This window comes from Hyperoodon ampullatus (assembly GCF_949752795.1).
Source record: "Hyperoodon ampullatus genome assembly, chromosome: 3".
Classification (NCBI taxonomy): domain Eukaryota; kingdom Metazoa; phylum Chordata; class Mammalia; order Artiodactyla; family Ziphiidae; genus Hyperoodon; species Hyperoodon ampullatus.
This window is the reverse complement of record NC_136916.1, coordinates 82,144,411-82,288,589: the sequence shown is the minus strand read 5'-3', so window position 1 is coordinate 82,288,589 and position 144,179 is coordinate 82,144,411. Positions and strand designations below refer to the sequence as shown.

The window sequence follows — 144,179 nt, the reverse complement described above, 5'->3', positions numbered from 1 at the left end:
CTACTCTCTGGCTATCAAGCTTCAGCTGTCTTTGCTGCATTTGGAGTTGAGCTCAGCTCTACACTGGAGTCTCTGCTCTACTGCAATACCTCAAATAAAATTTCTCTTGCCATTGTTAACAAGTGGTGCAAAATACTTCTTTTACATGATCTGTCCCTGCACTTTTATTTTAAATAAATATCTTATAGGCAACATTTTGCTGGATATTTTTCAAAATACAACCTGAGAATATTTTAATTGCTTTGTTTAACTTTTTGCTTTAATTGTAGTTATTATTATGTTAGTATTTATTGCTTTATCTTGTCTTCTGTTTTTAGTTTTGCATAGCTTTTGTCTTTTTTCCTCCCTTCCTACTTTCTAATACATATGTTGAATTATATTTTACAGATTTTCTTATTTATTTATTTATTTATTTATTTTGTTTATTTTATTTATTTATTTTTTTGGCTGCGTTGGGTCTTCGTTGCTGTGCGTGGGCTTTCTCTAGTTGTGGCAAGTGGGGGCTCCTCTTCATTGTGGTGCGCAGGCTTCTCATTATGGTGGCTTCTCTTGTAGCAGAGCACAGGCTCTAGGCACACGGGCTTCAGTAGTTGTGGCTCATGGGCTCTAGAGCGCAGGCTCAGTAGTTGTGGCACAGGGGCTTAGTTGCTCTGTCGCTTGTGGAATCTTCCCGGACCAGGGCTCGAACCCATGTCCCCTGCATTGGCAGGCAAATTCTTAATTGCTGCACCACCAGGGAAGTCCCTTTACAGATTTTCAAGTTACAGTTTTAGTTTTCTGATCATTACCTCTAGATAATTAAAACTACAGTTATCTTTACAAACAAAGCAAATACATTATCATGGTCTCACCTCACTCTGGTATCATCTCACTCTGGTCAAAATATATATATTTTGAGTCATAATTTATTTAGAAAATAGAATTTGTTAGTATATTTACTCACTTTTCTTTCCTGTATCTAGCAGTGTCCTTCTAGAATTTATTTTCTCTTTTTGCAGCACTATTGCTCTTAAAAAGTATTTTCAAAGTGAGTCTTTGTGTAATAACCTTCTGAGGCCTTGAATGACTCACAATATCTTTTTTTACTTTTGCATTTAATTGAAAGTTTGGCTGACATAAGATTCTAAGCTGTCTTAGTTTCTTTCTCTAATAAGTCTTTGTCAATATGACTTTTAAAATAATTAATTAATTAATTAATTAATTTTTATTTTTGGCTGTGCTGGGTCTTCATTGCTGTGTGCAAGCTTTCTCTAGTTGTGGCGAGCAGGGGTTACTCTTCATTGTGGTGTGCGGGCTTCTCATTGCGGTGGCTTCTCTTGTTGCAGAGCACAGGCTCTAGTCGCACGGGCTTCAGTAGTTGTGGCTCTTCGGCTCTAGAGCTCAGGCTCAGTAGTTGTGGCACATGGGCTTCATTGCTCCGCGGCATCTGGGATCTTCCCAGGCCAGGGATTGAGCCCATGTCCCCTGCATTGGCAGATGGATTCTTAACCACTGCACCACCAGGGAAGTCCCAAATATGACTTCTTGAGTGTCTGTTGTGAAGACTCAGGTCCACCTTGGAAGTGACCTTTGGTCACTCTGAACTTTAAGTAAAATGGTCACTGAGTTGCCTCTACTATGGCTTTAAAATTTTTGACAAAATTCTTCCCTTTCAGAAAGGATGGGAAGAAAAGGGAAGAGTAGGTAACATTTCCTCCTGTTTCACAAGGTCAGGGAATTCACTGAGATTTGTTTTTCCATTTTTAAAAATCACAGAAAGTTTTTCTTGCTGTGGACAGATTAATGGCTTTCAGCAGCTGCTTTTAATAAGGTGGGCCTTAGGGACTGGTGTGTGATTCCTACCTTGAAACCAAGCTGTGCTATTTTCTAGTTATCTGCTGGCACGCTCCGAGGCTGGGCAGGGTGGATGCTGCTCCTGAGGCAGTGAGCTGGCCTGGGCTGTCATTTTCAGTCTCGTGGCTGCTCTCATATCTTACACTATTCCCCCCACCCCCCATTTTTCTTATTTAAAGTGCAAAAAAAGAGAAACAAATTGGGTCACTAATTCATTTTCTGTCTTGTTAATACATAGTGGTCTCTTTTACTCTGAGGCATCTGTTTCTTAGGCATCTGTGATTGCTCAATATCGTGCCCTGTTCAGCTCTTGGAAGTGATGGGGGTAGTCAGGAGAAGTGAGCCTGAGAAGGATGGAAAGGAGCCCCTGCAAGTATTGTGGGAAGGGAATCTGTACAGGGAGTATTCGCCATGCCTGCTTGGTACCCTGCCACATAGTAGTACCTCAACAAACTTTTGTTGAAAAATGTACCTGTTGACCTTGAGGTATATGGTTAGCCTCTCATTTCCAAGGAAGCAGGGTTCACTTTGTTTTGCCCTGACATTTTCCAAATTGGAGATGAAAAAAAACCCCCACAACATCAGAGCCAGGGAACCCCCTTAGGAAGACCCAGACTGTCTGCATTTCCTTCTCTTTCCTGGAGCAGAGCAGATGGTGGCTTCACTTGCCAGGTCTAAGCAAGAGGCAGATCTAAGAGTAGACCCACCCTATGCATTTAAAAAATCTTAGGGCCTTTGAAGACCTCCAAATATGTGAGAAAAGTGCAAGGACGTTTTGCCAACACAGAATGAAAGCAGCTTTCATCTTCTCAATGCTCCTCGTTCTAGGAAGCACTCAGCTTTCATATCGTTCCATTTACATTAACTTGAGGACTAATTCTCAAGTGACCACAAAAGAGATCAATGGAGTAGATTTAAATGCTCTGAATGTGCTTATTGTCTCAGAGACAGCAGGCCAGAAAAAGGTTTTGTTTTCCTCTATCTTCCAGCATGTTTAGGTTTATCAAACCTAAATTATAACCATAAGGGCCCACAAAGTTTTCCCCTACTTTTACAGTGTAAATGTGGGAATTGCAAACCTGTGTTGGTATGTGCCAGCTAATCATCAGGGTATAGATGAATCAGAGGGCATTCTTTCTTATAGGATCCTGGACAAGACACTGAGATGCTGCAGTGGATGGCCAGCGCAGGAGAGATTGAATTTAGGCAAAGTCAGCTGGGATCAGTCAAGGGCAGTTTTGATTAGTGTCTTGTACTAGGGGAGCTCGAGAGAGAAGACAGTGTTTCAGTGAAGCAGAAATGGTAGGATGGGGAAGTGGGGAGCTCTGGCTCAGTGACTTGAGGGGTGACGGATAGAGTGATGCACAAGTCACTCTGCCTTAATTCTACCTTGCAAAGGCATGACCTTGGGCCAGCCCACACATGTCTCTGGGCCTCATGAGCTTAATTTCCTGTTTTGATAAAGTAGGGATAATGCCTTTGGGTAGAATATATATGTTCCTTGGGTATGTAGGGCCCTGTGGAGTGTAGGGAGGCACAGTGTGTATATATACACACACACACACATGCATGCACACGCATGCACACACACACACACAGGCATTGTTCTAGTTTTTTGAGAACCCTAATACATATATAGTATATATATGTTATATATGTATATATATACTCGGTCTATATGCACAAACAGGTGGATACTATATCTATCATCTATATCTATCTATCTATCTATTTCATCTATATCTATTTATTTATATCTGTCTATCTCACCTATATCTATCTACCTATCTGTCTATCTATCATCTATCTATTGATTGATCAAATGATTGATGGAGAGAGAAGATCTATTATGAGGAATTGGCTCACATAATTGTGGAGGCAGAGAAGTCCCATGATCTGCCATCTGTCTGCAAGCTGGAGACCCAGAAAAGTTGTTAAAATTCTAGTCTAAGTCTGAAGGCCTGAGAACCAGGAGAGCCAATGGCGTACATCCTAGTCCAAGGGCAGGAGAAGACTGATGTTCCGGCTCAAGCAGGCAGGCAGGAAAGGAATGATTCCTTTCTTCCTCCACTTTTTGTTCCATCCAGGCCCTCAGTGGATTGGATTGGATGGTGCCCACCCACACTGAGGAGGGCAGCTCTACTGAGTCCACTGATTCAGATACTCATCCCTTCTGGAAAAACCCTCACAGACACACCCAGAAATAATGTTTAATGTGGGCACCCTGTGGTCCAGTCAAGTTGACACATAAAATGATCCATCACACCTTATAGGGTGGTGGGCAGGTTAAATGCTGAAGTACAGATAAGGCATAGCACAGTGCCTGACACGTAAGTCCTGGGTGAAGTTTGCTTGCTGTTGTTGCTGTGGTTGTATTAAGGATGTTGATGTTATTATATAGATACCTTTTCTGTTGACATCAGGATTGGAGGGCCTGGGGATCAAAGGGTCTAGGGGAGGGCTGGGGTTCTGCAATTCTATTCTATTACAACTAGAACAAAACGTGTCCATCTTTTAAAAAACATCTGCAGGCAGGGAAAATATCCATACAAGGGAAACTGCTTAAGTGCTCTAGACCTTGTGTTCATAATAATTTATTAAAGATCTGCTGCTGAATGAGTCTTTTTTTTTCAAAAATAAATCAATAGTCACACACAGGCTAAGATACTAAAATACTCTTCTTCTTGCTAGAAATTAGTCATGGAAAAAAATTACATTTGATGTGTTTGTGAAACATTTATTCACTCTATGTCCCGGGCAAGGCATGAGTATAAAATGAAGCATAAAGTAGGGCCCCTGTGCTGAGGTGCTTACAGTCTAGGAGACGAACACTGTGTACAAAGAATTAAAATAAGATGCTATAACATGGATGGATGTAGAGATTATCATATTAAGTGAAGTAAATCAGACAGAGAAAGACAGGTATCATATGATATCATTTATATGTGAAATCTAAAAAAATGATACAAATGAACTTATTTACAAAACAGAAATAGACTCACAGACATAGAAAATAAACTTGTGGTCACCAAAGGGGATAGCAGTTGTGGGGGAGGGGAGGGATAAATTAGGAGTTTGGGATTAACATATACACACGACTATATATAAAATAAACAACAAAGGCTTACTGTATAGCACAGGGAACTATAGTCAATATCTTGTAATAACCTATAATGAAAAGAATCTGAAAAAGAATATGTATATTATCTATCTATCTATGAATCACTTTACTGTATACCTGAAACTAACACAACATTGTAAATTAACTATACTTCAATTTAAAAATGATTATAAAAATAGAGTAGGAAAATGAAAAATGCATTTTATAGAATTTTAACAAGTAACCAGCATGACAATTAAAAAAAAAAATTGGGATGTGGGATGTGGCTAAATATGAGACGAAGAGCTGAGGTTGACTGTAAGGCCCTTGATGCTATGTTGGGGAATTTGGATTTGGTTCTGCAGGCAAAGGGGAGACACTGTGGGGAAATACGTATTTGGCAACTATGCCGTGGATAAACACCAGAGACAGAGAGGAAGGAAAATCAGCAAAGTTATGAATTATCCTCTATAGATCAAGGGAAGTTTCTTGCCTGCTGAATGAAATTGCACTGACATGAGTGCTGTGCCATTGGGCACTGTTAGTGAGTGAAAGTGTCACTGTGGGGTGAGTCTAAAGGGCAGACTGAGGAGGAGAGAACTAGCATTCTAGCCAAGCACAGGGCCAGGCAGATGATAATAAGAATGATGACCGTTGTTTACATGGCACTAGTCACATGCCAGGCTGTGACAAAGGGCGCTACTGCAGAGGGAGGTTGACACCCAATCTCAGGGCTGTGGGACTTTGCCCTTCTTCTGCTCAGCCTGTCAGCTGTGGCAGCCTTCAGCCCACAGATGCTGGTCTTAGATGGAAGCAAGGATATTTACCATAGGATATCACTTATATAAAGTTTAAAAAACACACAAAACATATTGGACATATACATTCATATGTGGGAAGATATAAAAACTGGTGAATCTCTGGGAGGAAGAGAGAGAGAGACAATGTGGGAAAGGTCTGCGGAGTGCAGGGGGGCACCTTCAAGTTCATCCATAGACCTTCCTTTGTTTTGAAAGCAAAAAGTCCACAAGGTCAATGTTAAGATCAGATAAATCTGGGCTGTGAGTTCATGGTTCTTCATTACGTTGTATCATTTTCTCTTCGTATTTCTGTATTTGAAGAGAAATTTTATAACACGATTAAATTTTAAAAGGCAATGCTTTAATCAAGGTGCCCAGGCCTACTCAAACAAAGACATTACTTATGACATTGACTGAATATTCTAGTTGCTTTTTCTTCCCAGTTGACAGCTTTGGGTTTTCATCCATAATGCATGTGTGTGCGTAGGTGTGTGTTTGGAGGTCTGTTAGAGGAGGTGAGCACATTTGTTAAAATGGAGTATTATGTTTGTATCAGAAACCTAAAAAATATATTTTCTTTACGTGAAATGCAGACTATGTTACCTTAATGATTAGAAGGGCTTATGTTATGGGTAATGGGGCCTAGACCACAGGAGATGAGGACAATTTAAGGGGTAAGTGGGGACGCCATGGGGGAAAGCAATCACTTGGCTGTGGTGGTATTGCCCAAGAAGGGTAGCTGGAGATCTTAATTATAATTTTTAAAGCTATGTGGCCAACCTTGGTTTGACCCAGACTAGTCTTGCTGTGTGCATGTGGCCTGATCTGGTGGAGGGGACATAAACCACAGTGATTCTAATGACGTGGAGATGGTTCTCTAGGGCTGGCAGAATCTCCTGTGGTTTTGCATGTGTATTTACAGTTTGAAACAGCATATTTGGCATTATAAAATATATTTTCTGTATTGAATATAGAACCTTTTTTTGGCCATGTGAACTACAGAGAGCTAAACTCAACAAATCTTAGGGGAAGAATTTTCAGAAAATAATTTGACTCTGTGGTACGCGGGCCTCTCCCGTTGCGGAGCACAGGCTCCAGACTCACAGCGGCCATGGCTCACAGGCCCAGCCACTCCATGGCATGTGGGATCTTCACCGACCGGGGCACGAACCCGTGTCCCCTGCATCGGCAGGCGGACTCTCAACCACTGCGCCACCAGGGAAGCCCTAATTTGGCTCTTAACTGAGCCATCACTCCCTAGGGGGAAGAATGAGGATTAGGAAATGAATGGCTGTGAGATTTGCTGAAGGAGGGGGAGCATAGGTGAAAAAGGTTGATAACATTGCTCTAGGCTGGTGTGCTCAGGGGACCAGCATCTTGGTGGTGGTGATGAGTTTGACAAGCAAAGCATATGCTTCTATCTCCCCGAGATCTCCCCACCTGGAGTGGGAGTGAGTGGGTCTGGGCTCTATTTGTTGAATACTGAACGCTAGTGCCTCTGGGGAGATGTTAGGCCCTCAGGTTCTTGGAGCAGAGTAAATCCTTTGAGAATCCCAGTTGCAGGCCGTGGTGGTGCTTGTTTGTTTCCAAACCTGTCAGTGTTGAATCAGGACCACGAGCAATAAGAGATGAGAGGAACCACTGAGGCACCCAGGTTTCAGGGCCCAGGTGGGGCGATAGGTAAGCCAGGTAATGGAGCAGAGGCCCAGTCGAAGTTTCTGGACATTCACCGTGGGGATGAGGGCTTGGCAGGTTACTCTGGGCTAAAGGCTATTAATTTCAAGCCTACTTGCTGATGGGGAAGCAGCTTTAAACTGCAAAGGAGGAAAACTTTTCTTTTCCTCTACCCATTTTAGGTTCATTGGCTGGGGTCCTGTCAATTAGACTGACAAAAGACAGATTGACAAGAGAAACAAACTGAAGTTTAGTAACATGTGCAGAGCACATATACATGGGAACCCTCAGAGATGAGAAACTCCAAGGGGTGGTTATAACTTGGGCTTCTATAGCAGTTCAACAAAAGAACAATACATTTTTAGAGAAGTGACAGGACAAAGGAAAAGGACTTTCAGTTTCAAGGGTGGCAAATCGTGGAAAGGAAAATATATGGGGGAGACTAATGGAAGATAAGGGCTAGTTAGGAAGACTTGTTATGTGGGGTCCCCTGATTCCTGCCTCTGTGCTCATAAGGGTCTAGAATTTGTCCTTCCTGGTAGAGAGGAGATGGGGTCACCTTTACACATTTACATCTTGCTTTCAGGGGAGGGCAGAGAGCTTTTCTTATATCTGCTTCTTCTCAGTTGTCTTCAGCTCAAAATAATTAGTATGCCAAAGTGATCTATTCTTCTACCCTTCAGAACACATTGCTGTCAGGACGGTGTAGCAGCTGGATGGCTAAGTTTGCTTCTCTCTGACTGGGGACTAGCTGGGGCTACGTCTGCAGGCCAAGGGGCTTCAGATGGGTGGCCTATCCAGAGAGGCAAGCTCTGACAGCTCAGAGTCTGGCTTTCTTCTTAACTATCTGTCATCACTCGTTAAGATTTTCCATATTTATGTATCTAAGGTGTATTAAAAAATCCAGGAAGTGCCTTGATCCTACACAAGTTCAAGCCTCTCTCCTGTTGCTTATGTTCTGATATTTGATCATTTACCAAGAGGGAAGGTTTCTGCTGAGGGAATCAGATGCCTTACTTCTGCGTCTGGTCTTTGTGGCCCATTTCACTGGGATCCAGACAGAACTGCTCTGCCCAAATCAAGCTTTTGACCTTAGAAATGCTATTTCTCCAGCAGGATTGATAGGAATGGTAAGGGACAGAGAGTTTCTGGATATTTACTGAGCCATATGGCCTTGAAATCTGTTCACATATAATTAGAAGAAAGGCAAATGCCAGCCCCTATTGATTACTTTTTGAACACACTTGCCTGGGGGTTAAGGAAGGAAACTTCAGGGGTGTCGACAAGGGCCACTGGGTAGCTGTTAGAAGCTCTAACATGTCAACACAGGCTTTCACGTGGCCAGTGGTGCCAGCCCACCAATCAGCAAAGACCGGTGCACGAGAAGGTCAGAGGGACTGTACTAGAGTTTATTTATTTTGCATAAATAAACTGAAAGCCATTCTCATTCTCTTTAGACATACTGTGGATTATACAGTGTCAGGGAGAAGGATTAACATAGGTGGCATAAGATAACCATTTCACATTTCGCTTTTACTGCATATCGGCTATATTTTCAGGGAAATGGACATGCTGGCCCTTCTGTCTTGAATGCTCCCAGTCTTTCCACCCTTTGTCTCCCTGGCTACTTCCTATGCATTTTTCAAAGTCAAGCCCAGGCTTCACCTCCTCAGGGGAGCAAGTCTTCAGATACAGTGAATCACTCCTCCTGGGTACCAACATGTACCTGATGGGGTTCAGGACATGCTCCCCCCAAATATGGCACCTTGGCCTGTTGAATATTTTAAGCTGAAGGAGTCTGAGTAAAATGGCAGAAGCAGGGAGGTGACTCTGACCATCTCCTGCCTTGCTCTTCTCCCCTGAAATGGGTGATAAAAAACTCTCATGTGAGAGATGTCCTCCCTATACCCAGAGGAAAGGAGCATCCTTATCTCTTAAGGCAAAGGGACCCCGAGAACAATCCCAACAAGCAGGCCTTGCCGAGTTTCCCCCAGTTTACTGCACTCATCTCATACTCCTTAACCTGTCATATTCCTCCATGACCACATACTCTTCATCAAATCCAGTATAGGTATATGTAGGTCTAACTGTTTCTTTGGGTTTTCATTTCCTTACAAGGGCTCCTGTGTTACCTAAAACTTATATTAAATATATTTGCTTGCTTGTCTTCTGTTGATGTCTTTGTCATTTTAATTTTCAGACCCAGTCAGGGACCCTAAGAGGGTTGAGGACAACTTTTTTCTCCACTACATATTATATAATTCTCAAGTTTGACATTGATTGAAGGCCTAGTTTTTACTTTTAAACACTAATATGGTGTTTATTAGTCCTTAGCACTTGTACATATCTTTCCTCATTTAAGTCTCATAGCAGCCATATGAGGTAAATACAGATATTCTCCCTATATTACAGATAAGACTAATGATGCTCAGAGAAGTGCAGTTAAATACCCAAAGTCACACAGCTAATAGTAGTAGAGCTAAGACTCAGCTCTGGGTAGTCTGGCTCTAGAATATGTGTTCATAACCAGTGTTGGGGAGGAAGACGTTTCCTTTCTTTTCTTCCAGGTTCTATGGCTGGTCTAATAATTAAATAGACATAAAACAGATTAACAGGAGAAAAATACATTTAATTTCGTATGTACCAGAAACCATAAAAAAAAAAAAAAGAGAGAGAGAGAGAGACTCAAAGAAGTGGCCAAAACAGGCAGCTTTTATACCTTTTTAGACAAAGAAACAATAAATTTGTGAAAATTGACAAGACAAAGGGATTTGGGGCAGGGTAGTAGATTAGTGAAGAAGTAGCAAGTTTTGTTTACACAGCCTTCTTGGCCTTGAATTCCCTATCTCTGGTGATAAGGATTTCTCTCTTCCTTCTGGTACAGGGAGGGTACCTTTCACATGGGAGGTTTATTTCCTGCTTTCAGGGGGACAAAGGAGGGTAAGAGTGCTCTTTCTGTGCCAGCTGTTTCTTAAATAACATTAATTCAAAACAATCAGTATGCCAAAGTGCCATATTTTGGGGCAGCCTGCCCTGAATTCCATCACCAACATTCCATATTGTCTCTCCCTAAAGGCTTCTGCCTAATCATAGCTAACTTGCATCAATCCACATCTCCTGATCCTGCCCCATCTTCAGCTAAAGCTGCAACTCCTGCGGGTTTTTTTTTTCCACCTCAGTTCACGGCTACTCCATCCTTCCAGCTGCTCAGGCCCCAAATCTTGGAGTCATCTGACTCTTTTCTTGCTGTCACACCCCACATCTGATCCATCTGCAAACCCAGATGGCTCTACCTCCAGCATGGAGCCAGGTCTGACAGTTCCTACCGCTTCCATCATAACCATCTCAGCCTAAAGTACTGCTGCTGCTCTGGATTACGGCAAGAGACCCCTTCCTCTGTGGCTTCCCTGCTCCCTTCCTTGTCTGCCCATCCCAAGTCTATTCTCAACACAGCAGCAGCCAGAGTGATCCTTTTAAAATCTGTCAGATCATGTCACACCTCTGCTCAGTATCTTTCACTGTTCCTGACTTTGCACTTGCCCTCTTTATTTGAAATACTTTTTGCAACTACAGTTGTTCCTCAAAATCTGCAGGGGATTGGTTCCAGGACCCTCTGTGGATATGAAAATCTGAGGATGCTCAAGTCCCTTATACTATAAAATGGTGTAGTATAGCCAGCCCTCCTATATCTGTGGGTTCTGCATCCATGGACGTGGACCCTCCGGATATGGGAGTGCTGACTGTATTTACACAGCTCACTCCTTTACTTCCTTCTATCCTTTACTCAAATGTCAACTTATCCATGAGTTCTTCCCTATTTCTCTACCTAAAATAGCCCATTTTCACTGCTGTAGTCTCCTGTTGCTTTTAACCTGCCTTGGTTTTTATACATGGCACTGTTAAATAACAAAAATTCAACTGAGTAAATGTGAAGACCTAATTGGCTTTATTAAAAACAATTCAATTGTTTTTGTTTTTTTTTTTGCGGTACGCGGGCTTCTCACTGTTGTGGCCTCTCCCGTTGTGGAGCACAGGCTCCAGACGCGCAGGCTCAGCGGCCATGGCTCACGGGCCCAGTCACTCCGCGCGGCATGTGGGATCTTCCCGGACCGGGGCACGAACCCGTGTCCCCTGCATGGGCAGGCGGACTCTCAACCACTGCGCCACCAGGGAAGCCCTCGATTGTTTTTTTTTACTGGTTATTTTTTAAAAAAATTCTGTCAGTGAGCAGCATTTCCCACTTTTACACTCCCTGCCCCCAAACTAAGTTCTTGGCAGCTCCATCAGGTGGCATTGCAGGTTGCTTCTGTGATTAGGGTCCTTGCAGCATGGATATCAGTTGGGCACACTGGAGGGTCAGGAAGGCTGCGTCTGTCCAGTGTCTTGAAGCAGCTCTCGCAGGGGCTCTCCCAGCTAGCCCTGACAGCTTCAATATCACTCACCAGATTCCAGGCCAGGCACATTCCCCCAAATCTGTAGCAATGCAATACCTATGAAAGTACCAGCCATGCTGATCAAGTTATCCTGCAACCACGTCTCAAACTGGGCTGCACAGCCTTTCATGTAGATTACAAACTGCTGATCGACTTCTGTTTTTTGCCTGGCATCATAGCCACACTGAGCGTTGATGACACCTTCTGTGGGGTCTTTAGTACAGCAGGAGGATGGCATGCTGCATCGCTCTCGACTTGCATTGGAATCTGTGCAGCTGAAGTAAATATTTAGGTTCCAATCATCAGCTCCAAAAGGCCCGCAGCACTGAATTGGGCAACATCTCATCGAGCGATAGAAAGGAGCTACACTGAGATGCAGAAAAGGAGAGGTTTATAAATGTAGAGAGGGAGGGTGTGGTGGGGTGGGGGGATAGAAATTAGCAAAGAATTCATTGTTTTAGGCAAGGTTGCCCTCCTAAGGGGGGTGGAGGGAGTCTATCAGAGGATTTCCTAGTGCTGATCAGGAAATTCCAGGTTGGCTGGTTAAGGGGCACGTTCCTGGGGAAGGTTGAAACTGTAATTAGGTTAGGTATTAACTCTTGGTGGGGTCTAGCATAAGTGACTCCATTTTGGGCTCTTTCTTTTTTAACAACACTCACATGACATTTACATTTACTTCTTTATTTGTATATTTCTTGCCCCTCCCACTAGAATGCTAGCTCTGTGAGGGCAGAGACTTGGACTCTTTTGCTCAATGGTGTATCTGTAGTGCCAAGAAGAGCACTTGGCATATAGTAGATGCTCAATAAATATTTACAGAATGAATGAAAAACAGTAATGAATGAAGTGAATACTCACTCCGTGCTAGTCACTATTATAAGCATGTTTACGTGCATCATTTCTTAATCTTCACAAGATCTCCCAAGGCTACCTGGGTGTCTTGGAAACATTACTTATATCTGTTTAACTTCAGTTTCTTTATCTTTAAAAAGAGAATAATAACAGTGCTTACTTCTGAGAGTAAGTACATGTTAGTCCTGAGGACAGTGTTTGGCACACAGGACCTATTGCAGGGGGGTTTCCTGGGAAGTGGAGGGAGATTGGTATGCAGAATTAGTGCTCTTGGGAGCAGCACCTGAAGGAGTAAAAGAAGCAGGATTGGCCAGAGGGAGAAAGTGGGCTGCAGTCTCATCTCTCCAGGGAGTGCAGAAGCTGGAAAGACCCATAGAGTTGGCCTGCACTGTGGCAGGTGGGCCTGGCCTTTGTACGCCCAAGTCACTTGGTCATTGGCTTCAGGTGTCTCTGGGAAAAGGGCATGGCCGTCGGTGAGGCCAGTCTCTAGGGAGAAGCGGGGAAATGAGGGCTGCAGACTAGTTGTGAGTGGAGACTTGGGTGGAGCATGCCAGCACCCCTACAGTAAACTTCAGTAAATGCTGGGAATCACACCTTCCTACTGCACTGCCTTAACCCAGCAATCAGTTCCTTCTAAGCACCTCTAGCTATTCTAGTGCCCATTGAGAACAGAGCACATACCATTCTTTGAGAATCTTGGCTTGCTTGTAAAGATTCAAGATTGGATTTGGTCTATAAGCTTTTCTCCCTATGGATTTGGTGGTGGTGGTGGGGAGCCTTTACCCAGCTGCCCAGTTTCCTTAGACCATGGTTGAGGTGTCAGCAGGTTCTACCTTGTTTCCTGTGATCCAGGTGATTCAGAACAAAATAGGGCTATTTTTAGTTTTTGGAGAAACCTCCACACTGTTTCCCAAAACACTAAAAATAGAACTACCATATGCCCCAGCAATTCCACTCCTGGGTTTATAGCTGAAAAAAACAACAATAGTAAATTCAAAAAGATACATGCATCTCAATGTTCATAGCAGCACAATTTACTATAGCTAAGATATGGAAGCAACCTAAGTGCCCGCCAACAGATGAAATGATAAAGAAGATGTGGTATATATATATATGTATATATATATATATATATGTGTATATATATATATATATATATACACACACACACACACACAATGGAAACCTACTCAGCCATAAAAAAGAACAAAATTCTGCCATCTGTAGCAACTTGGATGGACTTGGAGGGCATTATGCTCAAATGTCAGACAGAGAAAGACGTATCGTATGGTACCACTTATACGTGGAATCTAAAAAATACAACAAACTAGTGAATATAACAGAAAAGAAGCAGACTCACAGATACAGACAACAAACTAGTGGCCAGTTTGGGGGGGGCGTGCATTATAAGGGTAGAGGAGTGGGAGGTTTAAACTATTGGGTATAAGATAGGCTACAAGGATGTATTTAATGTACAATACAAGGAATATAGCCAATATTTTGTAATAATTGTAAGTGGAGTGTAACCCTTAAAATATATAAAAAATGTATGTGGAAGAAAAATAAGGAAATAAATTAAAAAAAAAAAAAGAACAAAATAGGGCTAGCCTTCTGAGTAGTCTAGGTCACCAGGCAAGTGCACAGTTCCACTTAAAGGAAATTCCGCCACCGCCTGGAATCCTACTGTTACAATTCCATTCTGTATTGAAGCATTTTGAAGAAACGTTGAGAGTGTTCCGTTGAAATGCAAATAACTCTGTAAAAGTGAAAGACTTAAGCCTTTGTGATGAAATGCCTTTCTATCTTTATTCAAAAACACTATTAACTTTTTAATTTTAAAGTATCCTAAATGTGGTGATCCTGTTATGGTGCAACTTGGGTTTCACATGCCGTTCAGTGAAAACAGTCCAGACGTCTTCATTTTCTTTGAGAAGAGTTGAGATGCAGTAGAAGCAGGGCTTGGGTCTGGGGAGCTGGAGGCTAGTGTGAGGTCTCTTCTAACAAACCTAGAACGTCTGCCTAGTCCTCACTGTCTGGGAACTCATTACCCTCTTGGTGAAAGCGGGGTACCTCTAGATCTGCGCTGTCCAACACCAGCCAAATTTAATTCAGTTCCTCAGTCACACTAACCACATTTCCTGCTTTCAATAGCCATGGGTGGATGGTGGCTATGTCGTGGGCAGCCCAGAAAGTTCTACTGGACAGCGCATGAAGGTTCTGCCTTCATTTCTTTTAAATTTCTAACTTTTTTTTAGTTTTGAGTAGGGTTATTTGTTTCGAAGAAAAATTAACTCACATTTGTGATGTGTTGAGGGTTACGATAATAGATCAATCACAGTTATGGAGGTTTACACACATCTGCTGTGCTTATTTATCTATCCACTTACTTTCTTCTATTCCTCACTACCGCCCTATAAGGTAGGAAACACTGAGGTTGAGAGGGGTTAAATAAACTTGCAGGAGATCTGAACTTGGACTCAAACCCAAGTTGGCCTAAGGCTGAAGTATGGACCCCAGTTTTCGTTTTCTGGAAGAAGCATATGCTAAAATATTGCCAACTCACTATGCTTCAGAAAGAAGCTCATAAGTCCCTTTTTGCTGCTGCTCCCTTTCCTCCTCTTCTAGAAAGTTTCATTGTCTGGGTACAGTGTACATGATTCCCCTTTCCCAGAGGTAACTACTGTTAATATTTTGTTAAGGAAGTTCACCCTTGCAGAAGGTTCCCCGTGCATAGAGCCATATGTAGACTGTTTTCGTATATGGATGGTGCACTGATCCACATAGGGGTGCTCTCTGAAGGCCTCACTATGGTTGCTACTTTGAATTTCAGTTCAGTAAAAGTCAGAAACCCCCTCAGGAATTTCTCTGGATTAGAATCAGATGGAACACTTTCAGTTTGCTTGGGACTTGAGGAGAGCTGTCCATCTGGGGGTGTTGTGGGCAAGGCCTGCTTGAAAGTGAATAATCACACAATCATTTTGAGGTAGTGGGGGTGGGAGTGAGGGGCCCCATTCTCACCCCCATCTTCTGGTTTGCCAGCCGATGGGCTCATAAGGATATAAATGTTATCTTTCCTCTTGACTTGCTTGTATTATAGAGAGAGTGAGTTTAAAGTCAGGGGTGTCCAGAGGAGGGAAAATAGATCTTCTGATCCATTTAGAAGTTGGAAATGCTAGTGTTCTGATCTCTTATTTAACTACATCACCCCAAACAGGAAAGAAGGCTCTGATCCAGCCCTGGGTGTGTGCATCTTCCAGAGAGACCTGAGACAGTGAGAAGGGAGCATTTGGTGGAGGCCCAGGGCAAGATGCTAACTCTATAAAAGTTGTGAAATTGCACCACAAGCAGTTTTCTTTAAAACATTTTTCTGCTGAATATTTTAAAAGGTGGGACTGAAGAATTCCTCTGTGGAAAGCATCCTGTGTCTAAAGCAAAGTATTGCTTCTGTAAGGAATCTTTTTAGTCCCTGTCCCTGAAAATGGCCTGTGTGTACTGTGAGGTGCTCACCAGGGAAGCGATTCATCCAGATCATGCAAACTGAGAGCTAATTTTTTTGCGGCATGTCCATCAAGTCTGTTTGGCCTGATTGGTATCACAGGAAGCAATGGCAACATTTCTGATGTAGTACAAACTGACTGGTGTCTGAACAGGTGGTTTCCAGTACCCCAGCAGAGACCCCTCCCATTCTGCAAAAACCTTTGTATCTACACTTCTATTTATATGCACAACAGCTTGCAAATTACCTCTTTTTTTTCCTTAGATCTCTAGGGCAAATCATGACTGTGTGGTTTATGAAGAAGAGGAAAGTATTTTTATTTTTCCTTCTGAAAAGAAAACAACACTGGGTTAGCTGATTTCAGAGGTGAAAGTTTCCAAAGATCATTTTGCTAGGGACAGTCCCATATTCACAGAACACAGAAAGACATGGTGTCTTTGGTTTCAAGGCTCCCAATGACGGCAGCCGGCAGCTCTGGGGGTGGATCCCGGATGACACCTGAGCAGGAATTTTCCTTCACACAGCATGTTGCAGTGACGCACCATCTGTTTCTAGGATGATTCCAATAGCTGTTGAGGAGCCCATGAAAATATCCCTGCCAGGTCTTCTTGAAATTCATCTTTTCCCTGTAGAGGGTATATGATAACCCTCTAAGTAATAAGGCAATTTAGAAACAGGAGGACAAGGAAGATACATCTTTAAAAAAAAATAAGCTTCCTGTTACCTAGTTTGATTCCCTCCTACCCACCTCCTCCCTTCTTCTGTCCTGCTCAGGACCCCAGGACATACCTCTCTCAGAGTTCATTTTGGTATCCAAGGACAGATGAAAGGATGCTCCAATGGGTTATTTGGGTTTCCACTGCCCTGGGCTTCAGTGGGGCAGGAGTCCAGTCTTCTCTTTATTTTTCTTTTGTAATAAAGTATTTATTAAGTGCCTTTAGTGCAAAGTCCTGCAACCTACCACCTGGGAGACAAATACAAGGTGGATCCTGCCCTCAAGGTGCTGACAGTCTAGGCAGTCAGCTGCAAGAGTGCGTGAGTGTGGCAACACTGCTTTGAATGGCTTGAGCAGAGTTCTTTAAGATGTTGACATCATTTGAAATCTCTCCTTACCAAATAGGTAAGAGTAATTTCAACAGGAAAGCCAAACGGTGGAGAGAGGCATGTCAAGGAATTTCATCACGCAAGTAGCCAGGCTTGTCAGGTATCAGACTGAGATAATCTTGACATTCAGTAGTACTGTGGAGAAGCCCAAAGACCACAGCAGAGGCTGCCAGGGATAGACCTGGGTGTGAGTCTGACTGCCTCTCTCCAGGTTTGTGAACTTGGGCAATTCTCTTGGCCTCTCTGAGCTCCTGTTACCTAAACCCACCTCTTAGGTCTTTGAAAGGATTAAATGAGCTTGTGTGTGAGAAAGCTCCTGACATGTACTACAAGCTCGTTAAAGGGTCCCTTCCTTTCCCCTTTTCTTTCGCTGTTAACTCTAGGATTTGGAGTGCAGCCCAGAACTGTACAAAACTTTAGGCTCTAGCACTAAATGTGTTTGCATTCCTGGCAACATTTGAGCTCTTTCTAATTACAAAGTTTATACTTTGCCAAAGCTGAATTAGAGGCGAGGATGGGGAGAAGGAGGACACTAATTACAGAGATGTCATACATTGGAGTGGGGGGCAGAGGAGAACCATAGGGACAATCACACCCGGAGACTGAGTCACTCCAGGGTAATTAGGAGGCGAAGACAAGAATTAGAATGTACTGGGCTAAATTAAAAAACATATATTATTTCAGGGAACTACAGGGGACTGGTAAGAGCAAGATAAGCTAGGAGGCGTCTACTTATAGTTTCTTCAAAGTGAGAAACGTGGGGAAGGTTTCCAGGGGCCGGGAGAGCAGCGGGCTGATGGGGTGCAGGGTGGAGCCATAACTGGGCAGCAGAAATCAGGGACCCCTAGCTGAGCAGCGTGTGGTAAGTCCATAGGCCTGAGCTGCAGAAGCTGCTACTTGCAGGCAACCCTAGAGGAGGGATGCTTCCATGGCTGGGTTATTGCAAGGCTGGAATGTGGCAAAGAGCAGGCTAGTTTTTTGGGTTTTTTTTAAACTTGTTATTTTATATTGGAGCATAGTTGATTAACAATGTTGTGTTAGTTTCAGGTGCACAGCAAAGTGATTCAGTTATACGTATACCTATATCTAATCTTTTTCAAATTCTTTTCCCATTTAGTTTGTTACAGAATATTGAGCAGAGTTCCCTGTGCTGTACAGTAGGTCCTTGCTGGTTATCCATTTTAAATACAGCAGTGTGTACATGTCAGTCCCAAACTCCCTAACTATCCCTTCCCCACATCCTTCCCCCACTTCCCGTAACCTTAAGTTCTTTCTCTAAGTCTGTGAGTCTGTTTCTGTTTTATAAATAAGTTCATTTGTATCATTTCTTTTTAGATTCTGCATATAAGCATAACATACAATATTTCTCTTTCTCTGTCTGACTTCATTCAGTAGGTCAATCTCTGTGTCCATCCTTATTGCTGAAAATGGCATTATTTCATTCTTTTTAATGGCTGAGTAATATCCTATTGTGTATATGTGCCACATCTTCTTTATTCATTCATCTGTCAATGGACAGTTAGGTTGCTTCCATGTCCTGGCTATTGTAAACAGTGCTGCAGTGAACATTGGGGTGCATGTATCCTTTCAGACCATGTTTTTCTCTGGATATATGCCCCGGAGTGGGATTGCAGGATCATATGGTAGAAGAGCAGGCTCGTTTTAAGAAAAAAAATGGACGAGGGCTAAGATGAGAGAAGAGATAAGTAAAGACATGAAGAAGAATTCCTTCAGCCCTGCTAATGGTCCTCAGACTTGCCTTTGGGGCACGATGGGGAGGTCTTGGATCCTCCTGGATATCAACTCTATTAATCTGTCCATGCCACTCTTTATTTTCCTCATAGATCTGTATCCACAAAGTTTTTAGTCTTTTAGGGAGAGACCCAAATTTTCAACCAATGCCCCCTCCCCCAGTGGAGTATCAAACCATTTAAGTTTAATGCCATTTCTGTATTTTTTTTGGGGGGGGGATCTACTTCTAAAGATTGTAACACACCAGAAGACAGAGTATCTTATATGTGAAGAAAGGACCCTCTTCTTACAGAAATCTGTTGTTCTTAGGTTTAGTAAAATGTCTGTGAACTAGACTATAAGGGACATGAGGGCAGGAGCTTGTTATATTCCCCTTGGTGTCCCCAGCACCTGATACAGGACCTGCTGTGTAGTTGGTATGCCTCCCCCCAAAGTATTTATGGAATACGTGAGTGACTATAATCATGACAATTCAGTAAGGCTAGTCCCCTAGGAGGAGTTATCAGAAAAGGAGAAAATACAGCTGGGAAGGTGGAGTGGGCATTGTTTAGCGAGGGTCCTTCAAGGCCAAATTTGAGGACAGTGGTTTGAAGAAACCACTAGGAGATGTTAGGCTGTGAGGAAGTGTGCTGACCATGTTGGGGTGATTCAGGTGAGGGATGCTCTGAGGCAGTGTCAATTGGATGAAGGCTTGTCTCCAGACCTTATTTCTTTGGCATAGTGTCAAGATGTAAAATCTAATAGGCTCAGCGGGCAAAATCCGTAAACCACACAAGAAGGAGGTCCTGGGTGTTTGGCTTTCTTGATGATGGCCACTGCAGTCTTCAAGCTTATATTCAATTCTGTTATTGGCATAGCGCTCTAAACGATTTGTTTCTTATCTTTAAGCTGAGCTTTCAACCAGTAGAACTATTTTTGAATCAAATCTATTTTGAGAAGGAAAATAAAGTATACTTGAAATGCCCAGCAGGTTCTAATATCTCTTCTAGCTCTGGGAGATGGAAGTCCACCAGCAGTGGGACCGATCTTTAAGTGTTCCCTTAGATAAGCCTGTGCTGTGTTCTATGAGTTTCCAGGTAGATGTGGGCAGCACAGAGGGCTCCATTTTAATACCTCTTACTTTTCGTTCCAAAGGAAATATTGCTTCTCAGAAAAAAACAAAACAAAAATTTTCCAGAAAGCAAAAAGCTTGACCCCATTCCTTTCCTTTCCTCCAGGTTAGTTTAAAATGTACCTGTGCTTCTTCACTCCTCAAACTTCAAGGTGTCAATGAGTTCAACACCCTCTGTTGTCACTCAAGGTCCTTCCTAATCTGGCTCTGCCTTCCTTTCCACATATATCTCCAGCTATCCTCCCAAAGTCCCCCCTAACTTCCCCTGGACTCACTGGCCTCCACGGAGATCCCATCATTAGAAAATCTGACGTTGCTGAAAGGAAGCAGAATATGTCACGCCAAAAGATGCCACTTTGGCCTATTGATTATTTTGAATTAAAGTTACTTAAGAAACAGCCGGTACAAGAAGAACACTATGATCTTCCTTTTTCCCCTGAAAGCAGGAAATAAATCTCCCACATGAAAGGTACCTACCCTGTAACAGGAGGGTAGAGAGCATCCTTGTCACAAGAGATAGGGAATTTAGAGCCAAGAAGGCTGTATAAACGAACCTTGTTACTTCTTTACTAATTTACTACCCGAAGTCCAATCCCCTTTGTCTTGGCAATTCTTCATAAATTTGTTGTTTCTTTGTCTAAAAGGTATAAAAGCTGCCTGTGTTAGTCATCTCTGTGAGTCTCGTATTTTTTTGAGACTCCTGTATGTATAAAGTTAAATCTGTTTTTCTCCTGTTCACTTGTACTGTGGTAATTTAACTATTAGGCCAGCCAAAGAGCCTAGGGAAGAAGAGAACATTTTTCTGCCCCTGTGTTACCCAAATTTGCTGTGTAATTTTGTCAGTCTGTGAATTTACTTAGGGCACATCTGTTCCCAAGTGAACATACAGGGATGTTTTCAGTTGTTGCTTACAGTATACAGTCTTTGTTGAGTGTATTTGATTGTAAGGTAAAGTGGGATTGTGGAGGAATAGAGGATCCCAGGGCCTGGTTTGGAGGGTCTTTGTTATCTGGCAGGCAGGCCCTCTCAGTGGTAGTCAACATTTAATTTTTCTTCAAACTATCATTGGTTTCTGAGAGGTACCCATCTGGCAGCAGGAGAGGTAATAAGGGTGTGGGGGAGGAAGCTTAGTAAAGATGGAGAGTTTGAATCCTGACTCTCAAACTTACTAGCTGTGTGACCTTGGCAAGTGACTTGACCTCTCTGAGTCTGTTTTCTTATCTATGGAATAGAAAAACGAGCATAACTATAACCAAAAGTGGGATCCGGCTGCTCGCTGCTCAAAAGCCAATAAAGAGGCAAGGTTGGTGGAAAGGAAAGTTTGCTTTATTTTGGAGGCTGGCAACTGTGGGGGTGGGGAGGGCAGACTCCTGTCCAAAGGCCGACTACCCCGCTCCGTCCCCCCGACAGCCAGGGTGCAAGAGCTTTTGTAGGCAGAGGGAGGGGCTACATGTAGAAACAGCACAGTCAACTCTGACAGTCATCTTGAAATTGGTCATCAGTGGTCTGACCAGCGTCATCTTGATTGCTTTAGTCTTCAGTTCCAGGGTTGGTTTGTTCCATTTCTTTGAGCCCAGTTTTCGGAATTTTGGCAGCTTATGTCATGGCTACAGTCTGGTCATCGTGTAGCTAACTTCTTCCACCTGGTGGGAGTTTCAGTATCTACAAGCACACAGGATATAGCTCAGAATATTATCTATAGCCCTTGAGGAGGAACTAAAGGTCCTTGAGTTTGCTTCATGACTAAACTATTATTTGGTCTCCTTCTACTGTTTTCCTTTGTTTCTGCATTTTCTCACTTCTCTGATTAAACTTATTCTTTGGCTAAAGTTTTTCCACAGGCAAAAGGCAGGTGGAGGACAGAGGGGAATGACTATAAGGTCCTGCTGTGTTCCATAACTATCTCATAGTGTGGTGAAGTTGAAATGAGATGATAAATCTGAAGTACTCAGATAAGAAAATGTTCCTTTCATTCTACCTTGAAGGCAATGTTTTCTGTCTGGGTGGTATTTGTCAAGCTTGCATCATTCATGCATGATCCTCAAGATTTTTACCATATCACTGGCAAAGATCATACTCTTAATTTTTAAAAAACAGTCAACTCACTCTTATTAAAGGAATATACTTATTTAGGAAGGAAACTATACCACCCTTGTAAATATAGGCTAACTATAAAAACAAACACAGTGAAAGCAATACAATGTTATGTTGTTGATGTTTAGCCAGATACTGTGCCTTGCTAAAAGCTCTGAATCTAAGGCTTGTTTTCACTTTGTTAAAAAGGGCAGTTAGCAAGTTAGCAACTAGGAGGTAGAGCTGTGCTGGCCCCCCAAAGGAGGCTTTTCCTTTGACAACTGAAAGGGATTGAAAGAACATTAAAAATGCACTTTTTCTTTATGTGATTCAATGTTATTTAATGCGATGCTCGAACATATCTTGAAATCATGTCAGATACCAAGAAATATAGCATCACCCATTCTGGGAAATTGGCCTTGGGCATCAGTCATTTGGGAGTGTTGGGGAAGGGGAAATTTCCCGCTCAATCCCTCTTGAGTCCTTGTGGCTGGACTAATAATAAAAGTGACACACGACAGATGAACAGGAAAAAAAGAAACAAATTTTAATTTGTGCATAAGAGGGTCTGGTAGAAATGAGACCTAAGAAGTGGCCAAAGCAGGCGGCCTTTATTCTTTTTAGACAAGAAAACAATGCATTTGTGAGGAATTTACAGGACAAAAAGACTTAGGTTTTGGGCGCTGAATTAGTGAAGAATCTAGAGTTTGGGCTTGGGGTAGTAAATTAAAGAAGTGACAAGGTTTTTTTTACGTAGGCTTCTCAGCCTGAATTCCCTGTCTCTGGAAATAAGGGTGTTCTTCTACCTCCAGTTATAGGGAGTGTACCTTTTACATGAGAGATTTATTTCCTGTTTTCAGAGAGATAGAAAGGAGGGTCAGAGTGACCCTCCAGCATTGGCTGTTTCTTAAATAACTGTAATTCAAAGTAATCAATATGTCATTGTGATGTATTTTGGGGGGCCCACCCTGAACCCCAACAGGAGCAAACTATCTGGTGATTACAGGGATGTTTGTCAGGGTCTGGGTCTCCAGAGAGAGGAGCTGGTACAGAGTGATGGGGAGAGGTGGTCAGGACACTGGCCCAGGGGTAGGGATTCAGGGCGGGGTTCCAGCAGATTGGGATGCTAAACATCTAGAGAACCGTACCTCAAAGGCTGCAGATTTGCTGCTTGTGGGATGAGGTGAAGGCTCTTATTGTCCTTCTGGCTCTGTTAGGCATTGCTACAGAGGTTAGTGAATATGTAGAAATGCATATCCTGTGTGTTATTCATTTATATAACAATGACTATTTTTATTGAGCTCTTCCTTGGCGATAGGCACTGCACTGAGCTTTTTGAATGTATTAACGCATTTAATTCTCATAACAACCCAATGAATAGGAACCCATATTCTCTTCATTTCACACATGAGGAAACCGAAGCTTGAAGGTAAACAGCTTGCTCAGATTCTCAGAGTTTGTAAGGAGCAGAGCTGGAATCTGCAGATATACGCAGGGGGCAAGAATTTGCTTTTACAATATCACTGCTAGGCAAGAAATACCATTAAAAATGTTTTTCAGGGGCTTCCCTGGTGGCGCAGTGGTTGAGAGTCCGCCTGCCGATGCGGGGGACACGGGTTTGTGCCCCAGTCCGGGAGGATCCCACATGCCGCGGAGCGGCTGGGCCCGTGAGCCATGGCTGGTGAGCCTGCGCGTCCGGAGCCCGTGCTCCACAACGGGAGAGGCCACAGCGGTGAGAGGCCCGTGTACCGCAAGCAAAAAAAAAAAAAAAATGTTTTTCATAATCAAATTACAGTAGGGTTGATAAGATGGCAATTAGTCTTTTTTTAGGGCTCCCTTCCCCACTCCACTGGACCACTTAAGTGGTCCCCCAAATGGCGGAGATGCTTGGCTCTTGGTCCATGGCTGTAGCCACAGTGGTTCTGGTTCTTTCTGCTACTCAGTGCTGCCTATGGGAACAGGCTTTCTGACACCTATGAGTCCCCCTCTCTCAGGGCTTGGGTACCTCCCCTAGATGTCAAACACCAGCTCCTCTTCCCCTTCCCTTCTAGCTTAGCTCCTGGAATGGTCTAATTGTCTGAAGACTTGGTTGAGGGCCTCTTTGGATTTGCCCTTGAATCACAAAGGAATAACTGCTTTGCTTTTTCTTTTTTTTCCAAGCTAGAGAAGGGGGTTGTGAGTTCCCTGAGAGAAGACAGAGCCCTGTTCCTCCTGCAGGCAGCACTCTGGATGAAGTGCAGGCTGTGGGTGCCCATGGAGGCTATTAACCCTGCAGTCCCAGGAGCAGCAACAAGGGTCTCATGCTAGCACATATATATGGAATCTTAAAAAAAAAAAAAAGGTTCTGAAGAACCTAGGAACTGGACAGGAATAAAGAGGCAGATGTAGAGAATGGACTTGAGGACACGGGGAGGGGGAAGGGTAAGCTGGGACAAAGTGAGAGTGACATGGACCTATATACACTACCGAATGTAAAATGGATAGCTGGTGGGAAGCAGCCGCATAGCACAGGGAGATCAGCTCCGTGCTTTGTGACCACCTAGAGGGGTGGGATAAGGAGGGTGGGAGGGAGGGAGACGCAAGAGGGAGGGGATATGGGGATATATGTATACATATAGCTGATTCACTTTGTTTTAAAGCAGAAACTAACACACCATTGTAAAGCAATTATACTCCAATAAAGATGTTAAAAAAAAAAAGAAATTAACTGCTTCTTGGGGTAAGAAGAGCATCAACCAGAGGTTCTTTGAGTGATCACAAGAATTACCTGGAGAGCTTGCTAATAAAACAGATTTCTTTCCCCTTTCTGTGTCAGAAGGTTTGGAATGGGGTCCAAGAATCTGTGTTTAATTGGTACCGAGTGATTCTCCTGTAGGTGATTTGGGGACCACACTGTGAAAAACCCTGACCTGGCTTTAGAACACAGAGGAGCAGAGAGGGAGAGAATTAGCATTTCAGGGATTACTAGGTCAACATTAACATCTTAACAGATCATCCCACCATATACATTTGTGTAGTATAAATAAATATTTACAATATATAATATTACAGAAACTATTGGTATAATGATGTAATATATGATTTACCTATATTTTCACCTACTATTATAGTGTGATCATTTTTTTCTTAATAAGTCTTTCAAAACCCATAATATTTAACTATATAAGTATGTATAAGCTGCATTTACCTAGCCCCTATTACTTAACATATGGGTTGTTTTCTGGGCTTGATGTTCTGAATGATGCTTTGATTGATGTACTTCTCCATAAATTGTTATTTTGCTTTTGTAGTTTAAAATAAAGAACCATTCTGAACAGTCAAATTAAGCCTGGCATTCCTTTAAAGTATGTTTTTTCCTCCAACAGATAGATGATGTAGTTTCATTCTTGTTTAATAACCAATACACCTTGGAAACTGGCTTTCTGTTTTAACACAATAGAACAGCTGGGTGATTCAGCTAAGAAGAGAGAAGTACTTTTAATGTCACACTAATGAGCCCACACTGTGTTAAGTGGGACATCTGAGGTTGGAAGCCTCAGAGAACACATCTTCCGATACTAACCAGATTAAGCCTTGTTATTTTCGGCTCATGGGTAGATGTAACCTACCCCAGAAACATCAAGCAGTGTATTTCAGGAAGCATAGCAGGTGGTTAAAACATATTTTATAGTCTGAAAGTTGATAACAAATAACTCAAGTAGTCCTTAGGACCATTGCACCAAGCCGGGACCTCGGTGTCAATGAAAGGCCAGTAGGGAAGTAAAAGAGTGAATGACTCCTTGTAAAAGGTGGCATCTTCAGGAGGTCGGCTGATCCGACTTTTTTTTGGTAAATAAAGGTAAACCAATTGGTCTATTTATAGCCAGGGCAGGGGCACTCTGGCCCAGGTGCCATTTTGACTTGCTTTCAAGAAGGCACTGAATAACTATTAACCTCCTTTATTGAGCAAGCATTTTCAAGGACCTTCTAAGCTTAAAGACTCTGTATTTGGTTCTAGAGATTAAAAAATTAGTAAAATCCCATGTTTTACCTATCCTAGAATTGCTCACAATCTCCTGGCAGAGAGACACATAAACAGTCACAGTATAATGTGATTATAGAGATATGTGCAGAATGCCATGGGACCTCTTGGAGTAATTCTAAATGTTTAAGAATAAAGAGTCATCACATTGCCAGAAAATGGTTAATCAGTTTGGAAATTGTTGCTCTTAGCTTAAAATGGACACTATCCCAGATATTAAAATAATAATAATAATAATAATAGTGTTTTATATATTACTTAGATGGTTCAAAGCATTGTCACAGATATAGAAGAAAATATTGAATCAGAGAGCTGGAAAGGACCTTAAGAAGTCATCCAGTACAGCCTGTCATTTAGATGCATGGAACTGAGGGCTGCATCCAGGGTCCCACCCTGACTCGATGGCAGGCATAGGGCTATAGTTCACATCCTCTATCTAGTGGTCCAGCGGTCTTTCTCTTAAACAACTGACAATATTTTGTACTGAGCCCTCTTGTCCTATCTTTGGACTCATTATTGGCATGACCTGCACAGTTAGGATGGGAACTGAAGTAAGAGGTGTCTGCAAAGCTAACTGACACATTGGCTATCTCATTAGTGCCTCTCTGAGTTTGCTGACCTTCCTGTCTCTTGTTCATGTGAAATAGAATTACACCAAGTTTCTAAATACGATTTTCTCAGGCTTTGCCCCTCTATGCCTCAGTTCCCCCTTAATTCCTGACAAATAGTTTCAGGAGTACCCAAGGCCATCTCCTGTGTTGGTGCACTAGTCTTTCAAAGTGTAGGTTATCTGCCATGTTCTTCTGCCCTGACTCTTGGGGTGAATGTCTCATCAAGGCCAATTGCAGCTGAAGGCACAGCTGCTACTGACTCCTGCCAAGGAGGCCAACGAGTGTGCTCAGCTTTCTAGGGGTGGGTGTGAGTCTACTGTCATCTTTGCTAAAGGGACCACCTTCCATTATTGTTTGCACCCAACTTGCCACATTCTGTGCTCTTGGTATACCACCAAGATTTGATTGAATCTGGTGGAAAATCTCAGAATTATCTTTCCCTCCACCTGTGGCCCATTGGGCTACGACCAGGCTGTTTTCCCTAATTCTCACTTGTAATGGGTCCTGCATGCAAATAGACTCCATGATGCTTGCCAAATTGGCTTTCAAGACATGACAAAATCCTAGGATGGATAAACTTAGGCTCTAAATCAGTACTTCACTATTTAGAAGAGCCTAATGTTAATACGGGTTCCAAGGAAAAAGAGGTCCATAATCACGGGTAACACTGGTTTCCACCAGTTAAATAGATTTTGGGGGGAAGAAAGAGGGGAAGAACAGCAGCCTTATTATGTAATACAAATTATAAAATTATTTAAAATAATAATTTATTATTAAAATATATATGGCATAAAATCCACTCATTAGAGTAAATGATTTTTAGTAAATTTATAGAGTTGTGCAACAACCATCACTATAATCCAGTTTTAGAACACTCACAACACTTCTCTGGCTCAACTTTGCTCAAATTTACTTATAGTCACTCCCCGCTCCCACCCTGGCCCCAGGCAACCACCTATCTGCTTTTGGTCTCTATGGATTTGCCTGTTCTGGAGAATTTCATATAATGGAGTCGTACGCTACATGACCCTTTGTGTTTGCCTTCTTTTACTTGGTGTAATGGTTTTGAGGTTCCTCCATGTTGTAGTATGCACTGGTAGTTCCTTTTTCTTGCTGGTTATTCTTCCATTGCATGGATATACCACCTTTTGTTCATCCATTCATTAGTTGATGGACATTTGTATTGTTCTCAGTTTGGGGCTATTGTAAATTATGTTGTTATTTACATTCACGTATTAGTCTTTGTGTGGGCATGTGTTTTTACTTCTCTTAGGTTGGAATTGTTCGGTAAGTGTATGTTTAACATTTTAAGAACGTGCCAAACTGTTTTCCAAAGTGGCTGAACCATTTCTTATTCCTACCAACAATGTATGAGGGTTCTAGTTCATAATATCCTGGTCAGCACTTGCTATCGTCTGTCTATTGATTGTAACTATTCTGATGGGTGTGTGGTGGTAGCTCATTGTGGTGTGAAATAGGTTTTTATTCAGGTCTTCTCACAGCTTTTAACATAGCCATGTGCATTATGAATCTCTGAAAGAAAATCTGAATAGAGTATGCAACATTTCCTAAACTTATTTGCTCTTGAAATACTTTTTTTCCCCTTAAATGAGCATATTAAAAGGCCTAACGTTCTGCGGAACACATTTTGGGAAGCATTACATCATTTGATTATAACATTATTTTTAGCTTCGTTCTATGTGATATTTAATCATGAACAAGTGTTTACCACGCGATGATTTTGAATCAGATAGCATAGACGCAGAGTTTAACAGAATGTAAGAGTTAAAGGAGGATGCTTAAGAGATTTGTGCTGGGTCATTTTGGAGAAGCAATGGTTTTCATGAATAACTAAATGTCAGTTTGTTTTTCTCTGTGTTTTGTTCCCCAGCCCAGTCCAGATGGGCCCCAGGTCTCAAGTGGAGTTAGGCAAGGCTCAAGCTGAGATCCTGGCTACATTTTCCTTATCAATCCTCAGATAATAATCATAACAACAACAACAATCATAATAAAAAATCAAATTTATATTGATCACATCCATGCCAGGCACTGTGCTAAGCACTCTTCATGGATTATCTTCCCAAATCCTCAACGTAGGTACTAGTATTACAACCCTTTTACAGGTGAGGAAACTGAGGCATAGAGTCGCCAGTAGCTTGTGCACAGGTAGCAGGAAGTGGCAGAGTCAGGATTTGAACCTGGGGCCTTAACACTAGGGTTTGTGTTCTTGAACCATTCTGCTATATAGCCTACCACCCTCCAAAAAGGCAGATCAGCCTGAAAAAAGACTTGTCTGTCTGTCTTTCTTTTTTTAATTTATTTATTTTGGCTTTTAGTTGCAGCATGAGGCATCTTCGTTGCGGCATGCAATATCTTCAGTTACGCACACACACACACACACGAAAACTTCTACCTGGTTTCATTGTCTCTAGGTTTTCACTTAAAAACCAGGACACGCATTCCCACCAGGAAAATCTTTCCAGATCCCTGCTCTGCATGACACGCTACTTTACACACTTCAACAACAACTTCAGGGCTTCCCTTGCTCAAAGGAAAATTCTCAGTCCCTGAGCAGGGCATTCAGACTGATTGCTATTTCCCTCCCCAGTCTATCTCCCATAATCGCCCCTTCTTGGATCCTCTGCTGTGGGCAGATGTTTCATTGCTGCCAAAACAGGTGAAGCCATTCCTACCTCTGTGCCTTTGCTTCTCCCTGTTCTCCAGCCTGTAGTGCCCTCCTCTCTGTTGTTTGCTTCTCTGAGCCCTTTCCTGCCCTTGGAAATCCCCCAACCTCTAAGATGCTATTTCAGTAGAACTCAGCTCATAGCTATCCTTCCCTTCTCTGAACCTCCTCGGAGAACCTACAACCTGTGACCCTGGTCATCTGTCCAACCTCTTCAGCCTCAGTCTTGTTTATTGTAAACTGAGTATAAAAACAGCCCCTGCCTCATAGGGTTCTTGTCCCAGTTGGAATATGTAGAGCACACGATAAACTTAGCATTGTACTTGGCTCAAAGCCACAAGGCAAGTACCCAATAAATGAAAGATAATATTAGTGAGAGTTAATATTAACATTTAATTTTTATGACTGCATGATGCTTTGTGTTGTTTGACTCTCTCATGAGGGGTAGACCTCTTGAGAATGGGGATCAAGTCATGTCATAACTAATACAATGCCTTAAGCACCAAAGATCCTGGGGAATGTCTGTTGAGGATGGGCAAACAAACTTGAACCTGGGAGTCAGAAGCCCAATGTCAGTCCTAGCTCTGCAGGCAGCTCCTTGTGTGACCCTGGCTTGTCTCCTTGGACTCCTAAGTTTCTTCCACTGTACATCATCCCTAACATTCTCTCTGAAGCTGGCTTCAAATCCAAGCCCTGAAATTGATTCTCTGTGTTACATTGGGCACATTCTTTAACCCTCTTAGCCCTCAGTTTCTTCATCTGTGAAATGGAGAGAATAACATTGCTTCACTATTGGCTGTGAGGATAAATGAGGTAATGCTTGTAACATGCTCATCTTAGTCTGCAGTTAACAGCTGCTCTTCTGGTTGTTTTATTATTGCTATTTAGCTGATAATCATTAGACTTGCTGATGTTTTTGAATGTATGAGTTTCCTAGTGCTGCCATAACAAAGGAGTACAAACTGGATGGCTTAAAGAAAGAAATGTATCGTTTCACAGTTGTGAAGGCTAGAAATCCAAAGGCAAGGTGTTGGTTTTGATTGATCCTGATGAGAGTTGATTCCTTCCGAGGGCTGTGAAGGAGAATCTGTTCCAGGCCTCTCTCCTTGCTTCTGGTGGCCTCAGACATCCCTTGTCTTGTCCATGGTACCCTCCCTCTGTCTCCACATCATCTTTTCTCTATGTGTGTCTGTCTCTGCATCCAAATTTCCCCTTTTTATAAGTCACCAGTCATATTGGATTAGAGCCCACCCTAATGACCTCATCTTAACTTGATTACCCTTATAAAGACGTAGTTGTAAATAAGGTCACATTATGAGGTACTGGAAGTTAGGGTTTCAATATACCTTTTTTTTAGGGGTCCCAACTTAACCCATAACAGATTAATAGCTGTACTCTCTAGAAAATACTTTGCTGAAAAAATGAGTTGGCATTTCTCAATGAAAGAGAAAAAAACCCCACAGCACTTGACAGTGAGTCTTCCCGACTCCACGACACCTGACATTCACAGCAGTTCATTTAACTGGATCAGATGAGTGGAATTTGTTTTGACAAAGATCTGCTTCTTTCCACAAAGCAAGTCCCAGGACCTTTGCCCCAAGTGGTATTTCCCACATGTGCTTTTGGAATTGCAAGTCTATCATTTTTAGTTCATGACATTTTTGCAGAACCCCCAGGATGGAAATAACACACCAGATCTCAGACAGTTGGCGCGTTCTTTCTCCATTTTTTATAGCACTCTGCAAAGCTCTCATGCTGTTTACATGTGATTTATATTCCTCCTGTGGTCCTAAATGCATATAATAAAAACAGATTTAGAATATTAATTTGACATGGTTCAGGCCAGCATGGCCTAATACAAATTTATTTACTGGGGATGGTGAAAAATCTGAAAGGATGAAGTGAGAATCAGTTCTCAGTAAATATTTCTTGCTGATTTTTTACCTCACTGTTTTCTCAAAGCGTAGTCCACTGGATTCCTTATGATGTTTGAGGAAGTTGCAGATTTCCAGGCCCCATCCCAGCTCTAATGAGCCCCTCATGCCCTGACTGGCTCTGGCCCACCCTGCGTTTGAGAGCCACTAGTGTCTGGCCTCCCCTAGTAGATATCCCTTGTGTTTGCGGAGTCAAATGAGTTCCAGAGCTGGAGTCTGTCCAGGGCTGAGGGCGAGGAGATCCAGGCAGACAGGTGTAGGGCAGGGGGTCCAGGGATACCCTGTGGGCACGGCGAGGGCAAGCGTGTCCAGTCCTCTGTGGGGTGGTGTCGGCTGAGCTTGGTGAAAGGACAATGTGGGTTTTGGGTGTGACAGGGAGGCCTGGAAAGGTTGAGGGAATGAGTATGTACTTGACAGCAGGTGGGTTGAGCTGGGGAGTGGATTTCTAGCAGCCCTGATGAAGAGATCTGAGCATCCATCTTAGTCCAAGGGTCTGGCAGTGGGGAGAGTTGAAGTGAGTTAAAGGTGTCTGGGAGGGGTCTGGCCTCCACCCGGGGGGGCAGCTCAGTGAGAAGCTGGGCCTCAGAGCCACTTGGGGAACCGTGTGAAAACTCAGATTTCTGAGCTTGAACCAGTCCCTCTGCATGCATTCTAGAATCTGTTTTCTAAACTCCCCCAGGGGATCTAGTGTGACAGGCCCTTGGAACAGCATTTGGGAAGCACGACAGCCATGGAAAGAACTGACTTTGGGGATCAGTGGACCTGTTTGAGTCCTGGTTCTCTGTCCTTGATCTAACCCCACCTGAGACACAGTTTCTTTATCTGTAAGATAAGGATGGAAACACATTTTCCTTCTTTTTCTGATTGTTTTAGGAATTAGGGATAAGGGATGTGACACCTTTAACACAGTTTCTGGTACCCAGGAGACATTGTTAAATGGTGACTCCAGACCTTGTGAGAACTGGGATTCTAGGGATGTAATTAGGACAGGGTCTGTTGGGCATGGACATCAACAGATGGACCCACTGATTGGAATTGGGATATAAGGTAGGGTCTTGGCTCTGACAATACTGGGTCTTGGTTTCCAGAACTGGAGCTAGAAAAAAAAAGAGCAAAATAACATCAATGCTTAAATAGTATTTACCAAGCAGGTCAGGCACTGTTCTAAGTACTTTATGCACAGCCTTACAGGTTAAGTACTATTGTTATCTCCGTCTTACAGATGAGAAAATTGAGGCTCAGAAAAATATGTGCATGATCACATGGCCATTATGTGGCAGAATCAAACTTCAGGCACAAGCTCTCTGGCTCTGGGTCTTTAGCAGCTATTCTTGCCTATTTAAGACAAGTACAAGGTCGGAGTGGCCCTGGAACCACAATGCTGAGTTTCAAAAGTAAGCTGAGCCCTGGGAAAAATGGTCCTGGATATTTCTTTGCCATACATTTCTAGATGTAAAATTGTACAGCCACTTCATGCCAAAGTTAGAAAAGCTGGCCTCCTCATAACAGAAGCTGAGCTGTAATAAACCTGCCCTGTTGCCAAAGCTTGATCTATTCTAACAGAAAACCCATAACACAAAATCATCTTGTATTGAAAATCTCTTGCTCGCTTTATATTTCATTCTTGTATAAGACTTGACCCCTTTCATGGGTTAATCAATGATTCCAAGGGCCTCTCTGACCACTGCTCTTTCTCACTGGTTTAAGGCTCATTCATTTGGTATGAATCTATTGTCTAACCAAGATTTCCTCCACATTACACATGAAGCACTGGCACTAATAAACATATTTGTTTAATTCTGAGAGGATTTTGTCAGAATTTCCACATTTCATAACATTCTTCTCTTTCCTTTCTCTGTACTCCAGGGTATAACCTTCAGTAGCAGAACAAACCAGGCCAGTCAGCAAGTTGCCAAGTCCTGCAGACTCCTTGTCAAGGAGAACAGCTGGACCCATTTCTAATCAACATCTCCAACACAATACCCTTGGATTGCTGCAAGAGACCAGACCAGAATTTGAAACTTTCCAAAGACTTCCAATAGACATTGAATGCAAATGGATACTTAGGTTGCCTTTGAGACCAAGGGGAAGAATACAGGTGTCACGTTCACCTAAGAAGTATACATTTAAACGTCTGTACATAGAATGGATGATGATTATTGAAACAACCCAAACCTCTTTCACAGTGCAAGGGATATAGCTTGAGAGGCAAGCAGGCAGTCCCAGAACCAAGGAATGGATAACTACAAATATCATGACAACTATGAGGGCTATGCCCCCAGTGATGGCTATTATCGTGGTAATGAATCCAATCCAGAAGAAGATGCACAGAGTGATGTTACAGAAGGCCATGATGAGGAGGATGAGATCTATGAGGGAGAGTACCAGGGCATCCCTCACCCAGATGACATCAAGGCCAAGCAGACCAAGATGGCGCCCTCCAGGGTGGATGGTCTTCGGGGCCAGGCAGACCTGATGGCCGAGAGGATGGAAGAGGAAGAGCAGCTGGCCCACCAGTATGAGACCATCATTGATGAGTGTGGCCACGGACGCTTCCAGTGGACCCTCTTTTTTGTTTTGGGTTTGGCCCTGATGGCTGATGGCGTGGAAGTGTTTGTGGTGAGTTTTGCCCTGCCCAGTGCAGAGAAGGACATGTGTCTGTCTAGTTCCAAGAAAGGAATGCTTGGTAAGTAGAAATTTTCAAAGGTCATTCTCTTTGTGGCATTAAAATCTGAAGGGGAAAGAGCAGTAAAATTTGTATAGCACCCGTCACTGTTAGGTATCTTAAATCTATCATAGTGTCCTTGCAACACTATCATTTTACATCCATTTTGTCATTAAGGTATTTTTATCTCAGAGAAATTAATAGGCACAGGTTTACAAAGCTAGTAAGTATTGGAGCTTGGGTGCCTACCCAGATCTGTCTGAGTCCCAAGCTCTTAGTTCTTCTTTCCAAGTCTTTTTTTTTTAAATTGAAGTATAGTTGATGTACAATATTGTATGTTACGGGTGTACAACATAGTGATTCACAATTTTTAAAGGTTATATTCTTTTTTCCAAGTCTTGTTGCCTCCTTGAGAGTCTGATTTCTCTCTTTTTCATGTTAAACCATCTTCCATATCCAAATGACAAATTCATTTTGTGTGTGGCACCAGAGGTCTCTTCCACTCAGTCCTTCTCTCTATGTCTTTCCAGAACCTGATAGCATCCGCTCCTGGTTTCTCTTGTATATAAGTGTTAGTGGGCTGAATGACCGTGTGCCTTGGCGATGAATACTGGGCTGAGCCACCCACAGAGCCCCTTCGAGCTGTTGGGGAATCACACTGTGAAGCACAGATGGATTCCATGGGATTGAGGACCAGCTTTGCAAATCATTGATGAGACTAACACCATCAGAGCCAAACATCAGATATCAGGGCTTGCGGCACAGAGGATTCTGTGAAGTTAGAGAGAGGATGGGCATAAATTGTGTGGCATAGAAGAGATTCATCAAAATGTAGACAAAATAGTCTTGGTCATTAAATGTCCTGCAAAGAATATTCATTCTCTAAATTCAGAGTCCATGAAATTGATTGTTTAGCAAATATACAGTTACAGAGAACTTACTGTGAGTCAGGTTCTTACTCAAGACGGAGACATAGTTATGACACACAAGAACTCAAAATCCATCTAGCAACTTAGTTCATTCACTCAAAAGATATTTCTTACGTGTGTACCATGTTTTAGTCTTTGTGCTCAGGCCCTGGGGAGAAAATATTGAACAAGGTAGATGTACTCCTTGACTCTCAAAGAACTTACATAAAGTAGGACAAACAGGCATTAACGAACATAGAGAATTATTTGATTATGGTAGGGATACCTGCTATGAAACACTTTGTGCCATTCTGGTCCCAATGCCTGCTTTAGAGCAGGGATTGACAAATATTTTCTCTAAAGCTCCAGATGGCCTCTGTCACCACTACTCAACTTTGCCTCTAGCACAAAAGCAGCCATAGACAATTTGTAAACTAATGGGCACAACTGGTTCCAATAAAACTTTATTTACAAGAAAAGGCAGTAGGCTGAATTTAGCTTATGGGCTATAGTTTGTTGGCCCCTGATTTTGAGCCACAATAAATAAGATTGGGGTATAATATAAAGAAAATATCTGCATAAAGAATTGTCCCTGGAGGCTCTTAAAAATGTTTTTACAGGCTCACAGATATAGAGAACAGACTTGTGGTTGCCAAGGAAGGGGAGTAGGGGAGGGAAGGAATGGGAGTTTGGGATTAGCAGAGGCAAACTATTACATGTAGGATGGATAAACAGCAAGATCCTACTGTATAGCACAGGGAACAATATTCAATATCCTGTGACAAACCATAATGGAAAAGAATATATGTATAACTGAGTCACTTTCCTGTACAGAAGAAATTAACACAACACTACAAATCAACTATACTTCAATAAAATTTTTAAAAAAAGAAAAAAAAATACGGGCCAATATCCCTAATGAATATAAACGCCCCCCAAAAAAATCAGCCTTAAAGAAGTAAATTCTGACACATGCTAAAACATGGATGAAACTTGAATTATGATAAGTGAAATATACTACTCACAAACACACACACAAATGGTTTTATCCATTCCTGCTTAATTAAAGAGACATTTAAAATGATGGGAACTCTGTCAGATATGGCCATCAGGAAACCAGAAGAGACCAAGTATATGCAAACAAAAGAAATGACTCAATAAGCAAGACGTCACCCAGAGTTTTTAAACACCAACAAAATTTTATTTTTTTAAAATTATTTTTATTATTTTTTTATCAACAAAATTCTGCTGTGTTTCTCTAAGTTTCAATAGATTTTTTGAAAAGGGCAAAACCCAAAACAAAACAAACCCCTACCTCCTGATCAAACCAAACCATCCCTAGTTGATCTAAATATTTCCAGGACCATTATTTTGTTTTGTGATATTCTCAACTGAAATCTTGGGTCCCTATTAGTCCAAATTGGTATGTCAGTAACGCTTTCACACCCTCTTGTTCTCTCTGCCACACTGGTGCCCAGTAACCTCATTAACAGCATGGTTACAGCTCCTGCTGGCTCCCAGGGCAAATGCTAGGAGTTGAGGGAACATGGTCCCAATCTGGAGAGCCCACATTTGTGCAATTTTACTTTCAGTGTTTTTCATGAAGATGCTATGACTCAGCCCAAGAGGGGCAGGCAGACCCCTGAGCAGAGATGGACTCCCGATGTACTTGTGGGGCCCCCTTTATGGATCCAGGGAGGTGGGTGATTGGAGGGTCTCATGAGGCCGGCTTTTCCATGTGCTGTCTCAGGTCAGCTTCATAGTCACCATGGTGCTTATAGGATTTTTATTCCGTTTGTACACATCATGAAACAGGCTCAGAGAGCTGTATTTAATGTCACATAGTAATTGCTGGAGCTGGGGTTTCAACCCAGATCTTTCTGATTTCAGGGTCTGTGTTCATTCTGCTATACCATACCGCCTTTCTTTCACACATGGTCTTTAGGAAGGAGGTCATGCCATGGGGCAGACTTCTTTCCAGTCATCAAGCGTCCCATAGATTACTTGAGCACCATGGATTGCTTCCAACAGAGACATAGCATGGTGTGGGGAATAGTGGTGTGGACACTGGTGTCTGGCTACTAGGGTTTGGCAACTGGCTATATCATTTATCTTCCAGTGACCTTGGGCAAGTCATCACTTCTTTAATTATCAGTTTTCCAATATATGGAATAGGGTAATGATACATCTGTTGTGAAGATTCAGTGAGATAAAGCTGGTAAAGCAATCAGCGCTCCATGCCCCTAAACTACAGTTTGCTCTTGTTACTTTGTATTATGACAGTCTCCCTTCAGCATTTACAGTGAATTATAGTTGCAGTGAGACAATGGAGCAGCCTGGACCCTGCAGCCAGGTGGCCTGGGTATGAGCCCTTGCTCTGCCAATTCTTAGGAGGGTGACTTTGGGAATTACTTAGCTTCTCTGTGCCTTGGTTTCCTTCTCTGCAAAATGGAGATACTAATGGTATCTTACCTCATAGGGTTTTTGAGGACTAAATGGATTTAATGCATTTAACTTGCCTGAAACAGTGCCTGCCCATAATAGGTACTCATTTTAGTTATTATTGTTGAGGTTGTTATTATTACTAAGTTGATTGCTTGATAATGATGACTCATCCAAATTCAGGACTAGATTTTCTCAGGTGACATTGCATATTTCTTTAACCCAAAGTTATTTATAATAGGCTTTTAAGGTCAAGCTTCCCTATCTTGGCTGGTGAAAAGGCCTTTTCTGTTCAAGTGCTAACCCAGTTCTTTCTTTCCCCTTCCTAGCTGTTTTTTTTTTTTTAAGACAATATTTTTTTGAGCAGTTTTAGGTTCACAGACAAATTGAGAGGAAGGTACAGAGATTTTCTTTATGCCCCTTGCCCACACACATACATCATCTCCTCCTATTATCAACATCCTCTAGCAGATGTACGTTGTTACAGTTGATGAACCTACATTGACACATCATAATCACCCAAAGTCCATAGTTTATTTTTACTTTAGGGTTCAATCTTGGTGTTACACATTCAATGGGCCAGACAAATGTGTAATGACATATAGCCATCATTACAGTATCATACAGAGAATTTTCACTGCCCTAAAATTCTTTGTGCTCTGCCTGTTCATCTCTCCCCCCTTCCCCAACCCCTGGAAACAACTGATTTTTTTTTTTAACTGTCTCCATAAGGTTTTGTCTTTTCCAGAATTTCATATAATCGGACTCATATAGTATGTAGCCTTTTCAAATTGCTTTCTTTTGCTTAGTAATGTGCATTTAAGTTTCCTCCATGTCTTTTCATGGATTAATAGCTCATGTCTTTTTAGAGTTGAATAATATTCCATTGTCTGGATGTACCACAGATTATTTGTCCCGTCACCTACTGAAGGACATCTTGGTTGCTTCCAAGTTTTGACAATTATGAATAAAACTGCTATAAATGTCCACGTGCAGGTTTTTATATGGACATAGTTTTCAGTTCCTTTGGGAAAGTATCAAGGAGTGTGATTGCTGGATTGCATGGTAAGAAAAAGTTTGGTTTTGTAAGAAACTGCCAGAGTCTCCTAAAGTGGCTGCACCATTTTGCATTCCCACCAGCAGTGTATGAGAGTTCCTGTTGCTCCACATCCTCGCCAGTGTTTGGTGTCTTCAGTGGTCTGGATTTGGTCATTCTGATAGGTGTGAAGTGATATCCCGTCGTTTTAATTTGCATTACTCTGATGACATATGGTGTGGAGCATCTTTCCATTTATTTATTTGCCATCTGTATACCTTCTTTGGTGAAGTGTTTATTAAGGTCTTTGACCCATTTTTAAAGAAGGTTTTTTTGTTTTCTTATTGTTGAGTTTTAGAGTTCTTTGTAGGTTTTGGATAACAGCCCTTTATCAGATGTGTCTTTTGCAAACATTTTATACCAGTCTGTGACCTGTCTTCTCATTCTCTTAACTCTCTTTTATTTTAAAAAGAAACTGGGGGAGTTCCTTGGTGGTTTGGTTAGGACTTGGTGCTTTCACTGCCGTGGCCTGGTTTCAATCCCTTGTGGGGGAACTGAGATCCCTCAAGACCTGCAGCTCAGCAAAAAAAGTGATTTAGAATGTATCAGGGGACCCCTGGGGCTTGGTGTCATTATGAGCTAAGGGAGGACATGGAGCAATGTCAGATGGAGTGGATTCATTAGAATAAATTGCGTGTTGAATTTCCATAGCAGCTTGGAGATGGATGTATTACTCTGCTGTCATGAAAGATTATCCTTTAATTGTTTTATATGCAAGTTCGAAGTGAACATCAGGGCAGAGCACTTGATTTGTGAGCCACTTTTTCTTTAGCCCTGAATTCAGAGTGTCAGTTCCTGAAAGGAGGGACCACCTGTACCCCAGAGCCTGGCACAAAATATGTGCTCAATAAATACTTACTTAGCCTCATGGAAACAAATACTCATGATGGTGAAATCCACCACTAGGAATTTTCATATAATCTTTTTGTGTTTGATTATATCAGTTGTCCTTATTTATATTTTTTAGATCATGGGATTCTTCAGAATAGAATGAAAGAAAGCCAAGGCCTTCCTTAATAGAGTCTACACTGATTGCCGTATTTAGGAGTGTGGACTTGATTCCACAGGCAATGCAAGAGCTATTAAATGGGGAGCTATTAAATGGCTTTGAGGAAGGGAGTGACAAGGTGGTTTAGGATGATGACTCTACTCCCATGATTTTGGTACTGGGAGTGGTTCTAGAGGAACAGAATCTTAAGGATGAGTTTACTGAATTGGTTCTGGAGCTTCCGGAATCAGTTCTGTAATCTGGTTAGATTTAAAGACACTATTTACTCTATTTCCCATAGTAAAGAGAGCACTTCCTGTTCACAGCATGATGTGGCAATAGGGATACACAACTGCCGGGGTCCCGGGATCCAGGGGCGGCTTCCCTGGGAGAACGCACGGCGCGCCTCGGGCTGGTGCAACGTCACGCCGACCTCTGCCGCTGCAGGCTCGCCCCGCACTCCGTGCCCCTCCCTCCCGCCCGGCCTGAGTGAGCCAGAGTTCCCGAAGAGGCTGCTCCTTTAACCCTTTCCTGTCTGAGTGAAGAACAGACGCCCTCCGGCGACCTACACGCAGAGGCGGGGCCAAATCCAAAGCTGAGACCCGGGAGCTGTGAGAACAAAGAAGAGAAAGGGAAACCTCTCCCAGCAGCCTCAGAAGCAGCGGATTAAAGCTCCACAATCAACTTGATGTACCCTGCATCTGTGGAATACATGAATAGACAACAAATCATCCCAAATTGAGGAGCCAGGAGTCAGTACTGTGCCTCTGAGGTGGGAGAGCCAACTTCAGGACACTGGTCCACAAGAGACCTCCCAGCTCCACATAATATCAAACGGCGAAAATCTTCCAGAGATCTCCATCTCAACACCAGCACCCAGCTTCACTCAACGACCAGCAAGCTACAGTGCTGGACACCCTATGCCAAACAACTAGCAAGACAGGAACACAACGCCACCCATTAGCAGAGAGGTGGCCTAAAATCATAAAAAGTCTGCAGACACCCCAAAACACACCACCAGACGTGGACCTGCCCACCAGAAAGACAAGATCCAGCCTCATCCACCAGAACACAGGCACTAGTCCCCTCGACCAGGAAACCTACACAACCCACTAAACCAACCTTAGCCACTGGGGACAGACACCAAAAACAACAGGAACTACGAACCTGCAGCCGGCAAAAAGGAGACCCCAAACACAGTAACATAAGCAAAATGAGAAGACAGAAAAACACACAGCAGGAGAAGGAGCAAGATAAAAACCCACCAGACCTAACAAATGAAGAGGTAATAGGCAGTCTATCTGAAAAAGAATTCAGAATAATGATAGTAAAGATGATCCAAAATCTTGGAAATAGAATAGACAAAATGCAAGAAACAGTTAACAAGGACCTAGTAGAACTAAAGATGAATCAAGCATCGATTAAAAACACAATAAATGAAATGAAAAATACTCTAGATGGGATCAATAGCAGAATAACTGAGGCAGAAGAACGGATAAGTGAGGTGGAAGATAAAATAGTGGAAATAACTAATGCAGAGCAAAATAAAGAGAAAAGAATGAAAAGAACAGAGGACAATATCAGAGACCTCTGGGACAACATTAAACGCACCAACATTCGAATTATAGGGGTTCCAGAAGAAGAAGAGAAAAAGAAAGGGACTGAGAAAATATTTGAAGAGATTATAGTTGAAAACTTCCCTAATATGGGAAAGGAAATAGTTAATCAAGTCCAGGAGGCACAGAGAGTCCCATACAGAATAAATCCAAGGAGAAATACGCCAAGACACATATTAATCAAACTGTCAAAAATTAAACACAAAGAAATCATATTAAAAGCAGCAAGGCAAAAACAACAAATAACACACAAGGGAATCCCCATCAGGATAACAGCTGATCTCTCAGCAGAAACTCTACAAGCCAGAAGGGAGTGGCAGGACATAATTAAAGTGATGAAGGAGAGAAACCTGCAACCAAGATTACTCTACCCAGCAAGGATCTCATTCAGATTTGATGGAGAAATTAAAACGTTTACAGACAAGCAAAAGCTGAGAGAGTTCAGCACCACCAAACCAGCTTTACAACAAATGCTAAAGGAACTTCTCTAGGCAAGAAACACAACAGAAGGAAAAGACCTACAATAACGAACCCAAAACAATTAAGACAATGGGAATAGGAACATACATATCGATAATTACCTTAAATGTAAATGGACTAAACGCTCCCACCAAAAGACACAGATTGGCTGAATGGATACAAAAACAAGACCCATATATATGCTGTCTACAAGAGACCCACTTCAGACCTAGAGACACATACAGACTGAAAGTAAGGGGATGGAAAAAGATATTCCATGCAAATGGAAACCAAAAGAAAGCTGGAGTAGCAATTCTCATATCAGACAAAATAGACTTTAAAATAAAGACTACTAGAAGAGACAAAGAAGGACACTACATAATGATCAAGGGATCGATCCAAGAAGAAGATATAACAATTGTAAATATTTATGCACCCAACATAGGAGCACCTCAATACATAAGGCAAACACTAACAGCCATAAAAGGAGAAATCGACAGTAACACAATCATAGTAGGGGACTTTAACACCCCACTTTCACCAATGGACAGATCATCCAAAATGAAAATAAATAAGGAAACACAAGCTTTAAATGATACATTAAACAAGATGGACTTAATTGATATTTATAGGACATTCCATCCAAAAACAACAGAATACACATTTTTCTCAAGTGCTCATGGAACATTCTCCAGGATAGATCATATCTTGGGTCACAAATCAAGCCTTGGTAAATTTAAGAAAATTGAAATTGTATCAAGTATCTTTTCCGACCACAATGCTATGAGACTAGATATCAATTACAGGAAAAGAGCTATAAAAAATACAAACACATGGAGGCTAAACAATACATTACTTAATAACGAAGTGATCACTGAAGAAATCAAAGAGGAAATAAAAAAATACCTAGAAACAAATGACAATGGAGACACGACGACCCAAAACCTATGGGATGCAGCAAAAGCAGTTCTAAGAGGGAAGTTTATAGCAATACAATCCCACCTTAAGAAACAGGAAATATCTCGACTAAACAACCTAACCTTGCACCTAAAGCAATTAGAGAAAGAAGAACAAAAACATCCCAAAGTTAGCAGAAGGAAAGAAATCATAAAAATCAGATCAGAAATAAATGAAAAAGAAATGAAGGAAACAATAGCAAAGATCAATAAAACTAAAAGCTGGTTCTTTGAGAAGATAAACAAAATTGATAAACCATTAGCCAGACTCATCAAGAAAAAAAGGGAGAAGACTCAAATCAATAGAATTAGAAATGAAAAAGGAGAAGTAACAACTGACACTGCAGAAATACAAAAGATCGTGAGAGATTACTATAAGCAACTCTATGCCAATAAAATGGACAACCTGGAAGAAATGGACAAATTCTTAGAAATGCACAACCTGCCAAGACTGAATCAGGAAGAAATAGAACATATGAACAGACCAATCACAAGCACTGAAATTGAAACTGTGATAAAAAATCTTCCAACAAACAAAAGCCCAGGACCAGATGGCTTCACAGGCGAATTCTATCAAGCATTTAGAGAAGAGCTAACGCCTATCCTTCTCAAACTCTTCCAAAATATAGCAGAGGGAGGAACACTCCCAAACTCATTCTACGAGGCCACCATCACCTTGATACCAAAACCAGACAAGGATGTCACAAAGAAAGAAAACTACAGGCCAATATCACTGATGAACATAGATGCAAAAATCCTCAACAAAATACTAGCAAACAGAATCCAACAGCACATTAAAAGGATCATACACCATGATCAAGTGGGGTTTATCCCAGGAATGCAAGGATTCTTCAATATACGCAAATCAATCAACGTGATACACCATATTAACAAATTGAAGGAGAAAAACCATATGATCATCTCAATAGATGCAGAGAAAGCTTTCGACAAAATTCAACACCCATTCATGATAAAAACCCTGCAGAAAGTAGGCATAGAGGGAACTTTCCTCAACATAATAAAGGCCATATATGACAAACCCACAGCCAGCATCGTCCTCAATGGTGAAAAACTGAAACCATTTCCACTAAGATCAGGAACAAGACAAGGTTGCCCACTCTCACCACTCTTATTCAACATAGTTTTGGAAGTTTTAGCCACAGCAATCAGAGAAGAAAAGCAAATAAAAGGAATCCAAATTGGAAAAGAAGAAGTAAAGCTGTCACTGTTTGCAGATGACATGATACTATACATAGAGAATCCTAAAGATGCTACCAGAAAACTACTAGAGCTAATCAATGAATTTGGTAAAGTTGCAGGATACAAAATTAATGCACAGAAATCTCTGGCATTCCTATATACTAATGATGAAAAATCTGAAAGTGAAATCAAGGAAACACTCCCATTTACCATTGCAACAAAAAGAATAAAATATCTAGGAATAAACCTACCTAAGGAGACAAAAGACCTGTATGCAGAAAATTATAAGACACTGATGAAAGAAATTAAAGATGATACAAATAGATGGAGAGATGTACCATGTTCTTGGATTGGAAGAATCAACATTGTGAAAATGACTCTACTACCCAAAGCAATCTACAGATTCAATGCAATCCCTATCAAAATACCACTGGCATTTTTCACAGAACTAGAACAAAAAATTTCACAATTTGTATGGAAACACAAAAGACCCCGAATAGCCAAAGCAATCTTGAGAACGAAAAATGGAGCTGGAGGAATCAGGCTCCCTGACTTCAGACTATACTACAAAGCTGCAGTAATCAAGACAGTATGGTACTGGCACAGAAACAGAAAGATAGATCAATGGAACAGGATAGAAAGCCCAGAGATAAACCCACGGACATATGGTCACCTTATCTTTGATAAAGGAGGCAGGAATGTACAGTGGAGAAAGGACAGTCTCTTCAATAAGTGGTGTTGGGAAAACTGGACAGGGACATGTAAAAGTATGAGATTCGATCACTCCCTAACACCATACACAAAAATAAGCTCAAAATGGATTAAAGACCTAAATGTAAGGCCAGACACTATCAAACTCTTAGAGGACAACATAGGCAGAACACTCTATGACATAAATCACAGCAAGATCCTTTTTGACCCACCTCCTAGAGAAATGGAAATAAAGACAAAAATAAACACATGGGACCTAATGAAACTTAAAAGCTTTTGCACAGCAAAGGAAACCATAAACAAGACCAAAAGACAACCCTCAGAATGGGAGAAAATATTTGCAAATGAAGCAACTGACAAAGGATTAATCTCCAAAATTTATAAGCAGCTCATGCAGCTCAATAACAAAAAAACAAACAACCCAATCCAAAAATGGGCAGAAGACCTAAATAGACATTTCTCCACAGAAGATATACAGACTGCCAACAAACACATGAAAGGATGCTCAACATCTTTACTAATTAGAGAAATGCAAATCAAAACTACAATGAGATATCATCTCACACCAGTCAGAATGGCCATCATCAAAAAATCTAGAAACAATAAATGCTGGAGAGGCTGTGGAGAAAAGGGAACCCTCTTGCACTGCTGGTGGGAATGTGAATTGGTACAGCCACTATGGAGAACGGTATGGAGGTTCCTTAAAAAACTACAAATAGAACTACCATATGACCCTGCAATCCCACTACTGGGCATATACCCTGAGAAAACCATAATTCAAAAAGAGACATGTACCAAAATGTTCATAGCAGCCCTATTTACAATAGCCCGGAGATGGAAACAACCTAAGTGTCCATCATTGGATGAATGGGTAAAGAAGATGTGGCACATACATACAATGGAATATTACTCAGCCATAAAAAGAAATGAAATTGAACTATTTGTAATGAGGTGGATGGACCTAGAGTCTGTCATACAGAGTGAAGTAAGTCAGAAAGAGAAAGACAAATACTGTATGCTGACACATATATATGGAATTTAAGAAAAAAAAAGGTCATGAAGAACATAGGGGTAAGACAGGAATAAAGACACAGACCTACTAGAGAATGGACTTGAGGATATGGGGAGGGGGAAGGGTAGGCTGTGACAAAGTGAAAGAGCGGCATGGACATATATACACTACCAAACGTAAGGTGGATGGCTGGTGGGAAGCAGCCGCATAGCACAGGGAGATCAGCTCGGTGCTCTGTGACCGCCTGGAGGGGTGGGATAGGGAGGGTGGGAGGGAGACGCAAAAGGGAGGGGATATGGGAACATATGTATACATATAACTGATTAAATTTGTGATAAAGCAAAAAAAAAAAAAAAAAAATAGGGATACACAAAATATCATCATTGGATACTCCTATTCAAATACTTACAAGAGGCAAGGATCTAGGTGAGCATTTTTGTCAAACTAACTGCTGTCAAAGTAAAGAGTATGAGATCGGCTGGTTGCTCCTAATATCATTGACAAAGTGGGAAAAGAAATGAATGAACTGAGGACTCGAATTCCCAGCACAAGCACTGCACAAATGACCCAAAATCTTCTATGTCTGCCCTGAAGGACACCTTTATCTCCTGAGATTGCTCACAACCAAACCCAGAATCTCATCCTCTGAGTGGCTGAATTACAGTGCAAGTTGAACTCCCAGCCTCACAGCATGTCTACTGTTAAAGTAAAGGCATTGATAGGGAAGAAATAGGATCCTGGAAGTTGGCATGGGGACGTGTGGGAAGACCCTGATGCAGCTGGGGACATTGAACTCCTAAATTTTGATCAGTCTTCTTTGCCAATAGAAGCAGCCCCTCCACTCGTCTTGAGGGGATTAACCCTGCATTGATGAGGAAGCTGTAATGGCCTCCCCTTAAGGCATCTGCCTTGAAAGACATTGTTGATTCTCCTCAGGACCCCCACCCCTCTTTTCTTCTGGACTTACAACTAAACTCAAGTCCCTGCAGGTCCCTAAAAGTGAGGGTCAAAATGTGACCCATGAGGAGTTCTGCTACACTGCAAAAGAACTACTTGGTTTTTCTAATTTACACAGAAGTTCAGGGAATATGTGTGGGAATGGATATTAGGGGTGTGGGGTAATGGTGGAAGGAACATAAATTTGGATTGGGCCACATTAATTGATATGGACCCGATAAACAGAGATTTCTGCATTTAATGTTGAAGCTTGGGGAATTAGAAAGGGCTCTACTAGTTTGGTTGGTTGGTTGGCTAAAACATGGACCAAAAATTGGCCCACAGTAAATGAACTTGAATGCCAGACTTGCCTTGGTTTAATGTAAAGGAAGAGATTCAAAGGCTTAGGGAGATTGGAATGTTAGAGTGAATTTGTCATTTAAAACCTACTCACCCGCCTTGGGAGGGTCTACAGGACACACCTTTCACCATGACTATGAGAAATAAATTTGTGAGAGGACCCCCAGCATCCTTGAAGAGCTCTGTGATCACTCTTCAATGTAAGCCAGACCTCGCAGTGGGGACTTCAGTCACTCAAGTGAGAAATCTAAATGCAGAGTAATTGGACTCTGGGTGGCAGGGGCCAAGTGACAGTACTTAACCACCAAAGTCAAGGTGGGCGTGATTACTGTAATGGACAGCAGAGTCAAAGCAGTACCTCACTCTAAGAGACTGCGGTATTCCCAGAAGTGAAATACATAGGAAGCCTACTAAATTTTTATTTGATCTGAATGAGCAGAAAAATTCCAGGTCAAGTGAACAAAAGTCTAACCTGTCTCATAAAAACAGTCACTGCCCCTCAATTGATTCCCGGATTTGAGCCAGTTTATAGACCCAAAATCCATGAGCAAAGGGGAGGCTGGGTCCACTTGAGGAAGGATCCCAGGCCGCTGCCAAAAATTTATACTGGTTCATCTTTCTTCCAGTCTTCCCCAAGGGACCTTTGGCTTTTTACCAGCGTGACTGCGCATTGGAGAAAAGGAAATAATCAAACCTTTTGAGGATTACCAGACACTGGATCTGGACTGGCACGCACTAATTCCAGGAGGTTCAAAACATCACTGTGTTCTATCAGTCAGATTAGGGACTAATGGAGGTCAGGTGATCAATGGAGTTTTGGCTCAGGCCCATCTCACAGAGGGCCCGGTAGGTCCCCAAATCCACCCTGTGGTTATTTCCCCAGTTCTGGAGTGCTTAACTGGAGTAGACATGTTTAGCAACTGGCAAAATCCCCACATTGATGAAGAATGGATTGTCAGGGAGAGAGACTAAGGTGGGAGATCTGACAGAAGTTTACTGGAGTAGTCCAAGGGAGAAATATGCAATTCCTGGACTAGTACATAGAGGAAACAGTAGAAGCTGTTTGAGTGTTTTGAAAAATTGAAATTTTTTTATATAGAGCTTCAAAATATTTCTGCTATAAGCACCATTTTTTTCTTATTTAATATATGCAAGAAAGAAAACCGATGACTTATGCAAAGAAGACAACCCTTCCTAACTTCAAGAGATTGACATTTTTACACAGCTCGTTGTGTTTATTGTAATAAGATCAGTGAATTCATAGTCAGAGGGTTGACTATGACAAAGCTGATGAGTAAATTCAATTTTCTGTAACAAACATAAAGGAAGAAAAACAATTTCCTATACAACCAACCAACCCACCAGCTAACCAACCAACCAAAAAACCAGCATTGTAATTTCAGGATTAAAAGTTATTTCATAATTAACCATTGGGGTTAAGAAAAATCTTTCAAGGAGACCTTCTTGAAACAAAACCCTCAGTTTTATGATGCGGGGTACATGTTAAGTACGGATTTAGCTTTGAATGAGGTACTTTTCCCACTTGTCTACAGCTGTTTTGTTTTTTTGTGCCTTTCAACTTAGTCCTACGTCAAAGGATAGAGCCTACCTCAGTCTGAAAGCATTTGTGTCAAAAACTATTAACCACTTGTTGAAACTTATGGATCCTGGATTTCTACTCTGATTTTCATCAAGATTGAATCTAAGCTATTTGGAGCTCTATGTGTGTAGGTTTTAGTTTTACATGGACTAAATAGCATTGTCTGGAAAAAGAGGGGGATGGAGGAGGAGGAAGGGGAGGGGGAGGGGAGGGGGAGGGGGAGAGGAGGGGGAGGGGGAGAGGAGTACTTAGCTCTCACGGCTGTTGGGAGAATTGAATGAGATCACCCTTCTAACTATCCAGCTCAGGGTCTGCACACAGTATGTCCTCAGTTAATACTCATTCTGCTCTTCTGATCCATCTGATCCAACAACCTGATGATGTTCAGCTTCTAACTTGTTTGAACTTTCATTGTAGCAAAGATGTCTCAGTACATTCTGTCTACACTGCTTGCAGAACGTCTTTGGCCATGAGACCTTCAAAGACTTGAAGGGTTTTTGTTTTTGTTTTTCTCCATAGTTCTAAGCACACTCCTTGAGACCTAAATAAAAGATGTTTGGTAACTAATGATTTATTAATTTGGGGAATAAAAATGTGCTAGTTACTTATTTATATGGATTCCCCTATATTTGTCCCCACCATGGAAAACTTTAGTGAATTAGAAAAAGCTCATAGGGCTGTTAATCCACATATTTGAAAATATAATCTTCAGACCATGGAAAATACAGCAGGAATGAATGGGAGAAATCCTTAAGTAAACTGTTATATTTACTGGGAATGGAGGGGAAGTTGCAGGGTTGGGCATGTCTCCAGATATTGCAAAATATCCCCTGGAGGGACAAAATCACCTCCAGTTGAGAACCACTGCTCCAGGTGAGGGGTTCTCCCCTCTATCTGCCCATTTGAGTCACCTGAGGAGCTGTTAAAAAAAAAACAGGCCCTGGGACTTGCCTGATGGTCCAGTGGTTAAGACTCCTTACTCCCAATGCAGGGGGCCCAGGTTCGATCCCTGGTCAGGGAACTAGAGCCCGAATGCTGCAACTAAAGATCCCACATGCTGCAATGGAGATCCTGCACGAGGCAACAAAGATCCCACGTGCCACAACTAAGACCCATCTCAGCCAAATAAATAAATAAATAAATATTATTTAAAAAACAAAACAAAAACAGGCCTTGCTGTAGAATAATGCTGTCAGGGACTCTATGAGTGAGGTATGGCATAGGCATTTTTTCACAGCTGCCTGGTGATTCTGTTGTGCAGCCAGGCTAGAAAGCTAGGTAGTTTACACAGAGACTCAGGGTCATTAGGAGCTACTGAGTTGTCAGGGTTTTTTTTATTGTGCTACCTAGGAATTCTCCCCAGACGGCTTCCTTCTTGAGTTTGTGGTGATGGATGGGATATTTGCATACACCTTGACCAGTGTAAAGAAAATGGGGTTGTACCCAAAAATCTTCTTTACCTTTGCAAACGAGATTATCAATGGATTTTGATATCCAAGGGATTATCAATGATTTTCATAGATACTCACATTTGACCTTTAAATGAAACTGTGATGTGGTCAGAGTGGTAATCCCAAGTTTACAGGATGAAGGAAGTGCTGCTCGAAGACCGTAAGTGATGCATATGGTTCCTAAGGTAGTTTTCTTGTCCTGCATTGTCACTCATTGCCACTCGTGTTCACTGTGGGTTACTTTATAGTAATGAGGTTGGAAGGTTTATTTTTTCATGTGCAGATTTCTTCATAAAAAGCAAAGAACTAATGCTTAAGGGTCCATTACTTCCCAGGACTGGTACAATCTCTGTTGCCTTTCTTTTAAATTAAAAGCAAATTATAATAATTGTATTACTACCACCACCAAAAATTACAGTTTGATAAACTCTTTTATACTAAGCATTTTATATATGACATTTCTGATCCTTATAACAACCTGCAAGGGAAGCATTATTTTCACTGTTTTACAAATGAGAAAACTTAGTCTCTAAGAGGTTAATGTAACTTGTCAAAACTAGTTAGTGATGACTCTAGGAGTTGAAGCCAGTTATGTCTGCCTGCAAAGTCTACTGCTTCTCCTTTACCTTGCCGTCCCATCTATGGAAGATGTCTTTAGGTGACCGTTGCATACGTAACCTTGAGTAACCTTTATGCAAAATGCATGACTCTGATAAGATACAGTTGCCAAGTAGGCACTGGGCCTCCATCAGAGTGCTAGAGTCAGTTACAGCTTATCTCTGTAGGTGAGAGCATGATGTAGTCCACGTCCCAGCCAGTTGGACCAGAAAGGCCAGGTGCTGATTTCACCAGGGACTTGCAGTGATCTGAGGCATAGATTGTGAGCCCAGAATAGGCTGTCATATTGCTGAAGAGCGACACTGCCATCTGCCCATGAAAAGGGTCCCAAGGAATGCTCCATCACCTTTTTAGACCAGAGCAGCAGAGGCACAAAGGACTTCCCCACCCTCCTTCTGCCAGGAACCACATCAGACAATGGAACACTCTTGTCCAATGTGGAGTTCATGACTATACAGCTATCATGGCCCTTTGCAGGCCCGCAGGTATAAAATCTCTCTGTATTTATAACTCTTATGCAGCACAAGCCCAGATGAGTTGGTTTTTTCTTTGGAAAGGATTGGTTTCGTTTCCAGAGAAGTCTCAGATATTAGCAGGGCAGGGAGGAGGGAAGGGAGAGTCAGATAGATGGTCTTGGAAATGTAATAGCCTTTGACATGCCCCCTGGGGTCCACTGAACAGATAGAATGTGAACACCCTTTTCTCCATTCGGACAGGCCCAGGCTGCTCAAATGTGCAGAGTAAGCATCATCTGTTTCAACACCGGAGATTTTGCTGACTCAGAGGCATATATCAGTCTCCACTGGGGATGTGCAGCAAATAGCCTAAAGAAGTCACATCCTTTCCTTGGCCTCTCTGCCTCACCTCTCCTTGGGTCCTAGAAAGGAAAGTCTTATCCTTCGAAGGAGATGTGACAACAGATTATAAGGCATAAGCCATTACTTACAGCATTATAGAATCATCTAATATTAGAAGTGAAAGGGATAAAGGAGAACTCCTAACATGCCTTTCATTTCTAACTGGAGGAAACTGAGCCCCAAGGAGGAAGCGAGTTCTTCAAGGTCACAAGCTCTGAGAGCAGGACCTGGGCCCCCGACAACTGGCACAGAGGTCTTTCCTCTACACAGAGTTGTCTTGCCTTTCGCTCTTAAGGAATGACTATGTAAATCAATCAGATGATCTTTCATCTGTATGTTTTCTTTTTTAGGAGGCGATATGTGTCTAGGATGTATTCAACTGCCGGTAACAATGACTTTGAATCGTGAAGATGTTTATTCTTTACTTATCAAGAATTCTTAAAGTAGATGGTTCCAGGGTTGGGTCAATGGCTTACTGATGTCAGGACATTAGGCAAGGACATTCTTCTGGCCTTTCCGTCATGGTCGTAAGCTGACCACCATAGCTCTATGCTCTACATCCTCCCATGATGGCTTTCCAAACAGGAAGTGAGAGCGATGGTGGCAAGAAAGTGCCTCTTCTGCAATGTTCTCTCTTTTATTGCACAAAAACATTGCCTAGTAGCCTTTGACAGACATCCCTGTATGTCTTATTGCTCTCCCTGAATTAAGAGTTGGATTCAGAGGACCATCTTAAATTAACTATGCTTCATCCCCTAGGGTTGTGTGTGTGTGTGTGTGTGTGTGTGTGTGTGTGTGTGTGAATTTCTCTGAACACATTTTAATACCTAACAAAACCACGCTTCCTTTAACAAGGAAGAAGAGGGAAAAAGTTCTGTTGGGAATGTGACCAACAGAGTCTACCATATGTGTAAACACTTTAAAGGTGGGCAGTCTGACTTAATATTTTGGCTCTATCACTAACTACCTCTACCGTCATAGACAAATCACTTAGCCTCCCTGAACTTTGGTTTCATTATCTATAAGATTAAGATATTATTAGTACCTACCTCACAGAACTATTGTGAGGGGTAATAAGATAATGTACATCAAAGGCTCATCAAAGTGCCCAATAAGGACCCAATAAATATGATCTTGCTTTGTATATATATATATATATATATATATTTTTTATCTTATTGAATAACTCTTTAAGGAATCAATTATTTATTGAGTGGCTCATTGATGAATGACATACAAGTGCTTCCCTCATGGAGCTAACATTTTAAGGGGAAACAGAAAATAAATGAGATGATTCCCCCCCCACCACCACCTTCCTAAACTCCATTCTTCCATTGGCAGGAGCAGGGGGTGATCCAGAACTCAGGGTGCTCTAGGTAGGTCCTTCAATACTTCTTTTCCCCCTAATACTACCAACCGTGCTGCCAAAATTGGTTTTGAGACCTTCGGGAGCATGATTACACCCTTTGTCACTGTATGTGTTGGTCACCATGAGAGGTCCACGTCTCCCAAGGTGTTCATTATCACCCAGACTTTCATCCCCCTATGGCACTGTGCATCCTTTTTTTCCCCTATCTCATCTCCCACCTCTTCCCTTAATGTCATTTGCCTTTTTGCTACAACTGAAATGTATTCTCCTCTGAGGATGTTACTTAGCCCTGCAGTCTTAGTGGCTTTTGCTTTTTTGTCATTTGCCTTTTTGCTACAACTGAAATGTATTCTCCTCTGAGGATGTTACTTAGCCCTGCAGTCTTAGTGGCTTTTGCTTTTTTTGTCATTTGCCTTTTTGCTACAACTGAAATGTATTCTCCTCTGAGGATGTTACTTAGCCCTGCAGTCTTAGTGGGTGGCTGTTTCCTTTTTCATATTCCACACCCCTGTACCATTGCTCCTCCTGGCTCCCCCATGACATTTCCAGACCATTCTCCCTTCCTCCTCCTTAAAACATTCCTCATTTGCATCTCCTGTCCTCAGAGGGTATCACGTAGCATGCATCCTTGTTGCAGTCATCTACTGGCCCCCTGTGTCATGCCCCCTCATTCCTTGAGGAATTTAGTGCCAGGTTTACTGTCACTATTTCCATTATAATTCTTGGTGATTTCAGTAAGCACTTTCTAATATCCTAGTTTCTTTCCTTAAAGTCTTCTGCAATGATATCCCCCCTCCTAATCACCTACTGTCCTGGTCTTACCCTAGGTCTTATTGTTATCGATTACTCCAACCCCTCCACAATCCCAATGTCAAGTACCCCTTCTTCTGTCTTTCTAGCTCACTCTATCCAGTCCTCCAGCTCCCACAGTTGTTCAACCTCATGAGACCTACAGCCTTTTGGTCTGTCACTCACCACACTCTTGTCCTCATCCCATTCTTCACTGAACTTAAATTCCGTGAGCTAGAATCATAACCGCCATCAACTTCCTTGTGCCTCTCTTTTTTGTCGTGTCCCTCGGCTCTGGTTACATCTCACTCTTCATCAGTCTATCCCTGTACCCTGTAGCTGAACACGGCTGGTGAGATACACACAATGTCGTCCCCTGGTCTCACTTTAAATTTATTGTCAATAACCTCAAGGGCGCCCTTGTGCTGCCAGCCATCATCCTTCATTTCCCTGAATTATTCACTTTCCCACTCTCCTTGATGACAATTTCGTGCCTCATCCTCTGTTTTCCAGTTCCCAGCGCCTCCTCCCCATCTTTACCCTCAGCATAATGAACTCAGTTCCTCTTTCACTGAGAAAACAGAAGCAACCAGAAAAGAACTCCCACAGTGCCTACCTCCACACTTATGTTCCTAACTGCCCCTGGGCTTACATCTTATTCCTGTTGCTGTGGAGGAGCTGTGAGGCTCACCTGTCTACTCTCAGGCTAGATTCTCATCCACTCTCACTTCCCCAGGGTACCACTTTCATAATTCTCACCTTCCTCTCCCTCATCTATTTTTCTGTCTATCTCAAGTCATTCCCGTCAGCACACAAACATGATACAGTTTCTCTAATCCTGACTTCACACACATCTCTTCTGTTTTCAGTAAAACTCACTAAATCCAAGTCCTCACTTCCCATTTTTGCTTGACTGAGCAGAATTTAGTCCCCAACACTTCAGAAAACTGTTCTTGTCTAGATCACTAGTGACCCCAACTTGGTCAATCGAGTGGTCCAATCTCAGTCCTCCACATTCTGGACCTGTCAGCAGCAACTGTAAGAGTTCAGCCCTCTCGCCTCCTTGAAACACTTTCTTTATTGGATGTCTAGGCTACCCCTGCCTCCAGTTTCCCTGATGTTCCACTGGCCACTCCTTCTCATTCTCCATTGCTGGTTTCTCTTCATCTTCCTGACCCTTAAACATTGGAACATTTCAGTACTCAGCCAAGGAAGCTCCTCTCTATTGCCACTCACTTCTTTGGAGAGCTGATGCAATCTCTGCTTTATATACCATCTATTCTCTTGACTCTACCTTTAAAATACAACCAGAATCCAGCCACTTCTTACCATTTCCACTGCCACCAATCACGCCACTCCAAGCTGTCAATGTCACTCACTTGGGATATAATGGCCTTCTAACTGGGCTTTGTGATTCCACCTGTCAGAGGGAGAGACCACTGTGGATGGTGTGGATGGGTAGTCATGGAAGCTTTGGAAGGAGCCAGCCATGCAAAGATCTGAACAAAGAGCATGCCAGATAGAGAAACAAGCAATGTGAAGACAGACGGGAAAGAGCATAGAACATCACTATCCAGGGGGTATTCAATACCTGATACAAAGGTAAAGAGAAAGTTAAGAGTAATTGTCATAGGAATAAAAAAATTAAGAGATCTGACCCACGAGATACATTTTATTTCAACAAAAGTGTGAATACTCACTTTCCTAACATACTAATATTAAAACCTCTGCCGATCTCTGTCACATAGGGTTTGCAAACAATGGATGAAAATAATTGTTTGGTTAGTAGAGTGTTTGAAAAAGCAAGGAATTTTATTTAGAAATCAGATTTCCGGCTCTTTTTGAAACTCGAGGAATAGAGTGTATATTCGATAACACAACAACTGGCTGAAGTTAAGTATGGCTGCTCCCTTTAGATGGGCCCGTATTCCCCCATTCCTACCATTCCCCATTAAGTATGCCTCCTCAACTTCACTCATTTGCATTTACTGCTTGGCCCATGTAGGCATCTGATTTTGAAATCCTTGGGCTAAGAGGTGAAAAGATTTCATCAGTTTGGATATTTGAGAGGACTCACAAGACTCCTCTGAGTATGGTCACATAGGTTCTTATTTAAAGGGAGAAAGAGAGAAAGAGAGTGTAGGCAAGAACTGGACATTCAAAAGACGTCCAGGCACAGTCCCCAAGGTCCTTCTTATTCTCATATGGGCTTGTCTCCAGATAAAACCACCAAGATCTGTGCAAGAAATCTTCACTTTAGGAGACCTCAAGGCAGAAGTTCCCAGAGGGATTTTCTTGTCCCTCTGATTGTGTGGTAGAGCCAGGTTGACTAACCAGTTATGATACTGAAAACCATGAGTAAACAAATTGGCTCTAGGGATCACCAGGGGAGTTTCAGACTTCAAACAGCACATCACAAATCTCATTGCCCTTATCTTAGCCATGAGTCAGAGCCAGATGTCTAGGTGTCTCAGGGAGAAAGACAGATCTTTTCCAGTCTGGCTTTAAATCAACTCTATGCTAATATAGAAGATAATGTTCTTTGAAGACAAGGTAGCCTGTTCAGAGTCATTGTACCAAAAGACATCCAAGTTTTGTAAGGTCGTGAGTTTGACCTCTGCCAATAACCAGCCTCATCACCTTCTGATCCCTGTGTGATGCTCAGTCCTGCTGTCCCCATCCAACCATTCCTTTACCACCCCCAACCATCTGCTTATTCTAAGATAGCAAAGCTTGGCCCCCACCCTCTTTCTAGTCATCAGCTTGCCAGAGTTCTTGCTGTGGCCTTTCTCTGGCCCCTGCCCTGCTCTACCACTTCACTTGTTTCCACCTATTTATTTCTGTTATATTGTGAGTGTTTTTGAAAGCAGAGGACTGGGCTGGACTTATTTAACCTCTATGCCCCTTTCCCACACTCGCTGATACATAGGGAATGGGGCTGAGCAAATTTCCTTGTAAAGATTTTGGTTTCCATTTTTGATTTTATGTCAACTACTCCTGTCTCAGCTATTAACTCTGAGCCATACTCTGCAATTAATTAGCACTACTGTGATTCTCCTGGACTGGTCCTAGATGTCATTAGATACATGGTTCCATCCTCTAGAAATGACCACAATGGCAGTCTCAACTTGGGCTTTAGTGGAATGGTTGAGGGATTGCCGAGGCTCACTGGGTAATGGTCATATCTGAGATGCCCACGGTGTCCAGGGGAGCTATCAGAGATGTCACACCTCTACTGGTTTTAGTCCAGGTGACACCTCTTCTTACCTGCACTGAGAGGTACCAAAAGGCAATCTCTGCTTTTCTAAGATGGCTCTAGTGTGGTGGTATGTGGACAAGGCAATTTCAGGGTTCTCACAACATCCTCAAGGAATATTTCTTAGTGCCTCTTCTTGATAAGAAGAGGCACTAAGAAATATTCCTTGAGGATGTTGTGAGAACAATATCCTGAGAGGAGATTAAGGGACATGCCAGATACCCCTTTGCCCCAGGGCTAGCCCAGGGCAGAAACCTCACTAGTGTCCTGAAAGTTTTCTGTTACAGTTGCTTCCACAATGACTGTAGGCCTATCTTCTACTCACCAAAGACATGGCTAGAGATCTGGGATCTGGGTATACTTACGGGCTCACTGCTTGGCTCAGAATATTGCCTTGTGGCTTGAGCTTGGTTGTGCATCACCTGGGTTGATAAAGTCTCTGGGCTGCCTTGCAGGGTCTTTAATTTCCTTTAAGTATTGCTGGAGAAAGAACCTCTTCCTGGTTTAAGACCCTATCCTTACACTATGTTGCTGAAGCAAGTGGCTCTGTCTCTCAGATTCCCCAATCCATCTGCAGACCCCTACCTCTGGATCTATTGGCCACATGCCGAACCTAGACCTTCCAGGAGGGATGATTCTGCTCTTCCATAGCGTTGTGGCTTCTCTCGAGCTGAAGGACCAAGCATGAGTGAATGTATTGCATCCTCAGGCAGAGTGACAAATACCTCCAACCCTGGTGTCCTTGAATAGTATTAGTGCACCTTTTCTCATGAGCTACTCCATAATTTGGGGCATTGATGAATCACCCACTGTAAACCTGGATTTCTTCTATCAGATATTAGAACAATTTACTCAGCTATTTCAATAATTGTGGTCAGAGAGGAAGGCTCCTAACCTCATCTATTAAATGAAAACATTAATACTTCCCTCACAGGGTTGGAATGACAAATTGAAATTATTCTGTATATCACCTAGCATAGTATCTAGCACATGGTAGGGTCTTAAAAGATGCTAATTCCTTTGTCCCTTCCTTTCTCTTCTCCACACTTGTTTCCAAATATCTTATGTGACCTTTTGGAGAGTTCCAACTTTCAGTAGACTGGGAAAGTTAACCTACTTCCAAAGATTCATTCACTTGAGTTTATTGGACACATAAAGTACTAGAAGTGTCCAATACAGTGATTGCCATGTTGGTTTCCACTAGACAAACTGTTAAAACCAAACCTTTTCTGTGCTAAACACTTTAGACCCCAAAGAAGGTATTTACTTATCCCAGAAGTTTCCTAGCATCCAGATGTTATATAAACAAAGCACTTGGCCAAACTACCCAAGGCATCTGATTTCATAGGGGTATGCAGATAGATACCCTGATGTTCTTCCATGACTTAGTACCAAAGTGAGACTTCTCCCAGGGGTTCACTTATGTGTTCAACCTATATCATGTTTACCACGTGATAAAGTGGTAAACTTTATAGATCTGTGACTCCCAGACCCTAGTCCAAGAGAACATTACCCTTCAAGAAAGTATATTTGGATGAATAATAAAGAAGTGGAATAGAAATGGTTCCATCTGGAGATGCTGATTTTTATTCTTGCAAGGCATATGCATGCAGTCAAATAAATACTGGAGTGGCTGCAGAAAAAGGGAGCTCAGAAGTTTCCTAGGATATTAATGCATTTAATTTCTATGTATTCAAGTGAAAAAAATGTGAGAAATGCTTTCTTTGTCCTTGGTTAATTGCTAAATAAAGAAGATTATCCTGCAGGAGCCTCTTCTTTCCCATCACATATAAGCCAGCACATTCTGATTGTTTATCTCCTCAACGTGCTGCCCCTGGTGCTGCGGGTATATTCTGTCTGTGTGAAGAGCATCTCTAGAGATGGCAAGAGGTTTGTGTTACATACCAGCTCTCTGGAAGGAAATTCAGTGCTGGGTCTCAAGAAGCCCTTTGACCTCATGATTTCATTTCTAGGAATCAATTCTGAGCAAATAACTAGCAACGCAGACAAGGACATATGCACAAAGATGTTCTTTGCTGAGTTACTTATCAAGTGGAAAAAATAGGTTATGGAACTTCCAAGACAGAATGGTCTCCACCATGTAATTGTATGTGTACAAGTACAAATACAAAGAATAAAGTACGCTAATAACAGCTGTCTTTGAGTGGTGGTATGATAGTTTTGACTTTACCTTTTATACATTTTAAATGTATTTTTCAGAGTTTTCTACAGTGGGTGTGAATTATTTTAATATTATTTTGTTTCTTTCTTTCTTTCTTTTTTTTTTTTTTGCGGTACGCGGGCCTCTCACTGCTGTGGCCTCTCCTGTTGCGGAGCACAGGCTCCAGATGCGCAGGCTCAGCGGCCATGGCTCACGGGCCCAGCCGCTCCACAGCATGTGGGATCTTCCCGGACCGGGGCACGAACCCGTGTCCCCTGCATCGGCAGGCGGACTTTCAACCACTGCGCCACCAGGGAAGCCCTATTTTGTTTATTTCTTGAAAAAATATTAATGGAATGCTTACAAGGTGTCATTCTCTGTGCTGGGTGCTAGAGACACAGTGGGAACTCCACTCGGACAGAACTGACAGGTCCCCTCCTCCCCCTCCTCTGGGACATGGCAGTCAAAGGCATCTGACAAATGTTGAGCCAATAAATACATAACAGCAAATAGACATATGTTATATGAAGGAATGGTAGTATGGTGCCGAAAGACCAGCAGAGATGACAGAATTTCATTTGGAACAGGACAGGAGTCAGCAAACTATGGTCTACAGGTCTGTGGCCTACAGTAAGTCCCCTACATACGTATGTTCAAGTTCGAACGTGTGTGAAGTTGCAGCTTGCCCTCCGTCTCCTGTTGCTGACGATCCTTCAGCTCTACCATCTCCCACCTCCTCCCCCTCCTCCAGTCAGCAACTCTTCTTGCCAGTTCACTCAATGCCAGCCCCTGGATGCCAACTGTTGTACTGTACTACTGTACTTTTCAAGGTACTGTACTATAAGATTAAAAATGTTTTCTTTATTTTTGTGTTTGTTTTTTTATGAATTATTTGTGTGAAAAGTATTACTATAAACCTATTACAGTACAGTACTTTATAGCTGATTGTGTTAGTTGGGTACCTAGGCTAACTTTGTTGGACTTATGAACAAATTGGACTTACAAGCACGCTTTTGGAATGGAACTTGTTTGTATGGAGGGGACTTACCGTATTTTTGTTTTACATTTTTAAAGGATTATAAAGAAAAAAGGAAGAAGAATATGTCATAGAGACCACAAGACTTCTGCAGAGTAAATTATTTGCAAGTAAAATATTTATTCTCTGGCCCTATGCAGAAAAAGTTTGTTGAGTCCTAGTTTGGGACATCAGGGGTGCCTCTCTTAGGAGATGACATTTAATCTGGGAACTTAAGAAACAGAAGAGTTAGGGGGGAAAAGTACCCCCCCCAAAGTCTTGTTAGAAGAAACTTGAAAAAATTTTAGTCCAAAAAAGCTTTTTGTTGGAAGTTGGCTTCCTTTTCAGGTAAGGATAGAGGGAGGTACATTTAAAGGGAATACTCCTATAAATAAGTTTCTTATGCTTGTCTTGATCCCCTTTTCTCAAATTCTAATATATGGTTGATTTGATTTTAAAATACCACCAACTTATTGTCATTTTTCCAATCCTGTGGCTTTCTCAGGTACCAGCCCATTCTAAGCTGCATTGCTCATAACAACAGTAGCAACTTTGATTAGTTATGTATTTACTTTCTAGCCAGGCATCCTGCTACGTACTTTCAACCCAATGTCCTACATAATCCTAACAACTCTGCAAGATGATCACTAGTATCTGAATTTTACAAAGAAGGAGCAATGATCAGAGAAGCTGAGTGGGGAGCCCATGGTCATGCTGCTGGTAACCCATGGAGCCAGGACTATGACCATGACCAGCTCAAGTCTTGTGTCTCAAGACTGGGCTCTTCTTTTTATGGGCACCTATCAATGTGGGTTCCTCCCTCTTTTCCATCTTATTTGCGGTGTTACCACCAGTTGAAAGCCCTTCTCACCCCACCACATCCCCCTCCTTTCACCTCCATGCCCCCTGCTCTGCAAGTAGCAGGGTGCTTTTGCTACCAAACTTCACCGTCCAAGGCAAAAGAGGAACTAGATAGAACAAGAAGAGCTTTTCAAAATGCCATCATAGGGGGTCAGAATATGTGGCCTCCATATGTGCCACTTTGATATAAGGATTATTTTGAGCTGAAGACAGTTGAGAAAGAGCAGCCTTAAAAAAAAAAAAAAAAAAAGCTCTCTGCCCTACCCAACATTTGCCTAAAAGCAGGCTTAGACTCTAAATCATGGTTTTTAATTACCTCAAAAACCTCAGTGTTATTAGGGGGGACATTGCCTCAAGATGCCACTGAGCTTGTTGAATAGCTTTGAAGGAGGGTAGACTTCCTAGCTTTCTAACTAGCCCCTTATCAGCTTCATGCTAAAGTAATTTTTGATGACTCCAGTGCACTCTAATTTTCCAAATTTATAGTCTTAATTTCTGCTGTGAAAGACAGATTTTAAATGAGTTTAATAGCACAGCCATTTCAGAGGCATTGTTAATTATCTATTTCTCTTCTCCTTGGATAGGCTCATCTTTCTTCCATTCTTCCTTTTCATGGCGTCCCAAAACAGTACAGGGGAGGAAAAACTTTTTCCCTCTATCCTCCTAGGTTTGGTGGCTGGAGACCCTGAGAATTAAACTGACAAATGATAGATGAACAAGAGAAAAACAAACAGACTTTATTGCCATGCACAGTGCATATACTTGTGAGTAACTCTAGGGATGGTTAGAATCTGGGCTTAGATAGCATCTTCACAAAGAACAATACATTTGTAGAGAAGTGACAAGACAAACAAATAGGGTTTTAGGCTTCCTAGAGTGGCAAACTGGGGGAAGGCAAATCAATCTGTGGGGCAAACTAGTATAGAGTTGCTTTAGTGAGGTTTGTTATGTAGATTCCTCTTTGTGCTGCTGCTATGTTGATAAGAGTCTCTGGTGATTTAGAGTCTAAGCCTGCTTTTAGGCAAATGTGAGGGAGCGCAGAGCTTTATTTTGGAGTCTGCTCTTTCTCAACTGTCTTCAGCTCAAAATAATCCTTATATCAAAGTGGCACATTTGGAGGCCGCATATTCTGATCCCCCTACGACAGCATTTTGAGAAGCCCTTCTTGTTCTTGCTAGTTCTTCCTTTGCCTTGGACACTGAGGTTTGGTAGCAAAAGCACCCGGCCTGGAGCTAGGAGACCAGAGTGTAGTGCCAGCAGATCCCAGGCCAGCAGAGAGCTTCTGAGAGGGTTCCTGACCTTCTCTGGTATTCAGTACAGCTAAGGGATTGAACTCAATGTCTAATCTCTAAGACTCATCCATTTGCTTATGTGTCTGGATCAGTCAGGGTGTAGTCAGGAGACAAAAATCATGACGATTATTGAAACAGAATTTAATGTAAAAAATTATTAACTGGGTAAGTGAAATGTTTGTAAAAAGTATACTGAGGTAGTGGAGGCAAGGAGCAGCTGCCACCCTTAGGACCTGGGGGAATAAGTTGGAATTATGATAACTTAGACGCTCAGGGAAAGGGGGCCCTATGGAGCTAGCTCAGATCTCTAGAGAGAGGGCCCTGGCTGGCTGGTGCTGCTCTGGAAGGGGAGGGGAGGAGAGGCGGGATGTGTCTGGTTCTGCTTTTTGGATTCAGCTGCTGCTGCTGTGGAAGGGAATTGCTGCGGCCAGAGAGAAAAAGTGTTGTGCAGGTGAAAGGACAGGAGCGAAAAGCAGAGGTCCCCTCCTTGAAGCCTCCCTTTAGTGCCCCCTACTGGCAGGGCCTAGCAGGGAGCAGCCTGCAAAGTACTTGTATTAGTTTGTGGACAAAGTAGGGGCTAGAAGGATGGCTTTGGAGCTGAGAGATAACAGCTCAATAACTGGCACAATGTTCACTGCTGAGATTGCAAACTGGTGGCCCAGAAGCCACTTAGGGCCGCATCTGATCCATAAACATGTCTTGTGTGACTATCACAAAAGTTTAATCAAGCATCTGTGTCTGGGTTTGTTTTTTCAGTCTGACAATCTTCTTCCTGAGAAATCCACAGAATTTCATCCTTCATGATTTATACGTTTTAGAAACAAACAAATGGGAAGGCAGCTTGGAGATTAGCTATCTCAATAATCAGTTTACAGATGTGAAGGTCAGGCCCTTACAGGGTAGAGGATTTTCTCCCAAATTATACAACCAGTGAATGAGATCTTTGGGTTCCAAAGTCAGGATTCTTACCACTTCCCCTCCCTGTCTTATCCTGAAGCTGGGTGTGCTCTAGCCTCTTGCCACTCAGAGTATGGTCTGTGGACCAGCAGCACAAGTCTTGTTAGAAATATGGACTCTCAGGCCCCAACTCAGACCTACCAAATTGGAGAATCAGAATCTGATTTTAAAAAGATACCTCCATGATTGATTTTTGTACATAGTGAAATTCGAGAAGTGCTGAAGATAGCTTTATTGAAGTAAGAAAAAAATAGAACATTTATTGGATGCTAGTGTTTTTCTCTGGGGTGGGACCAGGGTATGGGGTGTACAGATTGGTTCTTAGCAAATGTCCTGACCATTCCTCTGATTCTTATCTTCCCTTCCCCCCAATTTGTAGGCCCACATATAGGCATGCAGACACCACATGTGCATGCACTCATACATATGCATGCATGTGCTCCCTCTCTCACACACACACACACACATACATACATGCACACACACCCTCTGAGCCATTTATGATATGGCCTCTGTCCTAACCTCCAGCCCCAATCCCTCACCAGCTGTCCCACGAGTACTGTGTTCTACTCACACTGAACTACTTACAGGTAGTTGCCCAAACACAACAGTTGTTCTTTCAGCCTCCCTGTCTTTGCACGTGCTGTCTGCTGCTGCCTGCGATACACCCCCGTCACCAAGATGGAGACCTGACTGACTTCTATGTGTCCTTCAACAACAGCTCAATGTCTTTCTCTTGGAAGCCTTCCCATGTTGCGTGAGGTGTATCCAGGCTGTGCTCCCCCTCTGTGATTTTAAAATACCTGACATATACCTTTATTGGAACACTGTTTCTCACCAGGAGATAATCACAGATTTTGTGGTTTATCTCCTTGAATGGAAAGAACAATGCCCCACTGAGCAAGCCATCCTGGGGACGAGCCAATGAAGAAAGAATGAACTGATGCAGAGCTACAAAGTCTGACCAGTGCTTATCCATAAAGAGCAGTGAAATATAGTAGTTGAAGCAGGGACTCTGAGATCAGAAGTACTGGTCCCAAATCTTGATATTTCCATCAGTTGTTGACACTGGGGAGCTACTTTATCTCTCTGTGGATCAGTTTCCTCCTGTATAAAGTAAGGATAATAACAGTATCTCCCTCACTGGATTGTTGTAAACGTGAAAGGGGATCAACAATGCCTGTGAAATGCTTATCACAGAGCCTGTCTAGTGGCTAGTGCTCACCCCATGTTTGCCGTTTTGCTGCTATTATATGATATATTAGGCTCCTTAAGTTTGTTTGGCACTTACTGTCCCATTATTTATTGCTGTATAACTCAGTGGCTTAAAGCAACCATAGCATCTGTTTTGCTCATGGAGCTGCAATTTGGGTGGGACTTCCCTCCTCCCTCCCTTTCCCCCCTTCTTCCTTCTTCCCTTTCAATATGTTTTTTTTTTTTTTTTTAATTCCAAAGTTTACTGACCAAGTATCATGAGAGAAACACAAGTTTTCTGTTGGCTGAATGGGATGTTGGAAATTCTTGGCAGGGAATTACACTAAACTGAGGCCAAAAAAAGTTGGAAGCCTAACAGACCTAACTGGGGAAAAAAGTTCCCTCTCTGCTCTGGTTTAGAAGTCTGAATTACCAAGTATAAGGAATGGTGTGAAACTCCAGTGTGAACTGGACTGGTGGTGAGCTCCCAGGGGTCTAACTGGGAGTGGGGAGGAAGGGCAGGGTACCTCAGATGTGGGGCTCTTGGCTGTGGTCACGGTGTTAGGTGGGTTGTCTAAGTCTGAGGAAGTAGAACCCAGTTCTTTCCTGGGGAAAGCCTGGGTGGACACACACAGGGTTTGGGAGTTTTCCAATTGGTTGGGGCATCAGGTGCTGGTAGGAAACTAGCATGGGGACCAAATACAAAGCCAGTCTTGCAGACTAGTACTACTTGGTGAGAATAATAGGGAAGCTACAGCCTGAGGCTCACCCAAGCACCTGACCGAATTCATTCTTGCTGGAGATAGGTCATGGCAACAGAAGATGGTTTTAAGACTCCCTCATCAGTGAGTAAGGCAATCCCACTTAACACCCGATGGCTAAGAACCGGGCAAGATTAAGTCTTCTGGGAACCAGATGCTGAAAGCCCTTGGCCAGTCAGGGCTGGATCAGGCAGATAAACTCACAGTCTAGCAGCAAGACTAACCCAGACATTATTACAGTACAGCATGACCCAGGCCTGAGTTGGGTTTGCAATCTTGACTCATTTTCTCAAACACAAGTGTCAGTGACCTAATATAGTGGGAAATTGCTCACTACATTTTCTGAGCTATGGGCTGAGAAACTGGTAAAATTGTAATGGAGAGAAACCTTGGGTCCAGGAGCACAGGTCCAGCAATTTCCCCTAGACATCCCCATGTTTGACTCTCTGCAGATCTTTGCCCAAATGTTCCGTTTCCCTGAGGGCTTCCTGAACCATCTTATTTAGAACTGTCACCTCCCACCCTGACTCTCCTTTTCCCTGCCTCTGTGTTATTTTTCTCTATAACACTTATCAGCAACCCACTTACTGTATATTTTACTCACTCATTTATAATCTCTTTTCCCCAACTAGAATGTAAGCGCCATGAAGGCAGGAATTTTCATGTGTTTGTACCCTGCTGTATCCCCATTAACAAAAATAGCACTTACCTAATAAGAGGTATTTAATGAATGCTTATAGACTCAGGCGTATTTCATGAAGTGACATATATGGAAAAGAAAAAGGAAATAATATATTTCATGACTTTGAGGAATGTAGAGGTGAAAAGTTACAACTCACATGAGGGAAGGGAATCCTAGTTAGTGAAAACCATTGACAGCACCAAAGTTCTTTTCATCTCATGGAATAAAAATAATAAAAGAAGGAAATCTGCCACTGGGAAGATAAAGCAGAGCATAGTTGAATTGCTCCTTTTGGGGACCTACCTTCCAGTTGATTAAGCAGCTAATGAAGCTCTTTGCTTTATGTGGGCCCTTCCCAGCACACATCTGCATAAATAAAGCATCCGCAGGTCAGGAGAAGCTTCCTTTCTGTGAAAGACAAATGATGTTCTTCGTTTGATTTACAGTCAAGGCTTAGCAAAAGAACACTTTCCTAATTCGTATTCAGTATTTCCACCACATGAAAGACATCCTCCAAACATTTTTTCTTGGGTTTAGTAAATGATGTACTAGCACAGTCGTTGATAATCAGTAAGTACTCAATATTTAGTAGGAAAGAATTATCCATGTGCTTCTGGAGATTTGCCACCTCTATGAGGGTGCTTGCTGGCTTCATTAGAATTCCATAAATGTGTGTACAACAATGTATTTAAATGATATCATAAAGTAACTGATTCTGTTACAAGGCACATAGTAGTTACATGTGTTGAAGAAAGGATAGCTCATTGCTACTCTCTTCCACATTCCCCTAAGAAATCTGAACATTGGCTGAGGCTTGGAAAATGTCCTTCTTGGGTGTTTAATAAAATAAGCTGTCTTGTTGGGAATTGCTGTTTTCACTCGCACCATGTTTTTCCTTCCCATTGTTCCCCATACCTGCTTGGCCACAATTTTCCCTGGAAAATTTCTCTAAACATAACCCCACAAGGACTTTTGTAGCACCAACACTTTTTAAAAAAAAACTTTAATTGATTGATTAATTAATTAATTAATTAATTAATTCATGGTTGTGTTGGGTCTTCGTTTCTGTGTGAGGGCTTTCTCTAGTTGCAGTGACCGGGGACCACTCTTCATCGTGGTGCGTGGGCCTCTCACTGTTGTGGCCTCTCTTGTTGCGGAGCACAAGCTCCAGACGTGCAGGCTCAGTAGTTGTGGCACATGGGCCCAGTTGCTCTGCGGCACGTGGGATCTTTCCAGACCAGGGCTCGAACCCGTATCCCCGCATTGGCAGGCAGATTCTCAACCACTGTGCCACCAAGAAGCCCACCAACACTTTTTTTGCTTAAAAATAAAATGACAAAATTTCCCTCATCTACAGATTATGCATCTGAAAAAAGATACATCAAACTCAGCTATGGTTGATCTATTTTAGTATGTATACATATATGTAAACCTGGTGAGATTATTATTTTTTGAATACCATTCCTAAGAAGTCACATTTGTCCAACATTTCTAATTGGCCACCAACATCTGTCACATTCCGCCTTTTATGTCTGTGACACAGAATTTCTAGGATGCATTAAAATGGGCATCAGATTTTCTAAAATGTTGCATGGTCTCTAATCTCTTGTATTCTCTCTCCACCCTCTCCTCTCTCTTTCTTTCTCCTCCTCACAGGGGTGATAGTCTACCTAGGAATGATGGGGGGAGCCTTCATCCTGGGGGGCCTGGCCGATAAGCTGGGGAGGAAGCGAGTCCTCAGCATGTCCCTGGCCGTCAACGCCTCCTTCGCCTCCCTCTCTTCCTTCGTACAGGGATATGGAGCCTTCCTCTTCTGCAGACTCATCTCAGGCATAGGGTGCGTAATTACAGAGGTTCAGCTGGACCCCCCCAACCCCATCCATCCTGATACCCTGACTCTGAGTGGTACCTCCAGAAAACTTTGAACTGAGTTTTTGTTTGACTTCCAAGATACTGTGTTAAAGTTGAACCTTAGAAAGGGGTTAGATTGTAAAGTCAGTCATAAGGTCAAAATAATCCAACACTGCCTTGGCCAGTCTTTTGAATTCACTGGGTTATTTCACCACTGAGCCTAAGGGTGGGACAAGGCAATTTGGTTCCTTCTATGACCATTTTTAGTGTCTGACTTGGTTCTTACTTTCTGGCATTTTCTCTCTGCAGTATTGGGGGTGCACTGCCCATTGTTTTTGCCTATTTTTCTGAATTCTTGTCCCGGGAGAAACGAGGAGAGCATCTCAGTTGGTTAGGCATCTTCTGGATGACTGGAGGCATCTATGCGTCTGCCATGGCCTGGAGCATCATTCCACACTATGGTGAGTGCACTGGCTTAAAAGAACCCAGGGGCCCTTGTTACTATGATATCTGCATCTGAACAACATTCCCTGTCCTCAGCCTTATTCCCACACTCACTCACAGTTCCTGTGTACGACCTTGATCTTTCTAAAGAAATTCCAACACTGGAGACACATGGCTAATTTCAGTACACATGTCTTTCTGGAAATAATACAGTCTACCCTCCCTCACTTCCTCCCTCCTTCTCTCCTTTCCTTCCTTTTTTTTGAAAGGACTTCAACCTTCATCTCCTCCACCCCTCCTCCTCACAGCAAGTTAGGCTCAGTAACCCCATTTTATAGATGTTGTAACAGAAGCCAAAAAGTTGGTGACTTGGCCAAATTGATGACTTGGCCTTGGCCTGACCTTGGATCATGATGCCCCCTCCCCCTCAGTGTGGTGCTCTCGTATACCTTCCATTTTAGTGCCTGCTGTCACTCTTTCAGCTGCAAACGTGGAGCAGCCCTTACAGACAAGGTCTTGGTTTCAGCGGAGACAATTTTATTATCTTGGATAATTGCAAAAACTGGATTTTCTGGGCAGAGTCTTGGCAACATTAACTTTCACTATTGGATTTTATTAAGAGTAAAGTAGGGAGAAGGCAGCAGTTTTGAATTTGATTATACCTTTTGAGTATCCTGGGTAATATTATCATTACCCTTCAAAATTACGTTTGGTGAACCACTGATCATGGGTGTAGGCTTTGCCATCATCCAGAATCCTGAAGACCATAGGGAGGAACAGAAACTGCCCCTGAAACTGACCAACAATTCTCTACCCATTCCCTTCCTTGGTGTGTGTGTATTTATTGAAGTATAGTTGACTTACAATGTTGTGTTAGTTTCAGATGTACAGAAAAGAGATCCAGTTGTTCTTATTTATTTATTTATTGGAGTAAAATTGCTTTACAATGTTGTGTTAGTTTCTGCTGTACAACGAAGTGAATCACCTATATGTATACCTATATGCCCTCCCTCTTGGACCTCCCTCCCACCCTCCCTATCCCACCCATCTAGGTTGTCACAGAACACTGAGCTGAGCTCCCTGTGCTATACAGCAGGTTCCCACTAGCTATCTATTTTACACATGGTAGTGTATTTATGTCAAACCTAATCTCCCAATTTGTCCCACCCTCCTCTTCCCCCTCTGTGTCCACATGTCTGTTCTCTACATCTACGTTTCAATCCCTACCCTACAAATAATTTCATCTCTAACATTTTTCTAGATTCCACATATATGTGTTAATATATGATATTTGTTTTTCTCTTTCTGGCTTATTTCACTCTGTATGACAGACTCTAGGTCCATCCACATCTCTACAAATGATCCAATCGCTTTCCTTTTTTATGGCTGAGTAATATTTCATTGTATATATGTACCACATCTTCTTTATCCATTCATCTGTCATTGGACATTTAGGTTGTTTCCATGTCCTGGCTATTGTAAATGGTGCTGCAATGAACATTGGGGTACATGTGTCCTTTTGAATTATGGTTTTCTCAGGGTATATGCCCAGTAGTGGGATTGCTGGGTCATATGGTAGTTCTATTTTTAGTTTTTTAAGGAACTGCCATACTGTTCTCCATAGTGGCTCTATCAACTTACATTCCTACCAACAGTGCAAGAGGGTTCCCTTTTCTCCACACCCTCTCCAGCGTTTACTGTTTGTAGATTTTTTGATGATGGCCATTCTGACCAGTGTGAGGTGATATTTCATTGTAGTTTTGAATTGCATTTCTCTAATAAGTAGCGATATTGAGCATCTTTGCATGTGCCTCTTGGCCATCTGTATGTCTTCTTTGGTGAAATGTCTATTTTGGTCTTCCACCCATTTTTTAATTGGGTTGTTTGTTTTTTTGATATTGAGCTGCATGAGCTGTTTGTATATTTTGGAGATTAAACATTTGTCCATTGCTTCATTTGCAAATATTTTCTCACATTCTAGGGTTATCTTTTCCTCTTGTTTATGGCTTCCTTTGCTGTGCAAAAGCTTTTAATTTTAATTAGGTCCATTTGTTTATTTTTGTTTTTATTTCCATTACTCTAGGAGGTGGGTCAAGAAAGATCTTGCTGTGGTTTATGTCAAAGAGTGTTTTTCCTATGTTTTCCTCTAAGAGTTTTATAGTGTCTGGCCTTACATTTAGGTCTTTAATCCATTTTGAGTTTATTTTTGTGTATGGTGTTAGGGAGTGTTCTAATATCATTCTTTTACATGTAGCTGTCCAGTTTTCCCAGCACCACTTATTGAAGAGGCTGCCTTTTCTCCATTGTATGTTCTTGCCTCCTTTGTCATAGATTAGGTGACCACAGGTGAGTGGGTTTATCTCTGGGCTTTCTATCCTGTACCATTGATCTATATTTCTGTTTTTGTGCCAGTATCATACTGTCTTGATTACTGTAGCTTTGTAGTATAGTTTGAAGTTGGGGAGCCTGATTCCTCCACCTCCATTTTTCTTTCTCAGGATTGCTTTGGCTATTCGGGGTCTTTTGTGTTTCCATACAAATTGTAAAGTTTTTTGTTCTAACTCTGTGAAGGATGACATTGGTAGTTTGATAGGGATTGCACTGAATCTGCAGATTGCTTTGGGTAGTATAGTCATTTTCACAATATTGATTCTTCCAATCCACGTACATGGTATATTTCTCCATTTGTTTATGTTATCTTTGATTTCTTTCATCAGTGTTTTATAGTTTTCTGAGTATAAGTCTTTTTCCTTCTTAGGTAGGTTTATTCCTAGGTATTTTATTCTTTTCGTTGCCATGGTAAATGGGATTGTTTCCTTAATTTCTCTGATTTTTCATTGTTAGTGTATAGGAATGCCAGAGATTTCTATGCATTAATTTTGTATCCTGCAACCTTACCAAATTCACTGATTAGCTCTGGTAGTTTTCTAGTAGCATCTTTAGGAATTTCTGTGTATAGTATCATGTCATCTGCAAACAGTGACAGTTTTACTTATTCTTTTCCAATTCGTATTCTTTTTATTTCTTATTCTTCTCTGATTACCATGGCTTGTCCATCCAAAACTATGTTGAATAAGAGTGCTGAGAGTGGACATCCTTGTCTTGTTCCTGATCTTAGTGGAAATGCTTTCAGTTTTTCACCATTGAGAATGATGTTTGCTGTGGGTTTGTCATATATGGCCTTTTTTATGTTGAGGTAGGTTCTGTCTATGCCCATTTCCTGGAGAGTTTTTATCATAAATTGGTGTTGGATTTTGTCAAAAGCTTTTACTGCATCTATTGAGATGATCATATGGTTTTTATTCCTTAATTTGTCAATATGGAGTATCACATTGATTGATTTGCATATATTGAAGAATCCTTGCATCCCTGGGATAAATCCCACTTGATCATGGTGTATGATCCTTTTAATGTGTTGTTGGATTCTGTTTGTTAGTATTTTGTTCAGATTTTTGCATCTATGTTCATCAGTGATATTGGTCTGTGATATTTTTGTCTGGTTTTGGTATCAGAGTGATGGTGGCTTCATAGAATGAATTAGGGAGTGTTCCTCCCTCTGCAGTTTTTTGGAAGAGTTTGAGAAGGGTAGGTGTTAGCTCTTCTCTAAATGTTTGATAGAATTCACCTGTGAAGCCATCTGGTCCTGGACTTTTGTTTGTTGGAAGATTTAAAATTACAGTTTCAATTTCATTACTTGTGATAGGTCTGTTTATATTTTCTAATTCTTCCTGGTTCAGTCTTGGGAAATTTTACCTTTCCAAGAATTTGTCCATTTCTTTGTGGTTGTCTGTTTTATTGGTATATAGTTGTTTGTAGTAGTCTCTTATAATCCTTTGTATTTCTGCGGTGTCAGTTGTGATTTCTCCTTTTTCATTTCTAATTTTATTGATTTTCACCCTCTCCCTTTTTTTCTTGTTGAGTCTGACTAAAGGTTTATCAATTTTGTTTATCTTCTCAAAGAATGAACTTTTAGTTTTATTGATCTTTGCTATTGTTTTCTTCATTTCTATTTCACTCATTTCTGCTCTGATCTTTATGATTTCTTTCCTTCTACTGACTTTGGGTTTTCTTTGTTCATCTTTCTCTTGTTGCTTTAGGTGTAAGGTTAGATTGTTTATTTGAGTGTTTCTTGTTTCTTGAGGTGAGATTTAATTGCTATAAACTTCCCTCTTAGAACTGCTTTTGCAGCATCCCATTGGTTTTGGGTTGTCATGTTTTCATTGTCACTTGTTTCTATGTATTTTAAAATTTCTTCTTTGATTTTTTCAGTGATCTCTTGGTTATTTAGTAGTGCACTGTTTAGTCTCCATGTATTTGTGTTTTTTACAGATTTTTTCCTGTAATTGATTTCCAATCTCATAGCGTTGTGGTCAGAAAAGATGCTTGATATGATTTCAATTTTCTTAAATTTTCCAAGGCTTGATTTGTGACCCAAGATGTGATCTATCCTGGAACATGTTCCATGTGCACTTGAGAAGAAAGTGTATTCTGCCACTTATGGGTGGAATGTCCTATAAATATCAATTAAATCTATCTGGTCTATTGTGTCATTTAAAGCTTGTGTTTCCTTATTTATTTTCTGTTTGGATGATCTATCCATTGGTGTAAGTGGGGTGTTAAAGTCGCCTACTATTATTGTGTTACTGTCAATTTCCCCTTTTATGGTTGTTAGCATTTGCCTTATATATTGGGGTGCCCCTAAGTTGGGTGCATAAATATTTATAATTGTTATATCTTCTGGGAGTGATCCCTTGATCATTATGTAGTATCCTCCTTATCTCTTGTAGCACTCTTTATTTTAAAGTTTGTTTTATCTGATACCAGTATTGCTATTCCAGTTTTCTTTTTTTTTTTTTTTTTTTGCGGTACGTGGGCCTTTCACTGTTGTGGCCTCTCCCGTTGCGGAGCAAGGCTCCGGATGCGCAGGCTCAGCAGCCATGGCTCACAGGCCCAGCTGCTCCGCAGCATGTGGGATCCTCCTGGACTGGGGCATGAACCCGCGTCCCCTGCATCGGCAGGCGGACTCTCAACCACTGTGCCACCAGGGAAGCCCCAGCTTTCTTTGATTTACATTTGCATAGAATATCTTTTTCTATCCCCTCACTTTCGGTGTATGTGTCCCTAGGTCTGAAGTGGGTCTCTTGTAGACAGCATATATATGGGTCTTGTTTTTGTATCCAGTCAGCCAGCCTGTGTCTTTTGGTTGGAGCATTTAATCCACTTACATTCAAGGTTATTATCAATATGTATGTTCCTATTACCATTTTCTTAATTGTTTTGGGTTTGTTTTTGTGGGTCCTTTTCTTCTCTTGTGTTTCCCACCTAGAGAAGTTCCTTTAGCGTTTGTTGTAAAACTGGTTTGGTGGTGCTGAATTCTCTTAGCTTTTGCTTGTCTGAAAAGCTTTTGATTTCTCCATCGAATCTGAATGTGATCCTTGCTGGGTAGAGTAATCTTGGTTGTAGGTTTTTCTCTTTCATCACTAGGTATATCCTCCCACTCCTTTCTGGCCTGCAGTTTCTGTTGAAAAATCAGTTGATAACCTTATGGGGATTCCTTTGTATGTTATTTTTTGCTTTTCCCTTGCTGCTTTTAATATTTTTTCTTTGAATTTAATTTTTGTTAGTTTGATTAATATGTGTCTTGGTGTGTTTCTCCCAGGATTTATCCTGTATGGGACTCTCTGCACTTCCTGGACTGGGTGACTATTTCCTTTCCCATGTTAGGGAAGTTTTCCACTGTAATCTCTTCAAATGTTTTCTCAGACCCTTTCTTTTTCTCTTCTTCTTCTGGGAGCCCTATAATTGAAATGTTGGTACGTTTCGTGTTGTCCCAGAGGTCTCTTAAGCTGTCTTCATTTCTTTTCATTCTTTTTTCTTTATTCTGTTTTGGGCAGTGAATTCCACCATTCTGTCTTCCAGCTCACTTATTCGTTCTTCTGCCTCAGTTATGCTGTTATTGAGTCCTTCTAGTGTATTTTTGATTTCAGTATTGTGTTGTTCATCTCTGTTTGTTTGTTCTTTAGTTCTTCTAGATCTTTGTTAAACATTTCTTGTATTTTCTCAATCTGTGCCTCCATTCTATTTCTGAGATTTTGATCATCTTTACTATCATTACTCTGAATCCTTTTTTCAGGTAGGTTTCCTGTTTCTTCTTCGTTTATATACTCTTGTAGGTTTTATCCTACAAGACTTGCTTCTTTATCTGTGACATATTTTTTTTTGTCGTTTAATTTTTTTTTTTTTGATGGGTGGGTTTGTGTTCCTGTCTTTCTGGTTGTTTCACCTGAGGCTTCCAGCACTGGAGTTTGTAGGCTGTTGGGTAGAGCTGGGTTTTGGTACCAAGATGAGGACCTCCTGGAGACCTCACTCCAGTGAATATTCCCTGGGGTCTGAGGTTCTCAGAACTCTCAAGAGTTCCCACCACAGGAGCTCTGGCCCAACCCCCAGCTTGTGACCCAAGATCCTGCAAGCCATGCGGGGAGGCAAAATAAAAAGAAAAAAAAAAGAAAGAAGGAAAAAGAAAAAAGAAAAAAATGAGCAGAACAATAGCAAAGAGTAAAAAATAAAATAAGATTAGAAAACTAACATATGTTAGAAAGAAAAAAATATATATAGATGAAGCAACAACTGGAAGGTAAAACAGAACCTAAACAGTAAAAAAGAGGAGGAAAAAAAAAAGCCAGTAAAGGCCTTGGCTGTGGGGGTGGGGCTTAGGCAGGGGTGGGATTTAGGTGGTGGGCGTGGCCTATGCTTAGGACTGGAAAAGGCCCTGGGGGGTGGGGGGTGGGGCTTAGGCTCAACCCAGCAGGAGGGGCCCAGGAGTGCCGCTGGCCTTGGAGGTCTGCGGACCAGGTCCAGGACCCCAGCAGGCTCACTGGGCCCGAGTGGGTGGGGGAAACGCTAGACTCATTCTCCCCATCCTCTGATCCTTGAGGACCCCACCCCATTGGCCTCTCTTCTTCTTCCCCCACTCCTTCCCTCCTATGCCCCTAGGACCCCCACAGCCAGAGGGGGCCTTAGAGAATGGAGGACCAGACCTGGGAGCCCAGCAGGCATCCCAGGGCTTGAGGGAAACAGCTGCCATGCCTCCCCTGATCCTCCAGTCCTGGAGGGTTCCCCCTCCGTCCGCCTCTCCTCTTTTGCACCCCACCCCCCCGCCTCCCTCCTATGCCCCTAGGACCAATGCGGCCTGGAGGGGGCCTTGGAGGGTGGAGTAACTAGTTTGGGAGCCCTGCAGGCTTCCCTGGGCCCGATTGGGCAGAGGAAATGCTAGGCATGCTTCCCCCCGATCCTCCAAGCCCCCAAGGGTCCCTCCAGGCATGGGAACCCCTACCCCCTCCCAGCCACCCCTCAGGGGCACAGGTCCTGTCTGGCCTCCACTTCTCCCTCCCCCTCACTCCCCCCACATCCTACCAGTCACTCAGGGGTTCCTCCCATCTCCTTAGGCATTGAGGTCCCCCATCAGCGTCTGGCAGGAGCCCTAGCTGTGGGAAGATGTGGACTCTGTGTCTTCCCACACCGCCATCTCCCACTATGCAGCTCAATTCTTCTTTTCAGATTCTTTTCCCTTATAGGTTATCACAAAATATTGGGTGGCCAAAAAGTTTGTTGAGGTTTTTCCATAACATTTTACAGAAAACCTCAAATGAACTTTTTGGCCAACCCAATATTGAATATAGTTCCTGTGCTATACAGTGGGTCCTTATTGGTTATCTATTTTATATTCAGTAGTGTGTATATGTTAATCCCAAACTTCTAATTATCCCTCCCCCATCTTTCCCCTTTGGTAACTGTAAGTTTTTTCTATGTCTGTGGGTTTATTTCTGTTTTGGAAGTTCATTTGTGTCATTTTTTAGATTCCACATATAAGTGATATCATATGATAATTGTCTTTGTCTGTCTTACTTCACTTAGTATGATAATCTCTGGGTCCATCCGTGTTGCTGCAAATGGCAGTATTTCATTCTTTTTAATGGCTGGGTAATATTCCATCTTATATATGTACCACATCTTCTTCATCCATTCATCTGTCCATGGACGTTTAGGTTGCTTCCATGTCTTGGCTGTTGTAAATAGGGCTGCTATGAACATAGGGGTGCATGCATCTTTTTGAATTAGAGTTTTGTCCAGATATATGCCCACAGGTGGGATTGCTGGATCATATGGCAACTCTAGTTTTAGTTCTTCAAGGAACCTCCATAATGTTCTCCATAGTGACTTCACCAATTTACATACCCACCAACAGTGTAGGAGGGTTCCTTTTTCTCCTGGTGTGCTTGTTTTAAATCTGACCCTCTCTGATGTGTGTTCTGGGCTAATGGAGGCTTCTGTATTATCTTTTTAAGAAGAAGCTTTGGTGTAGACAATCCCTATTTTATTAGTTAAGGGGATGATGGGTGTATTACCCTGAGAACCTGATAAACCCTGAAATCTTAGTGGTTTAATACCAAAGAAGTTTTCCCCTCCTGCAAAGCCTGGCTGGTGTTTCTGATCTGCAGGCAGCTCTGCTCCATCAGTAATCCCAGTGCTCAGGTTCCCTCCAGCATGTGATCTACGCTCTTCAACAGGTAACCTACATGTTGGTTCGGTGAAAGAGCACAGTTGTATGTGGGTGCTTTTGAAGGGCAGGCTAGGAATTGGATCACATCTTCTTTGCTCACATCCCATTGGTCCCAAATCTGTAATATGACCACACACTACAGCAAAGGACACTGGGAAATGTGACCTAGCTGTGTGCCCACAAGGTAGAGGAAATGGGTTTGGGACCATCATGTTACCTTTGCCATATCCCACTGGATTTTTGTATCAGAAACAGAGAAGAAATACAAACAAGAATAATGAAATAAAGAGTTGAAGGGTTTTCCAGATAATTCTGTTACCATAGGTAATTCTACATAATTTTAGATACAAAATTGTATTACTCCTGATATCAGGCTCTGCATTCTACCCTTCCCCAAAATGCATACTTTAATTATCCAGGCTGTTGGTTATATGGGTCCAAGGAATTGCTTTTGTCCCCACAATTCTTGCTATAATATCATTTCCCCTGTTAATTGATCCAAACGTGTTAACACTAAGAAACTATTTCTACATATAAATTGAGTTAGAAAACTTTGTGTGTGGGGGAAACAAATAGACTCTGGATAAAAGCTGAGTCAAAATAGTGGTTCTATGTAATTTGGGACAGGTCACTCTAGCTTGTGCAGCCTTAGTTCCTTTATCTATAAAATGGAGACAAGGAAGCAAAGAGAATAGACTGTGGAGATCCGATCTGTGCCAGCCCTAACATCCAGCAGTTCTTGGGAGGCAAATAATGGTGAGAAAATTTTGGAGACGATTCTAGTATTTGGGCTGGTTTCCCTCCAAGCCGCATTAGCAATTCTAGCCCTATTTGCAGACTGCTTGTTCCACAGGGGAACTGCCCTCACAACCAGCCAATGAGCAGAGGTCCTTGGCTTCCCTCTGATTGGATCAACTTAAGTCATGTGCTCACCTCAGCCAATCACTAAACCCCAGAGGATGCCAGGTCCTGGGCGTTTCATATACTTTCTTCTCCAACCCTGGCACTGGGGATGGGGTCAGTCCCACCCAAACCACAAGTCTGCAACCCAGTGGAGAGGAAGGATGGGAAGGATGTTGTGAGGGGAGCAACCCACAATAGTCACTACAAACTGCATCATTTTTTCACTTCACTTTGCACACACAAACACACAATTTCTGGGTGTCTGGTTTCTATAAAAGCAATAAAAGAATTCAGGCTGGGGACACATTGACCAAGACTAAGTGGGATGCCCATGACAGAGGGGCCACATAGCTCCTGGCTGATAGCAGGGCTTGTGGTTAAGTATCTTACTCCAACTGGATAGGATATTTTCCTATTTGTATGCCTGTAAGAAATCTATGGCTTTTACATTCCATTTAAAAATACCAGCCTCTTGGATGATTAGGCTTAATTGAAACAGGCATTAACTTGAGGGCAACCCATCCTAGAAATATGGTGGACTAGAATCACAGTGCAACAGGAGTGATTATTTATTTTAAACCTCATTTTACCAGGACCAGATGTTCTGTGCACAGTGAACAGAGACATTTGATGATATTTCCCAACAGACCTAAGACATTAATCCTCTAAAACCCCTTCCACTCAGCAGGGACAAATGCAAGGGTGATCTGGAAAGGAGACTTGATGTTTGTACGTAGCTTGTGCAAACCATTTAACTGGTTTTGCAGGAATGAAGTGATGGGAGGTCTTGGCACCAGGAATTTGGGTGACTGAGTCACTGAGAAAGAAAATTACAAACCTCAGAATGTTTTTCTGGGAACTCATGGACATAGCCCCCCCAAAATGGATATATTATGGAAGATTAATTCCCACTGTAGTCAGCAGCACCAGCTGTTTGAGAAATCCTGATGGAGAAAAGTAGGGCAAGCTAAAAGATCATTGACCAGAACAATCCCTGTCTCCAAATTAATAGTAGTCCTATATATTTGAAAGCAGTTCACTGTTTAATTTTAATTGATTTAAGGCCCCAAAGGTGTGCCTAATGAATGTGATAAGTGCAAATTACTAAAATCACCATAAAAACCAGAAAGGCATGAGGGAATAATGGATTTTGGATAATTTGCATATATTGTCATTAAGAAAAAAAAATATCTCTGAGGCAGAATACTTTCTAAACATACCTGCTTCTGCCCTTCTTCTCTTGTTACCCACCTGAGTTTGACTGCTATGTAGTTTTGGTCAGCTTTATTTCTGATTACGCCAGAGTGGTTTTTGGACATGAGCTGAGAATGTGGAAATCTTACTATGGTTTTGCCTTCTTCTTTCTGTTGTCACTCCCAAGAGAGGAAAGACTTCTTAATTAAAATTAAAATGAACAAACAGGGACTTCCCTGGTGGAGCAGTGGTTAAGAATCCGCCTGCCAATTCAGGGGACACGGGTTCGAGACCTGGTCGAGGAAGATCCCACATGCCTCGGAACAGCTAAACCCGTGCATCACAACTACTGAGCCCACAACGCCGCAACTACTGAAGCCCATGCGCCTAGAGCCCCTTCTTCACAACAAGAGTAGCCACCACAATGAGAAGCCCGTGCACCGCAACGAAGAGCAGCCCCCGCTCGCCGCAACGAAGACCCAAAGCAGCCAAAAATAAATAAATAAATTAATTTTTTAAAAAAATGAACAAACTCCAGTGAGATGGAAGGAGAACAGGCCAGGCTGTGCAAAAAAGAGATTTGATTGTGATTGAGAATGTTGGATGTATTATGTGTATTATGTTCTGTGGCCATTGTGTAAAAGCAGCCACAGCCCCATGTTTTTTCACCTGTTTTTTCACCTCCAGCCAGTCACTCCATTGTGCAAATAGAGTAAGAAATATCTGCAGAAACAGCAGATATTGGTTAGGAGTCCCCTGCAAGTAGAACAAATTGAACTGTGATGGTAAGAGAGAATTCAAGACATAAACTGCCCACCTCCAGAGTTGGCCATATAGTATATTTTTAAGTAAATGGAATAAAGATTTTACAGCTGAATAATGTTCACCGTTTGAACTTTAGAAATCAATATAATTTATTTATAAAATTTGGTCTTTTTAAGAAATGCTGTTGGAATTGTCTTCAGAGATCGTTTTGAGTGGCATGAGAGAACCAGTCTATTTCATAATCTTGGCTTTAAAAGAAAACAATCCTTTTGCTGATATTCATCTATTTTACTCAACATCTTTGGCACTAACTGTCATGTAACTATTTCTAAACAAATCAAATCTACCCTCAAAGCAGGTGAATTATTTTTGGTTGCCGGGAGCTTTCGCACACAGCAAATCTGTGGAAGTACAATTACCTGCCTTCTACAGCTGTGAAAACCCACCAACATAACAATAACGATGTGAGAAAGCCAGGATTTGAACTCTGATCTATGTGACTGCAAAAGTCCAGGCACTTTTCACTGTGTTATCGTTCCTTGAAAGAGGGAAATTTGCTACTTACGAAGATATTTGAAGGAATGTTTTGTAGATCCTGAAGGCAATTTCTGAAAATGAATTTTAGAAATGTTTTGAATAATGAAAGCTGAGTAGGAGCTATTCACCTCTCCATTTCAATGATGGTAGAATTCTTTTGAATGTAGAAGCTCAGTTTCTTTAAAAAAAATTAGTATTATCACTGACAGTGTTTTTTCAAAGTGTGGTCCTGAATGAACCCTGTGCACTGGAATCACCTAGAGCTGGTATTGCCCTTTGACTTAGGTAAGACTAATCCCCCATCAAAACCCTGGGTCACATAAGGCCCTGCTCTGGCTTTCCTCCAGCTGTACCTCTTCCCATGAGGCAACGTGCGTCCCTAAGGCCACAACCCCACTCCATCCAGATCATTCTCTGGCTACTCAGGGCCTAGGACTCCCCACTAAACTCAAGGGATCATGACAAGGACACCCCCTCTTACCACGGTGGTGTGTGTGGTGTGACCACACGTGTTGGCATGAGGCCCCTCATTCTACAGGAGAGGCTGGTCGGGGGACAGAAGGGGGTCCTGTAAAGGTGGGTCTTTGGCAGGTCAGGGCTTGGCCTTCCAGCTGCTTATTTGTTGAGCAAGAGGATGAAACATCTATTATCTAACAGTTTAACTGAAATTTTAATGAATACATAGAAATATGGAATGGTGCCTCTATTTGTACTCCTACCCAAGGCCCCATAAGTGTCAGGCCAGGCCTGCCTATGGGGTTGACAAGATGCAGATTCCCAGCACCTTTCAGAATCAGAAGCTTTGGGGACACAACCAGAGAGTTTGCATGTTAACCTGCTCCCCAGGTGATGCTCTTTTGCCCCATGGTTTGAAAGCCATTTCTTGAAGGTCACTCTAAGACTGTGTGTCAGAGATCCTCTGACTGCTTCTTCACAGGCTGGGGCTTCAGCATGGGCACCAGTTACCACTTCCACAGCTGGAGAGTGTTTGTCATCGTCTGCGCTCTGCCCTGCACTGTGTCCATGGTGGCCCTGAAGTTCATGCCAGAGAGCCCGAGGTTTCTGCTAGAGGTGAGTCAGTGCCCCCAACCTGTGTGAGAGCAATGGAACAGCGACAGGAGCTAGCCCTGCTGCTCCAGCCCCTTGGTCCCATGTTGGCTGACCTGGCCCATCATTAAATCCATCGTGATGGTTGCACACCTGGGATTCAAGGACTGCCAGAGCCGGAGGGACTCAGGAGCTCACTGAGCACAGAGCAGCAGCACTGCTCCCTGAGGCTGGGTGAAGCTGGAGGGGGCTCTGCTTAGGATGCTTCTGGCACCCACTCTCCCCAGAGGTCCTGATTATGAGGCTCTTCAAAGCTGCATGCAGTTTTTCCATGTTACAGCTGTGAGCTGGGTTGTAAATCTGTCACTGCTCCCAAGCCCTTCAAGACTCTTGGCTTTGTAGGACCTCTCTCCTCCAGAAAGCTGCTCCCAGAGTCCTATGAGGTTTCCAGCTTGGTGGTGGTGGTGGTGAGGCTCTCGTGCTTGCAGTGGTCAGACAGGCAGGGCTGGTGGAGGGGCGATAGGACTTGAAGGCTCTTACAGCCCCAATTCTCAGAGTCTACTTATAAGCCTCCTTCTAGCTTTCTGCAGACTGACCCTCCTTGTTGAATTTCTTCTTTCATCCCATTGATCAGGTTCCAGATGCAGCAAAAAGTTTTTTATCCATGCTTATCTCAAAAGTTACCCTTCATTGTGTATGAGTTTCCTAGGGCTGCTCCAACAAAGGCACACAAACCGAGGGGCTCATAGTAACAGAAATTTATTGTCTCACAGGTCTGTTGGCTAAAAGTCCCCAACCAAGGTGTTGGCAGGGCCACACTCCCTTGGAAGCCCTTAGGGCAATCTTTACTTGCCTCTTTCAACTTCTGGTGGGTTGCTTGCTTTTGTTGGCATTCCTTGGCTTGCAGCTGTTTCACTCCAGTCTCTGCCTTTGTCTCTACATGGTGTTCTCTCTATGTGTCTCTGGGTCTTCGCATGGGCTTCTTCTTATAAGGACACCAGTCATGTTGGATTAGGGGTGCACCCTACCCCAGTATGACCTCACCTTAATTAATTACATCTGCAGCAACCCTGCTTCCAAATAAGGTCACATTCTGGGGTACTGGCAGCTAGAACTTCAACATATTTTTAGGGTTGGGGACACAGTTCAACCCATCACGTGTTGTGTCTTTGCTTTGTCCTGCCAGGGAGGAACATGGCTCCCACCCTGCAGTCTATTTAACCGTAAACTACGAGTAGTTACTCATAGCCTATAATGATAATAATACCCAGCATTTACACCTTGAAGGTACAACCTTACTATCCTTCCAAGATGGGCTGTGACAGAAACTTGTCCTAGTCTTTCACAAGCCCTAGACGGTAACACATCCATGGCCAATCGCCTCAGACTTGGGTATCAGCACCTGTTGGGCTTGTAGGGTTTTCCACCCCTAATCAGCAAAAGACTGTTCATGTCTCTCTCCTTGGTTTTACCAGATGGGCAAACACGACGAAGCCTGGATGATTCTCAAGCATGTTCACGACACCAACATGAGGGCTAAGGGGACCCCAGAGAAGGTGTTTACGGTGAGTGCATGGTCACCTATGCCAACAGGAGGGGGCCTCTCCTCTTCACTGCTTTGGTTTGCTAAAAAATAATTTTATTATATAAGCACATCCCAGAAAATTTGTCAAAAGGGGAATAAAGCCCCTGACATTCCTATTACTGCATCATAATTATTCTTTGCATTTTGATGGATACCTTCTTGGTACTGCTAATTGTTCAAATATGGCAAAGGGAAAAACTAGCTGTATTTATATGGGGATAACCATATGTACATATATTTACATATATCAATGCATATAGATTATTTAGGAGTACTTATAGGCATTCTATATGTGTCTCATAGTATTCAGAATCATCCTTTTAATGGACATTAATATTAGAGACATTAACACAGTTTTCATAAACATGTCCCCAATGTTAGAGATTCATATGCCCTGTTTTATTACCTTGTTCCTGCAAATGTTGCTGCAATGAACCTTTTCCTGCACATAGTTCCTTTCCTTTCATGTTCTGGGTTTGTTTTCTAAGAGTAGACTCCTAGAAATAAAATGAGTGACTCAAACAGCATGAGTATTTTTATAGCTCTTGAGATGCATTGCAGATTACATTTCAGTAGGGTTGCAATGATCTGTGATACCACCAATGATAGGATACCTGTTTCTCAGCATCCTCACCAGCACTGGCTATTAGCCTGGATTTTCTTTCTCACTAGTTTAAAAAGTGAAAAACTAGCCAATGGCAGTTTCCACGGGGAGATCCTGTTAGTTACCATGAACTGTGCTCTTCCCACCAAGCTGTGGCCAACCACGAGGAATACCCACGGCAGGGTCCTTGTTCACCTGTCTGCATGACCCCCTTTTAGACCAACTCCAAATCCATTTCTTCAAGGAAGCCTTCCTGAGTTAACTCCCACCTACTCCAACTCACTGCTTTTGCTTCTTTGGCTTCCATAATTTGAGTCTGTAGTAAAACACTTTTTCTTGTTAACCTGTTACTTGAAACCCCTGATTCTCAAGCAGGACCCCATAGCAGCTAAGAATCTACAACCTGAAGCCAGACCAGTCTGGGTCCAAATCCTGGTTTTAACATGTTCTAGCTGTGTGGCCTTAGGCAAGGTACTGTCTGTGCCTTATTTTCTTCATTGGGAAAAGAGAGATAACAATGTCTATAAATACAGTTATGGTAAGGATTAAAATCAAGCACCTAAACTGTGCCAGGCTTAGAGTAAATACTACATAGATGTTAACTATTAACCAAATATTTTATGTCATATTTTTAAATAAATAAACTCAAATAATAGATTTTATAGAAAGTTGTCCAGTGGCATATTTCTCCAATTCCAATGCTCCTAAAATTATCTAAAACATGGGACCAGTCCTTTTATCACAAACATTTATTAAGAAGCACCATTAACAATATTTATAGACTTTCCGGTTGGATAAACGAAATGTAATTGAAAATAGAACTTTTAGCTAGTTCAGTTTCTTAATCCTTCCTCAATTAACTTTCTTATTAAAAATTTCCCACACTTAAGAAAAAAAGGAAGAAGAAGCACAATTAGCAGAGCTACTCAAAATGAAAGATGATAAGGGAACTGATGGTTCTCCCAACCTCCCATCCCCGCCGCTCCCTGTGATGGATTTTCATGCTGCAGCTGGACTGCAGGTCTGGACCCCAGATGTTAGCAGGAGAGCCCTGTCCCCTGGGGTCTGGGTATGCTTGGTTCAGTCCTGCCTCCCACCCCCACCCATTCTATAGTCTTCCCTCCAAGCTCCTGCTTATTCCTAGGAGATGTTACTGAGTCTTTGGGTATAACCTCTGCTTTTAGTAGATTTCACCCTTTCTCAGGAAAAGGGAATTAAAAAGGTCACGGGCTCAGTACTTCCATACTGACTTGATGATCATAGTAATTTTGTAGAGGAGGATGACTGGATGGGCCGGGAAAAAAAAAAAAAGAAAAGAAAAACAGCCTGAAAGTGTTCCTGACCTCAGACAGCTGGGCAGTGGCTGGAGTCAGGAGTGATACTCAGCCCTGCCGAATGGGGTCATCTGCTATGATCCTGTGTGCTCCCCTCTGTAGACGGTACTCACAGTAAACATGCTCAGGGGCCTGGAGGAAGAGCTTAGGGTAGGCCAGGCTCTTAGTGTTCATGGTGAGCCCTGGATGTGGCCCTCCTCACATCCACCTTGGAGCTGATGGGGTTCAGGACATGATACCCCAAAATATGGCACCTCGGCATATTGAATATCATAAACTGAAGGAGTTTGAGAAAACAACAGAAGTAGAAATGTCACTCTGACCTCCCCCTGCTCCCCCTTGTTCCCTGAAACAGGCCATAAATCTCCCACATGGAAGGTGCTCTCCCTGCACCAGAAGGAAAGAAGACATTGTTCTCAGCAGAGATGGGGAACTTAGGGCCAAGAAGGCTGTATCAACAAACCTTGTTAAACTAACCCTTATCGTCCTAATTACTTCTTCACCATTTATTCACCCTAGCCCAAATATCTTTGTCTTGTCAGTTCTTCACAAATCTACTGTTTCTACAAGGTATAAAAACTTCCTGGGCTGGTCACTTCTTCGGGGCTTCATTCTCTTGTGAAGGCTCCCACGGACATGTAAAAATTCAGTAAAATGTGGATGCTTTACTCCTGTTAATCTCTCTTTGCCAGTTTAACTTCCAGACCCAGCCAGGGAGCCTAAGAGGGTAGAGGAATACTTTCCCCTCCCCTACAGAGCCCTGGCTTTCACCAGCCCCATTCGCTACCTCACAAGCTTCTGAACAGCCCCCTGGCAAGTGTCCACTGAAACACCTTTGGAAAGGGGATGGGTTGAAGTATTCCCCTGAGAACCCATGCTCTGCAAGGCTGGGGTGAGCACAGACCACACAGATTGTATTCTACTTTAGACTGAAGCAAAGCCAAGTATCCTAGTTAGTTGTAAATTAGAGTAATTATGCTTGCAAGTTGTCAACACACCCACTCCCAGATCCCTAGGGAATAGGGTGTTCTTTTCCCCAGGAGCAAAGCAAAGATAAAATTTGCATTTCCTTCCCCGCTCTCCCGCCCGCACCTCAAGCACGTGGGATCTTAGTTCCCTGACCAGATATTGAACCCGCGCCCCCTGCGGTGCAAGCACAGAGTCTTAACCACTGGACCTCCTGGAAGTCCCATTTAGTGAGATTCTTAATGTGCTTCCTGACTTGGGGTCAACCTTCTTCTCAGCCTCTTTCGGCTGCAGCTGGGCTCTTGGTCTCCCTGGGGTACCTAATAACACAAAGACCAGTTCCAGCCAAGAGTCCCACTGGAGGGCCTGCTGCGTTCTCTCTCCTGTGTCCCTTTGTGGGTGGGCAGAAGAGCATTTGCAGAGGTCACACACCCAGGAATGGCAGGACCAGCCCAGGAGGCTCTGGCATGCTCATATACCTGTGATTTTTAGGAAGAGCACCTGTGCTTTTACCAGGTTCTCAAAAGGGTATCCGGCCCTCCCAAGAGAAGAACCACTGTTTTCAGGGTTTAGAAAAACAAAGCCAAGCCATCCTAGGCTCAGGGCTTGGGAATTAAAGAAGCAATTGTCCCTAATTCAGGGACTGTATTTTCCCCTGTGGATATCCAGCCTCATCTCTCTCTCTGTCTCCTCACATTCTCAGTCCCTCGGCTGAAGAAAGAGATGGAGACACTTACGACTAAAGCCTTTTCTCCCTAGAAAGAAAGGTTTGTTGGACGAGGTGATAGAAACTGGTTTTGAATTTTTTGAGTACACTCTTCTGTTTTCCTCTGAATTGGTCTGCATGCACGGACCTTGATAACTTGGCTGAGTTTGTGTGCTCAGGAATCTCCTTAACATGATGGTTAGTTATAGAATGCAATGGTTGTCTTAAACATTGATTAAACTGAAAATCGCTGTCTTAATGAGTCAGGATTGCTCCCTGGGGCTACCTGCTGACATTGGACAAATTAACACTTTCCGGGGCCCTTGGGGGAGCCCTGAGATATACAGCCTTATTCCCATTCCCTATCTCTTTGATTTCTTCCAGGAAAACCAGGGGTAGCAAGGAGGACATAATTTCTCTCTCTTTTTAAAAATTAAGGTATAATTGACAGATTACATTATATTAGTCGCAGGTGCACCACATAATGATTCAGTTATTCGTATACATTGCAAAATGATCACCACAATAAGTCTCATTACCATCTGTCACCACACATTTACAAAAATTTTTTTTCTTGTGATGAGGACTTTTAAGATTTACTTTCTTAGCAACTTTCAAGTAATGAATACTGTATTATTAACTGTAGTCACCATGCTCTACGTTACATCCCCATGACTTATTTTATAACTGAAAATTTGTACCTTTGACGCCTTTCTCCTATTTTATCCACCCTCACCCCCTCTCCGCTCTGGGAACCACCAGTCTGTTCTCTGTATCTATGAGCTTGGTTTTCTGTTTCTGTTTTGTTTTGTTTGTTTGTTTGATTCCGAATATAAGTGGGATCATAGGGTATTTGTCTTTCTCTGTCTGACTTATTTCACTTACATAATGCCCTTGATGTCCATCCATGTTGTTGAAAATGGCAAGATTTTTTTAAAAATTTTTTGTGGCTGGGTAGTATTCCATTGTGTGTGTATTTGCATGGGTGGGTGTGTATCACATCATTATCCATTCACCTGTTGATGGCCACTTAGGTTGTCTCCATATCTTCACTTTTATAAATAATACTGCAGTGAACATGGGAATGCAGATATCTTTTCGAGTTAGTGTTTTCATTTCCTTCGGATAAATACCCGGAAGTGGAATTGCTGGATCATATGGTAGTTCTATTTTTAATTTTGGGGGGAACCTCTATACTACTTCCCATAGTGGCTGCACCAATTTACATCCCCACCAACAATGCAGAAGGATTTCCTTTTCCCCACATCCTTGTCAACACTTGTTATTTCTTGTCTTTTTGATAATAACCATTCTAGCAGGTGTGAGGTGATATCTCATTGTAGTTTTGATTTGCATTTCCCTGATGATTAGTGATGTTGAGCATTTTTTTCACGTACCTGTTGGCCATCTGTACGTCTTCTTTGGAAAACTGTCTATTCAGATCCTCTGTCCATTTTTTAATTGGATTTTTTTTTTTTTTTTTTTGCTGTTGAGTTGCATGAGTTCTTTTTATATTTTGGATATTAGTCTCTTATCAGATATATGATTTGCAAGTATTTTCTCCCATTCAGTAAGCTGCCTTTTCATTTTGTTGATGATTTCCTTTGCTGTGCAGAAGGAGGACATAATGTCTTTTATTCTGCTGTGTTTTAAAAATGTCTTGCATAGCAAACCCCCTTTCCTAACACACACACACAAACACACACACACACTATTGCCTATATGGGTTCTAGACTTCTGTGATGTTAATATCCATTAAGGATAGACTTGTCAATTTTAAGGTGGAGTCAACTCTACTATGGGCAAATCAGATATAAACAGGAATTCAGTGTATTTCCCAAAGCCATAATTGAGTGAAAGAACTCTGATTCATTTTGTGTGCAGTGGGACATAGCCACCTGAGAAAGATCCCTAAGAGATGCTATGTACAATTTTGGCTAAGAATTACTGAACTGTAGGGTCACCGAAAGCTCCTCTAGCCCTAAGTAAGTTAATAAAGTCAGTTACATTAAACTAAAAATTGAAAAGTCAAAGTGGGGTTAAGACTCTCTAGCCCATCTTTGTTTTACAGGTTTCCAACATTAAAACTCCCAAGCAAATGGATGAATTCATTGAGATCCAAAGTTCAACAGGGACTTGGTACCAGCGCTGTCTAGTCAGATTCAAGACCACTTTCAAGCAGGTACAGCTGGGGACCTGGGGTTGTTGAGGGAGAGGCTCTATGGAAATCTGTAACATCAGTGGATGAAGAATAGAGATCCTGAACACCCCCATCAACCCAAGACAGTGTGGGCAGAAAGTTACCTTGGATAGGGACTTTCGGGTCCAAGCCCCTGCTTACCTGTGAGCCCTTGAGCCACAAACTATAAACCTTTGTTTCTTTTCTTTGTTCTTCCTTTCCAAGGCAGAGATTTTGAATGTAGGTGCAAAGTCTAGTCTGAGTAAAAACCTTTCTCTCTAGCACCTTCTCATTAAATAATCCATAGGAAGAAAGGAGTGGGTTAAAGAAATGACCCCTTTGAGATTTGTTGGTGATTTCTGAGAAAGTCTTCTTGAAGGGCAAGGCTCCTGTGAAGTGAATCAACTATTGAACACTGAGGCAGTCAATGGCCAGAGTCTCCTGAGCCTGGATGACCTTCTTGGTGTAGGGTGGTTCAATGTTTGGAATATCACCCATTCCCACTGGCGGGGAGCAGAACTCACTACTCAAGGCTATTCACTGCCTTGACACCTCCACTCCGTGTGCTTTTTGTCACATGCATGGAGCATTGTTGTGTTCCCAGATGCTACAGGACTGTTAGAAGTTGAGACCAGCCAGTAAGAAGAGAAGAGGCTTTCCTTGTTATTTGAGCAGAATTGCTGCCTCTGGAAGATAATGGGTTCCTAGGCAATTTAATAGAAAATCTTAAAAATGAGCTCTTCCAAGTCACAAGTTTTTGCCTTTAACAACCCATCTCTTCTGTGTGTTATAGGTCTGGGAAAATGCTCTGTACTGTGTGATGGGGCCCTACAGGATGAACACACTGATTCTGGCCGTGGTTTGGTTCACCATGGCTTTAAGGTAAGCTCTGTTTTCCTTAAGTTCATTAATTTCCTTGTGCTTCAGGTACCTCATCTATACACTGAGGGTTACAGTTGGTTCTAACTTACAGAGTCTGTGTCAGATTGGATGATTTTGGCTCTAAGTAACAGGCAACCAATGCTAGTGGCTTCTACAACTAGGAAATTTCTGATCCCTTTTTTAGAAATTTTTATTTTATTAAAAACAATTTTTAAATTATTTTTTTTACATCTTTATTGGAGTATAATTGCTTTACATTGTTGTGTTAGTTGCTGCTGCATAACAAAGTGAATCAGCTATACATATATCCCCATATCTCCTCCCTCTTGCGTCTCCCTCCCAACACTCCCTATCCCACCCCTCTAGGTGGTCACAAAACACCGGGATAATCTCCCTGTACTATGCAGCTGCTTCCCACTAGCTATTTATTTTACATTTGGTAGGGTATATATGTCAATGCTACTCTCTCACTTCATCCCAGCTTACCCTTCCCCCTCTCCATGTCCTCAAGTACATTCCCTACATCTGTGTCTTTATTCCTATCATGCCTCTAGGTTCTTCAGAACCATTTTTTTTTTTTTTTAGATTCCATATATATGTGTTAGCATGTGGTATTTGTTTTTCTCTTTCTGACTTACTTTACTCTGTAGGACAGACTCTAGGTCCATCCACTTCACTATAAATAACTCAATTTTGTTTCTTTTTATGGCTGAGTAATATTCCATTGTATATATGTGCCACATCTTCTTTATCCATTCATCTGTCGATGGACACTTAGGTTGCTTCCATGTCCTGGCTATTGTAAATAGTGCTGCAGTAAACATTGTGGTACCTGACACTTCTTGAATTGTGGTTTTCTCTGGGTATATGCCCAGGAGTGGGATTGCTGGGTCATATGGTAATTCTATTTTTAGTTTTTTAAGGAACCTCCATACTGTTCTCCATAGTGGCTGCATCAATTTCCATTCCCACCAACAGTGCAGGAGGGTTCCCTTTTATCCACACCCTCTCCAGCATTTATTGTTTGTAAAATTTTTGATGATGGCCATTCTAACTGGTGTGAGGTGATACCTCATTGTGGTTTTGATTTGCATTTCTCTAATGATTAGTGATGTTGAGCAGCTTTTCATGTGTTTGTTGGCAATCTGTATATCTTCTTTGGAGAAATGTCTATTTAGGTCTTCTGACGATTTTTGGATTGGGTTGTTAGTTTTTTTGATATTGAGCTATAAGAGGTGCTTGTATATTTTGAAGATTAATCCTTTGTCAGTTGCTTCATTTGCAAATATTTTCTACCATTCTGAGGGTTGTCTTAAGTTTCATTAGGTACCATTTGTTTATTTTTGTTTTTATTTCCATTTCTCCAGGAGGTGGGTCACAAAGGATCTTGCTGTGATTTATGTCACAGAGTGTTCTGCCTATGTTTTCCTCTAAGAGTTTTATAGTGTCTGGTCTTACATTTAGGTCTTTAATCCATTTTGAGTTTATTTTTGTGTATTGTGTTAGGAAGTGTTCTAATATCATTCTTTTACATGTAGCTGTCCAGTTTCCCCAGCACCACTTATTCAAGAGGCTGTCTTTTTCTCTACTGTATATTCTTGCCTCCTTTATCAAAGATAAGGTGACCATATATGCGTGGATTTATCTCTGGGCTTTCTATCCTGTTCCATTGATCTATATTTTTGTTTTTATAGCATTACCATACTGTCTTGTAGCTTTGTACTATAGTCTGAAGTCTGGGATTCTGATTCCTCCAGCTCCATTTCTGTTTCTCAAGATTGCTTTGGCTCTTCAGAGTCTTTTGTGTTTCCATACAAATTGTGAAATTTTTTGTTCTAGTTCTGTGAAAAATGCCATTGGTAGTTTGATAGGGATTGCATTGAATCTGTATATTGTTTTGGGTAGTATAGTCATTTTAACAATGTTATTTCTTCCAATCCAGGAACATGTCTCTCCATCTGTTGATACCATCTTTAATTTCTTTCATCATTGTCTTATAGTTTCCTGCATAGAGGTCTTTTGTCTCCTTAGGTAGGTTTATTCCTAGGTATTTTTTTCTTTTTGTTGCAGTGGTAAATGGGAGTGATTCCTTAATTTCTCTTTCAGATTTTTCATCATTAGTGTATAGGAATGCAAGAGATTTCTGTGCATTAATTTTGTATCCTGCTACTTTACCAAATTCACTGATTAGCCCTAGTAGTTTTCTGGTAGCATCTTTAGAATTCTGTGTGTATAGTATCATATCATCTGCAAAGTGACAGTTTTACTTTTTCTTTTCCAATTTGGATTCCTTTTATTTCTTTTTCATCTCTGATTGCTGTGGCTAAAACTTCCAAAACTATGTTGAATAATAGTGGTGAGAGTGCGCAAACTTGTTTTGTTCCTGATCTTAGTGGAAATGGTTTCAGTTTTTCACCATTGACAATGATGTTGGCTGTGGTTTTGTCATATATGGCCTTTATTTTGTTGAGGTAATTTCCCTCTATGCTTACTTTCTGGAGAGTTTTTATCATAAATGGGTGTTGACTTTTTTCAAAAGCTTTTTCTGCATCCACTGAGATGATCATATGGTTTTTATCCTTCAATTTTGTTAATATGGTGTATCACGTTGATTGATTTACATATATTGAAGAATCCTTGCATTCCTGGGATAACCCCACTTGATCATGGTGTATGATCCTTTTAATGTGCTGTTGGATTCTGTTTGCTGGTATTTTGTTGAGAATTTTTGCATCTATATTCATCAGTGATATTGGTCTGTAATTTTCTTTTTTTGTAGTATATTTGTCTGGTTTTGGTATCAGGGTGGTGGTGGACGTATAGAATGAGTTTTGGGGTGTTCCTTCATCCGCAATTTTTTGGAAGAGTTTGAGAAGGATGGGTGTTAGCTCTTGTCTAAATGTTTGATAGAATTTGCCTGTGAAGCTATCTGATCCCTGACTTTTGTTTGTTGGAAAATTTTTAATCACAGCTTCAATTTCATTACTTCTGATTGGTCTGTTCATATTTTCTATTTCTTCCTGGTTCAGTCTTGGAAGGTTATACCTTTCTAAGAATTTGTCCATTTCTTCCTGGTTGCCCATTTTATTGGCATAGAGTTGCTTGTAGTAATCTCTTAGGATGCCTTGTATTTCTATGGCGTCCGTTGTAACTTTTCCTTTTTCATTTGTAATTTTATTCATTTGAGTCCTCTCCCTCTGTTTCTTGATAAGTCTGGCTAATGGTTTATCAATTTTGTTTACCTTCTCAAAGAACCAGCTTTTAGTTTTATTGATCTCTGCTATTGTTTGCTTTGTTTCTATTTAATTTATTTCTGCTCTGATCTTTATGATTTCTTTCCTTCTGCTAAAATTGGGTTTTGTTTGTTCTTCTTTCTCTAGTTCCTTTAGGTGTAAGGTTAGATTGTTTCTTTGAGATTTTTCTTGTTTCTTGAGGTAGGCTTGTATAACTATAAACTTCCCTCTTCATCTTGTCTATCTTCCTTCCCTTTTCATCTTGTCTGTCTTTCTTTGAATGTGGCTTTTGTTCCACAGGCTACAGGATTGTAGTTCTTCTTGCTTCTGCTGTCTGCCTTCCTGCATCCCATAGGTTTTGGATTGTCGAGTTTTCATTGTCATTTGTCTCTAGGTAGTTTGTGATTTCCTCTTTGATTTCTTCAGTGATCTCTTATTATTTTTAGTTATTTAGTAACGTGTTGTTTAGCCTCCATATGTTTGTGTTTTTTACGTTTTTTTCCCTGTAATTCATTTCTAATCTCAGAGCGTTGTGATCAGAAAAGATGCTTGATATGATTTCAATTTTCTTAATTTACTGAGGCTTGATTTGTGACCCAAGATGTGATCTATCCTGGAGAATGTTCCATGTGCACTTGAGAAGAAAGTGTAATCTGCTGTTTTGGGATGGAATGTCCTATAAATATCAATTAAATCTATCTAGTGTATTGTGTCATTTAAAGCTTCTGTTTCCTGGGCTTCCCTGGTGGCGCAGTGGTTGAGAGTCCGCCTGCCGATGCAGCGGACACGGGTTTGTGCCCCGGTCTGGGAGGATCCCACATGCCGTGGAGCGGCTGGGCCCGTGAGCCATGGCCGCTGAGCCTGTGCATCCGGAGCCTGTGCTCCGCAATAGGAGAGGCCACAACAGTGAGAGGCTCACATACCGCAAAAAAAAAAAAAAGCTTCTGTTTCCTTATTTATTTTCATTTTTGATTATCTGTCCATTGGTGTAAGTGAGGTGTTAAAGTCCCCAACTATTATTGTTTTATTGTCGATTTTCTGTTTTATAGCTGTTAGCAGTTGCCTTATGTATTGAGGTGCTCCTATGTTCAGTGCATATATACTTATAATTGTTATATCTTCTTCTTGGATTGATCCCTTGATCATTACATAGTGTCCTTCCTTGTCTCTTGTAACATTCTTTATTTTAAAGTCTATTTTATCTGATACGAGTATTGCTACTCCAGCTTTCTTTTGATTTCCTTTTGCATGGAATATCTTTTTCTATCCCCTCACTTTCAGTCTGTATGTGTCCCTAGGTCTGAAGTGGGTCTCCTGTAGACAGCATATAGATGGGTCTTCTTTTTGTATCCATACAGCAAGCTTGTGTCTTTTGGTTGGAGCATTTAATCCATTCACATTTAAGGTAGTTATCGATATGTATGTTCCTATGACCATTTTCTTAATTGTTTTGAGTTTGTTTTTGTAGGTCCTTTTCTTCTCTTGTGTTTCCCACTTAGAGAATTTCCTTTAGCATTTGTTGTAAAGCTGGTTTGGTGGTGCTGAATTCTCTTAGCTTTTGCTTGTCTGTAAAGCTTTTGATTTCTCCATGAAATCTGAATGAGATCCTTGCTGGGTAGAGTAATCTTGGTTGTAGCTTCTTCCCTTTCATCACTTTAAGTATATCATGTCACTCCCTTATGGCTTGTAGAGTTTCTCCTGAGAAATCAGCTGTTAACCTTATGGGAGTTCCCTTGTATGTTATTTGTTGTTTTTCCCTTGGTGCTTTAAATAATTTTTCTTTGTCTTTAATTTTTGCCAATTTAATTACGATGCGTCTCAGCCTGTTTCTCCTTGGGTTTATCCTGTATGGACCTCTCTACACTTCCTGGACTTGGGTGGCTATTTCTTTTCCCATGTTAGGGAAGTTTTCAAATATAATCTCTTCAAATATTTTCTCGGGTCCTTTTTCTCTCTCTTCTCCTTCTGGGACCCCTATAATGCGAATGTTGTTGTATTTAATGTTGTCCCAGAGGTCTCTTAGACTGTCTTCATTTCTTTTCATTCTTTTTTCTTTATTCTCTTCCGCAGCAGTGAATTCCCCCCTTCTGTCTTCCAGGTCACTTATCCATTCTTATGCCTCAGTTATTCTCCTATTGATTCCTTCTAGCTTATTTTTCATTTCAGTTATTGTATTGTTCATCTCTGTTTGTTCTTTAATTCTTCTAAGTCTTTGTTAAACATTTCTTGCATCTTCTTGATCTTTGCCTCCATTCTTTTTCTGAGGTCCTGGATCATCTTTACTATCATTATTGTGAATTCTTTTTCTGGAAGATTGCCTATCTCCATTTCATTTAGTTGTTTTTCTGGGGTTTTATCTTGTTTCTTCTTTTGGTACATAGCCCTCTGCCTTTTCATCTTGTATATCTTTCTGTGAATGTGGTTTTTGTTCCACAGGCTGTAGGATTGTAGTTCTTCTTGCCTCTGCTGTCTGCCCTCCAGATCATTTTACCTCTTGCTTTGCAACTTTATATTCCTATGTTCTTTCTCATGAGTAGCTGAGTTAGCTAAGACCTGCAACATAGTATTAAACGGTAGTGCTGATAATGTGTATCCTGGTCTTGTTTCTTATGTTAGTGGTAATGACTGCAGTGTTTCCTCATTAAGAAAGATCCTGACTTTTGAGCTGAGATATATATATATTTTTACATGCTAAGGAAGCGTCCATGAATTCCTAATCTATTGTTGTTTTTATCAGGAATGAATGTCGTTTTTTATCAAATACCTTTTTGACACCTATGGATGTAGTCATGATTTTTTTCCCTTAGATCTATTAATATGATGAGTTATATTATTAGATATTTCTAATGAACCATACTGATACATTTAAAATGGGCTTGATTTACATCAAGTCGTGAATGCAGTCTCGGATGGTGTTGCTGCTCAAATATTCTGTCTTCTGTATTACAGTTACTATGGACTGACAGTTTGGTTCCCTGATATGATCCGGTATTTTCAAGATGAAGCATACAAGTCCAAAATGAAGATATTTCACAATGAGCACGTGTATGGTGTCACAATCAACTTCACAATGGAAAATCAGATTCACCAACATGGGAAACTTGTGAATGACAAGTAAGTGGGAGACCACGGGCTTTCCTCAGATCAAGGGGACTGTGTGTGGGGACAGTCTTGGGGAGAGAGCCATTGGGAAGATAAGCATTCAATATGGCGAGGATTGAGCTCCAAGGCTGGTGGAACATCACAGCTTACCATGGCTGCCAGAGACTCGACAGTGCCCCTGGTGGCTCTGTCTGTACTGTGCCGTCCCCTGTTATCCTGGCTAAGGTTGATTCATCCAAGGAGGGTCAACCAAATCATCTCTCCTGAGACCTCGCATCTTTAATGGTGATGCGCAGAGAGCCCCTCAATGATGCCTGCCTAGAGAGAGGTCCCAGAGCTCTCACCAGTGAGGTCCTGCACCAACTCACAGCCTGGCTGTTGAGCTTTTTCTTTGATTCTGGATGCTTCTTCAGAAGCAAATCCAGAGGCCAATATAACACTATCTTATGTTATTCTTTCGCCTAACATTACCTCCAAGCGTCAATTGGCATGGCCCACTGTCATCAAGAATGTTGTGCTTTGGGGCAAAAATGAGTGGAGTGTTAGAAAAGTCCCGCCCACATCCTCCTCAATCTGTTTGACTCCTCCTCTTTCTACTCCTGGGACACTGAGATGGATAGTCCAGCCTGTTGGGCTTTAAGAACACCTCTTTGAGGTTGCCCTCTGAAGGCCCCAAATGGGTCAGGGCAGGACAGAGTTTCCTCCAGGCCACATGCTCCACTAAACTCAGCATTTTCACCTCTGCTGTTTCCCTTCTTGAATTATCCTTAGCAAGTTCACTGGGTCAGGCGAGGGCATGATACACCAGAAACACCACAGCCCAGTGTCAGTGGTATAAACTGCCCCCAAGTTAATGTGTCTGTGTAAGAATTATCACCATGAATTTTCTCCTCTGACTTGGTTCTACTTCCCCAGCCTGCACCACCAGTGTGTCTAAGTGGCCATGCCCATGACTGTGAGAAAGAAGTGTATGTCTGGGTGGAGTTCAAGGAAGGTGGCTTGGGCAGTCTAGTCCATATGTTCTTACCGGCCAGACCTTAGCAAATGTTCACTGTTATTTAGGATGAGAAAGAAAGTGTGACACGAAAAGGGGAATGTTATTTCTACAAATATAAGTCCTTTGGGGCAGGAAACTTAGGACCGACTATCCGTGGGCATGGAATTCAGATTTTCAGATGATTTTTTAAAATGCCAAGGCTCAGTCACAAACATCTCCACCTTCACATGCCCATGTATGCACATGCTCTCTTTGGGGACACTTTGGTTCCTGGAATCTGCTGAGAGTGGCCACTCCAGGGATGGCAGCTCGAAGGCTAGTGGTTGGTGGATGGCAATTCTCCCCAGGATTTCTCACCATCAGGGCTCTTCAATATAAGCCCAGAGATCTTGCGTTGGCATTGCCAAGGAAGAAATATTGCCCTTCTTTATTAGAACACTTTGGAAATGTTGAAAACTAAGGGACATTATGGATGGCTAGATGTCACCCATGATATGTTGTTATTCCCTGAGAGACGAAGTCACTAAAAGAGACCTCATCTATGAAGTTTCCAATGTTCAGTGATACTCTGTTGTGGTGTTAGTAATAATAACGATGGTAATGACCCTTCTGTGTGCCAGGTGCTTCCTTAAGTGCCTTTCAGAGATTATCTCGTTTAATCCTCACAAAAACTCCAGGAGGCAAGAAATGTGCTTTCTCTTTTACAGGTCGGGAAACAAGCTTAGAGAGGTTGAGTTGCTTGCCCAAATCACACAGCTAACGTAAATAGATTAGAAATATCTCTCACCAATTCATGCATTCGGACTCCAATCCCGTACCCTTGACAACTACAAATATCGTCTCACTGGGAAACTCTGCATTCCTACAAAGGCCCTGTTTTACATGGTGTTTTCTGCATTAAAAAGTTAATTGCAATGCCAGAGCTGTTATGATTTTTAAAAGTAGGTTTTGGAGTTCTAAGACTTAGCTACACAGAAAATGGGAACTTCTGCTCCACCCTGTCCTTTTAAAAGATCCGAGCCTCCCAAAGCTTAAGGCTTGAGGAAGGCGGTGGTCTCATCTGTGGAAACAGGACCCCAGGGAACAATAGTTATTGTTAAGGGTCTGCGAATGCATAAGCAGGCCAATGATTGTCTGGGAGTGGATGTAAATATTCTGCACACACAGATGTTCTACCATGTTTCTGTGTTTCAAATGCATACAAATGTTTTTGTGTGATTATTAAAGTATAAATTCCTTCAGAAGTTGCAATGAGTTCATTTTAACTTGTCATATATATGTCATTCAATTTTTTAACCAGGGGATACCACAGTCACTTGAAGCTCATAATTTTTACCCCAGCAATTTATTTGAATGAAAATGGTGTTTTTCTCCTTGGAAAAAGATTAGGAACTTTTGAAACCAATCTAAGGAATTGAACCTGGTTTCTTTTCTTGAGTTATGCTGCCATCTGCTGGTCATAAACTAGAAAACATGCCGCCTTTGGAAACCTTGAGCCTCTTTAATTCTTTAAGAGAGAGTTAAAGGAGAGTTAAATTCTTTAAGTTCTTTAACTTGGATGGGGCATTGTCCCCATTCGTACCAGTATTCCCCCTTAGACTTTATCCACACTTTGCTGATTAAAAATTTAAATAAAATTATTTACCTTATTGACTATCACACATGCAGGAAGATTACTTTTAGCTGGGAGAGCAGAGAGAAAGAAAGCAAATGCGTATCTAGAAGAGAGAAGGTTGATTTCACACATCACAATGAAATGCTACCCACACTGTTAAAAGCATTTTTTAGTGGAGCATCAGTAGGAATTTTCTTCATCTGCAGTGGGTGTGTTTCAGGACAGTAAATCTCTGTGAAGCTGGCAAGGGTGGGAAATGTTTTAAATGTACCTTCTGGCTTCAGGTCTGAGGAAGTAGCCAAGGCTTGAGGGAATTGGGTTCCAAGCCTTGATGGGTCAGTAAATAGCTGAGCCACCTCTGAACGACCTGTTTAAGCCTCTAATTCCACATCTGAAAGTCATAATATTGATATGTAATGTCCATCAGGCTTCAGAGTTAATAAAATATCTCAGCAAAATTTTGTAATTTAATCTAGATCCTGCATAGTTCTTATAGAGCCTCTTCCTGAATATTTTACAACTAATTGGCTACTGAAAATGGGATTGCTGTTCCTCCATCAGACATTTACCCAGGTTATTGCAGATCAATAGAAATCCTGTTGATTTGGGGATGTTTGTTTTGTCTCTAACCGAGCTCTTTTATTAGTTCTAATAGTTTCCCCTTGTTATTGTTATACCAGCCTATCACCTGCCCATAACAATTGTTTTGTCTCCTTTTTTTTCCTTTTTATTCCATCATGAAAGATATCAAATATGTGGAGAATAGAGAATAGCGCCAACAACCCTATTCAGAGCACCTAGCTTTGTAAAATCATAAACTATGCTACATTGACTTCAGATTTTAATATAGATTAAACATCACTCACTCAGTTCCCCTTCTTGGTGCTATTCTTCTTCCTCCTGAGGAGTGATGATCACTATGGTCATAAATTTGGTGTTTTACATTCATGTGTGTTTTTATACTTTTCCAATATATTTATGTATCTGTAAACGTTGTACAGCATTCTTTTGTGTGCTTTAAATTTTAGGTAAATATCATACTAGGTTATAGATGTGCATGTATAATTCTCATACCCTACATGTTTCAACTAGTTTTGTTATTTTTAGGCTATTTACTTCTTTTATTTTAAATATTTTTAATTGAGGTGTAGCTGATGTACAATATTGTGCTGATTATGACATCCGGTTTGGTGATGGATAGAAGCCATGCTAATGGGTATCCTGACTTCAGTGGGGGCATTTTGGGTGTCTTCCTTTTAAGTATGATATTTGCTGTATGTTTTTGATAGGCCTCCTTTATAAAGTTAAGGAAATTCTTTATTGTTTTAAGTATGCTGAGAGTTTTTATCATGAAAGTGTATTGAATCTGTCAAACGTTTTTCTGCATCTATTATGATAATCATATTATTTTCTCCTTGGACCTATTAATATGATATATTAAAATAATATTTTTTTCAGTATTCAACCATACTTGATTCCTGGGATATATCTTAATCATTCAGTGTGAATTTTTTTAAAAAAATAAATTTATTTATTTATTTATTTACTTTTGGGTGTGTTGGGTCTTCGTTTCTGTGCGAGGGCTTTCTCTAGTTGCAGCGAGCGGGGGCCACTCTTCATCGCGGTGCACGGGCCTCTCACTGTCGCGGCCTCTCTTGTTGCGGAGCACAGGCTCCAGATGCGCAGGCTCAGTAGTTGTGGCTCACGGGCTTAGTTGCTCCGCGGCATGAGGGATCTTTCCAAACCAGGGCTCGAACCCGTGTCCCCTGCATTGGCAGGCAGATTCTCAACCACTGCACCACCAGGGAAGCCCCCAGTGTGAATTTTTTAAAATGGCAATCAATACATTGACAAATTTGATTTACTAATTTTTTGTTTGTTTGTTTAGATGTTTATAGCAGTTTTATTCATAATTGCCAAAACTTGGAGGCAACGTACATGTCCTTTATTTTTTATTTTTTACACAAAACTTGTGCAAATATTTCAAATTGGGTTTCAACTTATTATTTTGTTAAGACTATTTTTAGAACAGTTTAGGTTCACAGCAAAATTGGGAGGAAGACACAGAGATTTCCCATATACCCTCTGCCAGAACTACCATATTATCCAGTGATGATCCAAGATGTCCTTGAGTAGGTGAATGGATAAATAAACTGTGGTACATACTGACCATGGAGTATTATTCAGGGCCAAAGAAGTAAGCTATCAGGCCATAAAAAGACATTGAGGAACCTGAAATGCACATTCCTAAGTGAAAGAAGCCACTCTGAAAAAGGCTACATCTGTATAATTTCAACTATATGACATTCTGGAAAAGGCAAAACTATGAAGATCAGTGGCTGTCAGAGGTTAGGGGAGAGGGGTGGATAAATAAGCAGAGCATAGAGGATTTTTAGGGCAGTGAAAGTAGTCTGCATGATACCATAACGATGGATACATCTCATCATACGTTTGCTAAAACCCATAGAACTACTAATGTTTTATTTAGGATTTTTGTATCTACATGAGATTGGTGTATATTTCCCGTATACTGTTCTTGTTCAACTTTGGTATCAATCTTATATTCTGAGGCACAAGAACATATGTCCTTAGAGAGTCTGTTTGGTTGACATTAGCACCAGTATTTCCCATCCTATAAATCTGCTTCTCCATGAAATAATATTTCAACCGTTTGGAAATACAAGATGGCCTTGTCCTAAGTCCACTCTTTTATTTCTTTCGCCAATAGCTTCTGCTTCCTTAAAGGAAAAGTTCCACAAGATACTTTTGTTAACTTTTCTTTCAGCCTTTGAAATCTCCTGAATGAAGAATCTTGGACCAGTTTAGTATATAAATTAGAGATTGGAGGAGATGATTTATATAAAAGACTCATAAAATATGCCTCGGCCCTTTCTCCTTTTATCTCTTCCTTTATAATTTTGGCTTTTTATAACTTAGGCTTTTTATAACTTACTTGGAGATACATTTTAAGGTCTGTCTGTGTCAGACCTATTATGATTTATGGCTCTGCTTTCTCACCCACTTTTGGTAGAACATTAAAATACCACCGAAGGCCACATCACCAGCCTATTACTATATTAAAGAGAAGGATATATTAAGAAGGGCAAAGACCTGAGACAGTCTCCAGGAATAGCTTTCCTGAGTAAATACATTCAGCATACAAATTACATTAATTTTGACAGCACAGCCATCTTCCTGTAACAAAGGCTTACTGATTAGTTTTTCCATGGAAATATGAAGAGTCCAGTGATAACTTTTGGAGGCTGCTGTTTAAAAGTCTGCAGCAAATTTAACCCTAAGAAAAATTGTTGAAAACAATTTGGCTTCCTAGATTAGTGACTCTCACATTTTCTAAAGTATAATAACCTGGCATCTTCCTCTGGTGATCGTAGTTCAAGAGGTCCAGGATGGAATGTAGAAAACTGTATCTTTCACAATATCCTCCCATTTTATTCTGATGCAAGGGGTCTGGGGACTTCTCTTTGAGAAGCACTGGTCCAGGCTTTCTTATTGGGTGGGAGGTCTTTTTGCAGAAGCTAATGAGGGGTGGCTCTAGGTTAGGGTTCTCAGCAGAACACAACAGAGCATAAAGGGTAAGGGGCACTGCCCTTTGCATGTGGTCACAGATTGAATGATCTGGTGGCTGTAAAGAGGAACAATGACTCTCAGCACCCTGTGCTACCTTTGTCACTGTGATTCCCACTGAATTGTAGTTGTCTGTTTGCTTATTTTTTTCCCATTAGATTTGAGGGCAGGGACCATGTCTTTCCTCTCTGTACTCATAACACCTAAAGCTATGTAAGTATTTGCTGAAGACTGAATATCTAAATAAATGAATAGACAGATGAATGAATGGGTTGTAATTCTTCATAAATGAGGACATAGCCAAAGGTTTCTTGCTTAAAAGTTTAACCAAGCTTGGTAAATATAACCAATAGAGGATGGTGTTAATATATGTCAGTATATGTTTTTAAATATAATATTGTTCTTTTCTTTTAAGTTTATGTAGGAGTTGGAGTCTTGCAGTAGCTCCTAAATGCGGCTGCACCTCATAATCATCTAGGGGTTTTACCTCTTATTGACTTTTATTTTTAAGTAAAAAAGTATATGTACACTTGATATAAAGAAAAAAATTACATTTGTCTCATGCCCAACCCCCATTGTACTTCCTCAGGGCCAACCACATCTGCCAGTGTCTTGCGTCACTCTCCAGGTATATGCTATGCATTTACAGGCATATGTGCCATATCCTTTCTTACATGAATGGTCACATGCAATAAACACCATATTGTATTTAATTTTTTCAGTTAACAATATATCTTGAAGATGGTTCCATATTAAGACACATAGATCTACCTAATAATTATAATGGCTATGTGGTATTCCACTGTATGGTATCTATCTATCTATCATCTATCTATCTGCTATCTATCTATCTATCTAGTAATCCATTGCTGTTATCAGCAATGTTGCAATGAAGATCAGTGAATGTGTCTCTTTGAAGGCATGAGCAAGTATGTGTACGATGAATTGTTAGAGGTGGTATTCCTAGGTCAAAGGGATTGTACATTTAAAATTTTGCAAAACTGCTCTCCAAAGAGGCTGCACCAATTATGTTCTACCAACAATGTGGATGAAAGTGCCCATTTCCCCACTTTTTTTGGTTCAACAAAGATTCTGAGGCCCTCACACATCTACTGCCTTTAAACCTTCTACGACCATCTGAGGGATATTCATGTTTTTAAAACTCCTAAAGTGAGATGTTATTAACATTTTCATTTCACACTATTTCACATTTCTGTGATTCTGATGTAGGAGGTCCATGAACCTGCATATGGGAACCACAGGCTGTGTACCTGGACTAGACATCAGCTTCCACCATCCTGAGGCCCCTCCCCATTTATAAACACACAGTGAAGAAATGGGGAACTAGTCTGGGTTGAAAATAACGTTCCAGCACCTTTGGGTTTGCAGTTCTCCTTTTTTCTGCCTTTCTGTGTTTTCCATCTGAGTCTTAAGTCTCTTTTTTTTTTTTCCTGGATGAATCATTCAGGGGCTAATTTTTTCCCACAGGTTCACAAAGATGTACTTTAAACATGTACTCTTTGAGGACACTTTATTTGACGAGTGCTATTTTGAAGACGTTACATCGACTGATACCTATTTCAAAAACTGCACCATTGAATCGACCATCTTTTATAACACAGGTAAGGGCACGAACAGGGTGGGCTTATTGTCTAGAATCAAACTGCTCAGTCATAAGCTTTAGGAGTAATAAAGTATTCACAGATATGCATGCTGAGTCTTCATGTGGAGAAATGGGTTCCAGCCCCACGTTGGGGCTTCTTTGTGCAACAAAGAAGTTGCACAGCCTTTACCAAGGCATTTAGTTTATCTGTGTCTCAGTTTGATCACATGTAAAATGGAAACAAAAGTACTGGACAAGTGTTCTGATCTCAACGAGACTGATGCTATATGCTAAGGATCTTTGGTGGGAACAAAGTATGACCCAGATTTAAAAAAAAAAAAAAAAGAATAAAACAGCATTCCAGGAGGGCTGCATTTTATACCTGGAGTGCATTCTTGAAGACCTAGCATAATTTGAAACAAAATTCAAGACATATGTTCTCACAATAATAAATGAAAAGGGAAAACTGCATCTTTTCAAGCTTCGTGCGTGAAGTGAGATGATAAGAATATTTTAAAATTACACCATTTCAGATTTCCATGATTAAAAAAAATCATAAAATTCCACCACTCTCTCCTCATTATTTTTACTGCTCTCATTATAAATTAATACCAAGTGGAGTTGGGTTATAAGGAAACTAATTGAGTTTTACCAGGGGCTTCACCAATATTGCCTCAAGTAAGAAATGTACTATCATTCCCATCTTACAACTAAGGAAACAGGGGCTTAAGCAACTTGTCCAAAGCCACAGCTAGCAAGTTGGAGGAACTTTGATTCATCTCTTAATTTGTTTAGCTCTGAAGTCTGTGAGCTTTCCACTGAGATACTTGCATTATGTCCAGATCAATGCTTTCTCCCTGGCATTGGCACCAAGGCACAGTTTATGCAAGAACATCTTTTTCCTCCATGATATCAGCCTCGAAAGGTTCAATATCTGGTCTCTAAATATCCCTTGGTCTTTAAATAGTCAATTATGGGATTTATCTTCCTAATTTATGTTTAGCCTGAACTTAAAAAAATATTAGTGAGTTCTATACATTTACTCTTTGGCATATCTTTTATTTTCTTTTTCAAGTTTCATTGATGCCTCCTTGCTTGAACACTCTTTTTATTTTATTTTATTTGAGGAAAATTGCTTTACAATGTTGTGTTAGTTTCTACTGTACAATGAAGTGAATCAGCTATATGCATACCTATATCCACTCCCTCTTGGACCTCCCTCCCCAACTTTCCCCCCGTCTAGGTCATCACAGAGCACTGAGCTGAGCTCCCTGTGCTCTACAGCAGGTTCCCACTAGCTAGCTATTTTACACATGGTAGTGTATTTATGTCAAACCCAATCTCCCAATTTGTCCCACCCTCCCCTTCCCCCCTGTGTCCACATGTCTGTCCTCTACATCTATGCTCTACAAATAAGTTCATCTGTACCATTTTTTAAGATTCCATGTATATGCATTAACATACGATATTTGTTTTTCTCTTTATGGCTTACTTCACTCTGTATGACAGTCTCTAGAACCATCCACGTCTCAACAAATTACCCAATTTCGTTCCTTTTTATGGCTGAGTAATATCCCATTGTATATATGTGCCACATCTTCTTTATCCATTCATCTGTCGATGGACACTTAGGTTGCTTCCATGTCCTGGCTATTGTAAATAGAGCTGCAGTGAACATTGTGGTACATGACACTTTTTGAATTGTGGTTTTCTCTGGGTATATGCCCAGGAGTGGGATTGCTGGGTCATATGGTAATTCTATTTTTAGTTTTTAAAGGAACCTCCATACTGTTTTCCATAGTGGCTGCATCAATTTCCATTCCCACCAACAGTGCAAGAGGGTTCCCTTTTCTCCACACCCTCTCCAGCGTTTGTTGTTTGTAGATTTTTTGATGATGGCCATTCTAACTGGTGTGAGGTGATACCTCATTGTGGTTTTGATTTGCATTTCTCTAATGATTAGTGATGTTGAGCATCCTTTCGTGTGTTTGTTGGCAATCTGTATATCTTCTTTGGAGAAATGTCTATTGAGGTCTTTTGCAAACACTTGCAGTCATGAAGTATCAGAGCTGGGAAGCAGTGGAGATCATTAGGTGTTTTCCTCTAACTTCATAGGTAGAAGCTCAGGGAGGTTAAAGCGGGTCAGCCACAGAGCCAGTTCCCAAACCTAGGTTTCCTGAGAGCCTATATAGTGACCTTTTTGCTAGAATAGCTGATGTTAGAAGGTATCAAAAAACATGGAACTGGTTCCGAAGCAAATGGTTATTATTTTTTAAGACTTTATTTTCTTAGAGTAGTTTTAGGTTCACAACAAAATTGGAAGAAAGATACAGGGATTTCCATATGCCTCCTGCTCCCATGCCATAGCCTCCCCCATTATCATCATCCCCCACCAGAGCGGTACATTTGTTATAATTAATGAACCTACGCATCATCATTACCCAAACTAGCTTTCTCTAGTTGCTGCGAGTGGAGGCTAGTCTTCGTTGAGGTGCGCAAGCTTCTCATTGCGGTGGCTTCTCTTTGTTGTGGAGCACAGGCTCTAGGTGCGCGGGCTTCAGTAATTGTGGCACATGGGCTCAGTAGTTGTGGCTTGCAGGCTCTAGGTGTGGCGCACGGGCTTAGTTGCTCCGTGACATGTGGGATCTTCCCAGACCAGGGCTCGAACCCATGTCCCCTGCCTTGGCAGGCGGATTCTTAACCACTGCACCACCAGGGAAGCCCTAAGCTTTATTCTTGCTGTTGTACATTCTATGGGCTTGGACACATGGATAAGAGCCATCATCATAATATCATACAGAGTGTTTTTACTGCCCTAAAAATCCACTGTACTCTACTTAGTCATCTCTTTCCCTCCTCCACAACCAAGGAGCAAATGGTTTTTATTCTGAAGCATGTTCAGGTTTCTGCATGGGCTTTGGAGTGATTGACTCAATCTGGATCTGATTCTCTGGTCATTTCCCTCGTATACACTGGGTAGCCTCAGAGGAGTAGCCCAGGTACGGTGGCCCTCAATGTCATCTTGTTGATACAAACAGAACTATTATCTGGCTTGAAAGATGCTGTACTTAAACATGTCCCTCAGTGAATGTTCATTTCCCCTTGCTTATAGGAACTTGAACAGGTCGTTACATTTTTAAAGGTTTCCTACTTCATCCATACCCGGCCACGCGTCACCTGGATTTTGAGACTGTCTGATTGCCAGGGGGCGGTGCCACCTGCCCAAGGAAGGGGCATAACTTTATCCCTGTTTCTGCCCCAAATCTCCCCAGCCTACCTCCATTTCATGTGAACCAAACGTTTCCTTCTCTATGCAGACCTCTACCAGCATAAGTTCATCAACTGTCATTTTATCAACGTCACCTTTCTGGAGCAGAAGGAGGGCTGCCACATGGACTTAGAGCAAGATAATGACTTCTTGATTTACCTCGTCAGCTTCCTTGGCAGTCTGTCTGTCTTGCCTGGGAACATCATATCTGCCCTTCTCATGGATAGAGTCGGAAGGCTCAAGATGATTGGTGAGTTGTTAGGGATGCCACGTTCGTTCTCTAGTGGGCTAAGGCAGTGGCTTAAAGTGTATGAGAGCAGTGGAATTTTTCTTAAATCTCACACAGGAAACCACACAAGTAAGATGGAATTTGCTGGTGTAGAACCAAGGAGGAACATCTGCAAAACCCCAGGGCCCCGTGGAGGTCTGGTCCATGCCAGGGACACATCTTCATTTCCTGACTCAGCAATTCTGTGATAGTTACTTATTTTATTAGCACTTCAATAGGATATTAAATACATCCACTCTACCCACTCTGTAAAATGCTCTTAAATGAGCATTGGTTTCACTTGATGATTTAAAATAAATCCTATTACTTATTATTATTTAATATTGATAACATTTTGGGCTTTGGAGTTGGATAGGCTCATGTTGGAATCCTATCACCTAAAGGCTGTTTGACTTTGGACACGTTCCTTTACGTCTCTGGGACTTATCTTATAGATAAGGAGACCTATAATGAGCTGGTAGGGGTTTGTGAAGATTGAGCATAATGTACCCAAAGCATCTCATAGTGCTTGGTGCATTGCAGGTTCTCATGTCTGCTTTGCTTCATTCAGCAGTTTGTTACTGAAACACATGCCAGGCATAGTGAACAAGAAACAAAATATATACATCCAGGGCCAGGGAAAATGTACACCCATTAGAATATGAGTCAAGGCCAAGAAAAGGGAAGCAGACAGTATGCTAATAAACATGCCATGAGTTCTGCCCCAGGGATATAGCTGATCAGGAAAAATCAATTCCAAGATGCTAGCAGCAAAGCTCAAAGGAAACAAGATAAATCACATAATCATTTTGTCACTAAGTAGTAGCATGAATATTTAGAATGATGAGCCCAAGACATGCCTGTGATTTCTGCTTTTTAATCATGTGGTGAGGACGGTCATCTCTCAGGCATGGCATATTGAGCTGTGGCCCCTGTTAGCGGCAATGCCCTGGTTAGACCTGAAACCTGATGACGGAAGACGGTGGCTTATTAACTTCTGTGACACTCGTGCCCAGCACGGTGCCTGCCACTGAGTTGCCACTTAGTAATGCTGTGGGACTGACCTGAGCCAGCGAAGATGACCTCTTTCCTAGATGAGTTGGAAGCACGATGGTTGAAATAATACCTCTGTTTGCTCCAGTGAGACAAAGAGTGTGAGAGTAGATGTGTGACACTTCTGCCATTCTGTCACTGGCCCTTTTTTTGTTTTTTGTTTTTACTTTGGAAATATTAATATGTAATGAGCTAGACAAATAGTGTGTTTGGAGCAGTCTCTCCAAGCTGTCTAATCAACGTAGAGAAGAAAAGCAGGTGACCGAACCCAAACATTTTTACTTGGCACTTGAACTAAATCACTTGGAGCAGCTCTGACAAGCCTATTTTTATGGGAAAAAAACACAACAATTTTGGAGGAGAAAAGAGCAATCTTCATAGCAGAAAGTAAATTCCTGTCTCTGGTCTTTTAAGTCCCAGGGTTGAACAGTGAATTCTGTGGTCAAGTCCTGGAGTAGCTGAGGAAGTTCTTGGGAGATGAGAGTCGATGAAGGGTGGGGTGGGTGCATCTGTGAAGAAGAATGGATGGTCCCCCTCGACCAGGGACAGAGGGAGGGCGGGGCGCAGGGAGCAGGCAGGGCAGGGAGAGAGTGGACATCCTCTTCTTTGCCATTGAAGCCCTTCTTGTCATCATGAATGTATCCCAGATAAAAATTGATTTCTCTAATGCTAAATAGAGCCGTAACCCCCAAACTGGATATCTGGAGCTAATATTTACTATTTTTTATATCTTACTTTTTTTTATCAATGCCCGTATTTTGTTTCTGAGCCAGATTGTTAAAAGCTCGGACAGTGCCCCCTTTGTATCTTTAGTAAAAGGTCTGGCATACAGTGCATCAACTGCGATATTCTCAGGGCCCAGTAAATACTAGGTGCTCAATAAATGTCACGATGAGATGTGGGTGACCTGTTTTGAAACTGCCTTTCCCATGACCCTTAGACAAATCCCCTATCGAGTCTGCTGGATAATCATTTGTCCTACTTTCTCTGCTGCTGTGCCCTTTCCTGGGCAGAAGTGGTGCCTTGTTAACAGCAGAGAAGAAGGCTTTGCTGATGAGCCTGTTACTCCTCATTTATTCATTCAATAAACATTAATTTATGCAGCATAATTCTCCGCCAGGCTGTATGGTTGGCAATGGGAATACAGCAATAATTGACACAGACAGCATCCTTGTGCTTAAGGAAAAAATGATCTATTGGGAGAGACAGATGTAAACTAGAAATTTCATTTAACTAACACTTAGGAAGTGCTTATTATAGGTCAGGTTTTTTCCCAAGCGTTTTGTAAACATTAGCATATTTAACCCTCGCCATAGCCCTGTGATGGGGAGAATGAGACAGCCCAGGGAGGTTAATTGACTCACTCAAGATCACACAGGGGGAGCTGGGATTTGACCTCAGGCCTCTCCATCACAAGGGGAATAAGAACTAATGATAAGAGTGGAAGAACTGGGCACCAGAGGGACCTATAATGGGAAGACCTAACATAGTTAAGGGGTCAGTTCCCTATCACTGAATTTATTTGATGATAATATTTTGTATTCAACAAACATTGTACGCCAAGCCCCATGGCTGGCCACTTTGAGGGATGCATGCATGTTGATGATACAGTTCTCAGGGCACTTGTGGTCCAGTAGATGCCAGTCTCCTCCCATTCTAGTTCTCTCCTTGCTGTTGGAAAGAGGCTACCAGGCTACCCAGTCACAGCCCTAGCCCTTCTCAGAATCAATAGAAATAAAGCAGACAGTTACCATTCCCCAGCTCTTCAGCAGGCAACTCCAGGTCTGAGGGTGAGATTGCAGGTGGAGGCCCCCCAGGGAGGCACTTGTGGGTGAGGCCAGACCAGCCTTCTGGTTTCTTGGCAATCTGAAGACCTCCCTCCTCCAGGGTTCTGATGCCTGGGTGGGACTCTTGCTCTGTTTCCTAGCTGGTTGTTTGGGACCTGCTTTCTTCCTTCCTTTCTGCTAACTAGTTCCACCGCATTTCCAGGCATCCTCTTGATCTGTGCCCTGCACTCACTCCAGACTTCCCAAGCTCTTCTGGGCTGGACGTATTGGATTTCAGTAGGATTTGACATAACTTTCTTTCAGTGGGATCTCTTATCATTAGCTGTATCACCCAGGGTCCTGGTGGGAAAAGGAATTTACCCCCTGAGAGTTCTAGGGAAGAGACTGTATGATGGGGCAGGTTTTAGAGGTGTGGGCAGGGTTATGGGAACAAATGAGGCAGATGAGACACCCAGATACTAGCAAAAGTGGGCAGCAGGCTCTGCCTCCAGGGCTGCAGGGACAAAGGGAGAAAACAGTAGTAACCGAGCCCAGGGAGAGCTGGAACCAAGGAGCAGGCGGTGTCTGGGAGGAACTGTCATCCTGGGGGGGAAGCAGCCTTTGCCAATAAAGGGCTTATAAAGCAGGATGGGAATTAGGAAGAAGTATTCCAAGCCCTTTCTCCTCACAACTGACAAGGAAACTCCAGGTATGCAGTCCACGGGGGTTAGCTTCCCGGGCACAGAGCAGAGCTGAGAAGGGCAACTCAGATATCTGGGGTGGAGATGGGCATACGTGAAAATAAGCAGCATGGCCCTTGATCGGGTGTTCTTCTGTTGCCCGTTTGCAGCTGTGTTCTCAGTGGAACATGAGCTCCATGAGAGTAGAGTCTTTTGATAATGATGTATCTCGGGCACCTTAGAACAATGTCTGGAGCATAATAAATTCTCTACTAATACTCACACCCTCCGCCTTGTTCTCAGTTATTCTGGGCTGGACAGCACCACAGGGTGAGGTTTTCGAAATGCTTCCTTGAGGCTAATTCTGGTGATATAACCCACATAGAAGTCTCTAATCCCATGGCTGGGGTACCATGTATGGGGTCCACATCTTTCTTTGTGTAGAGATGAATCTGTTTTTTCAGGTGTTGTCTGCCACGGGCTTCATGTTTCTTTGTGCCCTGATCTCCCTCCGCAGGTGGCTCCATGCTCATCTCAGCTGTCTGCTGCTTCTTCCTATTTTTTGGCAACAGTGAGTCGGCGATGATTGGCTGGCAGTGCCTGTTCTGTGGGACAAGCATTGCTGCCTGGAATGCTCTGGATGTGATCACGGTGGAGCTGTATCCCACCAACCAGAGGTCAGTTCCTCTCTGGGCTTTCCTCTGGGACTTTCTTGGACTTCTTTGGCCAGAAGTCCATCTGCCCCAAGATCCTCCACTACGGTCATCTTGGTTTTCTTCTTCTTTTTTTTTTTTTCCATTTTTTTAAGTAAACATTTTATTTTGGAATAATTTTAAGCTTACAGAAAGGTTCCAAATATAGTACAGAACGTTTCTGCATACACTTCACCTAGCTTCCCCTAATATTAACATCTTACATAACTATGGTACATTTGTCAAAACTAAGAGGTTAACATTGGTACATTATTAGACTCTGACTTTATTTGGTTTTCACCAGTTCTTCCACTAATGTTCTTTTTTTCTCTGTTTCAGGATCCAACCCAATATACCACATTGCATTTAGGGTGGTTTTTTTTTTTTTTTAACATCTTTATTGGAGTATAATTGCTTTACAATGGTGTGTTAGTTTCTGCTGTATAACAAAGTGAATTAGCTATATGCATAGATATATCCCCATATCCCCTCCCTCTTGCGTCCCCCTCCCATCTTCCTTATCCCACCCCTCTAGGTGGTTGGAAAGCACCGAGCTGATCTCCCTGTGCTATGTGGCTGCTTCCCACTAGCTATCTATTTTACATTTGGTAGTGTATATATGTCCATGCCACCCTCTCACTTCATCCCAGCTTACCCTTCCCCCTTCCCATGTCCTCAAATTCATTCTCTACGTCTGCGTCTTTATTCCTGTCCTGCCCCTAGGTGCATCAGAACCATGTTTTTTTTTTAGATTCCATATATATGTGTTAGCATATGGTATTTGTTTTTCTCTTTCTGACTTCACTCTGTATGACAGACTCTAGGTCCATCCACCTCACTACAAATAAATCAATTTCATTTCTTTTTATGGCTGAGGAATATTCCATTGTATATATGAGCCATGTCTTCTTTATCCATTCATCTGTCGACGGACACTTAGGTTGCTTCCATGTCCTGGCTATTGTAAATAGTGCTGCAATGAATATTTTGGTACATGACTCTTTTTGAATTATGGTTTTCTCAGGGTATATGCCCAGTAGTGGGATTGCTGGGTCATATGGTAGTTCTATTTTTAGTTTTTTAAGGAACCTCCATACTGTTCTCCATAGTGGCTGTATCAATTTACATTCCCACCAACAGTACAAGAGGGTTCCCTTTTCCCCACACCCACTCCAGCATTTATTGTTTGTAGATTTTTTGATGATGGCCACATCTTGGTCTTCTTGGTGTTCCATGGACTAAATGTCTTTTAGGTTATTGAGTTTCTCCTGCCTGGGGGCTGGAATAGGCCGGAAGTGGGAAGGCTAAGGCTTGATATGGTGGGGTGGATGGCAAGACGCAAAGGATAAGGGCAGTCCTTGTCCAGGAGAGAAGAACTGGAGCTAAACCACATGTATCGTGCGATCCAAAGGGAGGTGAGAACAGGCCTGCCAATGGGAAATGAAGTGAAAAGGTGCAGAACTAGACAAACAAAGGGTGGGGCAGAAATAAAGGTGGGTATGAGGCATGATGGTCTAGGGCATTTGTGGAGAATGGGGCAGGGATGCCCAGGGTTTCCTTTTATTTTGTGCATGCCCTATGGGAAGAGGCCTGGTTTAAAGGAATAGGGTCAAGGCCATTGCTTAGCAGTTATTTCTCCTCTTGGAGGGGGACTTTTCAGGACAGCAGGTAAGTGGCTCTTTGGCCAGAAAGGAATGGGAAGTGGTGTGGAAGCCAGGTAAATGCAATTCTGCATCAAATCTTAATGATATTCCCAAGATTGATGACAGAGGTATTGGGATAGAGGTAACTATGGAAAAGCACAGAATAGTGAACTTGGAGCCTTTTCTGTGAATCAAAGAACTTCTAAGTTTTACAAAAAATAAGAGGAGGAAAAGTTATCATTATTTCATGGTATGTGATTTTAAATCCAGGAAACCTAACAGAATTAAAGAGACTACCAGAAACAATAAAATAATTTGGTAAGGTGGTCAATAATAAAACTAATTTAATAATTTATAGATTTTAAAATATATCAAAAAATTAAAATTGAAATCCATCTAATAATAGAAGAAATCATAAAATATATAGGAATCAATTTGATGAGAAAGGTGAAACACTTATGTGAAGAAAACCATAAAGCTTTACTGAGAGATATAAAAGAAGACTCAACAATATGTCAAGATATATCTTACTGAATTCTACGAAGGTTTAATCTTACAAAAATGTCAAGTATTCTTTAGTTTTTAGAGAGTCCATTCAAAACTCCATGAGATTTTTCCACACTCTGGGAACTTGAAAAAATTAGTCTAAAGTTTATTTGGAAAAATACACATGTGAAAATATCTAAGAAAATTCAGAAAACAAAAGGATTGGGATTGGAGCTGGTGAAAATGGATAAAGGTATAGTGTAGTATAGTTATAGAAAAAAATGTAAAAAGAATTTAAAGTACAAAAATATAGCCATATTCTTCATAAACTAGTGGTGTTAAATAGAGATATTTTGCTTAATCTGAGGAGGACTAGTGCTGGGAATATTGTCTCTTTATATAGATGGAGTCAGAAAAGGATTGATGGTTAACAGTAGTTATCACTGGGAAGTGTGATTAATAAAAATTAAGATTAGCTTCTGCCATGGGTGACACAGACCCCAAATAACTGCACACTTAGGAGATAGGCACTAAAGGCTCTTTTTATCTTCTTTTTCCTCTTTCATGACCTCAGCCATGGTCCAAGATGAGACCATTTATATTCCAGGAAGCAGGATGGGAGGAAAAAGGATAAAAGAAGAGAGCAAAAGGACCACTCTTGACATCTCTTAAGGGAGTTTCTCAGGAGCTGCTGGGAGTACTTACATCCCATTGGCCTAAACTTAGTCACCTGGCCAGACTCAGAAACAAGGAAATCTGGGAAATGTAGTCTTATATTTGGAGAAATGCTATTTAGGGAGAACTAACAGTCTCTGCCACAAGAGGGTCAAAGTGTTATTAATGGGGAACACTTGCACTTTCTGCTTCATCCTTCTTCATTCTTTCAAGTTGGGGAAGGAGATACTCCAAAATGTTAATAACGGTGATTACTTTCAGTGGTGAAGTTATATATTCTTGCATCTTTATGTTATTCTGTACTTCCAAATTTCTAAAATAAGAATGTGTTACTTTTACATTTAGGAAAAAAAATTCCCTCCCACACCTTCACCATACTTCTTTAACAAGGGAAAGAAAGAATCCAGTCCCACATATCTAAGGAGGTCTAGTTTGCATCTCCCAGAATGATTTACTTTCTTCTTTTACAGGGCAACAGCCTTTGGCATCCTCAATGGATTATGCAAATTTGGCGCCATCTTGGGAAACACCATCTTTGCTTCTTTTGTTGGGATCACCAAAGTGGTCCCCATCCTTCTGGCTGCTACTTCTCTTGTTGGGGGTGGCCTGATTGCTCTTCGACTGCCAGAGACTCGAGAACAGGTCCTGATGTGAACAACATATGGGGAAAGGAAATGTTGGAAGAACCTCGTCCAGGAACCTTAACTGCACCTACACTTCCTGTCCATCACTGTCCAGAGGACACCTGGATAGCACAGGAGGAGAAGTTGAATTTGTGACCCCTAGTCTAGCACCCATTTCAGCTGTCTATATGTTTGTAACTCAGGTGACTGATTTGAGGGTGTCCTGAGCTGTCCTCCCTTAGAGTCCCAGAACTGTGCGCTTGGCTAATGGTGTCCCCAGCCCAAGGTGAGGGAGGAGGGATCATGCCCTCCAAAACTAAGTAAGGGGTATTTCCACAAGTGAGGTGCAAGGACTTTTTTCATTCATTTCAAAATGAATTTGAGAAACACTCAATGTCCTCCATAAAGTTCCTTGGAGCCCAAGGACCTGACAAATTGACTTGGCGGGGAAGTTGAGTCATCATATGAATACTGAAGTACAGGATACATATATTTTTGCATTTAAAGTATTACTTATCATAGTTTCCAGTTGAAAATTGGCACAATAGCATTGAAGATACTCTGATATAGAAAACCAAATATGTGAGCAATATCTGTAGAAATCTACTTTACCCCCTCCAAGGGTCCTAAGTTTTCCTAATGATGATTAGGTGGTGAATTTAAGAATAATATTTATTCCTATTTTGATCTCGTCAAAGAAACTTAATGGGGTAGGTATTCTGTAAACTAACTTTGTACATAACTGTCTTTGGGTTTCATTTGCAGAAATGATATCTGCAAATATTTGCTAGCATTTAGCCATATTTTGAGAGGACTTGGTGTTTGAGTTTCCAGGAAATTGGGGCTGATGGAATGAAGTGCAAGCACAACTTCTTACAGCCATTTAACTTGCTGTTGAGAGGATGCACTTAGCAAACTCATGTTGTACAGTTCCTTTCATCCAGGCAGTTTTCTTCATGTGGGGGGAGGAGATACTTTCCTTTCTTACACAGATCACTGGTGAAACGCAAACTCACCATCTTCCATCCTGGCATTTGACGTTGCTGCTCACCCAGAAGAAATACAGGAAGTCTTCCGTGACCTCTGGCACCCTCTTTGTAGGCGAGAATAAAACACAGTGGACCACATGGGGGATTGAGGGAGGGATGGGGAAGTGTAGCCACTGATCTTCAAAGTGTAAACTTAGCAGTAAAACACAATCCGTATTTGTTATAATGGTCAGGTCCAATGAAAAATCTACCTGATATATCTCGGTTCAGGGTTTTTGAAGCAGTCATTGGCATGGGAGTTAGGGAGTGTAGTGGATGTCACATATGTTTACCTTCAGTGTTCCAAGAGAATACTTTCCTGAGATCCAGTTTGAAACATGAATGGGGGTAGGGGTGGGGGTGGGGTGAGGAACCCAGGACAAACTGTTTGGCAAAGGTCAGTAATAGACTGAAGTCTTGACTCCATAGAAAAAGAACCCATCAGAACTGTCCTGCATGGAAGGAACAGTGAGCTGTAAACCCCTGCCACCAGAGGTGAACTTGCTGAGGCCAGGTAAACACCAGTCACCAAGAACTAGTTCTTTGAATTGATTTGCGATGCTCTCAATTCCGTAAAGTGCCACACTTTCTCTACCAGAAACTTCAAAAATTTAAAGAAAATGATGGCTGCATTGAGTGTATTTTCTGTTTTGGAGAAACACCAAGTCCCGTGATAACTTCAGGCCATCTTTTGGTTATTCTCTGGAGTAGGAGAAGGTAGACAGGAGGAAAGAGTATATTCTATAACACATTTATACCCTGGATTTGAGATCAATTTTAATGGTTAAAAGGTTTTCTCTGCTTCTCATGTTCCCCACCTCTTTACTGGCCGTTTTTTTTTCTGTGCAGGGAAGGAAGACACATTAACTCTGATTTGACATCCTGATTCCCCCCAATATATAAATATACCATTGTGTGTTAGTGTTTCTCTCGGTGTTTTACAGGAGTTACCTAACATCAGTGCTACATCAGTAATGAGAGAGCCAATGTAATATAGCTGTAATATACTTGCTTGTGATATGAAATACACTGGCTAGGTTCATAAAACAGAATTGTGTAAACCGGGATTACCACATCCCTTATAACATTATTCTTCAATGGGATAATACAATTCGATGAGCCGTTACTGCTTAAGAAATATACAAGGCAGTGAGGGTCTGCATTTCTAGTTATGATGGATCTTGCAAATCTAAAACCTGATTAATTTTTGAGCATTGGAATGGCTGCAACGACTTGGGGTAAACTCCATTTGATTCCTAAGTTCTAACTTCTGCATTATCTTTATGGCTCCTTTATACCAACAACCTAACCAACCAAGGGCAATTCCCATCCCATCAATCATTCAGGCTTTTGTAAAGGTCCAGCCATGCTCGCAGCCTTTTCCCATGAAGGATTGTCTGGCACTGGGACCTGGCTACTTCTTAAATGCTGTCACTCTTGCTGAGATAAATGCTTCTTTAAAAGTAGTCTCTGTGGCAGGTCATTGGGGGATAATGTACAGCATTCCTGGCCAGGTGCTTCTTTTTCATTTCATGTTCTACCCTGAGAAACTCCCTATGGCATCCGTGGAGAATTTAAGGGATGTGGCTCTCCCTCATTGAGTAAATCTGTTTGCAGTTCATGATGTCTTTTATGATGCCCAGTTTGGGAGTAGTTACTTCTAATGGTCTCAGCTGTATTGTGTCATCCCTTGATGCTGATTTTTTGATCTTTTGTTTTACTGGAAATAAATAGTGAAAGGGGTGTGCCTATTTGTGACGTTTATAGCACACAACCCAGAGGTCATGTAATAAATAACCCCATTCCCAGGCTTCCCTGGCACCTTGTATTAGTTCATTAAAAGTAATAATAAAAATAATTGTAAGCAAACCTTAAAGAACTGAGACTGGAGATTATTTCCAGATGCTACAGTCTCTTCTGGGTTCTTAGACTGATTGGATCAGCTGGGAGGAATGCTGACAATCATTTCCTTCAACTTCCTTATTTTGCATAGGGGGACCTTGAGAGGTTAAATGATGTGACCAAGGTGACATGTAGTTCTTGGAGTGGGTTACAAGTCCTACGATGATGCTGTCTGTCTAGTTCTGGACTAATCTCTCAGTCACTGATATGTTACTACAAGGTCTCCCATAGTCTTTGAGGAAAGGGAAAATGTGACCAACCATTCATTGAAAGCTCACATGATTGTTTTACATAGAGTAAGATGAAGGTCCAGTATAAACATGAAAGGATTAGTATGTATGCATCCATTCAGTCAGCCATTCATTTGTTTATTCAACAAATCCTGATGGGAGGAAGATGGTGGAAGAGTAAGACGTGGAGATCACCTTCCTCCCCACAAACACATCAGAAATACATCTACACGTGGAAGAGCTCCTACAGAACACCTACTGAATGCTGGCAGAAGACCTCAGACCTCCCAAAAGGCAAGAAACTCCCCACGTACCTGGGTAGGGCAAAAGAAAAAAGAAAAAACAGAGACAAAAGAATAGGGACAGGACCTGCACCAGTGGGAGGGAGCTGTGAAGGAGGAAAGGTTCCCACACACTAGAAGACCCTTCGCGAGCGGAGACTGTGGGTGGCGGAGGGGGAAAGCTTCGGAGCCGCGGAGGAGAGCACAGCAACTGGGGTGCGGAGGGCGAAGCAGAGAGATTCCCGCACAGAGGATCGGTGCCAACCGGCACTCACCAGCCTGAGAGGCTTGTCTGCTCACCGGCCGGGGTGGGTGGGGGCTGGGAGCTGAGGCTCGGGCTTCGGTCGGATCCCAGGGAGAGGACTGGGGTTGGCGGCGTGAACACAGCCTGAAGGGGGTTAGTGCACCACGGCTGGCCGGGAGGGAGTCCGGGAAAAGGTCTGGAGCTGCCGAAGAGGCAAGAGACTTTTTCTTGCCTCTTTGTTTCCTGGTGCACGAGGAGAGGGGATTAAGAGGGCCGCTTAAAGGAGCTCCAGAGACGGGCATGAGACGCTAAGGCTGCTGCTGCCGCCACCAAGAAGCCTGTGTGCGAGCATGGGTCACTATCCACACCTCCCTTCAGGGGAGCCTGTGCAGCCCGCCACTGCCAGGGTCCCGTGATCCAGGGACAACTTCCCCGGGAGAACGCACGGCGCGCCTCAGGCTGGTGCAACGTTTCGCCGGCCTCTGCCGCCGCAGGCTCGCCCCGCACTCCATACCCCTCCGTCTCCCCGGCCTGGGTGAGCCAGAGCCCCCGAAGCAGCTGCTTCTTTAACTCCATCCTGTCTGAGCGAAGAACAGATGCCCTCAGGCGACCTACACGCAGAGGCAGGGTCAAATCCAAAGATGAACCCCGGGAGCTGTGCCAACACAGACGAGAAAGGGAAATTTCTCCCAGCAGCCTCAGGAGCAGCAGATTAAATCTCCACAATCAACTTGATGTACCTGCATCTGTGGAATACCTGAAGAGACAACGAATCATCCGAAATTGAGGAGGTGGACTTTGGGAGCAAGACAGATTATTTTTTCCCCTTTCCTCTTTTTGTAAGTGTGTATGTGCATGCTTCTGTGTGAGATTTTGTCTGTATAGCTTTGCTTTCACCATTTGTCCTAGGGTTCTGTCCATCTATCCGTTTTTTTTTTTTTACTTTAAAAAAATGTTTCTTAATTATTTTTTATTTTAATAAATTTATTTCATTTTATCTTTATTTTATTTTATTTTATCCTCTTTCTTTCTTTCTACTTTTTCTCCCTTTTATTCTGAGCCTTATGGAGGACAGTCTCTTGGTGCTCCAGCCAGGAGTCAGTGCTGTGCCTCTGAGGTGGGAGAGCCAACTTCAGGACACTGGTCCACAAGAGACCTCCCAGCTCCACGTAATATCAAATGGCGAAAATCTCCCAGAGATCTCCATCTCAACACTGAGACCCAGCTTCACTCAACGACCAGCAAGCTAGAGTGCTGGACACCTTATGCCAAACGACTAGCAAGACAGGAACACAACCCCACCCATTAGCAGAGAGGCTGCCTAAAATCATAATAAGGCCACAGACCCCAAAACACACCACCAGACGTGGACCTGCCCAGCAGAAAGACAAGATCCAGCCTCATACACCAGAACACAGGCACTAGTCCCCTCCACCAGGAAGCCTACACAACCCACTGAACCAACCTTAGCCCCTGGGGACAGACACCAAAAACAATGGGAACTACAAAGCTGCAGCCTGCAAAAAGGAGACCCCAAACACAGTAAGATAAGCAAAATGAGAATACAGAAAAACACACAGCAGATGAAGGAGCAATGTAAAAACCCACCAGACCTAACAAATGAAGAGGAAATAGGCAACCTACCTGAAAAAGAATTCAGAATAATGACAGTAAAGATGATCCAAAATCTTGGAAACAGAATAGAGAAAACGCAAGAAACATTTAACAAGGACCTAGAAGAACTACAGAGGAAAAAAGCAATGATGAGCAACACAATAAATGAAATTAAAAATTCTCTAGAAGGAATCAATAGCAGAATAACTGAGGCAGAAGAACGGATAAGTGACCTGGAAGATAAAATAGTGGAAATGAATACTGCAGAGCAGAATAAAGAAAAAAGAATGAAAAGAACTGAGGACAGTCTCAGAGACCTCTGGGACAACATTAAACTCACCAACATTCGAATTATAGGGGTCCCAGAAGAGGAAGAGAAAAAGAAAGGGACCAAGAAAATATTTGAAGAGATTATAGTTGAAAACTTCCCTAATATGGGAAAGGCAATATTTAATCAAGTCCAGGAAGCACAGAGAGTCCCATACAGGATAAATCCATGGAGAAACATGCCAAGACACATATTAATCAAACTATCAAAAATTAAATACAAAGAAAACATATTAAAAGCAGCAAGGGAAAAACAACAAATAGCACACAAGGGAATCCCAAAAAGGTTAACAGCTGATCATTCAGCAGAAACTCTGCAAGCCAGAAGGGAGTGGCAGGACATATTTAAAGTGATGAAGGAGAAAAACCTACAACCAAGATTACTCTACCCAGCAAGAATCTCATTCAGATTTGATGGAGAAATTAAAACCTTTACAGACAAGCAGCAGCTGAGAGAGTTCAGCATCAATAAACCAACTTTACAACAAATGCTAAGGGAACTTCTCTAGGCAAGAAACACAAGAGAAGGAAAAGACCTACAATAACAAACCCAAAACAATTAAGAAAATGGTAATAGGAACATACATATTGATAATTACCTTAAATGTAAATGGATTAAATGCTCCCACCAAAAGACACAGACTGGCTGAATGGATACAAAAACTAGACCCATATATATATGCTGTCTACAAGAGACCTACTTCAGACCTAGGGACACATACAGACTGAAAGTGGGGGGGATGGGAAAAGATATTCCATGCAAAAGGAAATCAAAAGAAAGCTGGAGTAGCAATACTCATATCAGACAAGATAGACTTTAAAGTAAAGACTATTACAAGAGGGAAAGAAGGACACTACATAATGATCAAGGGATCGATCCAAGAAGAAGATATAACAATTGTAAATATTTATGCACCCAACATAGGAGCACCTCAATACATAAGGCAAATACTAACAGCCATAAAAGGGGAAATCAACAGTAACACACTCATAGTAGGGGACTTTAACACCCCACTTTCACCAATGGACAGATCATCCAAAATGAAAATAAATAAGGAAACACCATCTTTAAATGATACATTAAACAAGATGGACTTAATTGATATTTATAGGACATTCCATCCAAAAACAACAGAATACACATTTTTCTCAAGTGCTCATGGAACATTCTCCAGGATAGATCATATCTTGGGTCACAAATCAAGCCTTCGTAAATGGAAGAAAATTGAAATTGTATCAAGTATCATTTCCGACCACAACGCTATGAGACTAGATATCAATTACAGGAAAAGATCTGTAAAAAATACAAACACATGGAGGCTAAACAATACACTACTTAATAACCAAGAGATCACTGAAGAAATCAAAGAGGAAATAAAAAAATACCTAGAAATAAATGACAATGGAGACACGACGACCCAAAACCTATGGGATGCAGCAAAAGCAGTTCTAAGAGGGAAGTTTATAGCAATACATTCCTACCTTAAGAAACAGGAAACATCTCAAATAAACAACCTAACCTAGCACCTAAAGCAATTAGAGAAAGAAGAACAAAAAACCCCCAAAGTTAGCAGAAGGAAAGAAATCATAAAGATCAGATCAGAAATAAATGAAAAAGAAATGAAGGAAATGATAGCAAAGATCAATAAAACTAAAAGCTGGTTCTTTGAGAAGATAAACAAAATTGATAAACCATTAGCCAGACTCATCAAGAAGAAAAGGGAGAAGACTCAAGTCAATAGAATTAGAAATGAAGAAGGAGAAGTAACAAGTGACACTGCAGAAATACAAAGGATCATGAGAGATTACTACAAGCAACTCTATGCCAATAAAATGGACAACCTGGAAGAAATGGACAAATTCTTAGAAATGCACAACCTGTTGAGACTGAACCAGGAAGAAATAGAAAATATGAACAGACCAATCACAAGCACTGAAATTGAAACTGTGATTAAAAATTCTTCCAACAAACAAAAACCCAGGACCAGATGGCTTCACAGGCAAATTCTATCAAACATTTAGAGAAGAGCTAACACCTATCCTTCTCAAACTCTTCCAAAATATAGCAGAGGGAGGAACACTCCCAAACTCATTCTACGAGGCCACCATCACCCTGATACCAAAACCAGACAAAGATGTCACAAAGAAAGAAAACTACAGGCCAATATCACTGATGAACATAGATGCAAAAATCCTCAACAAAATACTAGCAAACAGAATCTAACAGCACATTAAAAGGATCATACACCATGATCAAGTGGGGTTTATTCCAGGAATGCAAGGATTCTTCAATATACGCAAATCAATCAACGTGATACACCATATTAACAAACTGAAGGAGAAAAACCACATGATCATCGCAATAGATGCAGAGAAAGCTTTCAACAAAATTCAACACCCATTTATGATAAAAACCCTGCAGAAAGTAGGCGTAGAGGGAACTTTCCTCAACATAATAAAGGCCATATATGACAAACCCACAGCCAGCATCGTCCTCAATGGTGAAAAACTGAAACCATTTCCACTAATATCAGGAACAAGACAAGGTTGCCCACTTTCACCACTATTATTCAACATAGTTTTGGAAGTTTTAGCCACAGCAATCAGAGAAGAAAAAGAAATAAAGGGCATCCAAATTGGAAAAGAAGAAATAAAGCTGTCACTGTTTGTAGATGACATGATACTCTACATAGAGAATCCTAAAGATGCTACCAGAAAACTACTAGAGCTAATCAATGAATTTGGTAAAGTATCAGGATACAACATTAATGCACAGAAATCTCTGGCATTCCTATACACTAATGATGAAAAATCTGAAAGTGAAATCAAGAAAACACTCCCATTTACCATTGCAGCAAAAAGAATAAAATATCTAGGAATAAACCTACCTAAGGAGACAAAAGACCTGTATGCAGAAAATTATAAGACACTGATGAAAGAAATTAAAGATGATACAAATAGATGGAGAGATATACCATGTTCTTGGATTGGAAGAATCAACATTGTGAAAATGACTATACTACCCAAAGCAATCTACAGATTCAATGCAATCCCTATGAAGCTACCACTGGCATTTTTCACAAAACTAGCACAAAAAATTTCACAATTTGTGTGGGAAACACAAAAGACCCCGAATAGCCAAAGCAATCTTGAGAATGAAAAATGGAGCTGGAGGAATCAGGCTCCCTGACTTCAGACTATACTACAAAGCTACAGTAATCAAGACAGTATGGTACTGGCACAAAAACAGAAATATAGATCAGAGGAACAAGATAGAAAGCCCAGAGATAAACCCACACACATATGGCCACCTTATCTTTGATAAAAGAGGCAAGAATATGCAGTGGAGAAAAGACAGCCTCTTCAATAAATGGTGCTGGGAAAACTGGACAGGGACATGTAAAAGTATGAAATTAGAACACACCCTAACACCATACACAAAAATAAACTCAAAATGGATGAAAGACCTAAATGTAAGGCCAGACACTATCAAACTCTTAGAGGAAAACATAGGTGGAACACTCTATGGCATAAATCACAGCAAGATCCTTTTTGACCAACCTCCTAGAGAAATGGAAATAAAAACAAAAATAAACAAATGGGACCTAAGGGAAAGGAAACCATAAACAAGATGAAAAGACAACCCTCAGAATGGGAGAAAATATTTGCAAAGGAAGCACCTGACAAAGGATTAATCTCCAAAATTTACAAGCAGCTCATGCAGCTCAATAACAAAAAAACAAACAACCCAATCCAAAAATGGGCAGAAGACCTAAATAGACATTTCTCCAAAGAAGATATATAGAGTGCCAACAAACACATGAAAGGATGTTCAACATCGCTAATCATTAGAGAAATGCAAATCAAAACTACAATGAGGGGGGCTTCCCTGGTGGCGCAGTGGTTGAGAGTCCGCCTGCCGATGCAGGGGACACGAGTTCGCGCCCCGGTCCGGGAGGATCCCACATGCCGCAGAGCGGCTGGGCCCGTGAGCCGTGGCCACTGGGCCTGTGCGTCCGGAGACTGTGCTGTGCAACGGGAGAGGCCACAGCAGTGAGAGGCCCGCGTAATGCAAAAAAAAAAAAAAAAAAACTACAATGAGGTATCACCTCACACCAGTCAGAATGGCCATCATAAAAATATCTAGAAACAATAAATGCTGGAGAGGGTGTGGGGAAAAGGGAATACTCTTGCACTGTTGGTGGGAATGTAAATTGATACAGCCACTATGGAGAACAGTATGGAGGTTCCTTAAAAACCTAAAACTAGAACTACTATACGACCCAGGAATCCCACTACTGAGCATATACCCTGAGAAAACCATGATTCAAAAAGACACATGCACCCCAATGTTCATTGCAGCAGTATTTACAATAGCCAGGACATGGAAGCAACATAAGTGTCCATCGACAGATGAATGGATAAAGAAGATGTGCCTCATATATACAATGGAATATTCCTCAGCCATAAAAAGAAATGAAATTGATTTATTTGTAGTGAGGTGGATGGACCTAGAGTTTGTCATACAGAGTGAAGTAAGTCAGAAAGAGTAAAACAGATACCATATGCTAACACATATATATGGAATCTAAGGAAAAAAAAAAAGGTCATGAAGAACCTAAGGGTAAGACGGGAATAAAGACACAGACCTACTAGAGAATGGACTTGAGGATATGGGGAGGGGGAAGGGTAAGCTTTGACGAAATGAGAGCGTGGCATGGACATATATACACTACCAAATGTAAAATAGATAGTTAGTGGGAAGCAGCCGCATAGCACAGGGAGATCAGCTCGGTGCTTTGTGACCACCTAGAGGGGTGGGATAGGGAGGTTGGGAGGGAGGGAAGGAAGCAAGAGGGAAGAGATACGGGAACATATGTATATGTATAACTGATTCACTTTGCTATAAAACGGAAACTAATGCACCACTGTAAAGAAATTATACTCCAATAAAGATGTTAAATAAAACAAAACAAACAAACAAAACAAACAAATCCTTACTGAGCCCCTGTTGTGTTCCAGTCTCTACACTCAGATCTGGGGATACAGAGGTGAAAAAAGTTTCTGCCTCCTGCTTTGTTCTGCTTGCAGCGAGTGGGCAAGATGGATATTAAAGTGGCAAAAACAAACCCCCCTCCAAAAAACAAATCCAAAGTGCAATGATCTTACAATCGGTAAAATGCACCTTTTGTTTGTAAGAGGATTCTTCTTTACCAGTCAAGTGTTGTCCTGTCCACCTTCTCTTTTCCTCAAAGAATGTGCCAATCTGTTCTCTTTATAAACCAGGTAAGGGAAAAGGCACACTTACTCATTTTCTATAGAACTTAATCAGTTTTTACTTAATCAACTTGCAAGAATGTTTTAGATGGAAGAGGGATGGGGGCAAGGAATTCAACCAAGAAATTTGTTAGTGGGACGATGCTCCCAGTAGTCCTGGGAAAGGCATTTCTACCTCCATGTTTGGCTTTTCTAGGGGGCAGCTGAGTAACACTCTCTCAACATTTGGGATTTAGTTAGGATTAGGTTGGGTGACGTATAACTGAAAATTAAAACAAGCAGGTTTAGAATATGTTTATAATAAGTTAACGTTTATTTCTCTCTCATATGAAGGGAATCTGGAGGAAAGAAAGCCATGGCCAGTGTGGCTGATTTGTCATCTGATTATTGGGAACATAATCCTGCCTTTTGGCTCCTCAGTTTTTAGTGCCGTTTCCATGGTCAAGGCTGCCTCATGGACTGAGATGGCTGCTGGAGCACCAGTCCTCACATCCACAGTTCAGCAGGAAGGGCAAGAGGCAAAGGGGCTGCATCTCCCAGCTTAGCCAGCCTCCCTTGAAACTGCTCACTTGGATGCCCCTTCTGGTTGCTTCCACATGTATATCATCGACCTCCCTTTGTTGCAGCAGAGGCTGGGATTACCTGGGAGCATTGTCAGCCTTCCTCCAGATTGAGGATCTTGGCGCTAATGGAGAAAGGGAGAAAGGAGAGGTGGACCATGCTTCTTAAACCTTAGCGTGTGTCAGAATCACCTGGGAGGGTGTGTGAAAAACCCACACTGCTGGGCCACATCCCATCTGGGGTGGGATCTGAGAATCTGCATTTTTAACAAGCTCCCGGGTAGTGTGATGATGTCAGTTCTTGGGTCATATTTTGAGCAGCACCAACGATCTGCCAATTTGACTTGTTGGAGAAGTTCTATTGCTTGGATAATTTCAAACTTGCCCTATCAGAAAGAAACTCACAAAAAAGAGCAGTCCATGAAAAACAATCACCATCTTCCTCAAGTTCAGAGACAATCAACTAGGGGCAGGGCATCAGTAACTAAAGAGTGTCAACGAAGATATGGCCAGGTGTGAATGTGATCTGCTGAGAGGCAACTTGAACTTGGCATGGAAATGTCTTTTGAAAAGGGTGAAAAGATGTTTTCCTTTGAAAAGAGAAAGGCAGAGTACAAAAATTCCTCCACTTAGATCTCATTCAACACGTATTTACAGAATGGCTACTTGTGTCCCATGCTGTACAAGGTCCCCACCTCTATGTGATTGTCCCCCTGTTCGAAGTTTGGGTTTTTGTGGGTAGCTGAGTCATGCTTCGGCTCAGCCCTAAAAACAGTGTGGAAATAAATCACACGGAGCCTTTGCATTTGAGGCAAGCTTAAAGCACATTTTATTTAATTTGCAGAAGCATGGTGGGGAGATTTATATGCATGGCTCTTGTGAAAGCACTGACACAAGTTTTGATTTCCAAAAAGATTAATGATGAACTGAAACAGAGACAAGAGCTATCCACAAAAGTAAATGGAGAAATAAAATTTGCTATATAGTTGTTGCTAATTACAGGAAGAACAGGGGATCTGCTTAGCAGGACCATACTACACCCTCCAGAAGGTTCAAGCCACGAGCTGAGGAATAAGGAGTTCTTGTCATGTCACCTGACAACACATACTTTAGCTGTCCATTCACTTCTGGCCCTGCTGGCTTCAAATGTCTTCAAATTTCAGAGGCCATAAATACGTATTCCTCTAGAAAGCAAAGGTCTTTTAGGAACTGTCCCCTACCCCAAGTTAATGTGGTCTCCACATTTGGTCCTTTCACTAGGGAGATCTGTTTAATCCCAGTGACTGTTGCCCAAGAGAGCAAACTACTCAAAACCAACTGTCTTCTTTACGTCTCACCTACAATATATAATCTCCGTAATTCAGATTTCTCTACATCAGCATGTGTGACTTCAATAGGGTGTGAACAAAAGGCCAACAAAAATGGCTTTCCAGGAAAATTATACCTTTAACTATCTCACAAAGGATTACTTTAAAAAAGCTCAGAAAAAAATTGGTAAGCAATTGATGAACAAAATTATAAATGACTCTTATTTATAAAAGAGTTTCTCCCAAAGAATCAGAAAGCAAATTTTTTCCAACCTCAAAAATTTTTGGAAGTGACAAAACTCTACTTATTTAAAGTGTGTTTTATAATAACGGCTTTCTTTCCAATTTGAAGTTTGTCTGGATGAGTCAAGAAAACTCAGCAAGTGTTTGGAGTGGATTGCAAATAGCTAATTTGCTAGTATTTGTACTAATGATTTTTAATAAGGATAATTTCAGAAACCTGTATTCTACATATTTTACAGTTGAAATATCAAATGATAGGCTGAAGATTTGCTATCAGAATATAGGTGGTACATTGCTGAGATGTATGTTAGAACCTAGGCTGTAACAAGTGAGGCAGGAAAAGAGCATTTTATTGGTAGTCCTGAATAGACATATGCGTATCTAGTAACTTAAATTGATGATTTTGAAAGGTAGCTCAACATAAAAAAATACGCCCCACAATATATAGATAGTAAAATGATTTTATTGTTTAATACACACACCATGAATTAGTCAGTTTTGATTCAGGCTATTTTTACTTTATGTGATAAAACCCAAAAGATATTTTGAAATTTAAAAGTGTGAAATAGGGATTCCCTGGTGGCGCAGTGGTTGAGAGTCCGCCTGCCGATTCAGGGGACGCGGGTTCGTGCCCCGGTCTGGGAGGATCCCACGTGCCGCGAAGCGGCTGGGCCCGTGAGCCATGGCCACTGAGCCTGCGCGTCCGGAGCCTGTGCTCCACAAGGGGAGAGGCCACAACAGTGAGAGGCCTGCGTACCGCAAAAAAAAAAAAAAAAGTGTGAAATATTATGTAGTTAAACACAGATTTGTCAGTTCTGCTGCATTTTGAATAGGGCAAACATTAAAACAGCTGATCTGTGCATTTACATTTGGTCCCAACTTTTTGGTGTGTCTGACTCCTAGAGGTCCCCAGCCCTAACAGACTAAGAGAGTATATCTTTTGTTATTACTTCTCTTTTCTTGACACGATAGGTTAAGTATATAAAGCAGGTTGTGTTGTTAGGAAGAGAACTTCAAGTTTTTTTGGTCCATCTTTCCATCTGACTTATGCTTATGAACCTTTTTAAAAAAATTCCAAAGTAGTAGGTTAAATTTAGAAAATCCAAACTAAGCCTCTGGGCTCCAATAAGCAATGCTGGGGGATTAAGAGGTTTTATTCCCTCTGGTGGGAGGGGGCCTAATAAGGGGCCATTTTGGGAGGGGGAGGTCAAAAGTATCCAGATGTGAGTGAATACTCACAGTCTTCCTTGAATATTTGACCAGTAGTTTTGAACATTTTTTATAGTCACTGCTACAAACATGGCTATCTCAGTCCTTTGATTGGATGGGGGCACTTCTAGCTTTTCAAATGTGAGAAGTTGCATAGTAATGTCCACTATGGCACTTGCTCCTGAATGGGTGTCTGGGAACAAAGTTAATAAAGACAATCTTGCCAAGTCTCTGTTGTGGGCCTGTGAAGTGCTTTAAGATTTGTAAAGAATTCTTTGTAGGTATAGAAGGAATTTATAGAAAGGCATATATAGAAAGCAGTACTATTGCATAAAGCAATACTAATACATACATAGAAAGCAGTACTATTGCATAAAGCAATACTAATACATACATAGAAAGCAGCGCTATTGCATAAAGCTATACTAATACATACATGGAAAGCAGCACTGTTACATAAAGCTATACTAATACATACATAGGAAGCAGTACTATTGCATAAAGCTATACTAATACATACATAGGAAGCAGTACTATTGCATAAAGCTATACTAATACATACATAGGAAACGGTACTATTGTAATTGATGAAATGTGCTGATAGACAGCCCGGGGAGGAAGGAGCTGTTTCTTCAGAAACGTGCCATCTTTCCTTGGAAGCACCTGCAAGTGGAGATGACGAAAAGTCAGTTTGTTTCACGGTCGTGAATTACACTGACCAGTCCTTGGTCCCATGGCCACGAGGAGGACACAGAGCCACATACCATGAGCTATGAAAAGGAAGTCTGCAGATGATGGGCAAAGGGACTCATTGCCTGGTTTACTATGACTTGACAGCTGGCTGGATAAAGCTTTACTGTATGTCCATTTGGAGCTGTCTGGATAAGTCTGTAAATAATACCATATATAGTGAATGCACCTACAGAATGATTAAACCGATGCGGTGAATGTGAAATGACCAAAGTCAGTTTTGTTTTCTCTTCATATTTTTCATGCTGTAGTTTCCCTTTTCCTTTAAGTGTTTTTCCATCTCACTGTCCCTGGAAAGTAGAATCGCTCTGATGACCTAAGCTTTTTTGTTCTTTAGTGTATTAAAGTAGTAGAAACACTTGATTTGGCTAATAGATTTTTAACCGTTAATATTTTGTGAACCAAATATTAGCAAACACATATGGAAAGCTTATTCTATGACACAAGCCATGTTAAATACTATCTCCCTTAATACTTACAATAGTCTAGTGATCTAAGTGTTGTTTTCTTCCCTTTAGAGATGAGGAACCTGAAATCTAGAAAGATAAAGAGCTATTAAGAGGTGCGGCCAAAGTCTGGCCCCTCATCACCTGACATATACTATAGTGTAATCATCCAAAGAAGCTTGGATGTAGATTAGTAATTGGCTGCAGAGGTTTCCAGGCCACTAGGACGATATTATCCAAATTAGATGTCTTTTTTAAGTTCAGAGGATTCCACAGGACTGCAATCTAATAGAATCTTCCTTTTCCCCCCATGCATTGTGATTAAAATGGTGTCTGGGACATAGTAGGTGTCAATAAATGATGAATGGATGGATGAATGAACATGCTAGTTGAATGGAGAGGAGCAATTAAATGTCACATTCAAAATGTTTCATCACTGGATTGATTCGAATGCTGACCTAACACTGCAGCCATGTCTCTGGATCAGGATCTTGGAGGTACTTGCTTGGCCAAGCAGTAAAGCTTTAGTTATTGGATGGTGGAGAACCCTGGGGAGTGCAGGGGAAGGTTCTGGTTCTGGAGCAACGGTGTGGGTGCTCAGGGGATTTAGGATAGTGGCTTTCTGCCTAGTGGTACGGAAGCATTTCAGTATTTTAACAAGCATGGAAGTACCACTGTGAATTGGCTGAATAGAAACCTTGGGAGCCACACCTGGTCAATCCCAATGCAGCATCCTTGTTTTCTAAGGACCTACTAAGGTGACTGGTGACTGAGACATATCATTAATTGAAAAACTTTGTGAGGTTGGCTTAGATTCTACCAGGTATACTTTTTGCTGTACTCCCAGAACACTAGAGGGCAGTAGCTACCTTGAAGATGTAAAACAGGTTTGTACTCGGAGGGTGTTAGCCTTTGGTCCTGCTCTGTCAAGTGGAATGAGACAGCTTTTGCAAAATGATGAACATTTCCCTCTGTTCTTCAGGATGTATCTGAATATGGAGATGATTCCAGAATAGTTTCTCAAGGGCCCAGAGTGTTCTTCAATCATCTGTAATATGCTCAGGCCTGAAATAGGACTTGCTTAATCGTTGGGGGCAATTGTCTAGATTCAGATCGAGCAAACATTTATTAAATGTTCATGTGGAAACACCCAGCATCATTCTAGCAGACGACTGACATTTACTCCATGCTTATTTAAGCAGTCCTGCACCATTTACTGTTGCTGGGCAGTTTCATACAGGCGAAACCTCTGGGGGTGTCTGGGAATTTGTGAAGATGAAACATTATAAATGAGAATGCAGGACTGTTGTTTGATATTTATAATGTGTCTCTTTAAAAATTTAAATCTTCCAAGTATGGGAGGCAGCTCCTGACATTAACGATGTTTAAACACAGGTAGCCACTGTCCTAGCTGAGCTTATGGGAGCAAATCTTTTCAGCATATCTGATCCCTGTAAGGGCAGTTGGATATCCTAGGAGAAGCTCAATTTGGGAGCCCAGAGTTTCTTTGTTCCACTCCTAAACTTGCGTGATCTAGGAAGGGGCTGGGAGGTCTTGGGCTGGTTGCTTAACCCCAATTTCTTCATCTTTAAGGTAGAAGAGGTGGACAAATAGCTGTAAGGTTCCTCCAAGTTCTAATTTTCTACAATGCAAACAATGTCCACCAGGGAATGCTCACAAAACAAAACACAGAAATAGAATCTTCTGCGTCTGAATCTTGGTAGGATGCAAGGAAGAGAATGCTTACAAGGTTAGATATGCTTCATTTGGAGACACTTGACAGGATGGACTTTGCTTATTCCTTACGGGTGGCTTCTGCTGAAGGAAAAAGCGGCAGATGATCTGTAAACATAATATGGAGGGAAATCTGGGCTCAGGGCTAACTTAAAGAAAAAAGAAAAAGGAAGTAGCCACAGAGAAAATGGAATCTACTTTTATAGTCAGATATCAACTAAGATACACACAAAATGGTGACAGGAAACTTCATTCAGTCACGTCTATGAAAACTATGAATGAAAGTCATCAGGGGAAGAGAGAGGAGACAGAGAGGGAAAGAGATATTGATGGAAACAAATCCTGGTTCTATCATTTATTAGATGGGTAAGCGTGGCAAGTGGGGGACTTCTCTGAGCCTCCTTTTTCTCATCTGATGTCGTAAATGTTAGTTGCCTCGCCCTCTTTGCCTTTACTGTACTTGAATCTGTAGTTCTAAGGAAAAAAATGTGTTGCATGTTTCATCTATTCAGTACAAATAACTCTCCCTGAAGCCAAATGGATAGAAAGGGTACCAGCAAGTATAGTAGGAAAATCAGAGTACATTAAGTCTGGCCTGAAGGAACTGTGCTTTTCCAGAAGGTTCCCCAGAAAAGACAGATGGGTGAAGGATGTGGAAATGTATCTGAGTGTGAGGTCTGGTGTGTTTCATGAAACGGACCTTTCTGGCATTGGTATGCATGGCAGAATTCTTTTTGTCTGGAGAGGAGGAGAGATCAGTTGTGTGCACTGGGCCCAGGGCAAAGAAGGGCAGGAAGACAATGTCAGCTCAGAGATCGGTCACTGGCCACCTCCCTGGACTTGCATGGGAGCCCCATGGGAGAGGAGGCTGCAGGACAGACTGTGCACAGCAGCCTCGTTGATGGTGACAGTGGGGAAAGGCTTCGTGGGGGGCACTAAACATCAAATGGGGGAACGAGAACAGGCAGAAGAACACGAGGAAAACACATATGCAAATGTGTGGCACCCCTTGTGAGTTTCTTGAAATAATCAGGAGAAATGTTTTTTTTTTTTCTTTTCCGTTATGGTTTATTACAGGATATTGAATATAGTTTCCTGTGCTATACAGTAGGACCTTGTTGTTTATCTGTTTTGTATATAATAGTTTGCATCTGCTAACCCCAAACTCCCAATCCATCCCTCCCCCCACTCAGCAACCACAAGTCTGTTCTCTATGTCTGTGAGTCTGTCTGTTTTGTAAATAAGTTCATTTGTGTCATATTTTAGATTCCACGTATAGGAGATACCATATGGTATTTGTCTTTCTCTTTCTGACTTACTTCATTTAGTATGATAATCTCTAGGTCCATCCATGTAGCTGCAAATGGCATTATTTCATTCTTTTTTGTGGCTAAGTAAATTCCATCGTGTGTGTATATATATACACACACACACACACATATATTTTATTATATGTGAATATATATTTCATTTTTCCACTTGGAATATATATATACCAAACCCTCTTTATCCATTCATCTGTTAATGGACATTTAGTTTGTTTCCACATCTTGACTATTGTAAGTAGTGCTGTTCATGTATCTTTTTGAATTATAGTTTTCCAGGAGAAACTCTTAATGTGTTTGGAAATTCTATATTAAAAGCCTGAAGAAAATCCTAAGAAACATGGGTGGTTACTGTAAATGAGACCCAGTTTATAAGAAGCTTGATGTAGGCCATGCACCCTAGAAAGAATGGTTGAGGGAGTTTCAGGATTCTTACATGGAAAAGAGGTGTAAAAGGACTGGGTGAAGTTCATTAGAATTATGTCTCTTCCAAAATTCTGGTGTTAGGGTTTCCTTGAGTCAGGATGCTATGTCTGTGATACCAACAGACTGCTTCAGTATCACGTTTTCATGATTTGATCATTATGTATTTACTTTTTTTGGCCTGACTCATATTAAAGAACTTCAACTTCATAATTTTAAATTTCAGCAAGCAAACTAATAGACTACCCACAATTTACATAATCTTGCTTAAAAAAATAGCTGTTGCATTTGCATCGAGCTCTCAAATGTAATTTACACTGTATATAAGATTTTCTCTGGGGAAACCTAGCCTGAATAAAAGAGGATGAAGAGGAGAGAGAGAGAGAATGCATCAGATGATGGGGACAGACGAGCACAGAAGGTGAGGAGGAGGCCAGGCTGTGGAACGAGGCCAGGTCACAAGGGGACAGCAGGTGGTGCCTACAGAAGCAAGAAAAAGGTCATCATGAGAAGTTCTAGTAATACAGACGGAGAGTGTGTTCAGAGATCCTGAGTCCTCCAACGGGGGAAACTGAAAAGGTGCCAAATTGTAGGTTCATCTTTAGGTGGGGACCATTCTGGAGAAGCATGGTTCCTTCAGGCCAGACTTAATGTACCCTGATTTTCCTACTATACTTGGTGGTATCCTATCTATTCATTTGGTTTCAGAGAGACTTATTTGTACTGAATAGAGGAAACATGTAACACTTTTTTTTCCTTAGCAGAATCTTAGATTATAGGCTTGGGTCAGCTCCTTGCATTCCAACTGGTCAGGGGGAGACAGGGTTCCTGTCTGAGGACACAGGCCGTTTCAGATGGCTGTAAATCAAGCATGGTATATTCTTCTCTCCATCTTGTTGGAGAAGATGCTAGAGAAGGAAATGGGAAACTGCATCCCTGGGTCAGAAATGGACAGTCAAGTCTTTACCACTTCACACCCAGTGAATGACTGAGGAATCCGGGGCCTCGTCCACCTGCCCTCCGCCCTGACTGTCACCCTTCTGAAGGGTGGTTTGAATACCTTGAGGCATCACCTCGAATCCTCTTGGCCTGGCCTCCTATTTCCATCATGACTGCTGGGTAGTCAATCCACACAGGCTTTGACAAGTTTTCCTCAGCCCTCACTTGCTGCTTTGACTCCACAGCAGGGCACACCTGAAGAACTTCCCAGGACCCACAAATGCTCAGCTCTGACGTGGAGGGAGTTCGTACCTTGTGGGGAAGCCCTGGACCCACTGGGGAAGGAGCCCAGGGTAAATGTCTTCCCCCGTCTTACCCAGATACCTTGGAGACACATTCCATGTTTTCTCAGGTGATCCTATGCCAGTAAGGGGCTCAAGAGCAAGGACCAGTTAGACAACACAAGTGCATCTTTGCATTGTTTTTCCTTCTTTATTTCCTTTTCACTCTTCCTGTCCTTCAGTCTTGCTCCCTGGAATCACCCTCCTAAATAAACTACTCTCACATACACCTTTAGCTCAGGCTCTACCGTGGGGTAACACGGGCTAGGGAAATAACAGACTGAGAGTGAGAAGGAGATGGGAATCACTCCCCTGGATTGTGCTTCTTGCACATAACACATCACCATAGAGAGCAGGGGCAGAAGGGAGCCCCAGCACAAATAGTGAGGGCACTTCCCCCATCGTTTGCTTTGGAGAGGTGGCAAATGCATGGGGCATGTATCTCTCTGGTTAATGATATTCCTTTTTCAGGAGCAGTTCCTCTGCTCTTTAGAGATGATTTTACCTAAAACACAGACTTTGAGATTTCAAATCCTACACATTTCTCTAGACCAAAGACTCTGTTTCTCCAGGGCTCAATTTTAAGACATGGTTGACAGACCTGCTCACTGACTTGGTCTCCTGCCCCTGAATACAGACCTATTCATCAGTGTTCTCCTGAGCTCTGAACATCCCACCAAGTGTGGCCTGACTAAAGCAAATGCAGGGGAATTCTTGCCTCTTGTCACTGAGATTCAGTTCTTGGTCAAATAATTGGGTCCTGGATTGTAGAATGCAGGCCTTTGCTTTCAGGAAACTCAATTACAGTGTTGGAAGCACTAATTACCTGCTTTAAAAACCAACATTATTAGCCGAGAATAATTATGACTGCAAGGAAAGTGAAAACAATAGGGAAGGAGCATGTCTTAAAGTCATCTTCAATTTCAGCTTTCCTCTTAGAGCAGGGAATGTACAACTCCTCCATTCTCCTCTCTATTAAGGAGGAAGTCCTCAGCTGCAAGCAATCTGCTCCTGAATCCCATTTATATTTTTTACCTATGGTGTGAATAGTAATTAGACAGAGTGACAAAAACACAAAATGTGGTGGTTCATACAACTTTGGGATTTGTTATTTTAAACTCATTTTCAGGCTATAAATGATTTTTGGAGTTTGAGCAAGTTATGGTTGGTGGGTAAAGTGTGTGAAGTGTGTGTGTGTGTTTGTTTGTGTGTGTGTTTGTGTGTGTGTGTGTGTAGAGGGTGGGTAGCATAATGAGGCTTCATGGTTACCATGACTACACCAGAAAACTCCCCTGGCAACTTGAACAGTATATGGGCAAAAAGGGGGGTTTGGAAAATCATACAAATAAAATCAGAGGGGGTTACGAATTCTCAAATTGGAAACCTATATTTCCTTAAATACCGCCTCCATCTGGGCATATCCTCTTTTAAGATTCTGTAATCCAGATGCATTTTTGTCAAACAAAGCAGAGTTATTTTAGTAACATAAGATTAAAGGAGCAAAGACTGAATGTAATAATCCGAAGGAAACCTGGGTATTGGCTGTACAGTGCTGTTTGATGTGGCTGGCCTCGTTGGGGTCTCTGTGTCACGTGAATAAAATCTCCCTTTCATGGGAGCCACCTTGTTGAACTAGAGAGGATGAGCTGGACATCATGAAGATTCCCATCATCCTCCCTTAATCTGTCTCCAGGACTGCAACTGCCACAGCTCTTGTGGGTCTGCCTGGGCTCCCAAGCTCATCCCAGCTGTGGGGAGAGATAATGAAAAGAAGGGTGAGTAGGATGAACCACTGACTTTGGGCCTCAGCTTCTACATCAATAGATGGTCAGGTTTGGAGTAAAACCTCTTCCCGATCTTTTGCTTTTCACTTTACATCTTCATTAATTACAAATGTTATCTAAGGTCCATCGATTGGACAGAGACTTTTGACACAACAGCACAAGGGGCTCCACTGATCCACTCACCCGTGAAACTGGTGAAAATTACTTAAAAAACCCCAACCATGTAAAACCTCTGGAAATGGTCCTATAAGCAAACTATAAGCGAAAAAAACAGCATTACAAGAAAATCTATGAAAATTTGATTTAAAAAGGGAGTTCATAGTATTTGAACCAAGACTACTCCCTTTCTCATGACTCCTGCTCAGCCAAATGGAGACTCCACTCCAGATGCTGCAGCCAGGAACACAGGCTTCCTTTCCCCCTGCTTCCAGTTGGAGGGCTTTCTTCCCAGGAAAAGAAGGTCTTCTATATTTCACATCTTGCTTCCCAACTACCTGATGCTGAGGCTAAGTCCCAGTCCCCACTTGTGGGCAAATGTCCTACATTTGGCATGCTATGCTGTGAATACTGGGGCTTTGTTGCCTTTGCCAGGGTTTGTGAGTGGTGGTCCCGTACCAGGAGAGGCAAGCCGAGAGGACTTTAGGTTATAGCTCCCTCTCAACCCCCAACCATGTGGTCAGCAAATAGAGCAGGTTATCACTCAGAGTAAAGCTTTGCTCTGCTATTTTCCTCACCTCCAGCTGCAGAGAGGTGGCGCTAAGATTTTTCCTGGGAGAGAAGTAAGCCATAAAACAGATAGCTTCTAATCTCTTCCCCAAAGAACTGACTTCAATTGCAATGGAGTGTGGAGAAGTTCAAACCTAAGGACACTCTCAAGAATAGTGAAGGTTGTGGTAAAAGGAAATTGGGTGGAGATTCATGGTTTTAATGAAGACACATTTAGGTTATAGGCAGGCTACTTTGCAGTAGAGAACTGGGGAATAAGACAGCTGGTAGGAGCCTTCCTGGGGTCAGAACAAATATCAAGCATGTGTATCAGAAACTGTTCCTCCAGAGGAGTCACAGTGTGATTGGATTAGTTCATAGAGCAATTTATGCCCCAGGGCATTGTTGAAAGCAATAGAGCAATCAGTAGGCAATTAGTAGAGTTTAACAGCTGGGTGAGGTCAGGGAAAGACAAGTGAGACCTGCCAACACCATTGTCATCTTAGGGTGTTGTGGGAATCCCCAAAACTGCACCTCCCTGAGAACAACACCAAAGGCTTAACACTCTGTGTTTGTGGGGGAGATGGACTTCACTAAAATCTAATCAGTCACTAAAAAATACAGAGTTGATGAAAATTTCATTAGTTGATCTAAGAAAGAAATGGAAAATTTTATTTGAGCCAAATTTGAGAATTATAACCCAGGAAGAACATCTCAGAAAAATTTTAACCCAGGAAGAGCATCTCAGAAAGCTCTGAGAACCGTTAGAAGTAAAGGCACAGTTATATAAGGTTTTTGAGACAGAGGGCTGTACATTAAATGATGTATTATTGACAGTTTACACAATCCAGATCTAAGCTGCCCCTTGCGAGATCAAGACGGAATGTTATCTTTTAAGGAGTTGTCTTGTTGATGTTAGAAGAATGTTACTCTTTATGGCTGAGCAGGTATTTCTGCTGATGGGGGAGGTTTGGTCGATGCATAATGCGGATACAGAATGCACAGTGAAGGGAGAGAGGAGGCCAAAGGGCCAAGAAAAATTTTTATGCTTAAATTCTTCTTGTCTTGCCATAAAATATGAATTTATTTCACATGAGTAAATAATGAAAACAAGACTTGGAGGGGGATACCAGTATCCAGAGTTGCTACAATATATAATCTGAAATGTTTAACTACCAACAAAAAATTATGAGGCATATAAAGAAATAGGAAAGTATGGCCCATACATACGGAAAAAAAAAAAAGACAAATAGAAACTGCTTGTGAGAGTGACCAGATGTCAGCTTTAACAGCAACCATTGTCAAAATAGCTGTCATAAATATGATCCCAGAACTAAAGGAAACCATGAGTTAAGAAGTAAAGGAAGGCATCAAATACAGAATATTAATAAATAAATAGAAGTTATAACTCAGTATCAAGTGACAATTCTGGAGTTAAAAAATACATAGCTGAAATAAAAATTTTTCCTACAGGGGCTCAAGAGTTGAAGTGGCAGAAAAAAGAATTAATGAACTTTAAGATAGATCAATAGATACTATGCAAGATGAAGAATAGAGAGAAAAAAGAATGAATAAAAATGCCCCCCCCCCAAGAAATGTGGGAGACCATCAAGCACAGCATCATATACATAATGGGAGTACCAGGAGAGGAGGGAAAAGAGGAGAAAATATTTTCAAAGAAATAATGGCTTGAAAGTTATGTAAGATTGTTGTAACAAGCAAAACAATATAAAGATGTGTAAACTAAATGCTGATAATCTTTCACTGACACCTGTGCTCCCCACCCACCCAGAGGTAACCAATGTAACAGTTTGGTATGTATCTTTCCATATCTATGCTCATGCAAAACTGAGCAAATACACATATACATATTTAGCTTTTTAATATATAAGACAGAGGGATAATAATCCATTGTTTGGATGTACCACAATTTATTTAGCTATTTCTCAGTTCAACCATTTCTCTGCTATGATTCTGTTTACCTAGTAGCAGACATTACTATGTAAAATTTCTTTGCAAACAAGTCTAGCCCAGTTTTAGGATTTCAGGTCAATACTTGCATTGGAATAGGCTTGATAGAATTCATAGTCATTTGTAGGATGTGCACCAGCCCGATTTGGGTATTAGGTGTGAGAGGTCATAGTGGGAAAAGAGAAAGGAGGACAAAGATGAACTTGTTTAAATCTCATTTGGTTCAGCCCAATTTCCCATATATTGAGTGTGGTTTTATTAAAAGTTTAAACTATGTGGTAATATGGCACCAAAAAGACTGTGGATTTGGAGTGAGAGGTCTGAGTTTGAATTCTGACTTAGTCACAGATTCATTTAAACATGGCCACAATAATGCTAAGTAACAACCAATTGCAAAATCTCAGTAGCATACAAAAATAAAGATTCATTTAGCTCGTGTGTCTGTGGGACAGTGTGGGAGTTGGGTGGGTAGCTGGTAGACTGATTTGGGCTTTGTTCAGTTGGGGTAGCTCTGCTTCTTGTGTCTTCTTGGAACCAGAAGACTTGGCTGGTGATGGCAGAGGTGGAAGAGAACATGTCCAAATGCAAAAGTGCTTTCAAAGTCTCTGTGTGCATCCTATGGGCTAAGATGCTGTCAGCCAAAACAAGTCATGTAGGCTGAACTCAGAGTCCAAGGGGCGATGAAAGTTTACATGGCGAAGGATATGCCTGTATGATCCTATTGTTGGAGATGGAGTAAAGATTTGGAGCCGTAATTCTGTCTGTTATTGTCATTTACCAGCAAGTTACTTTGTGCTATCTGAAATAAGGAGATAATACTCCCCACCTTGTAATTTTGTCTCAAGGGTTAATTGCAATATTGTATGTACATCCCTTGGCAGGCAGTACATAATCAATGGTTATTAACTTCCTTGCTTTACAAAAGCTCTTGTGGAATATGTGATTCTTTTATGTTCAAAATCTTACACAACGTTGGTCAAATTGATCAAATAAAAAAAGCGTATGCAATAATTTTAAAAAATGCTTTTTTCCAACACTTGAATACAAGAATGGCTTTCACGTAGCCTATTACATACCACTTGCATAAACACTTCTGCACAGCTGGATCCAGAGCATATGGGCCAGTCTGAATTTTGCCATTTAAAATTTTCTTACATCAGAATTTTGTCTTATACTTCTGCATTGTTTCTCTAGTAATCTTTGTGTATGTATGTGTTTGTGTGTCTGTGTGTGGTTGTGTGATAGTTTATCATTTGACTGAACCGTAGGAGGTAAATTATTTCATGGAGAGGTTTTGAGGCCTCCAGCCTGAGCATCAGTTACCTGGGCTGGTGTCCTGTTGGTTTCAGAGCACTGGCACCTGCTGAGTGATGGTGGGGCGGATCTCAGGGCCTGAGGGGTCCTGGAGCTCCCATAAATCCTCTCTTCCCTTAGAAGATGAGCAAGTGTGCTGGAAAAGTAATAAAGTCCTCGATGTTCTATTAGTGTGACTGTGCCTGGGGGAGGAAAACAAAGCCATCTGCAGGTGCTGTCAATGACAATGGCACAGGGTACCCAGCTCCAGCCCCACCGAGTTGATTGTGTGGTCTAAAGTATTTTAGCCAGACATAGGGCTGAATCTGCAGCTTTGTAAATTCAACGGAGGAGCCATATCGGCTCATCTGTTAAATTGAAAAGCGGTAAGTGAAGCGGAACTAGAATGGATTTAACGAGGATGTGGCTAAACCACAGCAGGGAGCAGCAGGTGGACCCTGCTACCTGAGCAGGTTTTGTCCAATAAGGGAAGTTTTGGGCCGCAAGCCACTGGTCTGTTTGGGGCCCATGCATCAAGCCATGTTGCTGAGACTAGTACCATGACTAGACTTCAGAAGATCCATGTCAAACTAGGCAGGAAAAGGGACTTCTTTTGTTGAGGGTTGTCTGCTAAACACTTTTTTTGTGAATTACCAGGGGTCCAGTGGAGGTGAGACTGGCTCCTTGTGTGTCCCAAACTCTCTACTGCATCATAACCAACTCTCCAGAAATAATTACATCTCCTCTTAGCTTTGCCCAGGAGCTTCAGAGGATGATCTGAGTATCCATCATGGTTCTCATGAGCATCTTTTGATTTCCCTAGAAGTGTCTCTTCTATTTCTGTGCCTCAGTTCACACATCTAGCAATGGATCCCTGAATTGATGGATACATGATGCAGTGGTTCAGAGCATGGACTCTGGAGCCAGATTGCCTGGGTTTGATTCCTGGTTCAGCTCCTCAGAAGTTGTCACCTTGGGCAAATCGCTTAATCTCTCTGCACATTAATTTTCTCACCTGTAAAATGGAGATACTAATGATACTTTCCACATAGGGTTATTTCAAGAATTGAACAATTATTAAAATGCTTAGAGTTCCTGTCACATAGTGTTGTATAAGTGTGTCTATTATTATCTTAAGACTTTAATGGACATTAATTAAATGAGATAATGCATGTAACATTCTAAGCATATAGAAGACACTGAATTATGGATATTATCACTACTACTACTGTAAGTTGTTCAGGTTTATCTCCTCTTGGATAAGATGTCTGCATGTTATCAAGCTCTAACCTGTCTTTTCTCCAACTGAGTTCGGCTCTACAGAGGCATGTGTTCTGTGGTCACAGAAGTTTGGGAAATGCTGTATGGCTGTGTTTGTGTGCAAGTGTGCGCACGTGCATGTGTGTGTGTTTCTAATACATATTCAGACCATAGAACTACTTTGCCTGAAAAACACACTTTGGAGAAGTTTTTCCATGATCCATTGAATGATTGAGGGTGGAAATTTTCAGATGAGAATTGTTGGGAGAAGTGGAATTCTGACCCCTTTTCAAATAAGGCTAATCAAGAAACTGCTCTTCCCACCTCCAAGAGTAATGAAAGGGATTTATTAACATCTCCTCTCTGGCAAGCATTGATCTTGGCACTTCAGATACATTATTGCCAATAAAAATATGCTAATGGCTACCATTTATTGACCACTTAGAATGTGCCAGGCATTTTATGTAAATGATTCCTACCGTCCATAACAGTTTTGCAGAGTAGGCGTTATCAACCCCAGCTTAAAGATGGGGAAATTGAGGTTTACGGCAGCATGTATACAGAGCCCAGTTTCAAGCTCAAGTCTGAAGGTTTCAAAGCTTCTCTCTGTGAAAAACTGATGGGAGAATTTGGCATTCTCTGCAGTACTTAAGGAGATTAGGGAAGGAAAGAGGAAAAGAAGTAATCATAATAGCAGACGTTTATGTTCATTTTGCCATTTAGAAAGTGTTTCCCAATGCAGTTTGCCATTTGATTTTAAGGCTGCATAATCTGGCCCCAGCCTCCCTTTCCAGCCTCTGTTCCCACAGTTCCCCCGCCATGGGAGGCTCCATTCACAGAGCCCCGGACTTATTTTCTCAACCCGCAAAGTTCTTTTGTCTTCCCACCTTTTCTCACATGGATCCCTAGGCATGGATGACATGATGAATCTTCCAAGCTCCAACTTGCCTTCCCTGAGCACCCTGTCCCAACATCTCTGGATGCAATCGATTGCTTCTTCTTCTTTGTGCCCCAGGATTTTATACAAACCCATCTATTGTAGTTATCACCTTGAATTACAATTGCTGGTTGAAGGAATGAATGGATGAGTACTTAGCAGCCCATCTTGCAGGTAGGCATTGGTTCTTTCTTGTTTTTTTGTTTTGTGTTTTTAAATGAGATAGTAAAGCTTAGAGAGATTTGGTGACTTGTTCAAGGTCATATTAGTGGTTGCTGGTGGAGCCGTGGCTTCAGCCTTGATTTTAGGAAGCAGGGTTAAGAGTTAAGTTTTCATAGACTTCTTCCCCAGTCTCTTCCCTGAAGGACCATCACTTTTAAGGCAGAATTGATAAGGTCAGTAAGAGAACTCTTATGAAAAGAGTAGCTATGACCACCTACCGATATGCATCTTAGGGTTTACAAACCACCTGATATTCTAGCCACTTCAGCAGTTATATAAAGAGGGTCACACTGTGATGATGGTTTTTTTTTTTTTTTTTTTTTGCAGTACGCAGGCCTCTCCCTGTTGTGGCCCCTCCCATTGCGGAGCACAGGCTCCGGACGCACAGGCTCAGCGGCCATGGCTCACGGGCCCAGCAGCTCCGTGGCATGTGGGATCTTCCCGGACCGGGGCACGAACCCGTGTCCCCTGAATCGGCAGGCGGACTCTCAACAACTGCGCCACCAAGGAAGCCCTGTTTTTTTTTTTTTTAACTAACTGATATAAGACAGTATATTTTCTGGGGGTCTTAAATTAAAGGAAAACTCCAACTACAACCCTGTCATGATCCCTGTCTTTCTCTCTCCATTAGAATGCTTCCCTGGGACAGACTACTCTCTCTCTTAATCAGTGGGAAATTTTGCACTTTCACATCCTACAGAGGCCAACTAAAAGGATCAATTAAAGTCCAACTTGTGAAGGCAGAGGTCCAACAAAGAGGGAATAAGTGAACAAAGGATATTAATCATAATGGAAGCTGAAAGGTTAATATTGCCTAAATACTCATTTATAGGCCTCGGGACTGACAGCAAGGTCCCAAACTAGGAGGCCTTGATTAAGCAAAAGCTTCACACTCCTGTATTTTCTTGAAATTTTTCCTCTGCAGCCTCTTCTGGGGTTCAGGTTTTCAGTCAGCCGGGGCAGTGAGATAGAACATATCAGTGAGAGCAGATAGGTGGCCCTCTTTTCCCTTTGAAAATTGGAGTCTAAAGCCATATTAGCTCCAACCATAATATCAATTATAGCATGACTTGCATGGTAAGCCTTCCTGATTATTTTTGGTAAATTTTCTTTGGAGATAAGAAAGAAACCATTAAATCCAGATTACAGTTTGTTAGTTCTAGGAAGTGCATGTTAGGGCAGCTTCTAACACTATTCTAAACAATGAGGAAAGTACCACAGCCTTGGGCCTGTAAAACGATGACACACTGCCATTCCCGGGAGCAGCTCCAAGACTGACCAGCAGATCTTTC

The 144,179-nt window shown here is 41.7% G+C and overlaps 1 protein-coding gene across 3 annotated transcripts; it reads left to right on the top strand.

Moving 5' to 3' along the window:
* Window positions 1-33,622: 33,622 nt before the first annotated feature.
* On the top strand, window positions 33,623-114,566 carry SV2B (synaptic vesicle glycoprotein 2B; the record flags this gene model as incomplete). Of its 3 annotated transcripts, XM_079699755.1 has the most annotated exons (12): window positions 33,623-34,163; window positions 67,346-67,526; window positions 67,850-68,001; window positions 80,881-81,014; window positions 82,466-82,555; window positions 88,257-88,367; window positions 89,158-89,246; window positions 95,429-95,593; window positions 103,267-103,400; window positions 106,699-106,899; window positions 110,934-111,093; window positions 114,383-114,566. In XM_079699755.1, 12 exons carry the CDS (start codon window positions 33,713-33,715, stop codon window positions 114,564-114,566), a joined length of 2,052 nt encoding a protein of 683 aa, XP_079555881.1. The 3 variants fall into 3 exon arrangements, with proteins under 3 accessions (XP_079555881.1, XP_079555882.1, XP_079555883.1); XM_079699756.1 differs by lacking the exon at window positions 106,699-106,899 and having other exon boundaries at window positions 33,713-34,163; XM_079699757.1 differs by lacking the exons at window positions 67,346-67,526; window positions 67,850-68,001 and having other exon boundaries at window positions 33,713-34,163.
* Between the last annotated feature and the right edge of the window lie 29,613 nt (window positions 114,567-144,179).